This window comes from Protomyctophum parallelum, assembly GCF_964188405.1.
Source record: "Protomyctophum parallelum genome assembly, chromosome: 10".
Classification (NCBI taxonomy): Eukaryota; Metazoa; Chordata; class Actinopteri; order Myctophiformes; family Myctophidae; genus Protomyctophum; species Protomyctophum parallelum.
The window spans coordinates 7,635,114-7,779,292 of NC_139704.1; the positions used below are offsets into that span (position 1 = coordinate 7,635,114).

General features: G+C 44.0%; 4 protein-coding genes across 4 annotated transcripts; 3 read left to right on the plus strand and 1 right to left on the minus strand.

The window, feature by feature from the left end:
• The first annotated feature begins 22,192 nt into the window (after positions 1–22,192).
• On the plus strand, positions 22,193–77,999 carry kndc1 (kinase non-catalytic C-lobe domain containing 1). Its single transcript, XM_083774305.1, has 30 exons — positions 22,193–22,890; positions 26,462–26,660; positions 30,602–30,660; positions 33,029–33,175; positions 39,359–39,476; positions 39,900–40,855; positions 41,151–41,265; positions 42,055–42,126; positions 42,321–42,382; positions 42,499–42,657; positions 43,421–43,498; positions 43,954–44,035; positions 44,469–44,661; positions 45,719–47,004; positions 47,398–47,536; positions 50,490–50,785; positions 52,259–52,623; positions 54,220–54,313; positions 54,444–54,541; positions 55,377–55,564; positions 56,362–56,472; positions 57,090–57,237; positions 57,908–58,084; positions 62,965–63,186; positions 64,488–64,570; positions 66,378–66,537; positions 67,629–67,751; positions 71,065–71,124; positions 73,444–73,601; positions 76,400–77,999. The coding sequence occupies exons 1-30, from the start codon at positions 22,759–22,761 to the stop codon at positions 76,629–76,631; spliced, it is 6,312 nt and encodes a 2,103-aa protein (XP_083630431.1). The 5' UTR covers positions 22,193–22,758; the 3' UTR covers positions 76,632–77,999.
• A 2,041-nt stretch (positions 78,000–80,040) lies between these two features.
• Positions 80,041–81,964, plus strand: vox (ventral homeobox; the record flags this gene model as incomplete). The annotated part of the gene is made up of 3 exons (XM_083774306.1): positions 80,041–80,556; positions 80,678–80,848; positions 81,845–81,964. The coding sequence occupies 3 exons, from the start codon at positions 80,041–80,043 to the stop codon at positions 81,962–81,964; spliced, it is 807 nt and encodes a 268-aa protein (XP_083630432.1).
• A 1,933-nt stretch (positions 81,965–83,897) lies between these two features.
• Positions 83,898–84,721, plus strand: vent (ventral expressed homeobox; the record flags this gene model as incomplete). Its single annotated transcript, XM_083774307.1, has 3 exons — positions 83,898–83,970; positions 84,088–84,296; positions 84,437–84,721. The coding sequence occupies 3 exons, from the start codon at positions 83,898–83,900 to the stop codon at positions 84,719–84,721; spliced, it is 567 nt and encodes a 188-aa protein (XP_083630433.1).
• Positions 84,722–115,079: 30,358 nt separating this feature from the next.
• hs3st1l1 (heparan sulfate (glucosamine) 3-O-sulfotransferase 1-like1) lies at positions 115,080–116,860 on the minus strand. Its single transcript, XM_083774457.1, has one exon. It carries the CDS (start codon positions 116,698–116,700, stop codon positions 115,729–115,731), a length of 972 nt encoding a protein of 323 aa, XP_083630583.1. The 5' UTR covers positions 116,701–116,860; the 3' UTR covers positions 115,080–115,728.
• Positions 116,861–144,179: the final 27,319 nt, after the last annotated feature.

Below are 144,179 nucleotides of genomic sequence, written 5' to 3' on the forward strand. Positions count from 1 at the left end.
TTTGGAAATGTTTGAAAATGTGCCCGAACATAATGATGGTTGAGGAACTGTCCATTCCAATAAAGTGATCACAGTGTATGAGGGCTCCTTTGAGCCATCTTGGACGCTTGCTGACAGACTTGTGGCCACCATGACTTTAACAGGTGTTCTCATTTCTCAACCAGTTCCAACGCTGGCCGTGCTGTTTTCTGTGTCAACCTGAAGTCAAGCCACGAGCCGACATATATTAAATCACACAATATTCTTCTAATAAGAGTTGTTTGTGCAGCTGGTCCCTCTTGGTTGAAAATCACTGGGAATGGTCTTTGTGACAGTATCACAATTCTTCAGCTAAAACAAACAAAAACTAAACAAAGAAAACACAATTCACACTCGATGAATGGGACAGATCGGCGCTTCAAGGATATTTGCCGTACTCATAATGTGCACTACTGTATATTTGCTGGTGCTGTGTCTGTCTTCGGAGCAGCCTGAGCTTTTATTTGTCCTATTATTTGTTATTAGACCTATACAATAAAGACCTTAGGTGTTGACCACTTAAACCCTCTGGTCTTAGTGAAACTGACCCGAGTTGCAACTATACACCGTTTAACTGTACACAAATCTCAGAAAAGAGCCAGCCACCCCCCTCCCCTGAATTATAGATGCCGTGGTCCAAGTGGGTTAATTTATCCATTTGTAACTTAAGGGAGTGTGCCATTGTAACCAAATAGACCCAACTTATCGATTTGATTATCTACACTCCAGGAGTTAAAATGAACACTGGTGGTGGTTTCACTGTGTATTTGGTACTGCAGGTCTCTAATCTCATCTCTGTTGCCATCTGACTGTAGCAGACATTGTGTCACACAGTGTCTTAAGTAACAGGTCTTATTACTTAACTTAAGACCTGGAGGTGTGATCAATGTCATTTGGCTATTCTGAGTGGCCAAAGAGCATTGACCACGCCTCCAGGTCTTAAGTTAAGTAATAAGACCAGGTACTTAAGAAACGCAAAATACATTATGTCCAAAAAGGAGCTTGCCGAGTCAGCAATGTCTCACCCATGGCCACTGCTGCCACCATACAGTTCTCAGCTGTGGTACTGTGACAAGACCCAAACAAAGTCACTTTTCACTTTTTTCTACATCAACACGAATTCCAATAAATGTATTTTTTCACCATGCAATGAAAAAGATAACATATTTTGCTCTTGTTTCCGTGTGTATGCCTATACAGTTTTGTGCGTGCGACGTGCGTGCGTGCGTCCCAAGAGAGCGTTAGTGGGAGAATGAAAAAGAGATGGAGGAATGTATGTATGTATGTATCATGAAGGATGTATGAATGCCTGACTCGCGTTTCTCTCTTGCAATTGTATACATTCCTTCTGACAGTGGTGATGGAGATTGAGATGTTCTCCTTGGGAGAAAAAAATATTCTCCCAAGGGAAGGTTCTCAAATGATAGCAGGCTCGACTTGACTGGCGGTCGTGTGTGCGCGTGCGTGTGTGTCTGTGTGTGTGTGTGTGTTCATTGGTACACGTTGCGTTCGTGCTGAGCATGCATGTCCCTGGAAATGAGACACACTGTCATTGTGTGCATCACAAATCAGACCCAGGGCCTGACAGGCTGTGAAATGCATGAGCACATTTAATACTCAGCTGGAGATTATATGTACATATTTATTTATTTGTTTATTTCTTTTTACAAGGTTACATGGCACCAACCCCCCACCCCCCCCCCAAAAAAAATTAAATGGTGCCAATGAGTTGTAATCGTGATTAGTGAATAGTGATAATGAGTATGAGGGCTAATGTGTTTTAATTATACAGGGTGTTTCTGAGGCAAGGAAGCGTGTTCCCTGTTGAGTCATTTAAACTCAGAGCGCGCACATTTAACCGAAAGGACCATTTGGTTTAATCTTTGTACTCTCCGAGTTAGAAATGGATAAATTAGCACTGAGACTTTTAACGTGTGTGTTTGGAGGATGGAAGAAGGCCAACAAAAGGTGGGCGTGGCGACTTGTTCGCTGAAGTACATACAATTGCCCAGGATATGGCATCTGTTTCATTAAAAATTTATCTGGTTTTAGCGACACAGCTGTGTGTTTACGATACAATTATCTGCGTTTTTAATTTCATGCTACTACAAATGCCTTGGTAAACACGCATGAGTATGCATGGGCAAGTTTGTGAGGGTGCACCGTGGATAGTGTTTTATATCCATGTACCGTATGCACCAATTGTTTGCGTTAGAAGTTGCAGTATTATAATTAGCCCTCGGTGAGGCCTTTAGGAGGGCCACTCAAGCCGCAAGCGGAGCCTGCAGCACCACCTGCAGCACCACCTTGCTGCTCAGGTGGAGTCTGCGGAACCATTGCGGCTTAGGAATCCGGCTCAGGTCCTGGGCCTGGTGAGAGCAGGAGTGGACCTGGTGAGACGTAGGAGGGGCCCGGGCAGGAGTCAGCGCACAGAGCCTAGTCCTTCCATGTGCCAGAAGCGTACCTCCCAGCCCTGGCAGAGTAGTTCCAACGGATTGTGTGGCCTTGCTCATTCCCTCGAGGGTAGCTGCTGGGACTCAAGTCGGGACTTGATCACCCCGGCTGGGTCGCCTGAGTGAGGGGTATGATGTTCGACAGACCCGAAACCCTGATGACCTTGGGATACATCACTGAGGAAACGTCCCAGGTGCATCCATGCAATGTTTTTTTAGTTTGTCGTTTGTCTTTTTTGTTATAGCTGTAATGCATTTAAAAAACGGCACAATTTGAACTGGTTCTTGAACATCGGTTTATTGGGGCAAGATTTTGAGTTTCTTCCGTCTAGTAGGATATCCTGATTCGTGACACTTATGACAATGAATTTGTCCAGGAAAGGAAGGAGACATCTTCCCCACAACACAACGCAACCAACATTATGGCATGCAAGGGGAGTACAGCCATGAAGTCAGTGGTGGAAAGTAGAGGTGCACGATTATGAAATTATGACCGATATCCGATTTCTGATTATTTGCTTAGGTCACATAGCTTTGAACTAAGCAAATACAGTATATCATACCTATGACACGCTGGGTGCTTTGTCAGCAGATTCAAACAATCAGCAGATTCAACAAATAATCATTTAGCAGAACTGCAAGCATATGAAAATAATACATAAAATAAATATACAATAATATTATCGGAGCTATTAATGTTATCAGGCCTATAATTATGATGTCATAGTTCCTGATATCGGGCCAATAATAATTATCGGGCCGATTATTGTGCATCCCTAATCCTATAATAAGTAAAACAATTGAGTACGTTATTTTTCCCAGCACTGCATAGGAGTACATAGTATGTTTTGTCTTATGTAATCACCAACTGTCCTGGGATCTACAGATGTTACAGAACATCATTTCACCAGCCCTTTATCTTCCCTCCTCTCTGTCTCTTCGTACAGTGTGTGTGTGTGTGTGTGTGTGTGTGTGTGTGTGTGTGTGTGTGTGTGTGTGTGTGTGTGTGTGTGTGTGTGTGCGCGCTCCCTGGCCATGTTCTCTCTCTTTTTCTCGTCTCTGATAACAAGGCCCGCCCCGCCTGCATGCAGCCTTGCCGGTGAACACAGTACTGCTGATAGAAAGGCTGTGATCGCCATGCTAATGTTGTCCTTGACTTAAATAAAACAACCCAAGACTCAAGGGGAGATGGTAGAGAGAGAGAGAAAGAAAGAAAGAACGAGACAGGGTGGCAAAATAAGTAGAGAGAGAGAGAGAGATGGAATACAGATGAAGAATAGTACTAGTATAGTAAGGGGTTTTGAGAGAAGAGAAAGAGAGAAAGCCATATATCAAGATGAAAGAAGAATAAGTGGGATATGACAGGAGCAGGAACGTAGACCTCCGTATCTAGTGAATAGAAGCTGAATGAAGGACAATGCTGTCCCTATGCAGCGCTATAGTATACCATAGACCCAGTGTTCTTTTCGTCGACTATAACTAAGACGAAAAATGTTCGTCGACTACCTTTTTTCACTGACGAAAACTAAATGAAAACTAAGCTATGATGACCAAATAAATATAAGACTAAATATATTGACAATTTCGTCAACGAATAAAAACTAGACTAAAATGTTAGGAAGGGACTAGTGGACAAAACTAAAACTAAAATAGAAATTTGCAAAAACAACACTGTATAGACCAGTGGTTTTCAACCAGTGGTCCGGGGAGGGAGGGTTCCAGGTGGTCCCCAGCTAAATGATGGAGAGTTGGTAACCAAATGGACCCCTGTAGATCTAAGATCAAATGGACCCGTAACAGGTGATTTCAATTGAAGCTCTCAAGAGTTAAATTATTGTTAAACATCTACAAGAAGTCTACACAATTAGAGAATGTAGAAGCATTATTTTGATCCACGTTTGCCTGTTGCCTCTCCTAATGGTACCACATGAATACAGCATGGAGTTGTGTGCAAAACAACAATAAAATATTCTAAGTTTGGGGTGTGAGTGGCTAAATGTCATCAAAATGGTGGTCCGTGGCTGAAATGCCAAATAAATAATGGTCCTTGATGTGAAAAGGGTAGAAAACCACTGGTAGGCTATAGACTATAGACAATCTTCACTTGCCATGCCATCAAGTACTGCATGTCTGTCTGAGACATGTGCATGGATTGCATGGTCACATGTAGTGCATGTGTGTGTGTACCTACGTGCGTGTCTGAGTTTCACTTGATTGGGTGCCTGCAACGCCAACTGCACGTGCACCATTAGTGCACATCTATCTAGTGTATGTTAACTGGCTTTGGAGTCGCTGATAACGACAATGGCGAGAATGATTCGGTTACAGTGTAAGTGACTGTAATGGCTATGTGCATGAAGCATGATGTTGAACCCGATATTACACAGTGGTGGCTTCATTTGACTTCATGGGTGAATTGGGCCCTTTTTCTTGCACTGAGTTGTTCTTGTATAGTAGTTTGCCTGCAGGGCATGGAGGGGGGTGTATGCTAATGTACTGTAGCACTCTGCTGGGGCTCCAGACATCATGGGAAAATATGAACAGCTGTCTTGGTTTATTTGGTTGTCATTGTCCGTGTCTTCACTCCACTGTAGTGTGTGATGATAGTCATGTACACTGTAGTCTCACTCTGCAGTCGCCTTCAAGCCAAAGCCAATATCTTTCTGTAAAAGGATCAATTCAATACTGCAACATAGATTTTATTTTTTTACCCAGTAGCTGAGCACAAGTGCTAATTTTGCACATAGAGACACACAGACAGACTGTGACACACACATTCAAACCTGGGAGCTGCTACAACCAGCTGCTACAACCACAGTCTTGGCCACTAAGCAGCTCCACTGGAGCAGTTGGGGGTTCAGTGCCTTGCTCAAGGGCACTTCAGCGGTGCTGGGTGAGTGATGACAATCACTTCGCGACCCAGATTCTTCCTGCCGTCCGGGGAATCGAACCGGCAACCTTTCGGCAACAAGGGTGCTCCTCTAACCCGTAGGCCACGGCTGCCCACGAAATACTATAGTATTGGCATCCAAATGCACTTAAAGTACCGTTATTTATAGTTGGAAGGGTTTAACCCTTCCAACTCCAGCCTGCTTCAGCTCTATTCCACCGGTTCTCAGATGCCTATCATCATCAGCCTTTATAACCACAACTGAAGATGTCTCCCACGTGACGGGGTGCTCATTTCAGAGCACAAGTTTGATACCTCAGTGAGTGACAAGGTAGAACGGACCATGCTGTGCTGTTGAATTCCTTTAGCTACGCCTATCAAATCCACTGTTCACACTGCCATGTGTGCCAAAGACTGCATCGCGGGTACGTATGAGAGCGAGAAGAACATTGCTCTGCTCTGCATCGCCAAGTCGTGACTGCGAGCACCTGCATGTGAGCAGGCTTTGGCGGAGCCAGTCAAATGGCTGCCAATCTGTTTGACAACCACCCCCCTATATTCCTCTCCTCCCCCACCCTTTTTGTTATTTATAGCTTTTGTCCGTGGTGATGCAATGCACAGTGCAACTGCAAGGGAGCAGACAACTGGTGTGCTGCGTTTAATACAACAATCCAGTGGATTATGCCGGCCGTGAGAGAGAGAGAGAGAGAGGCTGCTGCTGTTGTCTGTCTAACAGCAGGGCCCCGAGGGAGATGGAGGAGCCAGACAGCTCTGAGGATGGGAGAACCCCTCCCCCCCGCATCCCCCTCAGCAGCGCTGCTGGACTTCTAACCTCGCGTCACCAGGCTTTCCACCTCGGAAGGAAAGCCTGGTCTGCATTTCTAAAATCACTGTGTGATCCGGTATAGACTGGATGATAAAATCTAAAAATAGAAGACAAAAAAAAAAAAAAAATCATATTCCCGTTTGTAGTTTTGTTTTGTGTCCCCCCATCCCCCCACCCCCACCCCCGTTTGTTTTTAGTCTACGAGTTGGAATAAATTATGGATATACCAAACAAATTATTCCAAGACGTTCTTGAAGAAACGTGTGGGATTCATATGAGGCAATCAAGACTTTCATTGGGTATAGGCCCTAAAACCACGATGGCCTTGATCACGGGGAATTTTGGTTGGTTCTGATTCCGGTTTGTGGTTTCCTGCCTGATGACTACAAATCTGTGACTACAACATGTCAAGTTACCATCCGCTCCCGACCGGATCAGAAACCCAAAAAGGAATGCTTCCCAGGCTACTGATCTTCCACATCACACCGATCTCTCCCACCTTCCCCGGCTCCTTTCCTCCCCTTCCTGGCTATGCGTCCCACAATGCTTGCCTCACTGCAGAGAGCTGCAGGACAGCTGGGGACGACATGGTGGGCGAACGGCCACACAGGGGCAAGGAGGAGGGAGGGAGGGAAACAGGGGAGCAAGCAGATGATGGAGGGAGTTGGGGGATGGGGGCTGGGAGGGGCTGGGTCAGCTGGGAGATTATGGCAGTATAGTTTATCACTGTGTTCAAGCTCACAGTTATTCCATGAGGCGTTTGTCTGCAACTAGTAGGTGTCTTCTGTATTTAACATGATCAGATCCTACCCTTTGTCAAGTCCCGCCCATGGTTGTGCCCCTCTTCGCACCCATTGGTTGCCGTTTCGTGGTTGGACAAAAATCCATTCTCTGCACTACCATTGAAATAACGTGTTTCAGTTGCTGCGTATTGATATTATGTGCGTTCAATTCTTATTTTAAACTTTATGTCAGTAAAAAGGAACATCACAGGTGCAGCTTGGTGACTGGGCATATAATGTCAAGTCAGAAAGAGCATGCTGGTCAGTCAGGGACCAATCAGCAGTCTGACAAAGGGTGAATTATATACCGTTTCTTGTGCTGTCTATGAAACTGTCTGTCAGTTTCTGTCTGTCCATCTGTGTCTTATTCACATTGACATTCACCCAGACAAATGTGCGTGCACACACACTCAGTCATACGCACGCACGCACGGACATTTTACAAGTTAACCACTTTCAACATGGCTTCCCAATGTTGGCATGTTATTACAGGCACACATTTTCAAAAATATAAATATATATGTATTACATTTGAACAATTTCAACCCTGCGATCCCAGTTGGCAGTTTGTAGCGAAACATCTTCATGTCCTTTAGTCATTTCGCATTCTCATCCCGCCCTCCATTAGATATGCACTAATAACTCGTACAGAAATAAAATGGAAAGGTTGGCAAAGAACAATGTACGATTTATCACCCTGGCTGTACTTTCTTTGTCACAGACGGGAACAAAACAATCTGGTCCTTATTTAAATAGTCTACCTACCCAAGCATTATTGGCAATCCATTGTTTTTTTAGACTGTGGAAATGACCACTATAGTGATGTCATCTGTAGACAGAGGCCCTGAACGTCTGGATGACATGTCGGAACAACGTGCGCATTCATTTAAGATAAAGTGAAATGATACATGACTCAGTCACAACCTAATGATTAGGCCTATACTCGTTGTCAATACTTTGGCTCAGCGACCTAGTTGGTGACACGACCAGTCGACCACAGATTAAAATCTTGGTGTAGGTTTTATGGGAAAAGACATATTTCACAAATACTACTACTAGCATGTTTAAGGGCTTGCCACATGTGAATGCTGAAATAAAGACAATTTCAGTTAAATGGCCTAGTATAGGCCTAGGCCTATAATAAGATGAATAACTATGCTATATCTATAAGGGTCCATTTGGTTACCAACTCTTCTATCATTTAGCTGGGGAACACCTGGAACCCCCTCAAGGACCACTGGTGGTCCCCGGACCACTGGTTGAGAACCAGTACTAGCCCTACAAATACAACACTTCTCCTCCTTCTCAGACAGTATGGTAAATAAACACACTGATTATTAAACATGATGTAACAAAGCCTGCCGAGAAATCAAACAGATTTAAACATTTTTACACCAGGTCTGCCTGGTGACTAAAACGTTCTGCTTGCTATACAGTGCTGCCATCTGGTGGTTATAAAGAGTCACTCAGTCGGTGTGTTTGAAAGAGTGTTGAAACCACCAGAGCATCTGTACTCTTTCGGGCGTGTCATTAAAGGAGAATTCCATGCTAGAAGGCTTTCTTACCTTTATTTGTAGTCGTTACGTCCCCACCAAAGAGGTCCAGGTGTTATTTTGTGCAAAAGTGCATTATTGGCTATTTCCCCTAATATAAGGCCTCAATGGGGGTTGGGTTTTTGTGCTAATTCGCTTATTCTCATCGAAATAAGTAGTCAAGTGTGCCGCTTGGGATACTATTTACATTATGAAGAGAGGATATATCATTTAAAAAAATATCAATTCAATGCAATTTCAATTCAATTAATTGAGGGCTTATGCTTGGTAGGGGAAATAGCCAATAATGCGCTTTTGCACAAAATAACACCTGGACCTCTTTGGTGGGGACGTAACAACTATTATATACAAATAAAGGTAAGAAAGCCTACTAACATGGAATTCTCCTTTAATGGCAGTGTGTTTGGAAAAATAAAGGCAATAAGTGGCCAGGGTTCCAGTTCATGGACAATATTGTCTATGTCGGTGGGTCCATCATAGACCCACCTGAGACAATAGTGGGGGTGGGGGTTCATGCACCATTCCATGGGTTAAGATTTGTATATTTTTGAGGGGCGCTAGCCTCTCCTATATACAGGTTTAATGTTTGTCTTTAGGCAGCAGCGGTGGCTCAGGGGTAGAGTGACTGGATGGTAAACTAACCACACAAGGTTGCCAGTTCGAACCCAGGCTCCCCCAGTTAGTGTTGAAGTGTCCTTGAGCAAGACACTGAACCCCAAATTTATCCTGATCTGATGTGCTGCTTGGTGCCTTGCATGGTTTCCGCTGCCATCAGTGTATGAATGTGTGTGTGAATGGGTGAAACCGGTGAATGTAATGCACAATCTATGTAAAGCGCCTTGGATAACGGCGCTATATAACTGCACCATTTACCATTTTCAATGTTTGTTTTGTAAACGCCATTGACAATGAAGGGAAAATGTACGCCATAATGTGCCTCATTACGTCATATTGTCTCTTTATTGTTAATGGCGTTTAATGTTTGTGTTGGCACCGTTTGTTTTACATCACCATTACATCATACCTAATCAACATGAGTTAGATTTTAATTAGCGCCCCTCACTTCCCACGGGTGTGATTTTAATTTTATTGTTTCCTTTCTTCCTTGTTACTCACTAATCACACTATCACAGGCTACATTCATGAGCTGGACAAAAACATTGACAAAACGTATTAACTATTTTAAGTATTCTTTTCTGGACCAATAGGGACACCCCAAGTCCTCTCTCAAAATATTATTTCACAAGAATCAAGAGTAGCACATGAAAGTAAAAATAAAAATCACCCTTGTGTGAAGTGAGGGGCACCCACTGTATTTATATCAGCCACGTACATGACGTCTCTTACGTGGTCATTAGTGCCCTAAACAAACATTAATTGTTGGCTGTTACGTCAAAGCCCAAAACAAGGAAATAGCAACTTCACTCTTAGGATTATAGAAGTGATCAACAGCCACACATACAAGCTAGTCTCTAGCTTGACAAAATGGACTACTTGAATGTAGCCTACTCTCGATCAGAGTTATGTATACATTGTGTGATATTTATTTATCTTTGTTTACTATTTTGGTGTCTGAATAATCCCATAAGGGATGGGCTCCGAAAGGCAGCCAGGCACGAAAATAAAAGCAAGCATTCATTCATTCATTCATTCATTCATTCATTCATTCATTCATTCATTCATACATACACCTATACTGTCTTGTTATGTCTTTGTCTCCTGCCCCCCCATCCCCAAAAGGAACAGGGTCAGGGCAAAATACAAATGGTATTTTGTTTTTGTCTGTTTTGTTACTCCCCATGTCCCCTTTCCCCAAAATGACCACAACGGAAACAAGCCTAGCGGCTTTCTTGTGTGTGTATCCCTTTGAATTAATTTTCAATCAAGTTTTCAATCAATCACTGTTCCCTGTTATAACTCACATACCTTCAACGGCAGCAGATACAACACAACGTACTAAACTGGTAGATTCACATCAGCATTCCAGAGACAGAAACAGTTACTTGCCACCCAGTCATTGGGACCCACAACTGTAATGGACGGTACACCAGCTTGAATGAATCACACTAGACACTTTATGTGACAGCATACATACTGTACAACAAAGCGGCTGCAATTTAGCAAAGAAGAAACAAACAATGTTCCTACCTTGACCAGGATCAAACTGTGGAACCCATGGATGAAGAGATCCGCATGATCAGCCCAACAGCGGCATCTCCAGTCATCTCCTAGCCCCTTTCGGCACCCTCGGTTAGGGGCTAGTCATCTCCATGATCCTCATCCAGCCTCATTCTCCTGGCTGCCATCTTCTCACTCAGCCTTGGATGTTTAGTACTGCACATAGCATCCTGGTGTAGTGCAGCGGTCAGGGATTTAGGGCAGGCTCTAGTCTATAGCGTCCAGCATTCACAGCATGTCACAGGAGAATAGACTGCAGGGTTGAGAAGAAGCTGAGCTTGAGGGTCTGAGGTCATCACCCTGGCGCATGTACCTGTGGAGCAGGTTGAGAGAGACACCATAAGCTTTGAGTATAATTAAGTATGGTAGAAAGAAAGCTGCCAAGAGCCACATACTGTACACTGTGACTGTACCCTGTCACAACTCACTAGCAACAGCAGACAAACATACACACCATTATGTATACTGCCTCCTACAGTACTGGTTAAAAGTAACATATACAACCTAGTGGCTAGTAGTATACATATAGCCTATTATATCCTGTCACAACACAGCCTAGTATATACATTTGTTTATATCCTGATATATTTGTTTATACCCGAAAGGGGCTACCTCTCTCCCGTACACACACACACACACACACACACACACACACACACACACACACACACACACACGCGCGCGCACACACACACACACACACACACACACACACACACACACACACGTTAATGTTTACTAGCATTAGGTAGGGTAGCCACTAGCTAACATACCTGCAGAGCCTATGTTATGAAGATGAATTCTTCTGCTCTTTCAAACTGTCACGGTTTGTGACTGAGACTCCGTTGAGACAACCCAGCCTACTCAACTTATACGTTGTAAGTTGTTTATTTCACTCGTTGTATTATTGCTTACCAAACTGTACACAGTACACGTGAGCAAGGTAGTAGTGTCTGTTTGCAGCAGGTGTGTAGAGGGGGGAGGGGCGTGGCTACCGGAGGATTTTAAAGCGCGCGCGCTTGAAGCCTGCTCAGTGCTCAGGGAGGGTCTGCTTTTGTTCAACTTCAGCCCTTTTCATATCAAGGACAAGGTCCATTATTTATTCTGCATTTAAGCCACGGACCACCATTTAATGACATTTAGCCTCTCAGACCCCAAAGTTGTCTTAGAATATTTTGTTGTATTTGAATAAGATCCACAATTCCACACATTTGAATAATTTACATTTTTGAACAATTTACATGCTGTAGCCTAGTACCATAGATAGAGAGATAGTAAACTATTAAAAAAAAAAAAATCTATATTCTCTAATTGTGTTGACTTGTACATTAATGCAGATTAATTAAGACGAGTTAAAACTATAAGGGCTCATTTGGTTCAGCAATCAGCACTGTGCCAAGCATAACGCGGAAACACTGGTCTTGCTCCAGGCTCTCTAAATTACTACCTGCAGCTTATGAGCAGACAGGTCTATTTAATAGATTTTTATTAGGTGAAAGATTAGCCGGCTGGAGTAATTAAGTGTTCGGAAGGAAGAGAAAAATGTTGGACCTGCTGTGTGTATGTGTGTGTGTGTGTGTGTGTAAATGGTAAATGGTAAATGGTGCATTTATATAGCGCCTTTATCCAAGGCGCTTTACAGAGATTGTGCATTACATTCACCCATTCACACACACATTCATACACCGATGGCAGCGGAAACCATGCAAGGCACCAACTAGCACATCGGGAGCAATTAGGGGTTCAGTGTCTTGCTCAAGGACACTTCGACAGTAACTCTGGGGGAGCCCGGGTTCGAACTGGCAACCTTACGGTTACCATCCAGGCACTCTACCCCTGAGCCACCGCCGCCCCAAACCGCCCCAGGACTTCTCACATGGCACAAAGTGGTCCCACTAAGAAGCAACTCAGTTTATAGGCATGTACGGGTACTAGTTTTCAAGTTACAGCCCTCTGAAAAAAACAGTGAAATCAAGCTATTTCACTGAGAAAGTGACATTTTGGACTTTGAAAGTGCCGTGTGTGTGTGTGTGTGTGTGTGTGTGTGTGTGTGTGTGTGTGTGTGTGTGTGTGTGTGTGTGTGTGTGTGTGTGTGTGTGTGTGTGTGTGACTGTGTGTGTGTGTGTGTGTGTGTGTGTGTGTGTGTGTGACTGTGTGTGTGTGTGTGTGTGTCTCTCTCCGTGTGTCTCTCTCTGTGTGTGTGTGTGTGTGTGTGTGTGTGTGTGTGTGTGTGTGTGTGTGTGTGTGTGTGTGTGTGTGTGTGTGTGTGTGTGTGTGTGTGTGTGTGTGTGTGTGTGTGTGTGTGTGTGTGTGTGTGTGTGTGTGTGTGTGTCTCTCTCTCTACGTGTCTCTCTAGCTTTCTGCAGACATGATTTAGCTCTCTAATCCATAATATTTTGTTTGGTTGTACGACCTTTATCAAAAAGACAACTGTGGTCTGGGCCGCTGGGCAAGCCTGACATGCATCGTGACGCAAGTTAAGTTCGAATGCCGATCCCGATGGCCTTTGCTGTGTGTCGCTCCCCATTTCCTGTCAGTCTACTGTCCTATAAATAAAGGCATAAAAGCTATTAAAAAAAAGGGTAACACAACTGTACCACCGCAAAATACATTTGTGTATCGTAGTTCAATCAGTATTGATTCCCGTATTTGTATGGCGAGTAACATTTTTGTCAGGTGAAAATGCTGTCTAAGCCAATGGGAGCCACCTAAACGCCACCAGCCAATCGCGTAGTAGCGACCTAGTCATGATTGGCTGCCTCCTAAACTATGACACGGGCATGGCGGAAGTCTACAATGCCAGAAATTATCGCAATCGATGGAGTCGCTGACGTTGTAGATCAGCTATTTTTGGCTTATGTTCCCCCCAGAATATGGATGCTAGAGTCAGGTGGTTGCAGACAGTTTAGAAATGTGATTACTGAAAATCCTTCAACTCTATGCAGATAATATTGGAAAATTAAAATACAGGACACAATTGCAATAGCTTTCAGTCATTCGTTCAATTTGAATCATTCTGTGTTTTCTCCGGCAATAGTTTTGTTTATTGGTTTTTTCACAGAAGCATTATTTAAATACAGGAGTTGAAAAATAATAAATGGTGGCATTAACAGCTTCTCTTAAATAAACCCCACAAGTATAAACACATTGCATTTTCACCACAAAGAAAAAGACAACAGAAAACAAGACAAACAAACCTTAAATGCAGGATCAGTAAAAGTTGAAAAATAAAAGGCAGACAAAAACAGACAAAACAACAGTACACAACATCCTATAAACAATCATAGGTACATGATACATCCATAATCCGCATTACATCACAGCAATCCAATCACACTATAGGCTACTTCTAAAGTCCAGCAGACCTCACCCATCCCTCCGGCAATAGTTTTCATGTCAGACATTTTTGATTATGCAAGCCCATTTGATCTGAAATATACAATATAGGAATATTGTATATTTGGGCCCATAACAGGCAGCCTGTGTGTGTGTGTGTGTGTGTGTGTGTGTGTGTGTGTGTGTGTGTGTGTGTGTGTGTGTGTGTGTGTGTGTGTGTGTGTGTGTGTGTGTGTGTGCGTGCATGTGTGCGTGCGTTCGTGCGTGCGTGCGTGCGTGTGTGTGTGCGTGCGTGCGCCTGCCTCCCTGTTGCAGCAACATGGTCTGTGTATTTCCACCTCTGGCCAGAGGTGTCTGTTGAACTGTCTAACAAGGTGCTGGGAAAAGAAAACAGATGTTGCGAGTGGTTCTTTTGTCAGACAGGCACTGTTCGTCTCTCTTTGCAGAGCTCTACTCTGCACCTCAGCACATATATTTCCAAGGCGTGCAGATAACAATATGTCTCAGTGCTGTGTGAGGACGCAGCGATAAGCGTGCATGGTGTGTGTGTGTGTGTGTGTGTGTGTGTGTGTGTGGGGGGGGGGTCGTGGTGGTGGGGGGGTGCTAAAGCTCCAAGCTCAAGACATTGCTCACCAACCATCACAAATTCAGCCAATGCAGCTATTCTGCTATAGCATCCAACACTCCAGAGCAGTGATAAATACTTAAATACTGGTTCCCAAACGTTGTGTTGAGAGGCTCACTCAGCCGGGAGACATGTCCCAGGTGTGCCTTGGGATTTTGTGACAACCACACATAATTATTGCAATTTACATAATTATTATATTGTCATAATAATCAGTATTATAATAATCAGTATTAGCCTACTTCAGTACTTTGGGCACACTCATTTCTGTCTAATTCTATGCCCTAACAAATATATATCTCAACCACTTTCAACCCTATTGTGGGAATGTCATTATAGCCGAAAATGTTGAATTATTAATTTTACAGTTTTCCTAAAGTTATTTTTTTTTACTGGAAATAGCAGATCTACAAGATCATAATGCAATGCACTCCGTTGTGAACTCGTTGATCTATTTTCGCTAAGAATACAGCTATGACTTTGAATGAATTTTGAGTTGCCCATCGCCATCGTGTGCCTTATTATGCACAAAGTAATGAAAACCAATGGCTACTTTTAGACTACATCTTGTGTGAAGGAATATATATCAAAACTCTATTGACGGTGAATATGAGAATAAATGTATGTAGTGTCAACAACAGGCCTTCAGTAGTATTTGAATAATGTGATGCATACTGTAGTAGTAGTAGTAGTTGTAGGAGGAGTCCATGTATAAGTGTGCCAGAGTTAAAGCCAGAGTCAGTAATAATCCAAATGAGCAGACAGTGCCAAAATCAAAGCATGAGTCAGTAATCCACAGTGAAGAGAACAGATGGTGTAGGAGGTCTTATAAGCTCTCATATGGGGTTCAGGCTTTGTTGTGGAGCCTGATGGCTGCATGGCTGGCACAAAGGACTGTCCAACTAGCTTTGTGGTGTGTTGTGTGAGACGAGTTGGGATGAGTCTGTGTGTTTGAATGTGCTCCTCATTAGGGCTGTCACGATTACACTTTTAAGTTGACGATGAGCCGCTGTTGAAAGCTTCATTTGGGGAAAGGAGGAAAGAATACTGGAAAGGCTTGACTCAAAACACAGTCACCCCAGGCGTACAGCCGGCGGAACTGCTCAGCATGGACATCGTTGTGATGTCAGAACAATCATTGTGATATCAGAACAGGCCATGCTTCATATATGGAGATATACAGGACCTACGGGTGATCAGGTCCAGAGCCCTGGCAGAGGCTATTGTGCTGGTTCTGGACAACTGTGGGTCTGACGGACTTGACACCGGGCACTGCACTCCCTGTGGGGGTGTGAAACGCGTGTTTCAAATTTGAAGTCGGTCGGGCGAACAGTTCTCGAGTTACATGGATTACAGACGTACGTACACACGTACGTACGGTACGTACACACAGAGACTTGGTGCATTTATAGATAGATAATTGTGACAATAAGCACCTCATATAGGGAGGGTAGGGTCCAGCTTCCTCCTCATCCTTCTCTCTGCAACCACCACCTTCAGATTGCCCAGTTTAACTCTAGCTATAGAGCAGCTTTCCTCACCAGCTTGTTCTCTTTGTTGCCATTTCTTGTGTTGGTGCGTGCGTGCGTGCGTGCGTGCGTGCGTGCGTGTGTGCGTGCGTGTGTGCGTGCGTGCGTGCGTGCATGCATGCGTGCGTCCAATATATCACGGCAAAGTAGAGGACACTGGCTCCTACAGGCTCCATCTGCAGCAGACTGTTGTTCAAACAATGAAGCAATTTTTGGAGCATCAAAACATTGTCTTTTCTTTTTTCTTCAGGAAGAACAGCATGCTCTGGTCTGGTCTCCTCCTGTAGAGTCTACAGGAAGAGACAAGACCAGAGCATGCTGTAGTATAGTCTACAGCAGTGGTAACTTTTCAAGCCCAAGAGCCCATTTTATTCCCAATTGTAAGCCATGATCTACCACTAAAATATGTTTTGAAAAACCACTTGTTTTTTGCGATTTCTTTTTTTTTTTTTTTGCGGCTTACGCCTTTTATTGATTTTTGAAGGGACAGACAGTAGGCTGACAGGAAACGGGAGAGAGATGGGGGGATGACATGCAGTAAAGGCCGTGTCGGGTCCGGGAGTCGAACCCGCGGCACACTGCGACTGGATTACCAGTCCGGTGCCCAGACCGTTACGCTACGGCCTGGGCCGTTTTTTGCGATTTCTGACAGGCTCAATGCATGTGCACACATCCAGACAAAGTAACTTCTGATAGTTATATAATTAATGCCTAAATATGTATTAGAATTATAAATATACATTATTAGGACAAAAATACAAATAAACTTAGTTTTTTTTAATAAAGGAAAATGCAAAGGACATGAAATGAATTGCTTATACAGCACAATATTTTGTTTCTCAGTTCGATGAATATTCACATTTACAGATGTCCAAATCACAAATGCATACATGACCATATATTTGAACAGATATGGTGACTGTGACAGATACAATACTCTCAGGGTCAGCCCACCTTAATGAGACTGCTGAGACTGACATTATCTGCAAGCGTTTTGAAATCTGGTTCATAGTTAGTGATTGCCAGTCTGAGGGTGTCATTAAGATGTGAGTCAGTCATACGAGTTGGATTTTATTATTTTAATTTGTCAAAGGGCCATTTCACGTAAGTAAGTGGAGCCAAGCCAAAGTAGGCATGCAGCTTGAGTGCACACGACACAATCAGGGGATACTTGTCTCTGCTCACAAGCGACCAAAAGTCTTGGTCTCTAGCTCTGCCCTGCAGTTGACAGTCATTTACTAGTTCAGAAATCTCCATTTCATCCGAAGTTAATAAACGTAATCTTTGAATGCATTGTACACATCCTCACCCCGGGTCCTTTTTTTCAATGGAATAAGGGCAAGAAAGTCCTCTTTGGTGGTAAAATCAGGAAAAAAAACATTCGGACAAACACAATTAGCTGGGCAGTGTCCGTGACATCAGTGGACTCGTCAAACTGAAGTGAAAAGTATTCACAAGTCTTTGAATACGTTTGTATCAATGCTTTAATTTCCTCCTTGTTTTTAAGGTTAGAAAACAAGCAGTCTGCCGTGACATTCAGCAATTCTTTAACCATGTCCCCGTCCATAAATGGTTTCTTGCACTGAGCCAAAACATGGCTAAGTCGGAAGGATGCATGCTCCCATTCCTGGTGGAAATGATTATTATACTATACTATGATTTATTTTCCCGCCGTCAGAATAGAGTAGTCACTGCTTGCCTGTGTAGGTAGTGAGTGAGAGGATGTTTAGCTCTGTGGGTTTTTATACTGTTCTGTAGTGTTCTGATATGCATGACTATTATGCACAAGTTGTGCATCACAACACAGGGGTTACGGGAGATAGCGGTCAAACAATAGAACAAACGAACTCCGCAGTTGATGGCCCAATACACACATCTGGGGCCATCACTGCGAGCTATTCTAAATCCACGTTCTGTGCATTGGTAGTGATGGCTGCCTGTCAGTCTGACACCTGCTCACTCCGGGATCTACTTGAATGGCTCGTGCAAGCTACTTGTAGCTCGCGAACCCCTGGTTGGTTACCCCTGGTCTACAGTGTAGACTATAAGGGCCTCAGTGTTAAACCAACACAATCTCGACAGCTTTACCGTGCTTCGATCGCCCACACTGCCAGGAACCTTTGACACCTCTCTCTTCGCTCTGGCACATCACGGACCTCACGGTGGCACCACAGACTTATTGTGTAACTAACAATGCTGTCCAGATGACACAGGTAAACCAGGTTGGCACATACAGTACATGGAACCAATTGGGGTGCACTCTCTCTCTAATAATAATGAATTAATTGCATGTACTGTATGTAGCACTTTTCCAAGTGCTCAAAGCACTTTACAATGTTTTTTGGCTGGCGGGGGGTCATATTTTGACAGCAGGAATTGCCTGTCATAATTTGACCCCCCAGTATTAGGATGTATTAGGATGTTGATATTCATTCATCAGCCAACACTCCCCACTCACAGGTAGTACCCCCCCCCCCCCTAACCACACCTGGGGGTCTATTAGACTTAGAGTAATGTTATTCCATATACAGTAAGTACAAAAATCACGGCATCATCTTTAACTCTTAAAGTGTAAAAGAACCCAGCTTCATTTTTACATATTCACACATTTTTCTGTGTATGAATAGCACTTTTAACAAACTGCTAAACAAAGTCAAACTGTGAGTCAATCTCACAGCTTGTGTATGTGTTGGCTTCTAGATTTAGTAGATTTACCAAGTATTATTTGGTAGACTTGGACAGGGTATGCACCCTTTTCTCGTCACGCCGCAATATGTTGCGAGCTAATTGTATATGTCTGCCATTTCTGGTGCATGACACCGGCGCACAACAATATCAGGCTTAAGAGAGAAGGAGAGAGACAGTATTCTTGACTTGTGACCTCGAAACCGAAATGTCAGAAAATCACTTTCTCTGTACTTCTGTATCTGATGGCTCCATATGGTATTTCTTTGTAAATCATGCTGAATACCACTTGTGACATAACTAGCTAATCCTCAGGAAGATGGAACACTCCCTGAATGCTGAATGTGACTATATTAGTTTGGTGTGGAGCAGTGCCAAGTGTGGGATCAAATGGTCGGCGTTGGTTGGTGCCATGTCAAAGTAATTGTGGAGATATGCAGGATAAGTTTCATCCTATTAAAAGTCTGGCAGCTTAATATAAATGTATTTCCCCATTATCTCAACATGCCAGGGCGCTGAGTGGTCAACAAATCTAATAAGTCTTTCCACCCCCGCCAGGACAGTGAGTCGTCTATATTGCTGCTCAGCAGTCACAGGGCACTGCCAACATAATAGCTATCTCATTCCCTGCCACCCTGAGCTCATCTGGCACCCAGACAAGCTTTACATCATCGCCATGCAGGGCTAAAGCCAGATCAGGGCCATAATTATTCAGATAGAGTGCACAATTAAAGTGGTCTATCCTGGATGTGTATACAAAATGGTATTGATCTGGAGAGAAAGGAGAATGCACAGTGTGTGTGACTGGTTGGGTGAAAAACATCAAGTCCTCTGTTAATTTCAGGACCCCAAAACAGTCCTATATCAAAACATACATTAAAAAGCTACTGCAAGCAAATGTTATCAGTCCTTGTCCTTTGATTGATTGATTGAGTTATTAACAGTTTGCGGAATTTACAGTACATTTCAAGTACAACTAAATACAAAAAAACTGTTAACTGTGAGTGGACGACACCATAAGCATAAAGCATTACACTTGTTTACAATAGGGCTTTTCAATTGAATTGAATTGAATTTTCAATTGAATTGATGAATTTTCAATTCATCAAAACATTTAGAGACGTACGAATATACACAACTATATAGTCAAAACAGGAAATCATCATAGAGGAGGTGAAAAGGGAAAAGAAACATATAGGGCTCCATTTTCGTCACCGCTAAACCCCTTATCCCTAAACTTCTTTGCCTTTTTCTTACTATTTTGAAAAACATTTTTGAATAGTTCAACTAGCCAATCTACATTGACACGTTGTGAGCTTGTTGACTGGCCATTTTAACTATTCAAAAGTGTTTTGCAAAATAGTAAAAAAAAAAAGGCAAATAATTTAGGGATAAGGGGTTTAGCGGTGATGAAAATGGAGCCCATACAGTGAGGGGGAAAAGGGGTGGGTGGGGGATTCAGATTTTACGGGGGCCAGTTTCGAATTGCAGCCGTCCATATAGGTGCCCTTTGAGAGCAGTTTTGAAGGAGTCAAGGCGTCTTTACAAATTTAACTATTCGCAAAAGAAAGTGGCTGAGCATGTTTTTTGGATCTTAACAGCCTTTCTGCCCTTTCCGGTTAGGTTACCGTATGCGCTCTCTCTGATACCTGTTGGTACTATGGTACCAGCCAGGAGCGACAAGAACACTATAATCAACAGAAGTGTTTGTCAGTGAACTAGGTCGCCATGTATACCAACGCCAAAGTGGTTGCCTGGCACGAGGAAATGCCGTCCAAGCCCCGACCGACCCATATCTAGGCCTTCAGTACTCATGCAGTGCTGTAAAAATGTTTTAAAAGGGGCTTGCCTTTGTTTGCTCTGTGTAAAGCAGGACTTTATTGTTTGAGGCAGACTCACTAACATACAGACAGGGTGATATAAGCTAAAAAAGCTACTGGCCATTATTAAATTAAAAGACAACATTTGAAGAATTTTGAACGGAATGATATGTAGGCCCTACTGTATCACAAGGGTCAACACATTTTGACTGAGTCACCATTAATTATTTTCTTGCCATCTACGCTTATATGTATAGCTATGCTATTGGGACCTATCTCTGCCAGCTACGCTTATAAGCGTAGACAACCGTTTAATCCATATATAACGCGCCGACCGTTTGTTTACCTTTTAGCATTGCTCCGGGTAGAATAGCCCTCCTCCGTCACCACCAGCGATGCGATTTCTAAATCCAGCTCCGTTGAGCCTACATTATAACCCAATTTTCAAAGCGCTGTATCTCCAAAGGTGAGAGCTGTGGGCAGTTCGGAAACCCGTCCACCAGTGACATCATCGTTAGGCAGATATTTTTTAAACAAGATGTTTTTTACAAAAATGTTTAGATTTTTATTATCGTGAGAACGATGGCTTCCTTTTTCGCATTGCAACTTTTCAGGACTAGAAAGCCTGCAGTTTCCATTAGCTTGGATTCCCCATTGATGATGTCACATATACACTGACACGACAACGCGTATTCAGGGCGGAGTCACCACCCCCAGGGGAAGTTGTGATTTGCTCTCGTTCACTGCAATGCAATTTGCGGCATTTCCAAAACAATATTGCGCAGAGTAGCGATTATCAAACGTATTTGCAATGCCATACGTTGAAAGATCTGTTGCCCGTGGACAAGGCACGTTACCTCCGCAAGTTAGATATCATCGGCATAGATGTTTGTCCATATGTGATTAAGGATTGGAAAAAGTTGCATTGGCAGCCATAGAAAATTCTGCCCACAGTAAAAAAAACGGATGTGACGTTTTTGGGCGTTCCTGTCTTGCTGTCAGTGTATGGTGGACTGGTTTGTAAACTGCCCACAGCCCTCCTATGAGACACAGACTGAGTAGAACAAAATTGTGCCATTTATTTTTATTTTTTATTTTCATATTTGATATGTCTCTGTTTAATGCTTGCCCCTGAGTTTGTCACAAAACTTTAATAAAAAGATTTTGAAAAGAAAAAGAAAGAACAAAATTGTGCCATTTTATCATGATTAATAGTGAGGACCTATTATATGAAGATAGGTTGAAAAGTGGTGAAGTGGTCCTTTAAGGTTGCCTGCTGTTATAAGGCATACTAGCTAGCAATCTTTGCGGAAGTTGGAACAATCATAACAGCATATGACATAACTAGGCTACATCAAAGCAAACTTCTAGGAATGCTAAAAGAAGAACACTTTAATAAGAAGTGGGCTGGAGGCTGCACTATATTACATGAGTCACTGCATGCCATGGACGCTTGTTCCAAAACTGCACAGAGATCGGAGGCGTACAGCATTGATTCAGACAGCAGCCTCAGCCCATGCAGCCACATTGCATTTCTTGCTTCGCTGGGGTGTAGATTAGATTAGAACGACGGGAACTGCAGTTTAATATCGTCCTGTTTCTTTTAGTCGTTGACTCGTTGCCATGACAGCTACAATAAAGTCCCTATAGTTTGACGACACGAACTAAAGGCACGATCGTCGCAGCTGCTTCACCTGTTCTGGTCTCTGGTCGGGACTGATCGAGGTCTCGTCTCCCTGCCGTGGTGTGGGTCTGGACTTGGTCTGACCTGGGAATGCTGCAGCATCATGTTATTGTTTGGACAGATTCGGACAGAGTGAGAACAATGTCAAAAGTACCAGTCGACGTACCGAACCGACCTCGTTTATTAACTTAATTAAGCCTGCTTGTCCTCAGCCGGCATGTCGACTCCTCGACACACCGTTGCCAGGACACTGTAAAAGGAAGAGGCTGATAGTGTCGTGTGCAGCGCCAGTTCGGATCATCAATATCTGGCACAGACACACTATACTTCGCTACTACAATTAAGACGTTCAAAATCGTGATCGTTTTAACTCGACACAATGGGGACACCCGGCACTGGTGGTGATGCTGCAGTCACATACACATACCTGCAGCATGCATGGAAAGAGGATGAAACCACGGAGGAGCGATGTTATGAACCAGAGCATCTGCCTACACTGCTTGAGGATGAGGTAAACACATTTATGAAAGAAAGGCACCTTAATATCATATGCACACATTTTAACTATAGTATATAACGATGTGACTTCCCCTAAAAGTCGTAGACTACTTTAAAATTCACTGTCATTTCCTCCCAGTCTCCCACCTGTTTCAAGTTATATTGGTCGTTGATTATTCTTTTAAATAAAAGCAATGAATGGATTTAGGGTCAGAAACACTTCCTACTACAGGATATCTTTGCATTTTAATTAATCAACTTTGGGGCTATAGCCTACTTCATTGTAGCCTACTGCTAGGCTATTACTAGGCTATATAGATTACCTCACAAAAGTGACTTGGAATTTTCAATATCATTATAGATTCATCATATGTCCGGATCTTTGCTCTTTTAGCATAATGGGCCATATTATACCCAATTACTGTCTTGCTGGTCTTATTGTGTTTGTATGGATAGTGTAAATTAAGATGAGTCAAGAAGACATTTGCAGATATATGTTTATGAGATAAGTTATGGCCCGGGGACATTTAGTTTTACATTTTCATATGGCATTCACTGTAGTCTATGCATGCACAATAAAATCCAACTCAAAAAGTATGAATGTAGCGTTGTAGCCTATACATTTACTGAGAGGCAGCCCTCAGCAAGCTAAACATATTGAATCAACTGTGTGTGCGTGTGTGTGTGATTCTGTAACTGAACAGTGAAATGAAACAAAGGTAAACACACTACACCAAACACACTGTCAGTATTAACCACCTCAGTCTGTTCTCGAGCCACTTTCATAAAATAGCCCTGCAACTCTGAACTTATCTAGACACACGACCCGGAGTGGCTGTGTATCACACAAAGGTCTGAATCTAGTTGGACTGGGCCAGAGTACCAGGGCAACAAGTACCAGCTCCCTAATCTCTGCTGCTCTCTCCCACTGTCCGTCCATCCATCCATCTTCAACCGCTTATCCGTAGTCGGGTCACGGGGGCAACAGCTCCAGACTTCCATCTCCAGAGCAACATCATCCATAGTAACTTCCTCCTTCCTGGGGGATAGAGATACAATCCCTCCATCTGATCCTGACCGTCCTTTCGGTCATGACCCACCAACTGATTGTGAGCCAGGGACCACCATCCCGACTAAGAACCAACCTGGCCACTAAAGTGCTGTGTCAGGTGGCGCGATATGAGTTAAGATTCTGATTTGTCTTGAGTTGCAGAGTCAGGATATGTCATTGTGGAAAACCCCACGCACACAATTATAGTAGTTGCAAAAGGTCAAAACAAAACACTTTGCTTTTACTGTAAACTCTGGGAATTCTGTCTGGCAGGTCGTCCAGAACTTCACAAGTGGCGCTTGACATGGTCTGTGGCGCTTGAGACCGATTCTAAAAATGTCTTCTAAATCCTAACAGAAAAAACGTATGTTGAAGGATCAACATACGTATTTGGCCACAGACCCCCATCTCAAAAACATTTTGTTCCAGGGACCCCCAGAAGCAAAGATTTTAGTTAAATAAAAATGTTCGCTTTAAAAAATGTATGTGTACTGTGGTAGCCTAGTTAAGTTTTAAGTACTTTTGGAACTCCTCATCAACTGAGACCTGAACACTAATGACAATGATCATAGTATTTAACTCCACATATCACATAAATGCCATGAGTTGCGGTCTAAGTTAACAAAAACAAAATCTAATAATGGGAAAAATCACTTTCCTACTTTACTGAAGAGATAATCTCTCAAGAAATATTCTGATAAAATAGCAGAATCTGTCAGCACTACTGCCATAAAATATGTAATGTTGTTAGTAGGAATAAACAAAAGCAACCAGGAGGAAGTGGACTAAGTAAGGAGGAGGAGCCAAAGCCAACTTTCCGTTGTAAACAAAAAAGGAGGCGCTGTCCCCAGAGGCAAAAACCTTTTCCTTTTATAGTCCAGTAATTAAAGTAAAAATATCCTCTCAGGTTGGACAAAATTGCTTTATTTTGTTTCTCAACTGATTATGACAGGACATTATTAAAGGGACCAAGAAGTCACGTAAATGGAATTTTGACAAAAACAAATCCACCACACAACCCATCATGGCGATGACCCCTGGAGGGAGGGTTGTCCCAGTGGCCTGAGGCCGCGTCGCAGTAAAAACTTATGTAGGACGGCATATTTAACTTGAGTAGAGATGGAGAGACTTCTAGGTTTGCTCTGCATGTACCGTTCTCAAGGGAAACTGTCTATTTATGGGGACGCTGCTGCTGCTTAAAGTGGCAGTTTTCTGCCCTGTAATTGTGCAGCAGCACCCCAAAGGCTCATGTACTGTAGATTGTCTTTGTTCAGCTGTTGCAGCCAAACTAACTGCAACATCAAGGGAATGATCTCTGAGCACACAGTACAGGCAAAACAGATTGGGACACTTGAATAATGCAGCTGTTCTATTTTGTTTGCAGATCTACTTGAATTGGAGATGGAGTTCTTACATTAGCCGAGCTATACCCCGGCTATAGTGAACATACGAGAAAGAGCATTGTGACAGTTGACCAAGAGTTCGTTCCACTCACTGCATGGGAGAGAATAACCTCACGAAAACCTTTTGGGCCTCTCTTGTTATTAAAACGGTATTTTGAAGAAAAAATTATAATACATTTATATTATAAAACTATAGCCAGTCTCACACTGCATCACATCGTGATTCTTGACGCATCGTGAGCTTGTAGATCTGGTATTTCTGGAGTTTTGCCTATACATGCCCCGGGCAGCCCGAAATAGGGCCACCACCAGTGGTAATGTGGTTAAAACACAGACCCTTGGTGTGAGTGTGTGCGCTCGTTGACATCAAACCTATATCTCCTTTCATCCAGGTTTCCTCAGTGGGCACAACGTTGTGCTAGCATCAGCAATTGCACAGAACTAAAAACAGCATCATGTAATGAAAAGTACATGCAAAGCAATGGAATCCCGCTCCGCGTACTGGCTGCGTCTGTTCACAATAGCCACTTTGTGCCCCACCCCACCCCCCGCATGCTCTATTTTGTGCTAAAGCACGCTTTTGTGCTCGCTTTCCGTCCTAACAAGAAGGTCCTATCTTCATCGGACAGCATTACAAAGATTCCATGATGGAATGTTCTGAGATCACTAATGCGGCCATATGGTCATGAATGATGGGTCACTTATCTGGCTCTGGGTGTATGTGGGTGTAATAATTCACAACGTGTTGTGTGTGCGTGCGTGCGTGCGTGCGTGCGTGTGTGCGTGCACGTGTGCATGCGTGCGTGCGTGTGTGCAGACGAAACACGCACCATATGTGCTCACAGCAGTAGAATGATGGCGACTTGTACTATATCTTCCTAAGCGATGGCATTTTGCTGCTTGTACCAACTTATGACTCTGTACTGTACTGTACTGTACTGTACTGTACTGTACTGTACTGTACTGTACTGTACTGTACTGTACATACTCAGGAGCAGGAAGTGAGGGTTCCTCAGAGTCAGTAGTAAAAGTATGAACTTGGAAGTAATAGCAAAATGGCTATCAAGTGAATATGGTCAGTGACAATTCAAACATCCGTGGGTCTGTCTGTCTGTCCATTTGTCCAACAGGAGAACGTGTCCCTGGCGGACATCCTCTCGCTGCGAGACACCTGCCTGACAGAGGAAGAGGTGTGGGCGGTGTTGGCGGAGTGCGTGAGCGCCGTCAGAAGCATCGGAGCGTCCCACCTCTTCCACACCCTGTGCATAACGCCCGACACCCTGGCCTTCAACGCCCACGGAAACGTGTGCTTCATGGAGCAGCTGAGCGGTGAGTCTTCTGTTCCGCAATAGCCACAATGTTGATTTAACCCGTTTAGACCTGAATCCAGATTCTACAAATGTCTTCTAAATCACACTAATTAACACTAATTAGCCCCGCGAACCCCCATTTGGAAAGACATGCCAGGGACCCCCATGAGAGAAGATTTGTACGGCTCTAGCAGTGATTCTTTTGTAAAAATCAATGCTAATTTAAACTCTGAGAGTGTACAAATGGAACCAAATGAACCCTAACGGATTTGGTTCCATTTGTACGCTCTCTGAGTTACAGACCCATAAGGGTCCATTTGGTTCCAAATTATCATTTAGCTGGGTCCCCCCTGGAACCTCCTCCCTCAAGTACCCCTGGGGTTCCCCAGACCCCACTTTGGGAACCACTGTTCCTAATGCCATTCATTGTCAATGGAAGCCGTATCGACGTGAAGATACAAAGATGCATCCGACACTTGTAGCTGCTGCAAAAGCTATACAAATTGAAGCTGAGCCGGGTTCCAACTTCCAGATGCAAAGCTACAACTATAGCTGCAATGACACGCGTCACTACACGGACGTCAACGACCGTGTGACAGATATACAAAGAGACTTTGTATATCTGTCACGAGGCATCTTTGCATCTGCCTCGTGTGAACGCAGCATTAGGCCATGTTTACACGGCGACAGTGTGTATGGAAAACGGCAAACTAAAATATCATTCAGATATAAACCTTCTGTTTAGACGGCAACGCCGTTATCGGGGGTTGGAGACGCGACAAAGTGGAGCCCCCTTCCAGAGTGGGCGCCTGGCGTCTCCATCAGGGGGGCAGTCAGACAGATATTTTGTGAAGCCACTAAGGAAATGAAAGTTCATATAATGGCCTGTTGTGGCGCTGTCACTGGACCCAAAAAACCCCATAGCTCCATAGAGGTCCATGTATTTGGGCCCAACTTCACCTAGACTGTATTACCTTAATAAACATGGTCATGAATACTTTCTGCTTCCAGTCACTAGTTTAAAGTCTCATTTCTAATGTCATAATATTCTTTTTGGAAAATGATGGTCCCATTTATAAAATAAATTACCATAAAGTCGTGCATGTTCTGAGGGGCGTGGCTACCGTTACAGTCTATGATCGGGATCCCCCACCCACTCGAGTCAAAATAAAAACCAACGAAGAAGAAGTCCCGCCTCGTTGTCTGGGCCAGCCAATGGCCAGCTGGGCCAGAACGGATCTAGAAAGATGGCGACTTACAGTGCAAGGAATTATTGGCTTCATTTTACGTCCATGTTAGACCCGGGGAACGCTTTGTCCATATTTTTAACAGTCTATGGTCTCCATGCAAACGTGAAATACGAACGCACACACACACACACACACACACACACACACACACACACACACACACACACACACACACACACACACACACACACACACACACACACACACACCTTTATTTGTAGAGCACCTTTCAGACATAAATGCAGTTCATCAAGTAAAGATGTTTTGATCATTTCAACTGAATTGCACTTAAAATGTCTTTTCACATAACTTGTTATCCAGCTGTACTGGACTGTGTCCTTTACATGGAATATGATTAATTCTGTAGAGTGTAGATAAAACAAATAGCGTGCACACAGTGTGTACCGTGCACGGTGAACTATGTGTATCTATGTCATTAATCATAACGCTGCCCTCTACCTTGCCTGCTTAGCTATTGATCGTGTTTAATTGACCTCTTTGTGAAATTGTGATGAGATTGCACGCGTGCACGCACGCACACACACACACACACACACACACACACACACACACACACACACACACACACACACATGTTCCTCTTGTGAGAGTGTACGATTGAGTGACCTTGCAGGCTGTAATATTGATGCAGTCAGAGATCTAACGTGGATACCAGCTACTGTGGGAATGATGGGTATCCATGACGCAGTGTAATTCTCTCCAGACACTTTCTAAGTGCACACAGACATTTGCATTTCAGAACGACATTAATTATGGCGGTTTGTAGAGAGAGATCACCTGGTAAACCAGTGTATATATACATTCTTCAAGTGATGGAACAAGTACTCGCATGTAATGTAGAAATACTGCGTTACCAGTAAAAGTCTGGCGTGCAAAATTTACTTCTACTAGAGTACAAAAGTAGTATATTTGAGATTCAAAACGTACTCAAATGTGTCAAAATTAAAAGTCCCATTTCACAAGTTTTCAAAATGTCTAAAAATCTTTTGAAAGTAAAGTAAAAGTATCTCAAAAGTACTGGAGTAAATGTTCTTTCCTCCATTGTATGCTTATGTCCTGCTTTCAAATAACATTAATATTAAGGAACGTGTGCAACATCAAGTAATTTTTTTAAGGAGATTGGGAAATGTGAGGAAGCCAGAAGGATCCTTGGTTACCAGACGATTCAGCATAGCAACCAACTCCATCTGTGATGAATTTGTGACTTATTTTGGAACAACATACAAGATTGTTTAAGACCACTTAAGCCCTATTATTCAAATGAGCAAAATTAGCCGATCCAGCTTGAAAAGAGCAGGTCTACTGCTCTTTTCCCTATTTTGGAAATCTGTCTTGAAATGTTTTGTGCCAGGTAGGAAGTGGTTAAAAATCAGACCCGTCTGAACCGAGTGGTAGAGGGTTGTAGTGACCCTTCCTGACCCCAATCAGCATGCTGCATGCAGGGGTCACTCTAAAAGCAGGGTCAAAGGTCCTACTCCAAACTCACAAACGGACACACAAAGCTATTCATTGGAGACGCGGTGTGCTACCGCTCAAAAGTATTTGGTGTGTGTGTGTGTGTCTACAGGCAAACATGAGTCACCAACATTGTACTGTACTGCAGTATCTCAGGGTTGCAGAATGCACGCGTTATCAGGGTCATGGCTCATCATCTCGCTCCCTCCCTTCCGATCTTCACTTTCTTATTTCTGTCTGACTGACCTCACAACCTCATTGCTGTGTTCAACTCTCCCTTTCTTCTGTGTGTGTGTGTGTGTGTGTGAGAGAGAGGGAGAGAGGGGTAGAGAGGAAGTTCTCCCCGACTATACTCCAGGACGAGAGGAGACGAGAGATAGAAAGATATGGGATGGGGAGAGGAAGAGAGTGAAGGAAAAGCTCCAGTAGACAAAACCCAAATCTGTCCTGACCCACTTTATTTCACTCACCTCCTCTATCTCTCTTAAACTGGGCTGAGTACAATGCCCCCAATCCCCCCCGCCTCACTCTATCTCCCCCTTTCGTGTGTGTGTGTGTGTGTGTGTGTGTGTGTGCGTGTGTGTGTGTGTGCACCCAGTAGAAACAGTGGCCTATTTAAGATCAAGGAAGATATACACTACTAGTGATGTGGATCTCCCCCCTCCAGCCTGCAGATATACCTTCCCCGCTTGTTTGTCAGAGATTATCTCCGACACGACGTATGCAGATGAGGCGTGCTACAAACTGCTGCATACACATTGCTACAGTACATGTACACATTTCCCCCCCGAATCTACGATTTGCATCTGATTATGGCGGTACGTGCTTGCTTAGTGAGTTTAGTGCAGATCAGCCACAGCCGTATATCAAAGTGTTTGATAATAAAAAAGGGACAAAACGTGCTGCCTGCTTTACTTTGATGAGTGAATGATAATATGCATGATGAATAATAATCAGGGGTCAATGTTGGAGGTCGCTGTGAATTAACACCCTGATTGGACGAAATGATTCAGTAGAGTTATTAACGTTTTAAGATTTGCGAAACATTGAATGTTGCACAACAGGTGCTCCCAGCCTGTGGAGCGATGCGATTTGTTTTGATATCAATAATCTCCGTCCTATTAATCAATCTCCGTCTAGGGACTGTTCTAATTAACAGGATGGAGACCTCCGTCTGGGAGGTCTCTCATTAAACTGTTAACATGTTTACTTTTTATGCCCGATTGTTCAACAGATGATCCTGAGGGCTCCTTTGTGCCTCCTGAGTTTGACACGACCGGAAGTACATTCGAGGTGAGGGAACATTCTGCGCCTACAGATCAATTGGGTCCATGCACCATTGCACCAGCGTATAGTGTTTTTCCTAATGTGAAGCAGTGTTGATTTCGTCGACTAAAACTAAGACGAAAATGTTCCACACTAAAACATTCCAGGTGACTAAAATGTGACTAAAACTAAATGAAAACTATTCAAGAGACTACGAATAAAACTAAAATCTAAATTTGCTGCCAAAAACAACAGTGATGCGTCTTGCATATTCAAAAATAAAGAGTTAAAAGAAAAACAAGTGATGTGAAGGTCAGTGTTACTGTGCTACTTGCGGAAGTTTGTTTGTATGCAGGGACCACAGGGGAGTAAATATCAGTACTTTATTCATTTTCTTCTTCTTTTTAGGTTAAAATTAATCAACGATGCCTCTCCGGTTTTGTTCATTAGAGACTATATTATTTGAAAACTATTACATCTGTTTCTGTATAAAATGATATGTTGTGGTGATGTTTCTGTATATCATTTTTGAATCGTACTGTCCGGCCAATAGGACTGTGGTTGTTCTGGGCAGTTCGGCCAATAGGACTGTGGTTGTTCTGGGCAGATCGGCCAATAGGACTGTGGTTGTTCTGGGCAGTTCTTCCAATAGGACTGTGGTTGTTCTGGGCAGTTCGGCCAATAGGACTGTGGTTGTTCTGGGCAGATCGGCCAATAGGACTGTGGTTGTTCTGGGCAGATCGGCCAATAGGACTGTGGTTGTTCTGGGCAGATCGGCCAATAGGACTGTGGTTGTTCTGGGCAGATCGGTCAATAGGACTGTGGTTGTTCTGGGCAGATCGGCCAATAGGACTGTGGTTGTTCTGGGCAGTTCTTCCAATAGGACTGTGGTTGTTCTGGGCAGTTCCCAGGTGTGAATGTGTGTAATTGTGTCAAGCAGGATGTTGCTGACAAAATGTCCCCAGGGGCCCCATTTGGAGAAAAAAATCTCAACCCTGGTTACATAAAGGATAGAAGATGAATAAATAAATAAGTAACCATCAACAAAGCTTGGGCAAAAATAAGAGTTTATGAAGGAGGGCAGAGTTTATGAAGGAGGGCAGCCCACCAACTATTTTGGTCTCCCACATTGGGACCCGCCTTGCACATGTGTCCATACCACATAAGTATGGTCCATAGTTCCACTTCACTTGTTTGCAACAATCATCGTGTCTAGGATCTCAACTCAAAAACACCTGTTTCAGCTCCGCAGTTACCAGAAGGTTAGCCATAATATCTACTGTGAGTGCAACTTAAGCAAAGCAAAACAAAAGCCCTGTCATGTACAAGTGTGGCGTCTGTGACAATTATAGCCCACTTGGGTGGCTGACTGGCTGTATCCTGTTTCTTTTCCTATAATCTTTCACTGATTTTTTTTCTTCCATTCTCCTGTCACCGTAGTTCTATTTTGCAACCTTGGGCTCCTGGTAGTCAGATCACGTCGTCAGGTAGAAGGAAGGATAGTTCTTGGTTTGGTAGACATGAGGCTGCAGGATGTGAGAAGAGTAGTTCTGATAGATGTCAACATGGAAGAAAAGGAGCCCTCATGCTGCACCGTATGTTAAGTGACTTTCTGAAGGATGATGAATTATGCCCTTGATTTAATTCATACCAGTTTAGGGTACCGCATGGATATATAGATTAAAACATAAAACACATCCCTAAAGTATCAATGCTTTGTTCCCATTTAAGTACCAAATGAAAAATCAATTCAATGCACTCAATTGAAACCGAAAAGTGACATGAAACAATGAATGTACCATTTAGAGACATTAGAGCTCTTATCCATTGGTAACTTTCAAAGTGCGAGGAGTGAGTCCCATGATAAATGGTTTAGGAATTATGTACATTACAACTATGTACAGTATGTGCAAGTAACAGTAACATTCAGCAAGTAGACATACCATCCATCTAAATATCACACTGTAGCATCTACCTACAAGTAAACAACACACGTGGAATCTACCTAAATAACATAGCTACCTTCTATGTAAATTAGATACCTAGCATCTATGTAAATAACATGCCTACCATCTATCTAAATACCATCTACTATCTGTCTACATAAGTCAACAAGCAATGACCATTTAACTTCCTGCCTTTCTGAAACATAACTGGGTGTATGTACTACTGTATGGCTACAGAATAGTTGCTGGTTAAGCTTAGTTAGTGCTTTGGCTATATTTTACATCAAAGAAGGATCTTATTTCAACACAAACAAACCCTGTTCGACAGCGGTGTCTCTAGATTATCTCCACCTTTGATGCTCCGGGTACGCCTGAGGTCTCTTATGTACGTGTGTGTTTTTCTCTCTCTCTCTGCGTCTCTCTGCCCTGCGCTGTGCTGTACTCTTCAGGGCCACATGTACTCTCTTGGCTGCACCCTCTCAGCCGCGTTAGACTTTGTCATTGAGCCAGAGCTGCAGCCGGAGCTGGGAGAAGAGGCCATGAGGCTGCTGGAGCAGATGCAACGGGAGAAACCCGAGGAGAGGCCTCTGCCACAGGTACCCAAGCATGCACTGCCCCACTGGCACTGCAGTTTGCTAACTAAAAGGTGTATTGTTGCACAGTAGAGTTCTGAATTTATATTTTGTCATACAACAGTGTCGTCAAGTGGCGTAATGGTGATTTGTTTTTTTTAATGACGTCACATGCATGCGCGCCTGCGTGCTCAATCATGCACACAGAACAGCCGATATAGTATGAGAGTTATTCTAAAGAATGCAACAATGACCTTAATGTATGTAATTATTATTACATTTACTTAGGTTTACGGACGTATAAATAGAAATAGTAGTAGGAAACATGTTTGTATAGGAAATGACTAGTTTTTATATTAGTTTTGAATCTTTGTAAATCTTCTCAAGGAATGCCTTGAATTATAGGAGCTGAAAGCAAAAGTTTGCTTTTGAACGAGTCGAGTACTTCTGCTTCGATGGTGGCTGAGGCATAGTTGTGTGCAGATAGGATACTAGCACCAGCCCTACTGAAGCCAAAATGCTGTGTTGCTTACCGTGCATGCGAGGTGTGAGGAAGCATTTGCACATTCACTTGTTATGCAAAGTACCCATTTGGGGTTACAATTTAACTTGGCTCATGAATTGAGGACACGTACGCGCTCCAACGTGCACGTCTTTAAAAATTAAAAAATGTGAGGAAAGCCTTTCTAAAAGCCCGGCTAGCTAAGCTACACCATACCGGGCCATAGATGCTGAAAACCTACTGGCATTGCCATCCTTGGTGCCCATGGGCTCTCATAATAATATATTGAAACCTTGTATCTGCATATTGTGACTTTTTAGCCTTCCTCATACTAGAGTGTCAGACAAAAGTAGTGAAAAATGAGATCTGCAATCTTGTAGATCTGCTATTGACACGCAGGGTTTCCAACCGACATCGATACATAGAAAGGGAAGATGTAAGGTGTATTAGTGGCAGTATTAGGTGGGTATATCTAATATGGGTAAGCTAATAAGAGCTAAGAAATGCATTTCAATGGAATAGTTTGCTGCCATTTGCAGATTTCTGCAAAAAATGCTCCATTCCCATTGAAATGCATTGGCAGAATCCACCCTCACAGGTAGAATAAAAGTGTGGTGTGACCTTAGGGTGGTATTAGAGGAAAGGCCATGGGGTCCCCAAAATCGATAGGGCCATCCTTAGCCGCAATTTGCAACAATAGACTTTTTTATAATGAGATGACGCTAGAGTTGCAATACTATTAATTGGAGAGACAGCGAAATCCCTTCACGACGGACGACGTACGTCGCGACGTATATTTTTCCGTCGCAACGTATATTCGAGTACGTCCTGGCGTAAATATCAATTCGTCCCGGCAGAACGGACTCGTCGCGGCTATATCTACCCGTTTGCGACGTAATAGGTTGACTATTATTTTCCGTCGCGCCAGAACGGGACTCGTCGCAGCTATATCTACCCGTTGTGGCGTGAGCTGGACTCGTCGCGGCAGAACGTGACTCGTCGCGACTATATCTACCCGTTTGCGACGTGCGCCTCGCCGGTCCGGTCTCCAGGCGAGCCTGCGTCCTTCATATATTTTTTTTTCTGCTCTCGTTGGACTTAACTTTAAAAGTCCAATGGAACACCTCTTTGTAACGGGCCGCTGTAGCATAGTGGTCTAATCCCTCGCCTCTCTATTCTTTTTTGCTGAGGACGCTGGTTCAATTCCCGCTCGCGGCAGACCAAAATTATTATATTTTAGACAGACACACAGACAGACAGACAGACAGACTGCCTGTCTGCCTGCCTGTCTGCCTGCCTAATGTATTGTAAATAATGTATTCATTCCATACGGCTATTTTTTTTTAATATAAAAACTTTTGTCTTTCGCGCGATTCGAACCAGCGTCGTCAGCACCAAAACATTGAGAGGCGAGTGATTAAACCGCTAGACTACAGCGGCCATACGTTACAAAGAAGTGTTTCATTGGACTTATAAAGACAATAGCACCCAGCTGCAGTCTCGCAAGGGGAGGGACCGGAAGTGCTTTTATTTCCGGCTTCCACGTGCACAAGCGCACATACACGCACGCGAAATATAATGCAATATGTAATAATCAGCTCATACATTATAAAGACATTATTGCATTATGAAGTTTTATTACAGTATGAGTCGCCTATGTGGAGGTTCTTAATGTAACACATTATTACATTATAGAAAAATCTATTAAGTTATGTGCTCGTCTTTTAATTACATTATGAGCTGATTATTACATTATGAGGTCAGATGTAGAGTTGCTGGCCGCCTCAGCTCCATATATGGAGATCTAGGTGATGATCCAGTCTTTTCAATGTATGGCTATCCAGGGTTTGATGAGGTCAGTGTCGGGATCTTATATCATATGGAAACGGCCATATATGGTGGTGTGACGTGTCATGAGGCGTGACCATATATGGAGGCATGACACGAGGCGTGACATGACACACTTACTGACTGACTGACGGGAAATGCAGGTTTTCATAGTAAATTAAATGCATATGGTCGTGTGTCTGTGGTCTATGGTCTGGACATGGTGTGTGTGGGACAGGGGTACGGGGTTATAGCAACTTATTACATTACTTAAATGCCTTGATATCATTATGTTATAATCGACCATATAGGCCTAGCCTATTATTGCATATCATTTTATTATTGTTAGATTTGCATTTCTTCAAATATGCACACTTATACCACCAACTAATAAGCTTTCAATTAAAATATTACCTACAACAAACTACTTCAAACTTTTCCAAACCGACCACGTAATTATGTTTAAGCACAGATGGTACTATATACACCCGGCATTTAAGCGCGCACCAGCAAGTGCGTGTCGTGCACGCGCATTATATTTCGCGTGCGTGTATGTGCGCTTGTGCACGTGGAAGCCGGAAATAAAAGCACTTCCGGTCCCTCCCCTTGCGAGACTGCAGCTGGGTGCTATTGTCTTTATAAGTCCAATGAAACACTTCTTTGTAACGTATGGCCGCTGTAGTCTAGCGGTTTAATCACTCGCCTCTCAATGTTTGGTGCTGACGACGCTGGTTCGAATCGCGCGAAAGACAAAAGTTTTTATATTAAAAAAAAATAGCCGTATGGAATGAATACATTATTTACAATACATTAGGCAGGCAGACAGGCAGGCAGACAGGCAGTCTGTCTGTCTGTCTGTCTGTGTGTCTGTCTAAAATATAATAATTTTGGTCTGCCGCGAGCGGGAATTGAACCAGCGTCCTCAGCAAAAAAGAATAGAGAGGCGAGGGATTAGACCACTATGCTACAGCGGCCCGTTACAAAGAGGTGTTCCATTGGACTTTTAAAGTTAAGTCCAACGAGAGCAGAAAAAAAAATATATGAAGGACGCAGGCTCGCCTGGAGACCGGACCGGCGAGGCGCACGTCGCAAACGGGTAGATATAGTCGCGACGAGTCACGTTCTGCCGCGACGAGTCCAGCTCACGCCACAACGGGTAGATATAGCTGCGACGAGTCCCGTTCTGGCGCGACGGAAAATAATAGTCAACCTATTACGTCGCAAACGGGTAGATATAGCCGCGACGAGTCCGTTCTGCCGGGACGAATTGATATTTACGCCAGGACGTACTCGAATATACGTTGCGACGGAAAAATATACGTCGCGACGTACGTCGTCCGTCGTGAAGGGATTTCGCTCCACCTGATTAATTGACTCCCCATTCATCCAAATCACTTTTGCGATCTGCTTGTATTAAACGACGTTAAACTCACCAACATTTCAGCTGTATGCCAAGCTTGAATTATCCTCTTTCAAACTGCAAAGCTTTTGTTTCATAAAAATCCACCATAGACATGATATGAGCTACTTTATGTCAAAAATATTCATAGCATAATTCCCAGCGGCCATGTTTACTAAGTTTGCGACCAACCTCAAAACAAGTCGTGTAGGAGAGAGCTTGTTTTATTAAACGCATGATTGAAAGCTGTGCGTGACGGGCCGCCGCCGTCTTCTTTTGGGTGTTTTACCTGCGTGCACACACACACACACACACACACACAGCGTTAAAAAAAACAAGCTCTCTTCAAGGGCCATTAGATGGGGTTCACCAAGCTGTAATGTAGTGTACAGCATAGTCGGGATATTATCAGAACAATGTACAGTCTGGGAATCATTTCCTTACCAATACATTTCTTCACCAATGTGTTTCTAAAGGTGTCTAGTAACACATCTCACACAGACTGTAATTCAGTTTCCCTAGAGAAGAATCTGTGACAGCTAGCTGCTAAAAGTTGAGCTACCATTAACAACCTATATGCATTATGTATAGGCTAACTTCACACCTTCATTCTGTTTTAAGTAGCGTGTGAGGGGGTCAAACTATGGGGGTTTCATGATTCTGAATCCATTGCATGCATTTGTTTTACACAAAAAAAACATTTGTTGGGCTAACAACAAATGTGATGACCAATGTGAGGTCGGTGGGAAAAATCCCCCAATAAAGTAATCCATAAGTAAACAAACCAAAAATTGTAGATCTTCTATTTTCCAAAATCTAGTAATCCATAAAGTCATCAAATAAAAAGGCAATGCATTGCTCAAAAAAGGTAAAAACGTATATTCCTCACCCAACCTTCAAGCCAGGAGCCACAGCAGGTTCCCCTTTGTCCAAAAGCTCTGAATTTATTCAGAGATAAATCCTCTAAATGTTCCTTGACCAAACTTTTCTTCTTCAGATCTCAAAGTTTTCCGACCGCACTATGTGGTTTATCAATTTCTGATTGTACTTGGTACTAGTATTGGCCTTAAAAGAGTCTCTTTGACAAACCACCACCAAACACTCCTTTTGATACCTAAAATGGAACACCTGGCGGCCTCACTTCCTGTACTTTTATAGCTGTTCCTGGTACCTCACTTCCTGGAACTATTGCTAACGTGCTTTTTTCCCCACAGCTCCCCCTATGATCAAACATTGTCAACAGAAAATGAGAATGACCATGGTTTACTTTAACTACACAAAACAAAACATATTTTCCGTACAATACATTTCAGGGTTAAATATTCAACCATATTTGAACCAATATATTCCCTTGTTATCACCCAGTATTTCATTTTCTTTCAATACTCATGCCAGGACAGGAAATACATTTCTTCACACATTCGAAAATGAAATAGTTAGAGAATGAGCAAACCTAGAAAACCTTAAAGAAGAAGTGCATACGATATTGGTTAAAGATACGTCATATACATTTTGTTTTGATTCAGAGAAAGTTTGGCAGCTGACAGCTGGTGTTTGAATGAGACAAGTGACGCACAAGAGTGTGTGCGCAGACTACTCGCACAGTCTCACACTTTGTTGTGTCTGCATGCATTTTGAGCACACATGCAGCTGTAGCAATATTCCATGGCTATGGTATATCCTTGCATGCGTTTGAGTGTGCGTGTCTGTCTGTGTGTGTGTGTGATGTGTACATTCATACATTCTATGTCCACACGATTAGTAAATACACATAAAGGACACAAACATTTCAGGTGCAGTTAGATTACATTCACACACTTATGCCACATGTTTTCATGATACAAGAATGTACACGGTACATGCACGCACATGCACACGCGCACACACACACACACACACACACTCTAATGCTGCAGTAATCCTTTAGGATAAGTAAATGATGGTTCGTTCCAGTAATCATATTTGGTGTAGTAATAAAATGCTATTGTTCCCTCCTGACCATTAGATGAAAGATAATTGGCTTTTTATTAAGTTACTGCTCAGTTGTTTCCATGAGGCGCTCTGGAGCACCACCAAGTGGACATTAAATGTCAGTGCAATGCTATTGGTCCTTAGTTGACTAACCCTTTTTATCATCCGTCTTGCTCAGTTGATGTATATATCCATGACACATGGATACGCACACACGCACACACGCACGCACACACACACACACACACACACACACACACACAGGCAAACGTTGATGAAAAGAAAATCTACTCTCTCTAATTGTGTAGACTTCTTGTAAATTAAGTAATGCCGATAATAATTTAACTCTTGACTTTAAGTCAAGATCTAATAAAGGTCCATTTGGTTACCAACTCTCCATCATTTAGCTTGGGGACCACCTGGAAGCCCCTCAGGGACCACTGGTGGTCCCCCGGAGACCACTGGTTGAAAACCACTGCCTAATTGTAAAATGTTAATATCCCCACAGGACGTCCTCTCTCTGGCAGAAGCAAGGCTGTCTCACACTTCCTCCGTATCCGTGTGCCGCAAACTCTCCTCTCTCGGACGACGGGTGCTCTCACTGGAGTCCGTCGCAGCCTGTCAAGGTCGGCTCATAACTTATCTTCAGGGGAGAAAAAAACACCTAACTCCAAAATGCTAGTTTTTCTGGAAATGAAGAAAACCGTATATTTTTAAAACAAAGCAATACAGCTTAATCAAAGTTGGTGTTGTGACTTTATATCATTGTCAATTACTTGCATGAGAGGTGGTGGCAGTTTGAGGGTCCAATGGCGTTAAGAGGTTTTGTCTGAAGCACTTTTTAATACTCTCGTTATAACCAACACACAGACGTAAAGATGTGTTCAATGGCATTGATTTATGGAGAGAGAAAAATAAAAATAAAAAACCCTCAAAAAATGGAGTTGGGTGGTTTCTTCCCAACAGCGATGATACATCTCTGTGTGGTTAAAACATGTCCTCTGCTGTGATGTCTCGTGGCGCTAATTATCCTCCGTGTTTGAGCACAGATGGAAAGGAAGTCTCGTGGGAGGCGAGATGGCAGCATCCCAAAACCAGATGCCCGCTCAACCGAACGAGCTCGCCGGCGGACGGCACCGCCGGCGACGACCCGGGCACCAACGACACCGCCAACGGCCTCTCCCGCCAGCCCATGTGTGGGGCCTGGGACTCCTCCCTATGGGCCGAGGACAGCGGCGAAGGAGGAGGAGGAGACGTCGCCGTGGCCCTCGGAGACGGCGAGTTGGACTACCGATCCCAGAGCAACTCTCCGGTGAGGAGGCGCGCCGAGCAGAGGTTGGCCAGGGCGAGGGGCGTCCTGAATCGCTCCTGCTCCATGCCCGACTCCAACAATCCCCCGCCGGCGCTCTGCCCCGACATCAGCGTGCACGTGACCGACCTCACGGAGATAGGGGCGGACGAACGCTCCGCCGCCACCGGCACGTCTGCCGTCGCCGTGTGGGGCGAAAGTCTCCGTCGATTCACCCGGGGCGTGTCCTGTGATTCTTACGACGACAGCAGCAGGACCGGCGGTGGCGGCGACTGCCCGAGTGTTCTGCTGTACACTTCATGGCGAGGGAAGGAGGATACCGAGGAGTCTGGATGTAGAGCCAGAGGACCAGAGACTCGGCCGTGTGGCGAGGACTCCGGAGGATGTGGGAGAGAATCAGAGACTCGGACGTGTAGCGAGGACTCTGGAGGATGTCGGAGAGAATCAGAGACTCGGACGTGTAGCGAGGTCTCTGGAGGATGTCGGAGAGAATCAGAGACTCGGACGTGTAGCGAAAGTGAAGAGCGATCTGCCTCGGACTCGGCGTCCCCCTGCACGTCCTGTCGAGAGCGCGGAGTGGACCACGACTGTGTCGACGATGATGACCAGGAGGGTTCGCTGAGCAACAGCCTCTGCAGCCTCAACAACCACATGACCAAAAGCATGCTGTGCCTCAACGAAGAGTCTCAGGACGAGGTTCAGTGCTCCACTGGCTTTATTCATTTGTTTTTTATATTGCTGTAGTTTCCATTGAAGCAGATGTACACATCAGACAGGTTATTTTTACCGGTGTATACTATATATATACGGCGAATAGCAAAAAAGATTGTCCATCTACATTAGCTCACAGTGAGTGCTTGTAGATCTGCTATTTTCCAATTCTTTTTAAAATAATGTTAGGATATTCTTTTCTTACAAAAATAGTCAGTGGAGCAATTGAGTGCACACTACAGATTGACCTCTCTCTGTGCTTCTATTCCTCGTGGTCCAGTGGATCTCTCTCAGAGAGCTGCTGGTGCTGTCTGGACGCAGGCTGACGGTCAACGAGCTCTGGGCGTTGTGTTACACTTGCCTCGCCACGCTGCAGACCTATATCGACTTCCCAAGTGAGTAGAGCACGTCCTGCTGAGCAGTGTTGTTTTCGCCGACTAAAACTAAGATGAAAAATGTTCGACGACTACCTTTTTTTCACTGACGAAAACTAAATGGAAACTACATGAAAACTAACCTACGATGACTAAAACTGAGACTAAATATACTGACAATTTCGTCAACAAATAAAAACTAGACTAAAATGTTAGGAAGTGACTAGTAGACAAAAGATCCAGTATAAGTCATTTTTCACTTGGTTGTGCTGCGACACATTGTGAACTTGTAGATAAGCTATTTTCAGCAAGTGTAAAATCAGTCATTACGACAGCATCAAGCAAAACACATTTTAGTCGACTAAAACAACTGTAGATTTAGTCGACTAAAATCGTATGACATTTAGTCGACTAAAACTAGACTAACTAAAACTAGACTAACACTAACTAAAATGTGACTAAAACATATGAGAACTATTCAAAAGACTAAAATCAAATTTTGCTGTCAAAAACATAACTTCCTATTTCAGATCAAAGACTACACATACCTATACCAGAGTTACCTTTTAGTAACTTTGGAGGGAGAGTTCATGTTTGCTTCTAAAACGGGTAGTCCCAATACTTGATTCTGATTGGCTGGTTACCGTCACGTGGTCACCGTCACTGTCACCGTCACTGGCTGGGGGGTAGAAGACCCTCGGCTGCGCCTCGGGTCTGCCTACACCCCCAGCCAGTGTAAAATACCCGGTAACCTGAGACCTCTCGTGGCTTATTGCTTAATTTAACACCATCTTGTCTCTTTTCTAACAGCCTATATTTGCCTCGACACAGTGTATGTTGGTTGCGAAGGAGAAGTGCTTTTCCTGAAACCCAAAAATATAGGTAAAGACTTTCTTATTATGTACTTTTATAATTGACCACCGCCTGAGGTCTTCCTTTACATTACAAGTACAACACATCTTTCTATTCTTCAGTGCTCAGCAGCAATGAGTTCGGCAAAAGCACTCTAGTTATTGTAACGGAAGATTCAAAGTCGTTGGCTTCAATTCTTAAATACTTTATTGTATTTATTGCAGGCTCCCGTGATGCATTTTATCTTGCTCCTGAATATCAAGAACATGGAATCCTAACAGAAAAGGTTTATAAAAACTCAACTCCTGGCTTTTAAAAATAAATAAAAGGTCATTCCAATAATTAGTTTTTTGTATTTCTATGAGAGCTTGTTTCTCTTTGTGTTTTTCTGCCTTGGCCCAGGCTTGTGTGTACGCAGTGGCTGCTATCCTCTGGGCCACAGCCAAGTTCAGTTTATCACCTCATCAGAAGCTGGCCATGCCTCGTAAACTGAAGAGACTATTGCTTGAGATGGCCAAGAGAACACCCATCGAGAGGCCCTCCATTGTTATGGCGAAGAAGGTATAGCATCTGTTCTGTTAGCCACTTCACTTTACTTCACAGGCGTGTGCATGTTCTCCTGTGCAACAACAGCAACGTGGAAATGTGTTATTCTAAAACGGGTAGTCCCAATACTTGATTCTGATTGGCTGGTTTCTGATTAGACCTAGGGGTTACATGGGTGGCATTGTAACTAGACAGCAAGCGCCTCCTATTCCCGGCTGGCTTGACTGCATGGCCGAGTAAACAAGGAAGTGGGGCACACTCTGGTGGGCGGAAAGTGTAACTACTTTAGTGAATTAGGAACAGTTTTATGATGTTATTAATTGCTGTTTGTAAGCGTTTCAGAAAAGCAATAAGCCACGCGAGGTCCGAGGGTACCGTTTATTTTATAATGGAGAGTCTCCAACCCTCCGCTGCGCGTCGTGTCTCACCACGCCTCTCAGCCATTATAAAATACACGGTAACATCACCCCTCTCGTGGCTTATTGCTTCATTCTACAACGTTGGCGACTTCACATCACAAATAAATAAATCATTGGTAATGCTGGCTATATCTTAAGTATCCTAAATTATTACAAACTGTGTCTCTCATTGTGGAACAAAATCCTTATGTGGGTATGAAATTAAACGTGAAAGGAGAGGTGTCTCTCTCTCTGTGTGTGCGCGTGCATGTGCGTGTGTGTGTGTGTGTGTGTGTGTGTGTGTGTGTGTGTGTGTGTGATCAACTGATCATGTGTGAACTGTGAAGTGTACATGGTGTTTTGCTGTCTTTGTGTCGTAGATCTGTGGTGATTACTTGTCACGTCAAGGGACCAACGCTGAAGCTGTGTGGTCCAAACTCATCAATAGGGTTCACCAGGTAAGCCTCCTCGAAATGTGCTATACCCACTGTAGCTATAAGCAATAAATATGTCAACATTTTAATGACCTTATTTATTTATTGTTTTGGTAGTCAGACAGCCAGCAATGAGTAAAACGCTCCCAGAAAATGTGTCTATATATGACACATCTAGGGGCCACAATCTGCATTCAAAGATTTTCCTAGAAGCTTTGTCATTGGTCAAAATAACCCTGACGAAATGACTAACCAATCAGACAGGCAAATCGACCAATGACAAAGCTTCTAGGAAAATCTTTGAATGCAGATCGCGGCCGCTAGACTAAATTTTTTGTCTGGCTGTCTGAATACCAAAACAAGAAGAGAAAAGGTCATTAAGATGTTGACATATTATTGCTTATAGCTACTTTAAGGTTGCATTCTGGAGGGACTGTTGAAGACAGACCTATAGCTAGCTGATCTGCCTTTGCTTTTAGCCACTGTCCAGATGGACTGATGAGGAGAATGGACTGGACACTGAGCGGAGGCCATTGGGGGAATCGGCACATATCAACGGTGGTAAGAAGCATCAACTTTCATAAAGATGACCCTCATGCAATACTGAAAGTGAAAAAAAAAGTTTAATGACGTTTACAACTAATCAAAATTTTCCCGGGGCAATTAAGCCATATATATTGAAATGTACGACAAATAGCTGATCTGCAAACTCCCAACATGGCGCATCGCAACGTGTTGTGAGCTTGAAGATTTACGCTATTAAAAAAAAGTAACTAAGGGAAAAAACTAAAAGGTGAACATTTGCACAAAATAAGGACACTAGGGTCAATGTGGTGAAAAAGGTTCTTCAACATTTTTTTTCCATTTTAACCTCGTTTTGGATTTACTGAAGTGCAAATTGACTACCTTTATTTCAGTGACATTTTCCAGTGTGCATTGCATGAGACAATATCACCGATATTGTAACTGCCATTGTTGTGACTGTGTGTATTAGGCTTTATGCCGATGGCCACTGAGAGCCGTCTGGCTCCTATGCCTGGCCCTATTCCCCACAGCTATGCAGTCAGAGAAGGACTCATACTCCCAGAGGCCTTCACTTCCATCGCCACACACTTCACCCCCATCATCTTGACCAATGAGGAGGACTCGGGGGAGGAGACCCCACTATCCGAGGCTGCCACTGAGGGGTATGTGCTGTTCACTTTAAGCTTGTGGCCTGACGTCGAAATAAAATGAAATGTCTTCTAAATCCTGACAGTTTTCTGAAATACCTTCATGGTTCTGTATCAGTGGTGCTCAATATTTCATGTCAAGGCCCCCAAAAATCATAAAGTATTTGGCCGCGGACCCCCATCTGAAAATATGTTATTCCAGGAACCCCTCAGAAGCAAAGATTTGAGTTAAAAGTGTTCACTCTGGCCCAGGCCGTAGCGTAACGGTCTGGGCACCGGACTGGTGATCCAGTCGCGGTGTGCCGCGGGTTCGACTCCCGGACCCGACACGGCCTTTACCGCATGTCATCCCCCCATCTCTCTCCCGTTTCCTGTCAGCCTACTGTCTGTCCCTTAAAAAATCAATAAAGGCGTAAGCCGCAAAAAAATATCTGAAAAAAAAAAAAAAAAAGCGTTCACTCTGAAAGAATATATTAAAAGATTTGTGCGCAATTTTCACGATAAAAAAGAAATAGCACACCTACAAGCTCGTAGCGTGGCACTCGGTGCCGCGCTATGAGCTTGTAGATCTGCTATTTTTCAATATCTAAAGTATAACATAATGCTTAAAACACCAAAAGGGGTTCCCGCCCAGAATGGGTTAACAGTTTGTGTGCTTTCATTAACCACTTGAGTTGAACCTTAAAAAAATCGCTATTCTAGGAGCAATTTATTCGCCAAAAAATAGCTAGTTTTCTAAAACCAACCCAACAGGAACAAGGAAGTGTCCTACTCCTAGTATCTAGAGCCCTTGGGAATCTGGTCAACTAACAATAGGGTTTAAGTGGTTAATATAATAATAATTGATCTTAACTAAAAGAGTGCTTTTGTAAAAGATGACACATGAAATCAAAAACCATAGGCTGAGAATGCGGCCCAGTCAAACTAAAGTGAACTTATAGAGTAAATCTAAAGACAGTATGAGGGCTGAAGAAAATGAATATTATTGAGATTGTGTGTTCTGTATCTGCTGTGACACCCTGAATTTCCCCCCGTGGGTTAAGTGTTATCAACAAATCAATTGTGTTTCTAGGGCTGTGCATGAATTTGCAAGAAGCAGCGGCAGCCAACACATGCAGGTAACAGGCCTGGATTTCACAGCAGCACACTTTGAGGACCCAACGACGCTCACACGACCTGACACAGACTCACGCTCAGTTCGGCCGGACCTCCCCTCTCATCATCATCATCATCATCATCATCACGGGGGAGTGAGCACCACCAGCACATCCACAGCCTTGAGCGACAGGACACTGGTCAACTCTCCTCTCACACCCTCTAGCGACAGGACACTGGTCAACTCTCCTCTCACATCCTCTAGTGACAGGACACTGGTCAACTCTCCTCTCACACCCACAGCCTCTAGTGACAGGACACTGGTCAACTCTCCTCTCACATCCTCTAGTGACAGGACACTGGTCAACTCTCCTCTCACATCCACAGCCTCTAGTGACAGGACACTGGTCAACTCTCCTCTCACACCCTCTAGCGACAGGACACTGGTCAACTCTCCTTACACATCCACAGCCTCTAGTGACAGGACACTGGTCAACTCTCCTCTCACACCCTCTAGCGACAGGACACTGGTCAACTCTCCTTACACATCCACAGCCTCTAGAGACAGGACACTGGTCAACTCTCCTCTCACATCCACAGCCTCTAGTGACAGGACACTGGTCAACTCTCCTTACACATCCACAGCCTCTAGAGACAGGACACTGGTCAACTCTCCTCTCACACCCACAGCCTGGCCCTCTAGCGACAGGACACTGGTCAACTCTCCTCTCACGTCCCCCGACGAAGCCAAGCAGGGCTCCAGAGTTTCGCATCCTCCGCTGTCATCCGCTCCTCTCAACGGCTGCAGTCTTGTCAACAATTACCTGCTACGCCAGGACCCCGTGACTGGACACCTTACCCTTGTGCCGGTCCAGATCGCCACGCCAGAATCCATCCCCAGGTTAGAGTTGACTCTGCCCCTGATCACAAGCTCTGTCCAGGGTTGTTGTGCCACGCACACAAGGGGCAACAACGGCCTGTCGGTTGACTGCGTGGCTGTTTCTTTGAGTCCCACCACACAGCAGCTTTTGAGATCGCCTCCCTATTGTGCCAACGGTAGCTCTATCACACACAGCAGAAAGCCAGAGCATGCCGTGCACCTCACCCACAATGGGAGAGGTGATCCCTGCAGAGACGCATGCCCTTCAGAACTCCACAGATCCAATGATGTCCATCCAGCCCTACAAGAGGTGATTGACCTGCTCAGGGGAGAGTTTGCCTTTGATGGTTATTTGGAGGATGGAGCAGAGGACCTGGCTATGGGTATGTATACCTTCACCAACAATGATTCCCCCAGTTTCACATGGATTAGTCCGACGATTGAACGTTTATCTCTGTGACCACAATCTACACAGTCTAAAATTCCTCTGTGTACAAATGGAACCAGATGGACTCATAAGGGTCCATTTGTTTCCATTTGGACAACTATCAATCATTTACCATCATCTACCCCCCCCCCCCCCCCCAGGGGTCCCTGAGACTAAAATTGAGAACCATTGCCTTAGAAAAACTAGATCCTGTATAGTGTACACTATAACCGTCTTATAACATCATTCCTTTTGTTGTTTTGATTTGATTAGATACACGGCAAATTATTGAGTGCAATAATTGACCTGTATTTTTAGCAAATGGGCCTTTGTGTTTCTCTGTTCCGAGGGGAGTACATCTTCTCTTTGAAGGACCTGCAGTACCAGACGTTTGCCAGCGTTGTCAAGGAGAGGTTCAATGGTCTGTACTGGGAAGAGGACCTGCTGGGTGTACTGCACTGCCTGGTCAACTACAGCCCATCCACGCTGTGAGTAGCTCTTCCTACAACCCAGTGTCCAAAACCGATGAGCTTTTGTTGAAGGTACCAAAAACTACTACTAAATTGGGAGATACTGCCTTCAGGATGTATGCTCCACATTTATGGAATGATTGTCAAGACAAATTGAAGTTGAATGTCCTTGTACTATTTTGTACTATTTTTAAAAGACTAACTTTTTAACTGACCTCACACTAGAGGAAGGCATACTGTATGCACCTGCTTTTTGTAATATTTGGTTATAAGGTTTTGTTTCTGTGTGTATGTGTTTGTGTATTATATATTTTGTACTGTGTGTCCATGTCATGTATGTAAATCATTGCTGTAAATTGTCTTGTTTGTATACAGGGCACCATTGAAAAAGAGACCCTGGTCTCAATTGGTTTCCCCTGAAATAAAGGTTTCAATCAATTGCTGCAAATGCAACACCGTCAAGGCGTCAACACACTGCTCTCTGGGGCACCAGTCGGTAGCGCTGTGGCCTCACTGGGTTCCATTATCTTGCATATCTCTCCTCCACCTGTCCTTGGTGTCCTGTCTCTCTAATATACTTTCCTTTCTAAGAAATAAAGCATAGAAAATGCACGTCCACTCTTGCGTAGTGATATAAATGAAGCTGAAATGATTCATGCGTGGTCAATGTTTTGAAGCAAAATGTAACTACCACATTCACAAAAACGGCGGAAAAAGAAAGGTGGAAAGAATGATTATGATATGATTAATGAATCTACCGTGTGACCTGGTGCAGTGTCCGAATAATTACCCTACTTTGAACAGACAATATCCTATTCCTTTATGTATATCCAAGGAGGAGGAAGGCGCTTATTCTTAGTATTTGACACTTATGGTGCTTCAGTCACACTGGTAAATGACCTATCCTCCTACACATACTTACATGCACCTCAAAATAGCGTTCACGCTGCACGCACTTCATGCAAAACTTCACTCGCAAGCTAGAATGGTCCCTATGGCAACCTTGCCTGTGAAGTGTGCTTTCGTTGGTGCTGAGGGGATCGGCCAAAGCACCGCTGAAGAGACATGTATTCAAAGCCCGGTCTTCACTGTCGCGGGGAAACCTTGTACATTAAAAAGCCCTACTTTTCAGGAAATGGAAAGAGGAGCCAGTGTTCCAAATGGATCCAATATAGTTATTATGAATGAATTGCATTTTTATAGCGCTTTCTCTTTCTTTTTTAAGATTCGTTTTTTTGGCTTTTCTGCCTTTATCGATAGTTACAAGTGAAGACAGGAAAGAGGGAGAGAGAGAGAGACGGGGAGAGACATGCAGCAAAGGTCGCCATAACGGGACTCGTCTCGAACACGCGATTCGCTGTCAGTCCAGAGCCTATATGTGGCATGCGCCTGGACCACTAGGCCAACGGACGCCATATAGCGCTTTTTCAAGTGCTCAAATCGCTTACAATGATTCATTCATTCATACATTGGGGAGGTGAAGCGGTGAACAGTCGACACCAGCGTCCTCACTTCCCACATTCACACACCAATGGTGGCAAGCTCACACCGACCAACTCATTGGAGGCAATGTGGGGTTCAGTGTCCTGCTCAAGAACTTGTGGAGAGGAGGAGACGGGATTTGAACTGCCAACCCAGGGATCATTGCTCTACCTGCTCTACCTCCCCAGCCACAGCCACCCTTATTCTCACAAGCTCTTTTTGATTCGCAGTTTCTTTGGTACATTATTTACAAAACCCACAGACACATTATGGGACACGTTGTACTTGTGAGCTTGTAGATTGTTTATTTTGTCTAATTGTGTGTGAAACAGTAGTGTGACGACGAAGCAGGGCTTCATTACGGGGGGGGGGGGGGGGACTACTACGTTGAAATATGGAGATACAAGGTTTCTCTCCGACAGCGAAGACACACTCCCAATTAGCCGTGAGGAGCCTTAAGTGTATGATTGAACAATCTGGCCATTTGCACGTCATGCCTGCACGCTCTGCTTCCCCCCACGGGTCTACTCATGAAGAAGGGAAATCTCAATCTGCTGTGGCTGTAGTATTAGTGGAGACGTCAGAGGTTTGGAGAGACGGATATATACACTTGAGTTGTTGTTGTTTTTCCCTCCTTCACAGCTCCATATGAGAGCTTGGGGGGGGGGGGGGGGGGGTTAATCCCTTTAGTCAGAGTTGGACTAGCTTTGTACCACTGCTGCGCAGCAAAGGACTCTCTCTTGTGGGGGATACTCCAACGCCAGTGATGAATAATTTAAGGATTGTTGTGTGTGTGGTTAGTGAGGGGGAGAGTCGTGACTCAATTTATTCTCCATTGACTTACAAGATGTCAGAATTGTTGTCTTTGGCGCGCAAAGTTTGACTTTCATAATGATTTCCCCCCCAGGCTGTTTGTTTCTGTTGTGGTTTTTCACTTTGGACCAGAGAGAGATGTGTATATTATGCTGTATCTCACTGGGCTGTCTGTCTCTTGTTATCTCTCATGTTTGGTTGTTAACTACATCCAGTAAGACATATTTTATACTTTGCAAAAACCAACCGTGTGTGTGTGTGTGTGTGTGTGTGTGTGTGTGTGTGTGTGTGTGTGTGTGTGTGTGCCACTGTGGGCCACTTCTAAATACCATCTCAGAGCTGGGCTATAGGTGCAGACTATTTGTGTTTATATTCGGCAGCCTAGGGCATTATACCCACAGACTGCTTGTTAGAGAGTTCCAACAACTTGGGATGCTCAAAAAGGAGGCAAAAAGGCTGGTGGTAAAGTACTGTAGTGTCTCTGCTATAATTGGCAGCCGCCACATATGGCGGAGACGCTGCTGCTTATACCCATAGATAGATGCTGAGTGACATGCCTGTTGTACCATGAAAACACATGTAACTCTACTGCACCTTTACTATTTGTGTCCTTGTATGCATCTCCTTTGTGTGGTCATAAATAAATGGTTAAAATATGTGTGTGTGTGATCTGCAGGGGCTCTAATGAGCAGCCTCCATCAAAGGGTCTCCAAAGGGCAGCCGCCACCACCACCACCACCACCGCACCCTCGACAGCCACTATCTGGACGGGGGTCAACAAGGTGCACCTGCACAGGCGTCCGCTGGACCTGAATGGAAACGTCCACGTTGTTGTTCCTGGTCAACCCGCTGCTGCTGAACGAGCACAGGAAAGAAGGAGCGAGGGCCAGAAGCCTGGTGGTCTTAATGGGAAATATGGTGGGAAAAACGGTGAAGAGAGATCAGAAGAGAATCAGAACCATGTCTGCCCAGGTGAGAGACAGACTGTCTTAACACCATCACTGTTGTTCTTAACCCATTTAGACCCGAGGACGATTCTACAAATGCCTTCTAAATCCGGACAGTTTTCTGAAAAATAGCAGACCTACAAGCTTGTAGCGCGGTAGATCTGCTATTTTTCAATAGCTAAAGTATAATATAATGCTTAAAACACCAAAAGGGTTTCCCGCCCAAAGTGGGTTAAGACCTGGAACGCATCTGTGTTGCCGTAGTTTTTTAACCACTTTAACCATTATTTTAAACATTAGCTGATGAAAAATAGCTAAAGTACTAATTACAAGCTCGTAGCACTCAAAACTGTCAGGATTTAGGAGACATTTTGTAGAATCTGGCCTCAGGTCTTAATACCATACTAATAACTGTTGATGTTATGAGTGGCAGTGTGCAGACTGCTTGGACGGTGTACTCGAAACATGCAGCTGTGAAGTTTCAACGCGTTCCACTTTGGCTGTGGGTTGGTATGGCCTTGACTGACTGTTGGCCGTAGGTTGGAGGGTTGGTACGGCGTTGACTGACTGTTGGATGCGCTTCTTAAGATCGCAACACATTCAAGAATGTCCAAGTCCTGCTGTCGAGGCTGCAAAGATCCTCTCGTAAGACGGGCGTTGTCGTGGAAACAGGAATTAACTTCCGTCCAAAGGCTTGCGTGCTTGTGTGACTGACACACACACACACACACACACACACACACACACAGCGTCTCCATCCCAGACAGAGTAGACCATTCGGTGTTGGGTTTTGAGTCTCACTTAACGACTTAAACCCTATACTTCTATAAATAGTGACGCAATGTGAGCTTGTACATCTGCTGGTTTTGCCAAATGTTTACCTATTTGGGCCGACTATTTTTGCAGAACGTTCCTCAATTGTGAACCAAAATAGCAACGCTAGGGTTCATCGATTCTGTTCGCGGGTTAAGGTAACAAGTAGGGGTGGGACGATTCACTTACTTATCTCCCGATTCGATATCCATACCTATAGGGTGCCGATTCCATTTAGATTGCGATTATTAATTATATTGCAATTCAATATCGCGATTTTGCCCCCCAAGTTACTTTTCTTTTCTCATACACTTCAATGCAGCCAGATAAACTCAGTCAGTCTTACTGTCACGAAGGAAAAAAACGTGGCAGTTAAAATCGCAATATTTGAGTGAATCAATTTATTTTGCCCACGACTAGTAACAACAACGTTAGCAACTACTGCTAATAGACATAATGTAAAATCTACAGAATGATCCAGCCTTCACTGAGTCAACTCCCAACGCTCTGCCTCCCTCCCTCCGTCTCTCCCTCCTCAGCAATATTTGGTTTTCCTCATGCACCCACTTCAGTCTCTCTCTCTCTCTCTCTCTCTCTCTCTCTCTCTCTCTCTCTCTCTCTCTCTCTCTCTCTCTCTCTCTCATTAATTCTCTCTCCGTTGCTCTCCCTGTCCTGTGGTCTCTAGGGGTGAGGGCTGCCAGTGGTGAGCTCTCGGGTAGTGGCGGGGTCATCATGGATCGCCCTGCGGGGGGAGACGATGAAAGCCCCTCTGAAGCCGATGACTCGCCGTTGGGAACAGAGAGGAGGGGGGGCCACAACGAGGGCCAGATGAGCTCGGAGGACATGGAGGATAGCGACTCTTTGCTCTCAGAGAGACTCCTAACATCCCCCGGATCCCGATCGCCCGGGGAAACCGCCATGGGCTTCGGCAGCCCGCGCTCATGGGCCCTGGCCTTCTATGGAGAAGACTGCTTCAGTGCGGAGGTGATTCAGTACGCTCTGAATCTGGGCCAGCACTCGGAAACGCCCTGCCTGGACCTGAAGATGCAGGTAGGGTCAGTGGTTTTCCAACCCTTTTCATGTCGAGGTCCATTATTCATTCGGCATTTGAGCTGCCGTTTGATAAGATTGATTTACCCTGGAAGACTTATAGAATATGTTGTTGTCGTTTGGTTAATATTTTGGCCTACAGCAATTCCATGCTGTATATTTGATGTTAATTGTTACCGTAGGAGAGATAACAGGCAAACGTTGATCAAAATAACAATTCTTTTACATTATCTAATTGTGCAGATGTTTAACAATAATTTAACTCACATATTGATTTATTTTAAACACGTAGAATGAAACCAAATGGACAGATAATGGACAGTCAATTTGGTAACATTTGTAACTGATTACAGTAGTACACATAAGTTTTGTTTCTACAGCTATTCAACGTAACTGATAATTGAAGCAACACTGTTATTGTTGTTGACATTTTGAAATTACTTGAATTCCCCATGGCTGGTTGGAAATATGCAGTTGTTGGGAACTTGGCATATTTTCTTTATTATCACAATTTCATTCCCAATGTTATTTACTACAGTAGGAACAATTAGATATTCAAATTAAGTCCACTTCTTAGTTCATTTTTACCATTTACAAGAATGATATTCAAATCTGGTACAAAGTAGGCCACGGTCAGGCTTTGGGGTAAATAGGAACGAGAGATGTGGGGTTGAGGGGATTTAAGGTAATTTGCACATTATTTTCTCTCAACTTGATTTGAATGGTAATGTGTTGAACTTAGCCTGTGGCAGCAGAGGTTGTTATGATTTATAATAGAATATTAATGAAGTCTTTGTGTGTGTGTTAGTGCAACTTGGATAGGGCTGTTATGAGCTCCATCACAGCCCGTCACACTGGAGGGCCAGGAATGACGTCAACCCTGACCCTTTACTGACCAGGGGTGTCCAAAGTTCAGCCCGCGGGCCAAATGCGGCGCAAGGACACATTTTATACGGCTTCATCATTCCTAAATTGTATATTAAACACAGCCCGCCAGCAATGTCAAACAAGAATATTTTCCCAGAGTATAATTTGTCAGGATACCTTGTTCCCTGTTGTCTCATTCTGAAAGGGTCAAAGAAAGGCTATTACCTTGTTGCACGTCTGGTTACATTTGGCAATGTGAAATGATAAGGCTGAAAAATAGAGTTATTTTGTGTTTTGTTCAGAGCACACACCTAATCCATATGCATATCGCTTCCCCACAACTGCCATATTTACTGTACAAATATTACTTCTGTCAGACACACTGTTATTGCGCAAACCTTCGCTGTGGTGCAAATTACATCACACATTCCTCATTACCCGCCCCCCTCCCCTTTTCACTGCACCCACACACATACACACACGCACGCGCACACACACACACGCGCACGCGCACACATGGCGCAGCAGTACGGTACAGCACAGTACAGTACAGTATGGTACCCTATATTTAGTTTTGATTGAGTGAAGAAAAGGTAGTCGACAAACATTTTTTCGTCATAGTTTTAGTCGAAGAAATCAACACACTGTACAGCATGTGGCTTCTTTCAATGACAACAAATTCACAAGATTTTGGTTAATTGCTTGAGTTTGAATTCACCTCTTCTACAGGAGCTACAACAACAACTGACCATCGAGACCAGGAATCTGAGGAAGACTAGAAACTTCTACCAGAAGCTGATCCAACAAGACAGAAAAAACAAAGGTGACTATATTGCATGGTGCCACTGCTACATGATGGCTTAAATTAAAATGAAATGTTAACATTCAGTTGCAGCATGGCAAAATATTTACGAAAACAAATAACGTCAACATAATGTTATTAATCCCAAAAGGTTGTGAGAGCAAACTGATGTCGTCCAAGCTCAAGGCCCAACTGGAAGAGCTGATATCCAGAGTGGACTTCCTGGAGTCTGTGAAGAAATACCTTGAGGTGCAACACAAACCCACCCGCTTCCACCGTTACCAACCCATATTCACCATCAAACCCTATAGCCCCATATGGTCCCTAAATCCCTACGCTCATTCTGGAGATCCGAGATTAGCCGCGTTTCAGAACCTGGTTTGAACGTGGTTTCAACTAGGAACTTTTCTGCACAATGCACATCGTATCCAAAAAGTAAAGGTCCGATAATGAGCTAAATAAAACAAATTTTACTTTATTCCCAGACAAGAAAATCCAAGTTACTGGTTGAAACGAGCAGTCTGAACTGACTTCAGTTGGCGTTATAATACTGTCTCTCCTTGCAAAACATGGCTAAATAAGCATTTAAACACTCGTTTAAACTTGGATTTTCTTGTCCGGGAATAAAGTCAAATTAGTTTCGCTCATTATCGGACCTTTATTATTTGGATACGATGTGCAGAAAAGGGTGAGAAATGTTCTTAGTTGAAACCACGTGCCGGTTCTGAAACGCGGTACAAGGCTAAGACAGTGGGACCTCATTTCGGAGCTACAGAATGCGCATAGGGACTGAGTGAAATTACTGCTGCCGAAGCGAAAACATCGTGAACCTGACGCTATACAACAACTTTGCTTTGTGTTTACTTACTAGAGTTAGGGTTAGTAATTGCGACAATGCGACCGACAACAACAACGTCCCCGCTCCCGTAGTGCCTACTGGCTCCATTGCATGGTCTTGATGAGTAACCTACTGGTTGATGACATTCGAATCCGCAAAAAAACTAGTTCATCCACCTGAATGGGCTGCTTCAGTTCACGCACTTCCTGACAATTGATCTGACGTGACTGGTGTGTTTATGTCCAGATGTTGACGGTGGAACAGTGGGGTTTAGACGTGTCCCAGCTGTCGTCCTTAGCAGCGTGTGGTCCTGGTTCTCTGGAGCTGCGATCCTCTGAAGAAGACCCTGCCGTGCTGAGCTTTGGAACCCACAAAGGGAAGAGGACACTGCAGGCCGGGTCTCCGCTGGGTCTCATGGCGTACCTCTATGCTAGGTATTACTCATATACACTTTGACTGGAAACGCATTGTAGGGAACTAGCCAGACAACTATTCCACAATCTCCGAATGCTATGTAGCAGTCTGGAACTATACACCTCCCGAAGTCTGAGTAATCTTTCAACAGGACTGGTTTGGTCATTGGCTTGGAGCACAAAGTGACATGACAGACAGACAGACAAACCTAGGTAGATAACCAGACCATCACAATCGGCCAGATCCCTCCTACAGTACCAATACACCATCATTGAAATTCCCCTAAATATGTGTAGTTGTGTAACTACAGTACCTACCTACTGTAGCAGAGATGGAGAGAATGAGACATGGTAAATTAGATCAATTATAGATTCAGATGGGTGTCCATCCATCTTCAACCGCTTATCCGTAGTCGAGTCGCAGGGGCAACAGTTCCAGCAGAGAGCTCCATACATCCCACTCCACTACTAAATACAAAGATTATGCGAGTGAACTCCACTCCAGTTAAAAGCAAATAGCTTCAAACATATGAGTGCGACATAAAACCTATCCTTAATCCGGCCATGTCATACTAAGGTGAACATTCCGCAAATTTAGCCGATCTACAAACTCACAACTTGGCGCAATATGATTATGACCCGATTCCCTGTTGGCCATACAGTATATTACGATATAAGCTTCTATATTCCTGAATATTCTGAAGGATCTAATTTTAGCAAGACAATCTTATTGAATACATTTCAGTGACTCCTGACATGAATTTGATATCACAATGTTCTCAAGTGTGTTGATATTATAATGTTCCATCTTGTTGTAGAAATGCAGCTCTGGAAGGTTATGTCCAACACTTCCTGTACACTTATCGTCACTTCTGTACTCCAGAGGAGCTTCTTCAATTCCTAATGGACAGATTCATCAGTTCCTCAAGGTATATATATACTGTATATCTCTCATGAATACACAAAGAAATAGCTGTTCTGAAAACACCCCATTTTTATTGAATGCCATATTAGTGTTGCTCCTACCTCTGGCTGAGCACTCTACTTCTGATGTGTGCTTTGTGTTTGCATGAATTGTGTATCTGTTAAGTTTTGTAAAGCCATCATCCGCGATATATTGTGAGTTTAGGTCGACTATTTTTTACGTCACTGTCGTTCATTGAAGTATGCATCCGTCCATCCATCTTCAACTGCTTATCAGTCGGGTCGCGGAGGCAACAGCTCTACCAGAGAGCTCCAGACATCCCTCTCCACAGCAACATTAGTAACTTCATTCTGGGGGATCCTGAGGTGTTTCCGGCAGATTTTGAGATATAAGCCTTGGCCTGGGGTCTTCTTCCAGCGGGACGTGCATCGAGGACCTCCCTAGTAAAACACTCAATTGAGAAGCATTCTAACCAGATGCCCGAACCAACTTATCTGGCTCCTTTCCAAGCAAAGAAGCAGCGACTCTACTCCGAGTCTCTCGCCGTGACTGAACCCTATCTCTAAGGTAGAATGAAGTATGCATCAGGCTTAACTCAATGCAATGATTCTTCTGTGCCAGAGCTGGTCCAGAGCTGTCAGGAGACGATGCAAAGGTGTTCCGTCGCAGCTTGGCTCTGCTGGAGGCCTGGGTGATGGACTGCAGGCTGGTGGACTTCACACAGCCGTCTGGCCTTCTGACAACACTGGAGAACTTCCTCATCACTCAGGTAACCACACATAGGAGCAGAACTTCCTCATCACTCAGGTATCCACACATAGGAGCAGAACTTCCTCATCACTCAGGTAACCACACATACTGTAGGAGCAGAACTTCATCAATCAGGTAACCACACATAGGAATCCTTTAGTTGACCAAGTGGTCGATGTCCGTGGCTGGCCACATTAACCCTGGCATTCCTATTTTGGGCACATCGATCATTCATTGGATTGAAAATTCTCAGAAACAGCCAAACGCCTATGTTTATTTTATACTCGTTGACTTACAAGTTACAACATATGTAAACTTTGTATGGAAGCTTTTCTGCCTTCATTGATAGTACACAGTGGAGATAGACAGGAAACAGGGAGCAAGCACACAACGCGTCGCGCTGTAAGCTTGTAGAACGCGTTGTGAGCTTGTAGATCTGTTATTTTCAGCAAGTGTGAAATCAGTCATTACGACGGCATCAAGGCCCACCAAAATACATTTTAGTCGTCTAAATCAACTGTAGATTTAGTCGACTAAAATCTTATGACATTTAGTCGACTAGAACTAGACTAACATTAAACATTCCAGTTGACAAAAATGCGACTAAAACTAAATGCAAACTATTCAAGGGACTAATGACTAAAACTAAAATCAAAATTTGCTGCCAAAAACAACACTGCCCTGTACAGGTGGCTCCGCTAGACAGCCGAGGAGGGGACCTTCTCACCAGCCTCCACAGCTCTCCCAGTAAGACGTGGAGGAGCCATCATGGAGGTGAAAGCCTGATCAGCCCAGATGAGGCCGATGACTCCCTGTCTGTCCAGCTGCTATGCGACAAATCGTCCGTCCAGGACCCGGGAAGAAAAGTCAGTGTAATATAATGGTCCGTAATATATGAAAACTACAGCCTGAACCAATAGATCCATCAGTTTGGCCAAAAGCCCAGATATATATTTTTTTCAGTGGTGCAACCACTCCTACAAGCAGCAATGTCCGTGTATGTACCTGTTTACCTGTATGTATAAGTGAGCACGAGTATGTGACTTATTTATACCAGTAGGGGGCACCAGAAACAGAGAGAGGGGTATTGCTGTGCCTGCTAATGAGAGAGAGAGAGAGAGAGAGGGGGGTGTGGGGGGGGGAATTGCACCACTCAGTTCACACAGGTGTGATTTTTTTCTATTGAAAAGTATATATATATATATAGTTTATTGTGAAATGTTCTTTAGTTCATTAGATATTCATTTTATAGTTGTATTCTGTATATAAGATATCAGTGAAAACATTGGTACCTATCCTTTTTTCTCATTGCTGCTGACAACCTTATTGTAAGATCTCTTCACTAGGAAAGACCAAACATCAGACATGGGAACCCTTTAAGATGGTTTATTGAACGAGGGTGGAGAATGGTCATTGCTGTCACGAATGCCATTGCATGGAGTAAGAAGCGGGGTATGGTTGTACAACATAAACATCCATTGCATACAACATGGTGGGCCAACATGGTCGTCTATGAGTGCGCTCTGGCATGCGAAGCATGGGAGCGCAGTATATACGGCCATGCATGGCAGCAAGGTCGTCCATGGGTGCGTATGGTGCGAGGCACAGAAATACGCACGAACATGAACGGCCAGGCTTGGAATACGTAGTGGAGCAGCATACGTAGTGAAGCAGCATGGTCGTCTATGAGTGCTCCTCATGCGAAGCATGGGGAGCGTAGTATAAACGGCCAAGGCTTGGAATACTTAGTGAGGCAGCATGGTCGTCCATGGGTGCATAGAGTGTGAAGCACAGATTACGCACGACATGAACGGCCAAGGCTTGGAATACGTAGTGAAGCAGCATGATCGTCTATGAGTGCGCTCTGACATGCGAGCATGGGACGCGCAGTATAAACGACCAGGCATGGAATACATAGGGAAGCAGCAAGGTCGTCCATGGGTGCGTGTAGTGCGAGGCACAGCATTACGCACGACATGAACGGCCAAGGCTTAGAGAATACATAGTGGGACCCGAGGTTCGAGGGGGCGGACCCGGATACTTTGGCTTAGGGGTCGAGGCGTAGGCCTGAGTGATATAGTAGAAACCCCTTTCTGGAACCTGCGAGTATGGAGAAGGGAGGGAGGGTGGGTTACAAGAAACTGGCACAGGGCACTTTTTGACGGTTGAGTTTAAGTACCCACGGTAATGGGCGACGTAGGAGTGGCCAGGCTAGTTGGAAGTGGGTGAGTGGTGGCATGGTTGGCAAGGGCGGAGTATTGGTTGGCAAGGGAGGAGATGGCAGGCAGGTGGGTTGTCTTCTGCTTGGCCAAACCTCCCGAACCTTAGTTGTTCCAACTCCATTTCACTAGGAAAGACCAAACATCAGACATGGGAACCCTTTAAGATGGTTTATTGAACGAGGGTGGAGAATGGTCATTGCTGTCACGAATGCCATTGCATGGAGTAAGAAGCGGGGTATGGTTGTACAACATAAACATCCATTGCATACAACATGGTGGGCCAACATGGTCGTCTATGAGTGCGCTCTGGCATGCGAAGCATGGGAGCGCAGTATATACGGCCATGCATGGCAGCAAGGTCGTCCATGGGTGCGTATGGTGCGAGGCACAGAAATACGCACGAACATGAACGGCCAGGCTTGGAATACGTAGTGGAGCAGCATACGTAGTGAAGCAGCATGGTCGTCTATGAGTGCTCCTCATGCGAAGCATGGGGAGCGTAGTATAAACGGCCAAGGCTTGGAATACTTAGTGAGGCAGCATGGTCGTCCATGGGTGCATAGAGTGCGAAGCACAGATTACGCACGACATGAACGGCCAAGGCTTGGAATACGTAGTGAAGCAGCATGATCGTCTATGAGTGCGCTCTGACATGCGAGCATGGGACGCGCAGTATAAACGACCAGGCATGGAATACATAGGGAAGCAGCAAGGTCGTCCATGGGTGCGTGTAGTGCGAGGCACAGCATTACGCACGACATGAACGGCCAAGGCTTAGAGAATACATAGTGGGACCCGAGGTTCGAGGGGGCGGACCCGGATACTTTGGCTTAGGGGTCGAGGCGTAGGCCTGAGTGATATAGTAGAAACCCCAAAAGTATCGTTCTAAAGTTACCAGACCCTGGAACGGTGGGCGTCGTGGAGGGCGCGTTGGAGCAGACGTAGCTGTGATGGGCCTGGGAAGACCTTCGGGCCGAGTGTCTGGGTTATGTGGTCGGGAACTCCCTTGTTGGAGCTGTGACGCGGCTCCAGTTCTGGAGGGGTAGCCGAAGGAGTGTTCCGAGGAGAGTCCTGGTCGGCGGGGACCAGGTGGAGGTAGGAATGGAACCAGGAGCGGATGGCGACTGGACCGCTGTTGTTACGAACCCGATGGCGTGCGTGCTGGGCGTGTCGGGTGAGTGAGTGGTTAAAGGGGGCTCATTGGGCTGAGGGAGGTGTTGGAGATGCGGGAACCCAAAGAAAGCGAACAGTGAACTTGGCTTCGAGCGTGGCATTGGTGGGGGGCCTGAATAGCCGGTGCGGAGGATGGAGCTGGTGTGGGTTAAGGTGTGGGGGGTTGGTGTTGGGGAGATAGGTGTTTTGCCTGTTTGTCAGTGCAGATGGGGCGGGAGTGGGAGCCGCCACAGAAGGTGCATATGTGGAGCAATTTGCATGACGACAGGTCGCAGCCTCCCTCGTTGAAATTGTTGCATAGCATTTTGTTGCCGACAAACACCAGCGGGCGGCCGCGCCTGTCTTTGGCCTTGGAGGAGGTGGGGAAGACCTTGCTGGAGGTGGTGACGCTCAGTAGGGGGGGGGGGACGTAGCTGGTTTGGTGTGCGGCGTGGGGGCGGGGCTCTGGAGCTCTGAAGGTGCAGTGGGTGGTGGGATGAGTGGGGCAGTTGCAGAGACTGCATGATTCAGAGGTTTTACCGGCAAAAATCCTGCAGTATAACTCCAGCTCGAGGGAGCCCCAGTAGGTGGTGGTGTTGAAGTGTTGTAGTCTGGAGGCGGCCCTGGCGGAGAATTGACGGTGATACTCGTAAAACAAGCTGCCTCCGAACCGTGTGCAAAGGTCCATGCAGATGTAAAGATGATCGTCCAGTTCTTGGCGGCGGGAGGGGAATGAGGTGCATAGAATGTCTCTGTATATAGAAAATGCTAGTACAAACTCTGTGGGTGTGAGGACGGCGGAAGTGGATGGGGAGAGATCTCGGAGGGTGATGGCGATTCCTCCGAGATCTACTGACCGGTGTTGGGCTGTGCTGGCGGAGGGGCGTATGAGGGATGAGAGGTCGATGTCCGTACCTTGTAGGATCTGTGAACGGAGGTGTGAGGGGACCATGGGGGCGTTGAGAGCGATGGCGGATGGCGGGATGGGTGCTGGCGTTGCTGTGAAGAGGGAGAAGGAGGGGGGGGGGGCGGTGGGGAACGCTGGGTGGGGGGGGAGAGAAGACACGTTGGTGTGTGGGGCGCTAGGTGCTGCTGGGGGAAAACCTGGGATGGCTGGGGGGAACCCTAGGGGGGATGGGGCTTGATAATTGTACTGAAAGGGGGGGTGGAGGTGGGGTGCTGCTGCCTGCTGGAAATGGGGGGGAGGAACGGGTTGGGCATGGGGGAAAGAACCAGGAGGATATAGTAATGGGGAGGTGTGAGGTAGATGGAAAACGCTGGCCGTGTGGGGGGTGGAGAGCGCTGAGGTGGCTGGAGCTCCTTCAGGGGGGGGGGGGGGGGTGGAGAGGGTGGATGTCTGGTGAAACCGGCTGCCTCTGGAAGGTCACGGTGGCTGCGGGATGTTGTGTGGCGGCCTTCCTTGTCCCGCGACGTGGCGGAGCTGCCTGCCGCGCAACAACGCCGCCTCTCGGCCGAGCAGGCGCCTGTTGGTCTTTTCCTGGGCGCGTGACGTCGTGTCGGCGCGACGGACCTGCGACGGCTGGTGGTGTTGTTGTGGTGCTGTTGCTGTTGCTGCGTTGGCCGGTGCGGGTGGTGGTGAGGAGGTTGAAGAGGCTTTGTTTTCTGGCGGTTCTGGTGAATGGTATCCCTTTGGCGGTGAGTGCACGCTGGAGACCGACGACGGTCCAATCCGACATTAGCGTCGGCGCCGAGTCATTCGTGCCGTGCGAGGAGGCGCCGCGGCGGTTTTGCTGGAGAGCTGGGGAGGGAGATGGATCCCCGCGAAACTCCCGGGGTGTCCGGTTGAGATTGGACGCGGCGGGACGAGGAGGTGCCACGGCTGCTGACCTGGAGCCGTGCTGGCTCGGTGGTGTGTCGGGCACGGCATTTGGATCGGCGACATCCTGGTGAGTACCGAGAAAAATGTCGTCGTTCTCCTCGGCGTGAGCAAGAAGCAACATATTGAGATCAGGCACCGCGAGTCCTTGGTCTGACATGTTTGGTTGCTGGTGGTTAGCTGGCTAGGTGGCTAGGTGGCAGAGGAAAATACACGATTTTGTCTCTGGTAACGTGTGGGTGTGCGTGTTTACAAGAAACTGGCACAGGGCACTTTTTGACGGTTGAGTTTAAGTACCCACGGTAATGGGCGACGTAGGAGTGGCCAGGCTAGTTGGAAGTGGGTGAGTGGTGGCATGGTTGGCAAGGGCGGAGTATTGGTTGGCAAGGGAGGAGATGGCAGGCAGGTGGGTTGTCTTCTGCTTGGCCAAACCTCCCGAACCTTAGTTGTTCCAACTCCATTTGTGGCTGACATTTTCACCTTTTTTTCTCCTTTTCTTTTTTTTCTTCACACTAATTGTCATGTATCTTTGTAGTTGTTTCAGTGGAAGATCTCTCGGGTGGTGGAGCCCGCGGTGTCCTTGTCCAAAGAGAAGGCCTTCTCCGTGGCCGCGTTTCTGCCCGTGCCTGCCTACGGCTCCCTGGCGGACGACCACCTGACCAGCGGGTGGCGCCACCGCGCCGATGAGCGCCGCCCCTTCGGCCAGAGTGAATACAGCGCACAGCGGACGGCACAGCAGCTCACACTGTTGCAGCAGGTTAATACAACACTTCATCCAACAAATCCCTTTAAAGGCAGAGTATCACGCTGGCACCTACTTTGTCTGAGTTTAATTATGACAAAGTTGTGATACTATTCGAAAATGCAACTATAAGGCTCTATACAGCCTGTTCAATGCTGTGTGAAGTCGGGGCGGGCTAGTGGCCACTGCTATGAAAACTCCTAAAGTTGTCCTTGAAAATAGCTGATGAAGCTCCACAACTTGTCGGATTTTCGCACTACACCATTGCGCAAGTATAAAATAATATTTAAATGGTTAAATGATTATTTCGGTTCCCGATTTGATTAATTCAAAAACAAATGCCATTAATAGTAGAGTAATTGCTAAGAAAATAATATTTAGCCTACTCCCCTACTTGTATTTTGCACAAACATAGGCCAGTCCAGGATGTTATACGTTTCAATTACAACTAAACTAATCCAGTTTATTGCACAATGGTCACAGTTAATCCTGATCCACATTTTTTTTTTTTTTTTTTTTTTTTCCATATATTTCCAACTATACTGCAAGTATTGTAGATTCAATGAAATGGTTCAGTGCCACTATTGTGTGTTTTATTAATTGTGGAAACTGGAAATGATTCTTTTCAATTCATCGTAGAGACAATAATACACATGCTGGTATGCAGGCCACATAAGGACCCACATGCTCACATGCTTACACATACAATGAGATGAACATGCGTTACGATGGGATATATTCACGCAAATCCCCTTTCTCATACTCACATTTTACCCATTCACGACGGGAACCCCTTTTGGTGTTTTAAGGATTATGTTATACTTTAGCCATTGGAAAATAGCAGATCTACAAGCTCATAGCGCTGCACTGAGTGCCACGCTACAAGCTTGTAGATCTGCTATTTTTGAAAATATCGTGAAAATGTGTCGAAAATCTTTGAATATATATTCTTTCAGAGCGAACGTTTTTAACTCATATCTTTGCTTCTGTGGGGTCCTTGGAACAACATATTTTCAGATTGGGGTCGGCAACCAAATACAGATAATTCTGGGGGTCCATGACATGAAAAGGGTTGAGCACCACTGACATAGAAACATAGATTTTTTCAGAAAACTGTTAGCATTTAGAAGCCTTTTTTTTTTAGAATCGGCCTTAGGTCTAAATAGGTCAAAGTGCTGTTGCTTGTGTTCAGCACTGGAGGGAGACATACCTCTATGAAGAAGTAAATTATCATTGAAGTGAGTGACCATTAATAACAGGCATGTTGCTCTCCTGTGATGGTGTGACGTTACTACTAAAATAATTATGTCCAACAGGACGTTTTCCATGGCTGTCACCCAGTTCACTTCCTCAACTCCAGAACTCAAGGAGTCAAAGAAAAGGTTTTGAGTCTAAACAAGTGAGTACAGACAGACCTGCACACACACACACACACACCCACACCCCTAGTTGTAGCAGTGTGGGAGCTTGTCTGTCAAGGTCCTGCATGTTATTATATTTGGTTATTAAATTGATTCTGATTATGTGTATCAAAATGAACTCACGTTTATGACCTGGGTCTGGGTGTCGCCGCCTTCATGACGACAGATTAAACCAATGGTTCTCAAAGTGTGGCAGTGGCAGAACAAGTCAATACCAGGCCAGGGCGGGGAGCAGATAGAGCGCACAAGTGGGGGCCTCCCAAATCGATCCCCCCCACACCCCTACTATGCTTTATGTTGCGATATAACAACCCATCAACGTACAACACATCCCCCTGCAAGCCTTGCATGGCTACTGCAGTTTTCTCTAACACACATTCAAACCATTTGCGAGTTAGGAGTTCAGCAGCACCACAGTGCACGGCGGACCCACTGCAACTAATGAACTAAAATGTTTAACAGAAATCTGTCATTTTCAAACAGACATTTTTTTAATCTGATCTCAGGTCAAAATGTTTAACAGAATTGGCACGGCGGCCAAACATTTCCAAAGTACAAGAGCTTTAAGGGCATGATATAAGCAGGCGAAGTGAACTTCAATAATAACATCACATTCTTGCAGGCATTGACAGTAACAGTACTGTATGGAAGCCTACCCGTTCATGTTTTTTTTTTGGGAAGCTTTTGTTGATGATTTTACCAGCGTGAGCCAGCATGAGACTTATACAATGAACTACTCACCTAATGCGGCGGATGTTCCATGTTTAACATACTTCCAAAGCGTGTACATTGTTTAAGTCACAGCCACAGGTGTAAGGTTTTCATATCGTAAACATGTGAACTTTGTCTAAAAGCTTGTGTTTAATCCATGGGGGTTCTTGTTTGCTACTTGGTCAGACTAGCGCTTGCCGGGCATCATAACAACTGTCATGGGAGTTTGGCTACAACCGAAACTGACTTCCTCTTCCTCTTCAAAATAAGAGCCCCTTGTAATGATTAGTCAACACTAGTTTTATTTCTACGTCTACTTACAGTGTGTAGATAAGACATGTACGCTGAGATAATGCTTCGAATGGGCCCGCTGCCTTCTGCTCGTACCAAGAGGCAGGGCTTGCAAAGTGTGACTGCGTGATTGTGGTCACCCGACAGCTGGAAGGCCGGGCCCCTGGAGCCCCGGGCCGGGCAACGGCCGTACGCCCAGCTCCCCCTGACGGACCTGCCCCTGAAGTGTGGTCAATGTGTGGTTCCTTCCTTGAGAGGGTTCCAGGAGGTTCCAAATAAAATGTGTTAATACATGATCAGTTTAACCACTTGACCCCTATATCTGTTGACCCCTATAACTACAACTGGATCACCTTGAAATGAGAGGTAATGAGATGAAATATGTGGTCACATCTGTAATTAAACTGTTCTACAGTATATCAGCATTACATAGCGAAGAGGATAAGGAAAGCAACCATCAAATAAACAGAACAGACCCATGGCTTCAGACATGGCATAATAGAAAGGCTGCTGCTTCAGAGATGGGTTCCTACTTCCTAGCATAGCCTTATAATGATAAGGCTGCCGAACGCAGTACACTGTTTCAATTCCACTTCCAATTTTTTGACGTGAACATTTTGGAGACTTGATCACTATGCCTCAAATATTTGACAAAAAAGAGCAGGCCCTGACTAAATAAGTAAATATTGAGAGTTTAAGTGGCTAAACTGTCTATATTGCACGAGAGTTTAAGTGGCTAAACTACAGTATATTGCATCCTGGCTTCATTCCCACCACCATCAGGAATGTGTCTCAGCAGCACGTCTCACCACCAGAGGGAAACAATCTGCTGGCGTGCGAGGGGACACAGAGAGGGGGCAGCCACCTCCAGCGGCTGCTCACATATGCAGACGGTGTCACCAACTGGATCTCTGCAGAGATAGTCATCTGTGACACGCTCAAGGTGAGATCAAATCTCTCTGCCAGATGAGAGCTCAGAGCTGCATGTGGTGGTAATGGTCACACACAATACAATCTTCAGTGCACTGTTCATTTGTATTCGGAGATTGTACAAATCTAACCAAAACAGGACCCTTGTTTGCGGGTCTCGTTTGGTTACATTTGCACAATCGCAGAGATACAAATGGGATAAATGAACGCAGATACATTCATTTTATTTAACAGATTTGTGTGCTTTCCGAATAAAAAATAAATTTCTGGTCTCATAGTTAAAGTTAAACTAAACGACATGCTATTGTTCTGATGTGAAGTGATCAATAATATAATGTGTGTGTGTGTGTGTGTGTGTGTGTGTGTGTGTGTGTGTGTGTGTGTGTGTGTGTGTGTGTGTGTGTGTGTGTGTGTGTGTGTGTGTGTGTGTGTGTGTGTGTGTGTGAGATGTGCTTGATATCATCACTACACACAAGTCATAGCCAGGGTAAGGTTGCCACACAATATGCCTGGTCTCTTCACATCAGAATGGGATTCTGGGCATTATACTGTGTATAGTACGCACAAGGTTCCAGTGTTGTTTTCGTCGACTAAAACTAATACGAAAAATGTTCGTCGACTACCTTTTTTCACTGATAGAAAACTAAATGGAAACTAAATGAAAACTAAGCTATGATAACTAAAACTAAGACTAATATACTGACAATTTCGTCAACAAATAAAAACTAGACTAAAATGTTAGGAAGTGACTAGTGGACAAGAGATCCATTATAAGTCATTTTACACTTGGTTGCATGCTGAAAATAGCATACTTGTAGATCGGCTATTTTCAGCAAGTGTAAAATCAGTCATTACGACAGCATCAAGGCCCGCCAAAATACATTTTAATCTACAGTTGATTTAGTTGACTAAAATCTTATGATATTTAGTAGACTAAAACTAGACTAACACTAAAACATTCCAGGTGACTAAAATGTGACTGAAACTAAATGAAAACTAAGAGACTATGACTAAAATGTAAATCTAAATTTGCTGCCAAAAACAACACTGCAAGGTTCTATTATGCTGTCTTTGGTCATGTGTCCTCGGTTTTGTTTTTTTCAGACACAAGTGGCGTTGCTGAGCAAGTTTCTGTTGATTGGCAAACACTGCTATGAGTGGAGGAACTTCGCCACGGCCATGCAGATCCTCGGAGGCCTGGAGAATGTGATCGTCAGGCAGTTACCAGTAAGGCTGCAGATAATAGAATGCTTTCTCACGAAACATTCTGGAATAACTTAACTGCACATCACGTCATGAATTCGGTGCCCTCAAGCTACCTGTTTGTGTGTGATAATGAGACCTTATTTAATCACCTTGAATGCCCGGATGTAGTTGGAACCAGTAAATCAGCATGCCCAGGGATTTGCAGCTTCGGAGCCCATTTCAAGGTGCACAAGGCACCATCTTGGATATAGCTGATGTAGCTAGATGTAGCCAAGACACCCTGAGGGGATCGACAACAACGGGAGGTATGATTACTTCTAACGCGACTAGCGACGGGACCGTGATGGGCCGTCAAAAACATCATCTTTGGTTAGAATTGGACGGATTGATTTAGATCAAGAGTTATTCACATTTTAAGATTTTTCCTCCCATCCATTAAAATGGAGGGGGACCACTTTGGATGACGTCCCAACCGGAAATGACATTGAATGTTGCTCAATAGGCGCTCCCAGCCTGTGGAGCGGTGCGCTCGGTTATGGAATGATTAATGTTCTTTTTGACTAATCTCTGTCCTGGCATCCGACGTAATTAATTAATAAGGTCGGAGACCTTCGTCCCGGGCCCTCAAGGTGTTTATGTCCTCCTCAAATGAGATCCATATTAACATTAATAACAAGTGTTACCCGTGGACACGGGTGTCCATGGGCCGGACGGCAGACACCCTTGCCGGCAGGCCAGGTGCAGCCCGGTGAATTAGCTTCTTCTGAGTTTGACATTTTTAAATGTATTCACGGGCATTCATTACGTTATCTGTATGGCAGTTGCTCTCTTGACACTGCGCTTGTTGTCGTGTGTTATTCATCAAGCTTCAGTCTGTGCAGGGCCTTGATGAAGTATACGTCATATACAGCATGCAAGGCCGTAAGAAACTTGTTACGGAATACTATGACAAAATGCATTCCTTTCGGCCCAGGCCATAGCGTAACGGTCTGGGCACCGGACTGGTAATCCAGTCGCAGTGTGCCGCGGGTTCGACTCCCGGACCCGACACGGCCTTTACTGCATGTCATCCCCCCATCTCTCTCCCGTTTCCTGTCAGCCTACTGTCTGTCCCTTCAAAAATCAATAAAAGGCGTAAGCCGCAAAAAAATATCTTAAAAAAAAAAAGAAAAAAATGCATTCCTTTCAATCTATCATGATATATATTAAACACAAATGGAAGGTGATGGATCTGTGGGTGCTTTAGTGGTCCGTTTTGTTACTCGTCACAACCGTGCATCTGGTGAGAGCGCTGTGCTCATCTGCTCTTTAGCTTTGTAAAGAAAATAAGTGCTAAGAAAAAGTGCTATATTGTGTCGCCTTGCATTTAAAAAAATGTTTTGTTATTTGTCTCTGATATATAAATTGCTATACCGATCATTAATACCGATCATAAGAGTCATGTAGAAATGTTTCTTCATAAGAAACTATATTGCGTAAAGTGAAATATGTTGGAGGGGAAACATGCAAACAGGTAAAATATACATGATGGCCTGGGCTGTGGCTCAGCGGTCCAGACACCATGGCTGGTAAACCAGTCTTGCAGTGTGCCGAGGTTTGACTCCCGATCCCGACGGTCTTTACTGCATGTCATCCCCCCATCTCTCTCCCCTATTTCCTGTCAGCCTACTGTCTATCCCTCTATAAAAAAATATAAAATAAAAAGCGAAAGCCACAATTTTTTTTTTAATAAGGCAACATGCATATGAGTTCTCACGTGTGTTTCACGCGTGTGCAATGAAGTCACATTTTACACGGTCCGGCCAACCTAAAATGATTTGGACACTCCTGATGTAGAACATAGCCTGGTGAAACCACTCCCTCTGCTGGACAAAAGAAAATCTGCCAGAAGGGCAGAGATGTACTCCGATCCAAATCAGCCTGCAGCCTTATGTGGCCGCCAGAGGCGGGATCAACACGAGACTGGTGACATATTCAGTATTTTAGCTGTGACGTGAGCGCCCCCTCCTGAGATACTTCCGGGTCCTACTTTTGTGTCGCTTTTGTGTCCCCATGGAGTTATACTGTGACGCTCCGTAGGACTAAATCTGAGACGAAAACAACCACGAAAGTCTAATTTTACCGCTTTCCTCGCAACAACAAACCTGCGCTGCTCTCCCAAATCTGACAGTGACAGGCCGTCTGCCCCACATGGAATACTATCGCCATTTTATTTTATTGTGTCAAATAAATCCTCATAATGCAAACTAGATTCAACATACTCAAGCCTGCACACATTCTAAATATACCCCAGAAATATTTTACCGATCAAATGGACTGTTGCCACCTTCAATAATTATGATAATAATAGTCTTTATTGTCTCCACATCATATATTTTTGTTGTCATGGACACTTGTACAAAACATTAATAATTCCACTCGAGTTGGAAGCATTAAGACCCATTTTAACCCTCAATGGCTTCCTTTCTGAAAAATAACGTCACTGTAAAAAGATTCACGCGTTTAGATATTCAATTTACAATGAGATGCGGACGGGAGCTGGTGCCACTTGGACCCGGACGTAACGTAGCACTACAAAATGACGTCGGACTTAAATACTGAATTGAAGCTGTGCCACAGTGCAAATGTAAACACAACCTAACATGACTACAACTCTACATTATTATGGAGATATCAGCTTTTTGTCCTGCTGCTTCCTGTTGAGAGAGCCCAGATGCAGGCAGGAGGGGAACTTGTGAACTCAATACTGCCGCAATCTGACGGAGTCAGGTTCTGTAGAACATGCATGGGCAGTTTGGGCACAGACTCAGAGTGGTCTCAGGTGCGGTCGCCTCGAAACAATCTCGCCCCTCGATTATTTTCCGCCGACCGCTCCGTGCCGTGTGCCCGTTCTTGTATTCTTTATTTAGTTTTAATGGGAATAAGGTTAGGAATAAGTTTAGGGTCAAGCATAGTTTTACTGGGGTTAAGTTTAGGTATAGGGTTAGGTTTAGGCATAGTTTTACTGAGGTTAAGGTTAGGAATAAGGTTAGGTTTAACCGTTTAAGCATAATCTACTTAGGTTACTTTAGGAATACCAGGCCGCGCAGTTCCGCCGGCTGTACGCCCGGGGCGAGTTGGTAAAGGGGCGAGTCGTCTGGTATTCCTCAGAGCTTGTAGGTTTGTGTCGTGTAAAGAAGGGTCCTCAAATAACCTACAATGAAAAGACAACCATCTAAATCGAATAAGGGACATTTCCATATTTCTATCTGAAGGCTGCTTATATTCATAATTAGTTTCCATTTTGTGGCTAAATGAAATTACTAAATTAAACTTCCTGCTGTCTCCCTTGCAGGCTTGGAAACATCTGCCTAGCAAAGTGTGTGAGATCCTGGAGGAGCTGCGAGCTGTGCAGGTCAGTGTGTGTGTGTGTGTGTGCGTGCGTGCGTATGTGCACACTTGCTTGTGTTTTTCTCTAGATAGGCTGGACTTGGCACATACTGTTCCGCTGAGCTCGAGGGCAGACAATCAAATCAAAAACAGCTATGAGTGTTCTCACTGTGTGTGTGTGTGTGTGTGTGTGTGTGTGTGTGTGTGTGTGTGTGTGTGTGTGTGTGTGTGTGTGTGTGTGTGTGTGTGTGTGTGTGTTCTCACTGTGTGCTACAGAGTACAGAGTACAGACCCAAAGCTAAACCAGGCCCTGAAGGCAAAGTCTCACCAAGAATATCGCACCATCATGAAATGATTCCTTATGTTTGGCGTCAATGTGACAAACACGATAGGAGGTTGCAGTAGGGTTGGCTTTGTGAAAACAGTCTGCTCTCTGGACTCCATCTCTCCCTACCAATGCCTTCAGGTTTCTCTTTCTCAGCTCACTGTCGGCTGGAAAAGGATTTGTAATTTGTCATATATATATATATATATATATATATATATATATATATATATATATATATATATATATATATATATATTGTGTCCCTTGACATCTCTTCAGGAACTCAAAAGTACTAAACATAGCACACCCGAACCATTGATATGCTGAAAGGGACATTCCTATGCTAATGTGCATTGTGCGCTGCTCCCCTCTAGGGTTCACATTCAAATCAGCAAGTGTGTGTGAATGGACGGCGGACAGTGTGAACGGTTGTTTCTGTATGAGTTCTCTCTGAGACCAACTCAATAGCCCATCGAGATCGACTTGCCATTCCAAAATGGCATGATTACCCACATCACATTTGAGCTGCCTGGAACGTCAATATTCAGGCCATTCCAGGCCATTCCTTCTGTCTTGCCCTACAAAATACAAATGCAGACTCTCTGAATCCAGAGCAGTACGCAAAAAACAAAACGTGGTAATACATAAAAAATAGTCCACTTCAAGGGAAAAGGCCCGCTCTACTTATAAAACTCCAGGCGTGTGCTGGGTGCCGATTCAAAGAGAACATAATGGAAAATTAATAAAATCGACTGAGAGTACGGATTTTATTCATTTTACATAAAAAATAGTCATCAGGAATCATACGCAAGCTAAGAACTTAACAGTGGCATATCTACTGTATATAATGAAACTATATGCATATATACTATATAGTGCAATGTCTACATAAAATGCTATCTACGCCCTAATATGCTATAACCCTGAATGGCCCAAAACAGTGTTTTAAATTACATTTTCTATAATTACTGTGTTACACAATAAAATTGCATTTAAAAATGCATAGTTACATTAAAGGTCCCTGCACACTGAGCGCATTTTTAGCCGATTCTCATCAGTTTTCCGAAAAACGCGTCCAGTACAGTGCAACCACCTTAACACTCTATTTTACATTGGAGGAACAATAATAGTGTACAAATAGTGGCATTAACCCACACCACCCATCCTTACACAACAAACCCCCCTCTTCTATCTCTACCCTCACATAGCTAAGGTTGTAATCACCTTATATCAATTTGTCTGCACTCTGCAATGCTAAGCATGTCCATAATACAAACACTGTTCAAAATGTAATGAAACTGTGTCTATGCTGCAGCTCCCAGTCCCAAAGCTTGCACAAAACATGTAAATACAAACTTCAAGATGGGATCTCAGGCAGAGCATATAATAGCGTATAAGGCAAGCGATACATTTACCCCAAAGCACTTTACAACATGGATTACAGTACATACTTTCAAAATGTGCTTTTCAATTAGGAATAATATGAATTGAAAGACACAACCTGAGTATCTTCAGCCAACTGGCTGCACTCACACACTGGCAGGTTAAAAGAACGATCCTCTCGACTTCAAGTTGATGCTTTTATTTGATGCTTGCGAAACTACATGTTTAAACATGGTGTTTGCTTTGTTGAGATTGCTTTGTTGAGAGGAACTTGATGCAAATATTGCATTTCACTGCCAGTGTGTTGATTTTACCACACTTGCGCCCCACGTTTTTTGTGCAACTATTTGCCATGAGCCAACAAACAGTTGAATAAACAAACACATTACAGCATCACATGCTGACGGGAGTTGTAGAAGTGAGAGGGGAGAGAAAAGAAACTTAACCAATCCAGGTATTTTTGTGTTCATGTATCCCTTTGTAACTCAAGTGTGTACAACTTACTATTTTAAGATCCAAATTTGTGCTCTGTACACATTAAAATCCTCAGCGTTAATTAATCCAATTCTGCACTAATTGTAGACTGAAAATGTTATCCAAAACGTAACCGGCTAATACATAAGCTCTCTTTAGGTGTTTCTGAAGAGCGATGACCTGTGTCTGATGGGAGGAGAGCAGGCGAGGAGAAGACCCACCCTGCCCTCGGCACATATCTTGGCCATGCACATCCAGCAGTTGGAGATAGGAGCGTACACCCTCACCACTGGAGCATACAAGTGGACCAAGCTCAGGTGAGGGGAAGGTCAATGTTAATGAAGGTTAATGTTATTTAATGCAATCCGATAGGACTTTTCTGTTTGGATGCATGGGCTGTCAAGGCCATGCATGCCACTCAGTAGGCATTCCTGCATAACTTCCGGGTTTGATGTCACACGCATACCCTCTCTATAGCATGAATTACCATTTGTGTCTCCTCTCCTATATAATTAAGTATCATTACAGTGTCTTCTTACATTCCTCTGCTTAAATATTAATAAACAAAACATACCAATGGTAACACAATAGAGTGGCGCCATACACATGTCATATGTGGGTGCATTCGTACTTTACTTTGGAATTACATTACATTATGCTGGAATATCCAGATTTCATCATAGAGTGCTTTGAAATCAGTTCAGTTAAAAACGTCCATTTTCCATTTTCACAATTATTACAGTTAAAATATCAAGTAAAATATTATTTTCATTTTCATGCGCACTAATGACAATGCAGTTTGTCTGCCCCACACAGCTGTTTGAGCAGAATGACGCGCATGACAGCGTTCAAACGACAGTAGCATCTACTGTCTGTGGCTGCTTTGCATAAACATGGACGACCTGTGTTCACCTTCAGTCAGTGTATTGTTGAAGAGGGGATCATCATGAGGGATCATCGTTCATGCCTCCCTTGTGGAATTACATTAACAATAGGAAGGTAAACGACTGGCCCCTTTGTGCTCTGATTGAGGGCAGATAATCCTTTCCAGGTCAGTTCTTTTTGCACAGAACGTGTCCCTTGTCTGCTGTTTGTGTTTGGAATCAATTTGAGTTTCTCTCTTTTGTTAGATTTAGCCCTCATGTATGGATGTGCTAAATTAAGCTATGATACGCTCTATATGAAGCCATCCTCCTGTATGATACACCAAATTAGTCTTTATAAAAACCCACAACACCAGTAGCTTTTTTTAAATACAATTGTTCAAGTAAACACAAAGTTGTATTTAAAATAAATTGAATTGAAATTTGGTGTCCCTGCTCTTCTATTGAGACATTTTGCATTATGTGTCTAGCAAACCTAGATTTATTTCTGTAGTGTTTTAACCTTCGGAAATAGGATCATGTCAAAGGTCGTGTCCAACACATCCTATTTCCGAAGGTTAAATAATATATATAATATAAATAACCAATAATAAGTGACTCAAAATAAACACAAACAGCAGACTGAAGACAGAGGAATGGAGGATTATCTCCTGCCAATCACAGGAACAAAGGGCAGTTCCATTGTTCGTGTAATTTATTCCACCGAGGAGGGATGAAGGAACCCTCATCAGGAAGGGGAATCCTTCTACTCTGAACTTTGACATGATCCTATTTCTGAAGGTCAAAAAACTCAAGTTCCCATCCCACACGGTAATAAAAATGTCAGTACTTCTATAGGATATCTGGGGTCGAACAGGAAGGTTACACAGTGCAGCTTTAACTAAGACAAAAACTAAAAGGGAAGACATCATTTCATTAACTGTTTGAATGAAAACTCAAATGAACAATGCAAAACTAACTGAAAATAAATATGATTACATCATTTATAAAACCTCACATCTGTTGGAATACATACAGTATTTCAAAAACAGTGATACTAACCTGAGCGGCTACGTGCAAACGCATGCACATACACATTAAAATCCCTAAAACTAAAGTACCCAGTGGTACTTTAATTACATTTTTGGCAGTAATATTCCCTGCACCAATAGAGGGTGCTGCTGCCTCTGAGTTTTGTGTGTGTCAACATGACATGGCATTGTAATCTTATTGTGCCATTCAGGCTAGCCTCTGCCATGTAATGTTATGTCTATCTGACTGTCTGTCTGTCTACTTAGCACAGAAAGTAATATTGTAACAACGTCCTTGCAATAAATCACGATACTGGTGGAATCATCCATGAACCATCATTGAAACCATTGAAAGCTGCCTAGTGTTCTATGCACACAGTTTAAACTGTATATAAGGATAGTCACATTAGTTCCTGTGTGCTGATAAACATGCCCTGCGTCCTAGTACCGACACAAAATGTCACTCCAGTGATAACTCAAGATGACAAACTTTCTAGATCAACTTTCTCCTTACACACACATGCACACTTTTTGCACAGACACACACACGCACGTCCAACTGAAACAAAGTCAGGCCAAGTGGCCGCGAGGACATGCTCCACTGTGTCCTTCTCGCTGACTCCAATATGTCTGACCAGATGCTGAGGGTCGTGGCACGTGGCGGCGGTGTGGTAATGGGATAGTTGCGTCCAGCGCAGCTCCAGATGGCGCTCACTCGTGATGATGGGGGTGGGATTGGTGAAAAGAGATTGCAAGGCCAGATGCTGCGAGGCGTATCGTTTTCTCCAGATGCCAGGGTCAGGGGACATAGCTGGTAGCGGGGGCACAGAGACACAGCTGGTTATTGCTAAAGCCCCGGGTCCACGTTGGATGGCACACTCCTACGTGTGTGTGTGGGGGCGGAGGAGGAAGAGGTGGGGGCGGACACACTTGGGTGGGTGACACTGAAGTGATATCAGACTTTAGTTTTCATCCCTTGTTCTGCGTTTGGCTTCTCTTTCTGACGCAGGTATACCTAGTGATGCTCTTGGCATGGATCCGTGTATGTACAGTATGTGGGTCCGCTTTGGGTCGGCTTCTCGACTTCATAGCAACGAGACTTAAAACAGCAAATTCTCCTTTTGTTTCTCTCCCATTTCTCTTCTCCGTTTGCGTCTGCGTGCCCTGCGTGCCTCTTTGTTAATCGCTGTCTCTTGTGTCATTCGTCCCCGTGTGTTGAAGGAGCATAGCGAAGGTGGTGAGTCAAGTGCACGCGTTCCAGGTCGCCGCGTACCCCTACAGCCCCGACGGCGAGCTGCAGGCCTACCTACGGCACCGCGTCGCCAGCCTCAGCACCTGCAACGTTCACCTCCTGGCAGCGGACAACGATGCCAACTTCCAGCAGTCCACCACGGAAAGGCACGCGCGGAGGATCCAGGACACATTGAGGAGGGTCAAGGCTACCTTCCAGTGAGCCATGAACCCTCCCCTCCCCTCCGATCCAGGCAGTCGTTTGGAGCTCCAAAGCCATGCAGGCAAAGACTACAGCTAAAGTCTACAGCAGGGGTGCCCAAAAGGTAGATTGTGATATACCAGTAGATCACATGACATGGCCCTAATATATTTTTAAAGGAAAAAAGGCTGCTTGAATTAAGGCGACTTTATTGACCAAATAGGGCCAGTCAGCTCAAACCCACAATAAGTGTGGCTGTACACAAACGTCAGTTGCATTTCAAAGTTATACAAAACAAAACAGTATACCAATTCCTTTCCCCCCCCTCTATTCCCCACCACCAGTGCCCGGTGTCGAGTCGGTCGGACCCACGGTTGTCCAAAACTGCCCCCAAAAAGGCCTCTGCCCGGGCTCTGGACAGGGCCCCTGCCCACGGTCCATATATGGAGCTGGCCTGTTCTGACCTCACAACACTCCATATTTGGGCATGCCTGACACAGAACTCCATATAAGCTGGCCTGTTCTGACATCCCAACACTATATTTGGGCATGGCTGACACAGAACTCCATATATAGGAATAAAGGGACTCAGAGAGACATACAGAAATCTGACATCATTCTGACGACACAGACATAATATCTGGGTGGGGCATCCATTTCCAACTTGCATCATTCCAAGTAGGCCAGTGCCCAACGGGCACCGCCTTAGAGGCCCCATTGGCACCTCTCTAGTTCATTTAATTTAGTGGAAAAGGCACTGCTTGCGGGGTCATTTGAGATCATCATACCTATAGATAATTGTCATTCTGACAATGTGATAATTATGTGTGGCCTGGCCCAGTGATTTTCTTTATATACGTGGATCAAATAAATCCTAAATAAGATCTTTATATAGCGATACCTGGGCTTAACCTGTCTGCATTCTTAAATATATATATATATAGACAAGCTTTCACTTTTAAACCTTTGCACAAGTCTTATTGGATGTTGCTTAATGTCCGACAGAAACATGGAAATTCAAATTCAGGACTTTATTCACTATAGATAGCTTGTGCGTCTTATCCTTACTCTGCGCACAACTCTTAGTTATGTTAACAATACATCCATATGAAGAGATTCTTAAAGCAGACGCTATAGCATTATTTTTAAACACGACTAACAGAAGATGTTAGATATATTTATTGTGTGGATAAGAGAGACACAAAGGGCAAACGCTTGACAAGCTTTATATCTATTGTGTAAATACTAGCATTTCAGAGGTTTTGCTTTAACATGAGGTATCAGTGTGCATAATGTTATTTGATCAAGTACAGTATACTGTGTTAAGTCTATTTTTCTATTTCTGGTCTATTTTTCTTCTATAGCCTATATACAGCTCTCCTCCTCCCATGCAACATGGCATGTGATACCTTATGCTATCAATGGAAGTGTTCTGGATTTAGTCAAATAAATTACATTTCGTACAAGCGGCGTTTATCTGTTCATTTTTGTTTCAATGGTGTCCTGACCTTCAAAGATATGTGCACGTTTGTGTGGGAGTGTGTGTGTGTGTGTGTGTGTGTGTGTGTGTGTGTGTGTGTGTGTGTGTGTGTGTGTGTGTGTGTGTGTGTGTGCGTGAGTGTGCGTGCGTGCGTGAGTGTGCGCCCCCCTCTCTCCAGTCTGCTTCCATGCAGACAGAAACCAATCCATGCAGGCACGGAGAGGTGAGGAAATTGGCGCTGCGTGGAGGAGGCGACTTCCCTGGAGTCCTCTCCTCGTCTCGATTATATTATTATTATCTCGCGGGATCAGAGCCCATCTTCAAAGCATCCCCGAGATAAAGGCCGCAAAAGGACCAAGGGCCCTCTCTTACAACAACAACAGATCACCGCGATAAAGGGGAGAGATTCAACGCAGCCTTATCGCCACATTGTCATAGCTAAGCATCAGTTTAGTCCTCCCATTGTCCCTGGGCTGCGGGGTGCACAGCTAACCAAAGGCTCTCAAGCCCTTGTAGTTTGCTATGGTGTCATCTAATCTTCAGTGGCTTTCGTTTCTTTAAGAGGGGCGGCCACGGAACATTTTTATTATGCGAATAGGCCTACTTATAGACTTTATGAAGCCGTGCGTAAAACTGCGACCCTGTATATGCGCCATTGTGCGCATATGGTTTTGGAATGATCATTGTTTTTGCATACTTAGGCCTACCAGTCTTTGCGTATTTACATTTGAACTGGCCGACAATCAACCCTATAATGTTGTTGCTGCTGCTGCTACTGTAATTTACCTTTGATCTTTCACTGTTCCAAATGCTGGCTGCATGTTTGTTGCTTAACTGGCGCCAGTGCCCACCGGGGCATTGAAGACGTGTCAATACTAAATAACAGGAACTGCATTGTGCCCTTACTACTTTATTCTCCATTTGATTGCACAAGTGTCGCATGGGAAACAGAATGTGTTGGTTTAGGAAGAGACGGTTAAGCCTGATTCAGACTTTATGACCGAGCATAAATTAGTCATTATATCTTCGCATTCTGAAGAAGGAGGACAGCGTTTCGGGTTAAACTTGGTTTGATTAGAATCAGAATAATTCATTATTTTTTATTGCCAGGTTTGTCTCTGCGATCGGTGCACTCACCCACACTATAAAGACATTGCAATCTCATTAACGATTTCCTCAAAATGTAAAGATAACCGTGCAGACAAGTAGGCCTATAGGGAATGGGGATAAACTAAAGCCTGCATGCACAAAGTAGGCATGATGTTGACTATAGTCTATATATCATTGATTTGTTGTGCAAACTTTCTCCAACGTGTATAGCTATGCCTTTATACCGTCCATTTTATATTAATTGGTGTGTCCATGTCTGCGTTGAGGGGCATTTTTAGCATCTGAGCTACACCCAACCCAACATAACAACAACCCTGCATGCATGCAGTGCACAGACTTCATGCACAGACTTCAGAACTCAGCTCTTGTATACTTGTGAAAAAGTTTAGCTCGGGTGGCATTTAACCGTGCGTTAGAATTTGACACACATTGGAGCTCTAGTCAGACCATTTGAGTTTAATACACATTTCCTTCGGCGAAAGTGTAGGACCTACATGAAAGTCGGAGCCGTGCACGATACAGTTTCAGGCGGCTGACAAAATGTATGAGCTCAAGACAGACAATCTCACAGACCGAGTGGCGCCATGGTCCCTCTCTCAGTCTCTCTCACACACACACATCAGAGGATATGCAAAGCCTGCAATAACGAGCCATTAGCCCCCTAATCAGTGGAATCGATCAGACGTTTTAACACCTCTTTACAATTGCAAATTTCAGAGAGGGCCAGGCCTATATAAAAGCGGCCCTGGGATAGGGGTAGCATCACACTCACTCTCTGACACTCACTGGATACAGAGGTCACCGACCAAACAGCAGCACTCACTCATCACAGCCGCAATAATGGTGAAAATGTTCTCCGTTGACTGGATGGCGCAGAGCCACTCCAACAACAACAACACGCCGAAAGAGGACCAACTAGCAGGAGCAATTGATAACATCCAACCCCAAAGCAGCAGACACCATGTCCCTTGCATGGTGCAGCCTCGTCCCCCTACTTCTTACGAAAAGGGCTACTTGCAGCTGAAGCCGAAAACATCTCGAGGACACTACAGCAGCAGTCATCACCGGGAATCTGACATGAACTCGCCATCAGTTTCAGAAATCAGCAGCGGCTACTCGTCCGGCAGCGACTACGAGAGCGAAGCGGCGTCCTCGGGCTCGGAGTGTCCCTCCGTGGAAGAGGGACAGGGCACCGAGGAGCTGGACAGAGACGACGATGCGGCCCAGCGGCGTGTGCGCACAAAGTTCTCCGCGGAGCAGATCAACCGGCTAGAGAGGATCTTCAACAAGCACAAATACCTGGACGCCGGGGAAAGAATAAAGACCGCAGAGAAGCTGAAGCTATCTGAGACACAGGTAAGATTGGCTACAAATGAAGACAAATATATGAATGTTCGCCATGGTTCATTATTTCCAGTTAGATTGTATATGCTCTCTGGGCAATGATTTTAATAGTGCTTTCTTCTTGTCTTCTCAGGTCAGAACGTGGTTTCAGAACAGAAGGATGAAGCTGAAACGGGAGGTGCAGGATTTACGAGCTGACTTCCTTGCTCCCGCCATGTTCCAGAATTTCCAGGCCGTGCCCCAGATTCAGTACCCCGGCCTCGGCGGACAGCTACTCCAATACCAGGCGTTCTACCCTGCCATGGTCCCCCAATTCCCAATGCACCAACAACATATGGTTTCACATCATCACCATCCCACGCATGCTATGATGCATAGCCCCCTTTTCTACTAAAGACATGGCCCATGCACAATCCTGCATATTAGACTCAAACACTTAAGAATTCCAAGAGTTATAAAGTGCAATTCCTGTTTTGTTTTTTTTACGAAGTGTTATGTTACATATATTATGTTTTATATGTAAAGCTGTACAGAAATACAAATGTCTATTTATAATTGAATAAAATATATATATTTTTTATTGAAATACTTGTTTCTGCTCGTTTCTTGGCTATTATTATTAGTAGTAGAATTATTATTGGGCCACTATATTCAGTGGGTGAAGCTCTATAAGTAGGCTGCTTCACATATGGAACTATATATTCTGAGATGGTTGACAGAAGGATTAGCTGAACTATATTGAAATACTTGTTTCTGTACTCGTTTCTTTGGGCTATTATTATTATTATTAGTAGAATCATTATTGGGCCTATTATATTCAGTGGGTGAAGCTCTATAAGTAGGCTGCTTCACATATGGAACTATACATATTCTGAGATGGTTGACAGAAGGATTAGCTGCAGAACATGAATAGACCATTAAGTCTTGTTTCAAGCATACAGGCAACAGATGGGTATGTTATCTCTGCAGTGGTCAATCAAAGACATGGGGTTGGGTTGGGGATCAGTCCATTAGCCTATAGCAGAAGTTTCTTATCACAGTCCATTGTATGACTTCCTTGATTTGATCCCCATGTGACAGTCGATATATGGCTCTGACGCTTGGCCTATAATAAAACAAATCATACAATTAAATCACAGAGTGGCCTGAATGCAATGAGCATTTCGTACTCGAAAGAGATATAGGGGGGGGGGGGGACAAAAATGAACCATAATTATTTGTTTATGGGCGACTCCGAGAGAGGGTGGAGCCGGTTTCTCTTCCCTTCCCATGTAACAGTCCCACCTGTCATCCGAGACAGTCGAGGGACAGTGATGAGACCCCACGCTGCGCTTTCAAATGCGAGTCAACTACCTCTGTTTGTCCTCCGCCGCTGCACTTCAAACGCCATGCTAACGGGGAGATCATGGTCAACAATTAGTTCAGATTAAGCCGGTCATTGATGAGTTTACACTTCTCACCGGAGCCCTGGCTCCAGAGAGTCTGGGGTTTTGTGTGCCTTTGAGTCTGATCCCTGGGTTTGAAGTCGGGCCCGAGGTATTATAGACTGACTGTATAGCCTAGTGATGAGATTGTAATGCCCTATAATGATAGCACACCTTTGTCTATGCACACAACTGTAAATAAATTAAGGGAACATCAATAACTGCGCAAGAAGAAAAGTCTATGTCGCTAGCCCGAGTTATTGACGAATTACTTTATATTTACTCACACTTTGTCAAATGTGAGAATACACGTATGCATGCTTAAAATAATAATAATAAAAAAAAAACCTTCTGATTATAATTGCCATTATAAAACAAGTATGCTAATATATAATCCTGTCATTTAATGTGTAGAGACAAGGGCACCACCAGCATAGCAGTTGCAAAGGGAGTTCGCAGCTAGCAGCGAGGATCGAGGTCCAACCAACAGCAGCAGCAAATGTCATTTGTCATTAGCATGTTGGCGAAGATCAAAGGGACCTTTCTCACTTTCTGTTGATACATTGTGATGATGGCGTCACAGCCACCCACTCAGACGCTCACACAGAGCTCATCAACAGGCTGTTGACAGCGCAACGGAGCAGACAGCCAGGCGCTTCTGTTTCTGTCTGCGCGTCAAATAATTCACCATGCATGCAGGGACCGAATAATCTGCACGAATAAGACTAGCTGTCACAATATGCATTTAAATACAGTGTTAATTTGCACGTTTTATTTCATTTACCTCCGACTCTCTAATTGTTGTAGTGTATATACAACATGCTGTGTACTCATACAACAGAAGATTATGATAACTTGATTAACTTTGTGCATCCCTGCGACATTGATACGTGATATTCAATTAAACACATTTAAAAACAAAGGCGAGATTGTGCTTTATAGGCTAAAGGGTATGGTATTCTACTCGTACACTATGTGCAAATAAACTCCCCTGTCTGTTCTGCGTATTACATTTATCAAATACATACAATGAGGTTATACAATCACATAATATATAGGCTATACACATGAGGATGTACAGCGGATGTATACTGTAGCCTACATATGGCACTTTATATAGCAGAAACAAGGTGAAGATTATGTGGCAAGAGGTCAAAGCCGCATGAATTGTGTCTGCAGGTCTGTGTTGAAGGTCAGGCCTGTCCCTTGATAATTAGATATAGTTGGATAAGTACTTGCTGTTAAAATAAGTTAGTTAGTTAATATATGAAGGGGAATAATGCCAACCCAAGATCTTCAGAAGTGTACCTTTCATATAGTCATGGGCTGGCTATATATTGTAAAGTCAGTGAGGAGGACTTCAGGCCGTAAAAAGTGCCACAACCAACCCATTAATCAGGTCAAATGTTGGTGAAATGTGACTATATGACTAAAAGCTATATAGAAACATTCATGCTTTGTTTTATATGATGTATAGCTAGCTAAAAGTTATTGGCATTTCGTCCACTCCCCTACCATCTACATGATACTCAGACTCGGAGGCGCCTGGACACGCCATGCAATCTTGAACGTGAGAAAAGGAACACAATTGCGGTATCTATTAGCCTCAATTACAACGACCATCAGGTTTTTATCGTTCCGTTGAGATCCCTTTGCATATGCAAATAAAGACGTGTGCCCCTCCTATATATAGTGGGCCAAGAGCAGGTCAGTGGACAACGACAGTGCGACACACACCTTGAGAGCCTTCAGTCACAGCTATAGCAGCCGTCGACTCGGAATATCAACACAAATACTATGGCTTACTCAAACTTCTCCGTGGAATGGCTTTCCAAAAGTTGTTATACCACGCAAGACTGTGAGGAGGATGTTGACATCCAAACCTCGCAATGCAAGACTGCTTCGCTCCAAACTAAAGTACACAGCGGAATGTTTCTACAAGCTGAGATCGAGGAGCTTGCAGAGGAACCAAGAAACCGATTTTCTCCGACCTCACCAAACAGTAAGTTCACTTTGATATAACATGAGTGTTGTGTTGTCTTGTGTGCACTGCGTGGAAAAAGCCCTGTTTTATACAAATTGTTTGGATTTAAACTAACGTTTCCTCTTCCTCCATCAGATAGCTGTGGATACACGACGGGCTCAGAGAGTGAGATCGGTGAAGACAGCGAGCTGAGCGAGGGGGAATCGGCCCAGAACCGCAGGCTGAGGACCAAGTTCACCACGGAGCAGATCAGCAAACTAGAGAACACATTCGGCAAGCACAAGTACCTCGGCGCTACGCAGAGGAGGAAGATCTCCGAGAAACTCAACCTTTCTGAAACTCAGGTAAATATAGTGACACTATATAGGCTATAGTCCTGACTCCTGTATCCTTATTAGTAGGCCTAAAGTAAAGAGAAACACAAAAGCTATATGGTACATATTTTTATACGGATGACTAATTTCCCACTTCTTCTATTTTTTAGATCAAAACCTGGTTCCAGAACCGAAGGATGAAACTGAAGCGAGAGGTCCAAGACTTGCGGCCCGAGTTCTTCCACGCACAGTCAAGTCTGCTGCCGCCTTTCCTGTTCGCGGCGCCGCCGTCGTTTCAGCACCACCCGTTGACCGGACAGCTCCCCGCGGCCGCTTACAGCCCCTACTGCCCGCCACCGCCGGTCCAGAGGCCCCCGTTCCCAACGCAGCACCTCACAGTCCAGCAACAACATCTCGCTCCAATGATGCTGCATCCTCACTACTACAACTACTAAAGCTTATCGTTTTCTATATTCAAAAAGGCTATATTATGTTTCTCATGTGGAACTGACGTTTAATTAATCGTCGTGGATGAATTTCATATCTAGAATCTAGATGTTTGTTCCCCCCCCCCCCCCCCCAACTCTTTCCTCTCTTTGTAAGAGGGGGTTTTAAGATGTTCTGTGAAGCACTCAAAAATGTATACAATATGTATTGTATGTTAAAAGATGTAAATAGATATTTATACAGACACATATTTTTTTATTATGGCTTATGCCATGTGCAACAAATAAAATTGTTTCTATTCAACAAATGCATCTTGAATTTCTGCAGAGGACACAACTAGAGCCATGCAGTATATGGTTGCTGAAAACTATTCGGGGGTATTAGATTCGTGTTCAATGATAGACAACAATTAATGTCATTAGCGCACTATATAGTATACACCTGTACAATGTAAGTATGTAGCCAGTGGTGGGAAAAGTATCAATACTGCCTGAAAAATCCAGAATTCAAAATGTACCCGTAAAGTAAAAGTATCAAATATAAGGTCCCAAGTTAAAGTACCCAAAGTAAAAGTATCCATTAGCCTATAAGGTCCCAAGTTTTCATTTCATCTATTGAAAATCTACAATGCAAAAACAGAGCAAAACAGACGCATTGTGAGCTTGTATATCTGCTATTTTCAAATGGCCGAAATGTAGTATAGGTTAATGTATACAGTGTTTTGTAGTAACTAAAAAACGAAAGTTTTAAAATAATTGTAGCCTAGTGGAGTGAAAGTACAATATTTGTCTTGGGGATGTAGTGGGGTAGAAAGTAAAAGTATAGCCTATTGGAAATTGGAATTATCTCAAGTAAAATACAAATACCTCAGAATTGTATACCCAAGTAGGCTACAAAACTTAAGTAAATGTATTTTCCACCACTGGATATAGTTAAATAATGATAGACAGTGTTTTGACACCAGTTTTTCGGCTGTGACTGTGGGAGCTGCAAAGAAACAAATGGTGTAGGCTTTATAGGTTCCAGCATATAGGCCAGTAATTTGACACAATACTGTGACCCTCTCCGTATTGTTTCACATTTTGTCAACAACGGTGAGCACAGACAAGCTGTCATGCATGGTCATATATAGGGTTAAACCAAAGCATTCAGCATAACATGCATAAACTGACAATACTTTCTATTTCAATTGATTTAAAGGAGCTTTATTGGCAAATACGACAAAAACAGTTGAAATGGGGAAAAGTGTATACAGTTGGAGGGGGTACAGTATTTTGTAAACAGAGCTATGTCACATAATCACATCACATCGTTATATACAGAGTATACATCTTTTTTAAACAAATAGAAGCTTTTTTTTGCAGTTACTTTGGGACAAATAGCAGCATTTTTTCTCAAGACTATTTAAATAGTATACCAAAGAAAACTCAGATTTAAGATGTGTTTAAACTAAAGGGAGCAGCTCTGTTGCAGTAGCCTTAGGTCTAGCGGTCTACTTGGTACAGGTACTTTCAAAGAGTAGGCCTGCTGTGCTTATAAAAGGCCTATATAAATAGGCCTACTGGTTTGGCTGGAATATCCATTCGTGCAGCATTATATGGGTTTATAACTGAATGAATGAGTCGACTCCTTCATTTTTTTAACGGTCTATGAACAGGCCAGTGTTGCCAGATTGTGTGACAGACACAAGCAACCAGGTATATGAAAACAAGCCCAAAAGAAGCCTGCTATTTGAACATTTTCAAAACAAAATGTTGAATATTCTTTGAAACATTTTTAGCAACAACACAAATCTTGTATGGGGGCACAATGGCACAGAATATTGATTTAGATGTATAGGGTCCTTAGTTGGACAAAATAGTCTACATTAATCTGGAGGTCCTTGACATGAAAATGTGAGAATCACTGCATGGTTTAACCGACATTAGGAAACAAATAAATAACTATATGCACACTTTAGGAACAAGCCAAAAAAATAACCGCAACCACCAATATTCACAAGCTACTGTAGCCTACTGTACAGGAAAAAAATTGCCCAAAGACATGGCAACACGGCTCTCAGCAGCCTCTGGTCTGGCTAGGCTACAGGTTGATGACCGGTGGGCGTGCATGCATGTCTCCGAGCAGTCATTACGTGGTGCGCTTTTGGTAGATTTGCATCTTCAAAGGGACATCAAAGCACGAGGTAACTGCCAGATCATTTAGATCCATTGAACCCCATTGTCTCTAAATTGAACTTTTCGCACTTACTTGAAAGACTCCGAGACACGGCGCCCGCAAGTCTGCCAAAATGTGTATATTGTCTCACGTTAAAGTCATTAGTTGGCAGCAGTTAAAGGGGTATAGTGGCTGATTGAGTCACTCCTGGCTGTCATATAGCCTCTATATAGTCTCCTCCACGGATGGATTTGTAAATCCATTTTTAAAGGCAATACCTATCTAGTGACTGCACTGTACTCTTTCAAACTCCAACATAATATTTAGCCCAGATGATAATCAAACACCCAATGCAAAAACAAATCTCATTTGTATGCTTGACATGTTCCTATAAACTGCAGCTAGCAGGCTACTCAATCATGCAGACATATATGTGTCTATTATGTTTCCCACCAAGTGTCCTAATCATCGAAAGGTAAGGATTTAATTCACACATACTACACACATTCAACACATTTTTTTAATGTAGGCTTATTGTTATCATCACAGTCTTTATAAAACAGTAAAACTGCATGTCGCACTTCCCTGATCCCGATTGTAATTCATGACCTGGGACTGACTGTAGCCTAATGGTCACATCAACATTGATAAGCCTTTACAAAGTAAGGGCGGGGACCAGTTGCATTTCATTGATACTTGAACCATTTCATTCAGATCAGATGAGTGGGCTATCACTCAGGTAAGAACGCTAAGTAGCCTACCTTGCTATATGCTAAGAAGCTACTGTATGTGATGGTTGCTAGACTCACTGGACAGACTGACTGGAGCCAGTAGAAAAAGCGTTGGCATTTATTTTACCCCCTTTGATTGCATTATTATGTCTTAAAGTAGCAACTATAAAGTCAAACATTAAACAATAAAAAGCACTCTGGCTCTCCTACACACTGTGGTATAAAGGAACATTTCCAGGTTGGCTGAAAATGTAATAATTAACCTCTGTCATAATTAACCTCGGTCAGAAATGCTACACATAGTTTTACTGTGCTTTTCGTTGCAATACCATTTTGCACAAAAGTGCATTTAAAACCATCTACTCCAACCACACTATTATCTAACTGCAAAGATGCCCATGTTATGTAATACTGTGCCTTTTTAGGCAATTAGACAACACTGCCACGCCATTAGCACAAGATAAAGTATACACAGTAAATGTAATTTAACTCTGAGAGTGTATGTTTTGTCCAAACATTTAAAAGTTAAACATAAATTAAGCACACTTAAGTACATGGATGACAAAAATATTGCTATGAGATTATAAAGCAGCAATACTGAGGCAATTTCTTGGGCACTGTTGCCCATCTGAGATGCCCAAAAATATTGCCTAGTGTATCACCACCCTAAATATATATTTTTAGCATTAATAAATAATATCATTCAATTCAGTAATTCACATTTAGTAGTGAAAAAAATAACTAAGTATGATGTTGAAAATGTCTTTATTTCATAAAATAACCTCTTTAAAAGCCGGCATGGTCATCCCAACAGAAGGATTTGTCAAATATGATCATTTTGGTAAATTACATGTCACAGGCCTATATATTCACGAAAGAACAAACAGCAGGTGATTTACTCAAAAAGGAATTATGGTAACTGACAGCATAAATGATATTATACAAACATCGTTTTGCAGATTGCAGGCTTCCTCCAGTTTCCGTACTGTACTGTAGCCTGCATGCATGCAGGGTGGGGATGGAGTTTGGGGGTCAACCTGTCGCCGGCCGAGGGGTCAGCTGCCGGGAGGGTCGGCACTCAGCAGCAGCAGACGAGGACGAAACGTCCAACTTTTCACGGTGAAATACCTCTGCAGCCCCATTTTCCCATGCCGTATGCCTCTTTAACGTTACATCTCAAAGAGGTATATGCATAGGAAAAAGAAACAGCGAGTGAATAGAACAGAGTCCTGGAGGTCCTGGAAGCCATGCTGCTCTCTCTCCCTCTGCGGCGTTGGCACCTGTAGAAGAGACCCCCCCCCAAAAAAGAGAGATAGAATCAGTGGCTATGCAACAGACACAGTGACATATATAGACGAAGGCATTATACACAGATTTACATATTAAATTAAACAAACATGTACAAACACCACTCATCTGCTGAAAGACTCAGGTGTGAGCTGGTGCTGGAGTCACACAAATATAGCTATTAAAAAAATAAAGGGAAGCTCCACACTCAAATCGGTGCACAATCAATGAATTGCAGTCTACTGCCCGAGGAAGGGCAGTAGAGTAGACAGAAAGATTGCAGCAATAAATTGACTGTGCACAGATTTGAGTGTGCTAATTTCATAGCTAATTAAAAAAATATATATATAACAAATTAAAAGAAAAAAACATTCCCATAATCACAAAATAAAATAAATGAATTAAACGGTTGAATAGTAATGTCTAGAAGAGTCATATGGTATACTGCAATAGAGACGATTAGGCATATAGACCCCCAAACGCCACATAAAACCCAATGAGGCAGGAAGCGAGCGGACTGACTTACCTCGGTAAAGCTCCAGAGCTCTCTCCCTCGGCACACCAACTCCAGTCGGCCATTTATCCCTCCACGGGGACCTTGAAGATGTTTGAGAAAGACATAGTAGCTGTTTTCTGTGTGCTCCGTCAGCATGTGCCCCCCCCCCCCTCGTTTTTTTTTTGGGCCGTGGAGCACATGGCACCTGCGGGGGCCCCATCCTGTCATCAGACAGACAGACAGACACTTTTTAATTATCCAGAGATATCTAAAGAGTCTTTGTCTGTGTGTGTGTGTGTGTGTAAAGGTTCATTGGCTGCTGTGTCTAAATCATTGTGGCCAGTCAGTGGTGAACTCGCTACAACAAGTTATTATCTCCTATCTATCTATCTATCCCACAGACGTCAACAGCGGAGAGAGAGCGAGGAAGGAGGGAGAGATGTGGGACGCTTCGTTCTCTGTTGGGCTGAAAACGTTTTCTTATCTGCTCAGGGCCTTCGCCTCCTCCTCCTCTCCCACAAGAGAGGCCCTGTACTTTGTTGCACTCAAGGTCTCCAGACAAGGACTCTCGGGTCGGGGTGAGAGACGCACATGCACGCACGCACGCACGCAAACGCACACACTGCACCGTGTAACCAAGGGAGTCAGCATGAGTATGTCAAGGCCAGCGCAAACCAGCCAAAGATGAAACTGTGCTCGATTCTCGGAACCTCTGAGTTTGCAGCGCTAAGGGCAGCAGTCGTATATCATCATAAGGCCCGGTAAAGGAAGACCTGTCAGGGATGAGCATGTTGTCCTAGATGAGGTCATCGCACCACCATTGCATTGAAATCCTATATGGTATCGTTGCCTAGTATGGTTTGGGAGTTCTGCTATACAAAGACAAACGATTAAAGCAAAACTCTATTAATAGTGGTGATTAATACCCAGGTCGTTCGTTCGTGTGTTCGTGTGTGTGTGTGTGTGTGTGTGTGTGTCACGCCGGCCTTGCCTCAAATGTGCAACATGCGTATATGTGGTACTTAATTACACAGTAGGTACTTACAGTATCATGTGTTTTTTTCACTACATTATTCCTGAATCCTGACAAAACAAAAGTTATTTTATTTTTATTTGTCGTGAAAAGGAACTACCGGTATAACAGATTTGTTTTTAAAAAAAGAAGGGGAAATTATAGAATTCTGATTAATGCACTGACTGTACTGTATTGTGATTTGTGTTCATGGGATGTTTTCATTACAGGTCTGAATGACCACTTGGTGGCAGCAGTTTCAAGCACAGGCTAGGAATAACCCTGAGTGAGTGAGGTTTTGTATTTTACTTGTACTATAGTGTTTGCTTTAACCTATTTGCTTACTAATTAGATTTGGGGGGGTAATCATATAAGATAAAGTAATATATTGACTGTCGTTTTTTCTTTATTCAACATTTCTGAGACTGTTAAACCTTGTCTTGAATTACCCGGAGATAGTAAACCACACCCCTCTGGGATTGCAGGCAAGCAAAGCAGAGTCAGTATACATACCTAAAAATAATTCGACCAATCTCTGTGGAGCAATGCCATGCCTCGGCAAGGCTTACTTACTGGGAGCACAACAGCATTAAAATACCATTTCATATTGAATTGGTGTGCACGTGACATCATAATCACACCCGGGAATGTTATGCAGGAACGCCTACAGAGTAGCAAAAAACTACTTTCTGGCCTTGACAGCCCATAGATCCAAACAGAAAGGTCTGATTGCATTAAACAACGTTAAATTCACTTTTCCACTCATTATCGGTAGTGTTGTCATGTCACTGGTACAGTATATGATTATGAATATACTCTGTCCTACAGACCCCACTTTGAGGAGAGTTGCAGCTGCACCTGCAGACTGATTGAGTATGTTGCAGCAATAAAACCCCTGACTAATTTTTTACCTCCATCCCACAAGAGACACGCTTTTAATTGGGCTACACTTTTTAAAAGGCATCTTCTTACATTGTTCGTTTCATTATTTATTTATTTTTTTGCAGAGTTTTACATTTGAACTGAGCTGAATTTGCAGAGTTAAGCAGAAATGTCTCCCCTCCTCAGAACTAGCTAACAAAAGCTGCTTGTTCATCTAAACAGAAGTGCCACGGAGCACTGGAGCAGGAGGCACTGATTCACTGGCAACATGCTTTCTTGTGAGGCCACCAGTGTGACAGAACAAGGGTGTGACATTTCCTGAAACAGAGATTTATTGTTCTTATATACTATATAATATACTTATTATAGATACTTCAACTCCAATAAGCAACAATTAAGCCTGGCAACTTAAGTTACTTAAGTAACTTAGTTGACTGGAGACCATCCTTTTAGAGTAGACCATGTCTACACCAAATCTCTCCATAAAATAGCCAATCGAAAGCTTGTAGATCTGCCACATAATAGGGACGCTATGTGGTTACAACCTATGTTCTGCAAGCAGAGTTTGGCCATTGGCATTCAATGTAGCATGCGAGAGAAAATGTCTACTCTTCCTCCACCAGTATTTAGTGCATTTTAACCCATTCAGGGCGGGAACCCCTTTTGGTGTTTTAAGCATTATGTTATACTATTGAGAAATATAGTAGATCTACAAGCTCAGAGTGACCCGCTACGAGCTTGTAGGTCGGCTATTTTTGAAAAACCATAAATGGTACAAACATTTTTAACTAAAATCTTTGCTTCTGGGGGGGGGGGGGGGGGGGGGGTCCCTGGAACAACATATTTTCAGATGGGGGTCGGTGGCCAAATACAGATAATTCTTGGGGTCATTGACATGAAAAAGGTTGAGCACCGCTGACATAGAAACATGGGTTTTTCTGAAAACTGTTACAAGACATTTGTAGAATCAGTTCTCAGGTCTATTCCCCTTCCTTCTGTCGGTGTTGTGCTGCCTGCATGTCATCCCTTTCTTTTTTTTTTGTTGATTTTATCCCACAATTTTGTAACCCATTTTTTCACCCAGTGTCAATTATCTAATGTAATCCTGGGTGCTACACTTCCTCTGCCAACCTGCGGACTGAACTCATGCTTCCTTCTATGCATGAGGAGTCCAAGCTGCTTCTTTTCACCTGACAGGGGAGAGTTTCCCCGGCCGGACGTAGCACGTGGAAGGAACACGCTATTCCGACCAGTTCCTTTCCCCTCCATCAGGCGCCCCGGCTAGCCATGGGGAGGCAGTTTTGCCTGCATGTCATCCTGCGATGCAGTGAGACGTGGTGGGACAGATGGGGACGGGGCCTCCCTGGGCCCCTCACGGAGGCCTCATCTGTTTCAGGACAGAATAAGGCCACGCTGGGGCGGGTGCTGATGCACACACTTCAAGCATCAGCTGCATGGACCCTCCCCTCCGAGGAGCTGAGCCACCAGGCTGTCAGTCACCCATGGCTCCCTCCAGGAGGTCTCCGAGTCCACCTGCAGCATGCAGGGGTTAAAGGTGCTCCTCGCCCTACAAGGCGAGCCTGCTTCCATTCATCTGTTCATCTACAGAGGCACGTGTGTGTGCATGCGTGCGTGCGTTCTTGCGTGGGTGGGTGTGTGCATGCATGCGTGTGTTGAGTGCAATTGTCTTGTGTAACTGAGGCTGTACAAGCGGTTGCAGTATGTTCTAACCTAGAGTTCAAGGTTTCTTTATTGTTACATCTTGTGACTTGTGTACAGGTATATTATTTTGTCCTGCCATACAATGTAGCAGACATAAAAAAGAAGGAAAAGAATGTGTCTGGGTGTGACTGTACGTGCCTGCATGTGTGAGTGCATGTGTGTGTGTCACATTGTGTGTGCACTTTCGTGCGTGTGTGCAAACGCGTGTGCATGAGAATCTGAGCATGTGAGACAGAGCGTTAAGATCACAGGAACAAGTGGAGAATGAAAAGCAGGAGAATGGTTGAACAAAGCACTGATTATGGCAGGCCAGATGACTCTGACTCCTCGTCTTTCTGTGGTATAAAATGGAGCCAACGTGAAGTGAAGGCTGCATGGCAATGTGTTGCATTACCACCACTTCCATGTAGCCAGGGCTCGTGGAGTGAACCATGAGTAACCTCATTTTGCATTCAAATGAATGCCGCAGATTTAATTTCGCTGCTCGGATGTGCATAAATGCTCCTCATCTGCACTTTGCCCTGTGGTGTGTTCTATTTGCAGCTCAAAGCAGGTTGAAGTGGAAATGAAAGCGCCGTATATAAACCATATAGCCATCTCACAAGCCAGGTGCTCGTATATCACCGTTCGATGTTCAGATTGTCTCTTTAATGCACATTATTGGAGTTTAAGCATATATACCGCATGCAACTATTTATTTTATTACTAAAGTGTACACCGTGTAACAAGGGCAGAACTGAATGCTTTGCTATTGGATAACCGATAAATTACAAGCAGCATCTCGCCAACATTTTCCCTTCTTCAATCCAATTTATGGATACGCATTTTGGTCCTAGCTGTGCTCAAGGTTGTCGAATACAGTACAGGGCATGAAATATTCATACTGTTCAAAGATATAGCCTGGGGCTCCCATCCGTGAGGAGACCTTCGCTGATTGTGCCTCGGGTCATCACAATATATGACCCTGGGATTTAAAGGCCATAACAGGATTAGGCCAGTAAACCTGTTGTTTGCAGCAGCAATGATCCCATTTCCTCTACTGTAGTCAGTTTGGTGGCAGATAAAACACGGTTTTCCCGTTCCCCCCCCCCCCCCCCCCCCCCCCCCCCGCTTTTCTCACTCTTTCAGCCACTCTGTCTGTCTGTCTGTCTCCCTCCGTCTGTTGAGCAGACAGCCCTCTCTCTGAAAACGGGAGCCTTACCTCTGTCTCTCTTTCCTTCTTTACCCCCCCATCCTCTATCTAACCACCAAACACACACAAATCATCCGTATGTGGCCCACGGGCCGACAGTTTGACACACCTGGTTACTTCCCCATTTTAGCGGTCTCTAGCTCTCCCCAATGGCCCCCTTGGTCCCTTCTCTCTTCCCCTCTATCTCTCTCTCTCTCTCTCTCTCTCTTAATTTATTGGCATGGGAAAACACACATTTGCAAGCAAGTAAGTGCGAAACAAAACCAATAAAGACACAAAGTGCATTTATTTCAGTCCGATCATAAACAGATTGAAACCAACATTGTATTCATAAAGTGAATATATATTTTTATCTTGGCGTTCAGGCTCCGCTAAATGTTTTGTCCCCGCTCAGCATATTCTAAGACAGCCATCATTAACCATTATAAGTATACAGCTTATACAGCAGTATACAGTAGAATAACTAACAACCCGCATGGGGGAGCAGACCTATTACAGCAGATCCCCCTGGAGGTGCTGGGGAGGCGGTGGTACAGTTGCAAGCAGACGGCTCGGGCTGTTACCCGCTTTGTAGCTTTGTTGTTTGTAGCCTGATTCTGATTATTATGCATGTAGTCCAGACGAGAGTGGTAGCGCTCCGGATACCAGAGAAAGCTGTTGTAGTAGGCCTATAATGCTATATTAGAATAGACATGTATGTTGATGTAGCCTATATTGTAAAATATGCATTTCACACATCACAACATGACATGAAAGACCAAATATGCATTTCACACATCACAACATGACATGAAAGACAATTAATGGAGATGGCGTCTTGACATGCGGAGATCGACGGTATAGTCGAAGGTGAATCAATGGCTTTGTTGAGTCAGAGAAGATATTATACATGTAATGCCTCCATAGTGAAAATCTGCAGACTTATCTCATGGCCCATGTTCATTATTATTACGTTTATTTTGTGTGTGGGTGCAAACAGACCATTATTAAACTGACGTTAATTTATATCTGTTCTCCGAAAATAGCTCATGGGCTGCCTATTTTCGGAGACATTATGTGCAAATATAAAATAGCTGTGATACTTATGTAAGTGGTTATGGCGAAATAAACCATTAGCACATCATAAACAAATGCACAAACAATATTAAAGCCAAGGCTTCACTTTACAGCTAACCGCATTCATTCACATACAATATACACATTAATAAATAACCATTAAGCAATTAATACCAGTGAGCTGGCGGTTATGAAAGGCTCGTCATAAACCTGCATCATTTTAAGTAAAAAAAGAACGTAGGCTATCATATAAAAAGCCAGCCATCAGTTGTTTTGGGGGTGGAAAGCCTGGTGACGTGAGGTTTTAGTTTGAAGGGGGCGAGGGGAATATGGTGTCACCGTTTCAGCAAACAGGCGGCATTCGCTGTACACACGGAGACGACAAAATAGCGTCTCCGAAGTTTGTCACTCTGGGAGGCGGTTTCAAAAAGTCCCCCAAAACGCCATCTCTGTGTGGCAGAAAGGGCAGATCGGCTAAGTACTTGTGCGGGTAATGCAGTATACGTCCTCGTGTAGACAGCACCTGACACTATGACGTATTATGGGCCCCATTTTCGTCAGTGCTAAACCCCTTATCCCTAAACTTCTTTCCCTTTTTTTTTACTATTTTGAAAGGCAATTTTAACTATTCCAAAAAGTTTGAGGTATAAGGGGTTTAGCATGGACGAAAATAGAGCCCATAGTTAGTATAATGAAACCATGCATGAAACCTCTCGAGTGCGTGAACTAGCTCGCAGGCTACAAATCTGTTCAAATATTATAAAGAAATTAGTAAACAAGAGGTTGCAGCTTTGCAATCAAATGTAAAAAGTAGAAATAAATTAAATACATACACCGCAAAAGAAATTAAATAAATACATACACTACAGTTAGGTTATCCTTATAAATATGTGACACACACACACACCTTTCTGTTCCACCTTTCTATCTCTCGGTCTCTCTCTCTCTTCCTCTCTCCCACCCCTGTGCGTGGCTCAATCAGTTGACAACAGCGGCTGTCTGTCGTTATCAAAGACATTTCAATTTAGCTGCCCTCCCTGGTGCTCGGGCAAATTACCACTTCAAAGGCTGTGTGGGTCCCCAGGTTTATCCCAGAGGGACTGTAGGGACACCAGACCTCCCCATCTACTGTTCAGCAATGCTGATGAGGTACCCTTGAGCATGCTTGTCCCTCCATAATAAACAACAGCTCACTTCATTATGCTGCATGAATAGCGTAACATCTTAATTTGTGCCGGGCGGAATTATGCTCGTAGCTTTTTTTTTCTTTTTACCACAGGAAATGGGAAAGAACTGCTAGAATAGCTTATTGGATGTTGACAGAACACTGATGATTATGAGCTGGTCTATTTGGTTTGCAACACAAATGTTTTGTGCATGCAGTGTGACTTTCCTTGTACAAAATCACCAGCTCATAGTGGCCTTGAGGTTAGAGTGTCCGCCCTGAAACCGGGAGGTCGGGGGTTCGATCCCTGGTCGGGTCATACGGAAGACTGTAAAAATGGGACCCAAAGCCTCCCTGCTTGGCACTCAGCATCAAACCCTTGATGCTGATGTTATCAACTACAAAAGATTCCCGAGCGCGGCACGGCTGCGGCTCACCTCTCCCAGTGCCGTCGCTACGACATCCCTGACCGCTCCGAAAGATGGTTCAAATGCGGAGAACAAATCTTGCATACAGCAACGTATGTGACAAATCGTGGGACTTTAAATCACCACAACAATGACACATACGTTCTAAATGGACCCTGTAACTCGAGTTTACAAATGGAACCAAATCCAAACAAACCCTACAATCTCAGTGTGGTTTCAGATGTAATGTTTCAGAAGCCCTGTTGTAGTGCAAGAGCAACTATTGAATTGGTCACATTCAGAGAGGCCTATGGTGTTTTACAGTAGATTAGCTAGAGCAGTGGTTCTTTTCATGTAAAGGACCCCCAAATTGACTTTTGAGAAATATGCTCTAGCAGTGATTCTCAAACATTTAAATTTCAAGGACCCCCAGTGTGACATGCATTAGACCTCGGACTCTCATTGAATGGCATTTCTATCTCTGGGACCCCCACTTTATATTGTAAATCAATGTTAATTTAACTCTGAGAGTCCATTTGGTTCCATGTGTACACTCTCAGAGTGACAGACCCATAGGGGTCCATTGGTTCCTATCTAAACTATCTATCATTTAGCTGCCCACCCCCCCGGAACTCCCTGAAGGACCCCTGGGGGCCCCCGGACCCCACTTTGAGAACCACCCAGCCAGAGGTCACCTGCAGTGTCACAGATACGTATACACATCATCATACGTTCTATCCCGCTGAGCCGCTCTTGGCCATCATAAGGCACTGAGGCCTCACATGCTCCTCTATTCAGCTGACACAATATAAAATGGATCTCATTTGAAGTTGTGACAGACAAGACAGTGCTGTAGGCTGTCCTGATGTAGCGAGAAGTGTGGTGTCAAAGAAATGAATGACTGCGCTGTTGCTCCAGTCGCTGCATTTTGTTTCGTGTGGTGAAAAAGAATGATGACTATCTCTCTCTCTCTCTCTCTCTCTCTCTCTCTCTCACCATCGAGCTCCTCTCAAAGTATGGTTTGAGGGAGTGTTGGATTAGGCCGTGCAGCTAGCAGAGCGGACCGCAAAGCGTGAAGAAGAGATAGAGTGAAGACGATGAGAGTGACAGTGTCTCTGAGATGCCTGCACAAAGTGCACAATGCATTGATGTTTGAACGGGACAGGGCTGGTTTGATCCCGGCTAATGGCGCTGTAATACACCAATTAAAGATCAAACCGTGTTTAATGAAATATTCAACGTTTCTACATCAATTACAATTATATCTCTGAGAGTCTGCTGTGCTTCGGAATGTCATGACTGAGCATTTGTAGTGTGGCAAGTAGGGATGCACGACATAGTAGCATAATCGGAATCGGCCATATGGGTCATAAAAATGGCATATCGGTATCGGTATAGGCTATTTATTAGGGACTTTAAGAAACGACGGCTCCGGCAGTCGGCTCCGGCAACCGGAAATGGATCAGTGCTCGGTACATAAGCCTGCTTGCCGTCACAGCCATTCCTACTACGGCAGAACCTACACTTACACGTAGTGTCTACAACGCCATGTCATAACCATGTTTATTGAAATTATAGCTGTCATACATTTACACCGATTGCTCCATCACCTCTCTTATGCTGTGTAATGTGTTGGCATGCTCTGAATGAAGAAATAACACTAATACCATGTCATATTAACCATGTTTATATATATTAAAAAAAGGTGTTTATGTTTGACGCGTCACCATGGGAACCAATGTCGCCGTCGGCTGTTTGCTTAACGATTTTGACAGCTACACTGTACTTCCGCCTAGCGGAGCCGTCCTGAAAACAGTCGTTGCTTGAAGTCCCTATTGATTTATTGAATACTTGGGCCAAGCCCCTATAGGGCCTATACTAGGCTTGTTTCCATGTTGTTGTTGGATATCGATCATCATTTCATAATCGTGCACCCCTAGTGTGTTTGTTTACTCTCTCTTAATTTCTCTACCTTATACAAACACTCGCACACACGCACGTTGCACGCACACGCACATTCAGACAAGCACCCACTCGAAAACTTGTAATGTTCCATTCCAAATAGAAATGTAACATAGAAAACCTGAATAACTGAGTGGAGAAACAACTAATGCATCTGCTGCCAATCCCGCCATACAGGTGGACAACTACATGAGACAAGCAATTAACTAGCCTGTCATGCTCTGTGCCATGCATGTATATAACATGTGGAACAGGTCCAGTTGACTATGAATCAGGATGTTATTCTTATTGCATATGCCGTTGAATGTGACAGCATTGCCGTTGGTGAATAGACCAGGAATGTCAATAAGACCGTTTCTGTGACAAAACTTAATTTGTGATGATGGTAGAAAGAGATGATTATATTATATATGTTAATGGAAGAAAAATATTGGCTTGTTTTCAGACCAAAATGGGATCTAAATTGGTTCCAAATTCGGTTTGACTTATTTTTTTACGATTGCGTTTGTGATATATTTACTATTATTAAGAGGGAGTGAAATAGGGGAGATGGGAAGGTCGTTCTGGAGCTCCAAATGTGACCAAACTGGGCCGTCTTTATTAGAAAAAGTAGTAATCCAGTAACAAATTTTAACTAGGTTTGCTGCCCAGAAAAAGCACAAAGTAAAAAGCACTCCCTCCCCATCTTCGACATAGGCTTTTTCATGCGTGGGTTAGTTTTATTCCATATAAAAGTAGAAAAATATTGATCTTATCGTATCGTTTAAAGAAAGATTTTGGTAGGAATACAGGTGGAATATATTTTGTTCCATCCCTCCAGTATAGTTCCAGAGACGTAGAGCATTGAAGCGGTTCTGGCAGCTTTTGGTGGCCTAAAACCCAAACCGCCATTTGTCCCAATTAAGGAGCTGTGGTTTGAAAGACATTTTGTTTTGGTCTCATCTTTCATTTGTCACTGCAGGTTTGCATACATCTATGCATATTATACATACATGAGATTCTATCCCTACTCGCTGTGCCAGGGCTGAGGGTATAATAGAGCCGTTTCTCATCTCCGTCAATCTCTCTTTGGTTTTTCTGACATTTATCTAGTCATTACTTTTCCCTTCTCTCTCATACCTCTCTTTGATTCCCCTCACCCGGAGCGAGGTGAGATCCCCGCGCGCTCTGGCAGACAAGATCATCAGACCTAGACATGGGAAACGGCTAGGATGAAGGGGAAGGTGTGGCGGCGGGGGGGTTCTTCTCACCCCCCCCCCCCCCCCCCCCCCCAACCCCACCCCTTCCATCCCAGCGATGATAAGAAGCCAAATGAAAGACCTTCCTTTTCTCCTGGTGCATGGTGGGAACCTCGAAGGGAGGACAGAGATAAGGTGGGCGGCTGCCGGACCTTCTCCTGGGAACAGGGAGTTCTCATAGTCCACTGATACTGTGTTGCACAGAGGATGAAGGTCAGAGGATGGCGTAGGTCTGTGTGTGTGTGTGTGTGTGTGTGTGTGTGTGTGTGAGTGTGTGAGTGTGTGAGTGTGTGAGTGTGTGAGCGTGCGTGGGCCCATATGAAGACATGCAAAGGTATGAATCACTCGACCCGTCTAAAAACAAAAAAAAGTCCCTTTATTAAATATGTGCTCCCAAAAAGACATTAACATGCCCATCCAACCAGAAACGGCATGCCCTTAAGGAGATTTGTGCTAATGGAACATCGCAGCGTGCAACAACCGACGAAGGTCAAATCCTAAAACGTACTAGGTCAGGACGACCTATACCGCCGTGTAAGGCCACGATGACTCAGCACCGTGCCGCCTCGCTCGGCTCGGAGAGGGAGCGCTGCAACGCTTCCTTCAGAAATGCAGTTCCTTAAAATGGAAATATTCACTAAATCAAAGTTTGTTTATAAGAACTGAATCCAATTAGCATTTCATGAATGTTATGAAAGATTCCGAATTACATATTTGGGTCGTCTCGTCAGTCATGCATCCATCCGCCCAGAGGCTTGATGATGCTTCCTATATTAAGCCAAACTGACGAGAGTATATAGACAGTTATGGTAGGGAGGATATGGGGGGTATATTATACAGTACTGTTATTATGGTAGGGCGGATATACATACTGTACATACAGTACTGCCAACTGCTGTGCGAAAGCAGGGGCTTTGACAAGTGCTCAGGACAAAAGCCTTCTTTGGGAGCAGTAACTAGAGTTTCTGCAACTAGTTGTTGGCCACCTCTCGCCCCCACACAGCCCACCGCGTGGGGCGTCTATTCCACCTTGAAGCCATACATCCTGTGTTGCTTAGAGATGATGTACGTAGGTCAGAGGATGATGTCTCTGTGTGTGTGTGTGTGTGTGTGTGTGTGTGTGTGTGTGTGTGTGTGTGTGTGTCCATGCGTATGTGTCTTGTGTGCGTGCCTGCGTGCCCGAGTCCTCGCGCGGTCTCTCTCCTCCACTTTCCAAGGTTGCCGTCTGTGTTAAGGCGAGGGTAATGAGCTGTCAATCAAATGACCAGCATTTGATTTTCCGTCTATTATAGCTTCCAGAGAAAAAGGACAGAATTATTTCTGTCCTTTCTCTGAAAGCTGAGCTGGAATGACAGCCGAGGGTGGCGGGGAAAAAGAAACAAATAAAAAAACAAAGAGGTATAATTTGCATGAGTTTTTATTTTTTTCCCCCAGTACCTTCCATCTACCGTACACTTTGACAGGAGATATGATTATATCTCCCTCTCTCCCTCTCTCTCTCTCTCTCTCTTTCCACAGTTTATGGCAGGCGACGGAGGGAGATATGGGACGCGAGCCACCATGGATTTATGTGTAGTTTGTTAGCAGCCCCTGCAGGTATAAAGCTTGATTTGTGCTCTCGCTGTGGCGTGCCAAAAATAGCAGTACAGTCAGACAGACGCACGGACAAGCTCGCAACCTGTCGCATCGTTTGTTTGCTCGTGACGTGTCGTGTTGTGAGAGCTTGCAGATCGGCTAGTGTTGGTGCAGACAGTGTACTTATACGTACGGTGGAGTATGAATTAAGTCCACCGCGGTGAGGCTTAGGTCCATGGCAGTGATGCCTAATGCCCCCCACTGTGGGACGGGACGCCCCCTGTGTGTCCCTGACACCCGCTCTCATTATTAGGTACAGCAGTTCCTGCTGGGTGGCCAGGTGTTACTGGGACTGTCACCAGGAACATTCACAACAAACAAAGATGCCTTGTGCGCACGCACGTACTCGCACGCACACGCACGCACACACACACACCCCATAATGCGATTGGAAGCATGCCAACATACACGAGAAACACACACAGGCATGCATGCGTTCGAACACATGGGCGATGGTGGTGTGAGTTTTTCGGAGGAGGGACATGTTTATCAACCCGTCTTCACTGAGGTGTATAAGATAGGAGTTGGCACAAACTACTGTAACGATGCGCAATCTCACACCTGAGCAAAACTCAATTTTCCAGGCAATAGAGCTGCTGAAGTCTTTGTGACACCGTGTGCACGGAACCATAAAGCATCGCTCTCTAGAGATCACTGGTTCTCAAAGTGAGCTCTGGGGCCCCCCAGGGGTCCTTCGGGGGGCCCCAGCTAATTTAAGCCCTAAAAAGCCCCCCAGAAAATGTAAATATCTTGACAAATCTTATCTTATGGGGGTCCTTGGCACAAAGTATTTTCAAATGGGTGTTTGAGATGCACTGATCTATTCTAGACTCAGTCCAGAATCTTCCAAACCTGATGAGATTCTAATTCCATTGTTTTACTCACGGTTTGCAAACCACTGGACTATGATCAGGGGTCAATTTCTTGTGACTGTTGCCAGTAGGCATAAGGAAGTAACCGCCAGAATTTTCTTAATACGAATATGTGTGTCCGTCCGTCTGTACTCTGCATATCTTGAGACTATGCCCGGAATTGTGACGTCAGGGTTAATGTGGTTAAGAATGCTTACAGATACCACGTTTCACTGTTTGTTCACCTTGTTTTTCTCTCCCCCCCACCCCCTTTTTAAATAATTTAATATTTTGATATAATCTTTCTTTCATATAACCCACTTCCTAGCCAATCGCAGTGAGTGAACTGACCGCAGGCCTGACATCCACAGTAAGGGGTGTTTTGGCATGCAAATAAACAGCACTCAGCGGTCTTGTGAAGCTGGCTCAGCATTAGATGGGCAGACTCTTAACTGTCCAGTCTCATCAAAGCTCAGAGGCTAAACCTGACGATAGGGCACGGCAGTGACGGCACGTACGGATCAGTGGTGTACGTGATAAACAAAATGGTTTCCCCAGTCCCCTCTGCACCCATATAGAGGCACGTAATCCACCCCTCGCTGTCCTAGCAACATCCACAGCCCAGCAAATTACAGCCAAGCCAGGCAGCCGTTGATGCGTTGATGGCAGTCGTCCCTCGGCTCTATCAGAATGTCAGCGCCAGGGGGTCACAAACAGCGGGCCAAAGACATTTGGAAGGTTTAAATGCAGCAGAGTCCAAGTATGAAAAGTATAATACATACTACTTTCGGCATCTTTCATCTTTTCATTCACTGTGTATTGACTGTGGTGATTCGAATTTATAAACTGACAACTGGATATGATGTTCAGTTTAACATGAAAGATCTGAGGTTTCTTTTTAATTTAACAGCCTGCGTTGGCCTGTTAATAATGCTGATTTCATGTATATTTTACTGAGGCCTATTGTCTGTCTAAAATAAAACAGCTGTGGGAAGAAACTATCGTTTTCCTCGAGTTCTTTTGTTTCTTTTTTAATTGAGATTTTACAGGGTCATGCGCAGGTTGACCACACAACTCCCCCACACTCCCTCAGCAATACGGATATCCATGCATCACTGAGCCCTCTCTGTCTCACTCTCCAAGTAGCAAATAGATACATCAGCACTGACGATTTGCACACGCACGCTCGCACGCACACAGTTAATAAGAATACAAAAGGAAAGAAATCTAGCATTTCTGAATAATATAATACACTGTATGTGGTGATACTGAGTGTAGATCCATTGTCATTGCCGTTATATAATTGTATAACAGCGAGGGAGATATTGGGGCTACATTTAAATAAATGTACAAAGATGTTAGTGACAGCTTGCTTCAAGAGCACAATTATAGACAATTGTTTTTATTTGTAATCAAATTCAGCACATCAATAAAGTATATCCAGGTAGGCAAATGTTGATTCATGCCGAGTTAAACGGCCCGCAGAGATTAATTAAATAACAGAAATTGTAAATAATATTTTATGTACATTCCAGGAGGGTAAGGATTCTTTAGATAGCATGCCAAACGGGATGCTTTATGGTCATGATTCCTTCTTCTTCCTATGAAAGTTACAATGAAATTTATGATCTTTCCTTACAGAACGTCTCTCTCTGCGTTGATCTACTGTACGTGGTTAATGTCATCATTGACCTTGGGTACGCATGTCTGCACATTTATGGCTCTCTTGCATTTCATTTGTGTACCTCAAGTGGCTACAGTTGAGATGTTTTATATACTACTTAACTACTAGAGATGGTGCATAACATAATTCAAACCCTATAGCGGTGTGTGTGTGTGGTGCGCGCACAGCAATCACTCCACCACTCAGTTTATCATTACTTCCTGCTGTATTTTCTGTCACTACATGCTGTTTGAAAAATCAGTGCACACTATACCGAAAGCTAAACCAGCTGGTAGCGCTACATGAGCAGATCTACTCGTAAAGTGACATAATATCCTCCACAGTGGATCAGTGTTGATTTTGTCGACCAATACTATGACTATACCATCTATGGTTGTCGACTACCTTTTTTCACTGGTGAAAACTAAGTGGAAACTAGATGAAAACTAAGCTATGACGTTAAGGAAGTGAACAGTGGACAAGAGATGGAGTATAAGTCATTTTACACTTGGTTGCATGCTGAAAATAGCAGATCTACAAGCTTCAAGAGACTAGCCAAAATCTAAATTTGCTGTCAAAACCAACACTGCAGTGGATAACATGCATAATTGACTCATTAACTTGTATGTAAGCAGGCCCAGCAGATCTACATCCTGACCTAGGCCGGTTCAGTCCGCATGCAGCGGGCCTGGGGGCTGAATGATGGTATCACCACCTCTGAAGTCTCTGCTATTCCTTTGAACTATCTTTATCATCATAAGAATATCTCTCCACTGGATCTGTCCAGCTGGAACTGGAACAACGTTAGCAAGAGCTCCTTTTGTAGCAAATCATAGCGAGAGCAAGGTGTCTGACTCACCGGTGGAGTGCGCTTAATTATTGCAACAAAAATTACATTACGGAAAGAAATTATGAATAAAAACAAAAGGACATAGGCCTATGTGTATTCATTCATTCCGCGGCGCCACAAAGCGCTTGAATAAGCAAGACGATGATCAGCCATGACATCGACAAATGATTAGAGAACAAGAGCGATCCTAATAAGCTCGGTGAGAGGCAAACAAAACAGACAGACTTCAGGAGAGCCGAGTGAGAGAGAGGGACCCTAGCTCATTCTTTATAGTCTGCTCCCCCAAGCCCAATTCAGCTGCCACGGTTGGAAATATCAATGTGTGATACTTTGCTCCTGTGGGTCCTGCAGGCTGCATGGCTGCTATAGCTACGTTAGCAGTGACATGCAAGGATGTCTGCCATGCATTCCGACTCGAGTGTTGTTGTTGTTTTGCAGGGGAGGAATCAGAGCAGGGACTCAGGGTGCGCTATTGTATACGCCCAGAGGAGAATAGATTTCATATTCTGGAGTGAAATGCCTCCCGGCACTGTTCCGCCAACTTGTGATTTAAATAGACAAGCGCTGCTGGCTAGGATTGTGGGATGAAAGTGGGAGGGGGGAGAGAAGTGACTGGAACTTGAATAATAATAAGCATAAAGTCTGTCTACCCGCACAAGTGTGAAGTGGCATGGCCTGCGTCTCCCGAGGTCAAACCCGAACATTCAGATGGGCTTGTTTATATGCTTTTATGCCTGGGGTGTGACCGTGTGACGGCAAGTAGTCTGAAAACCTGAGCATGTATATGGTTCTGCATTTAAGGTTGTGCTTGTGTCTACTGTTAAGGCATTGACCTTGGGTATGTCTGCACATTTATGGAATGCACTTGCATTCATTTGTATACCTCATCAAGTGGCTACAGTTGAGATGTTACTACAGTGTGTGCGTGTGCGTGTGTGTGTGCGTGTGTGTGTGTGTGTGTGTGTGTGTGTGTGTGCACGTGCGTCTTTTAATGTGTAGATTCAGAATCTATTAAAGTAAACAAGCTTGTTAGTTGTTAGGAAGAGAAAATTGGTGGAAAATGGTTGTGCTGAGAGACGCTGCTGTGGAATATAGTGCATGCCCAATGTTGCTGCTTTTTCTTCTATTGACATTCTGTCTCCTCCAGCACAGGCTGTTAAGAGGTCAACAATCAGTGGCTCATGCAGGGAGAGCCAAACACCATGTGAAAGTCCTACACTTTCATGGGTCTGCCACAACACAATGGTGAAACACACACTCCCACACATTGGGCCACCTGTCAAGTTCCCTCACTCCCAGTTACATCATCTCGCCCGCGCAGCGTGCATGGCAGGCCAAAATCTTTTTGGTTTTGTTTGTTTGTTTTCTACCTTCATGTGAGAGAGAGACACACACACACACACACACACACACACACACACACACACACAAGACAGAATCCCAATCCACCATACTTTGTTGTTGTCCTAATCACGGCTTGTGGTGGACATTTTTGTCGACATAATGTTTTTGCCATGGACATACAAAATGTCTGGACAATAATAATAATAATACCTGAAACACATAAATAGATAGCCCTGAATAACAGGTCTGTAACTCTGAGTATTGAAAGGGAAAAAACAAACAGATCCTCTAAGAGTTACAGGGGTCTTTGCAAATAAAACATTTGAGAACCACCACTAGTACTAGTTGGACTCATATTGTGCCATATTGTCGTGGTAAATAATTGCCATACTTTGTGGAGAAAACCTGACACCTGACATTCAGTAAGTGGGTGTTATGATACATTATGGAACATTATAATGGCGTGTAAAACAGAATGTAAAATGTGTCACGGACCAGGCCTCGTCTTTGCCACGGACACATTTTGTCCGTGTACGGACATGTTGGTGACCCAGCTGCTCCTAATCCTTTTTTATCATCGACTATTGGCTTAATCAGGCCTAGCTTTTCTGTTACAAGGTTAAATGAAGCAGAGCCAAGTCTCTTCCCCGTCCCTTTGACCTGCAAACAGCAGCAGCTTCCCTCCCCCCCTTTGTAAAGAGCACCACGGGAACACATCAAACACATGCCCTCTGCACCCAAAGGCAATTAAATATAAATCAACAAACGAATGAATAAATAATCATGCACCAAGAGCTCCTTAAAATATGTAACCACCATCTATCCACCACACCACCGACATGCTAATCATTATCGTTCCAATATTCTGGAGCCTTTTGTGTCTGCCGTTATGGTTATACAAGGTGTATTTTGGGGAGCTGTGTAGGTTGTCGGTCCCTGATCTCATTACAATGGTATCCATTGTTCATTTGTGGACCAGGCGGCGTGTTAAGAAAGGCCTGCGTGGGGCTGCTTTTTATGTTAGGCATTGTTGCCTGCAACACTGCACATCGCTCCCCGTAGGCTACTTGCATTTTCAACCTAAACCCTCAACAAATAACTCCACGTTGCCTCCAGCTATGTCATTGTTGTAAAGCATGAAGTGAACTGATTCATCTTGCAAAAGGGAGAATAAAGGCATCTTCTTGAATCAGCTGCATATTGATATAGTCTCCAAAGACTAAAAGCCTACTTTTATGCTTCATTGTATGCACCATACGAGTGTAAATTAAGCATTGGTGCAGATGGTGCACACCTGTACGCATATGTAATATTCATCGTGAAATCATGTGTCACATTTTACTTGAGCATGCACATTTTTACACATAGCATAGCAGCATCCAACACCACAAGCAGCATCCAACACAAACAGCATACAGTACACCACAAGCAGCATCCAACACAAACAGCATACAGTACACCACAAGCAGCATCCAACACCACAAGCAGCATCCAACACAAACAGCATACAGTACACCACAAGCAGCATCCAACACCCCAAGCAGCATCCAACACAAACAGCATACAGTACACCACAAGCAGCATCCAACACCACAAGCAGCATCCAACACAAACAGCATACACCAGTGGTTCCCAAAGTGGGGTCCGGGGACCCCCAGGGGTCCTTGAGGGAGTTCCAGGGGGTCCCCAGCTAAATGATAATTTGGAACCAAATGGACCCAAATGGGTCTGTAACTCAAAGAGTGTACAAATGGTTCCATTTGTACACTCTCAGAGTTAAATTAGCATTGATTTTAACAATATAAATTGGGGGTCCCAGAGATAGAAATGCCATTAAATGGAGGTCTGCAGACTAATATGCATGTCAAACTGGGGGTCCTTGAGATTAAATGGGTTGAGAATCACTTAAAGAGCCGTAAAAATCTTCTCTCATGGGGGTCCCTGGAATATCTTTTCAAATGGGGGTCCGCTGGCTAATTAGTGTCAATTTGGGGGTCCTTGACATGAAAACGTTTGGGAACCACTGCAGTACACCACAAGCAGCATCCGACAGCATACACCACAAGCAGCATCCGACAGCATACACCACAAGCAGCATCCGACAGCATACACCACAAGCAGCATCCGACAGCATACACCACAAGCAGCATCCGACAGCATACACCACAAGCAGCATCCGACAGCATACACCACAAGCAGCATCCGACAGCATACACCACAAGCAGCATCCGACAGCATACACCACAAGCAGCATCCGACAGCATACACCACAAGCAGCATCCGACAGCATACACCACAAGCAGCATCCGACAGCATACACCACAAGCAGCATCCGACAGCATGCACCACAAGCAGCATCCGACAGCATACACCACAAGCAGCATCCGACAGCATACACCACAAGCAGCATCCGACAGCATGCACCACAAGCAGCATCGCCACAAGCGGCATCCAACACAACCCTAGGCGCCGTTCACACCTGCCGTCTCCTCTGTGTTTCCCGTCTCTTCTGTGTGTCGCACAGCTCGCAATGCATTTTCACGTGGTTTGACGAGACAACCTTACGTGGTTTGACGAGACGTTTGACGAGTTCCATGGGGGAGGAGGGAGGAGGGCAGAAGACAGCCAGGGAGCAAGCTTGTCTCGTCAAACCACGTGACTCCCACCATTGAAAATGCATTGCGAGCAGAAGAGACAGGAGACATCCGAGACACAGAGGGAGACAGAACGGCGCCTTAATTAGGTCAACTGGTCAGGGGCTATCCTCAAGGTTCCACACACCAAGCTTAAGTCAAAAGGTGACGAGCCTTTTCGGTCGCCGCTCCAAACCCGTGGAACAATCTACCCCCTAAATATTAGGTCTGCTCCCTCATTGGACATTTTAAAAGCAGACTGAAAACACACCTAATTCTCCCAGCTAGGCCTTTTAAATCCTCACCTGGAAATTGGTGAAAAGCCTTTTTTAACCGATGCCTTAAAATGTATTGTATTTGATGCCTTTATTTTAGTGTACTTGCTGCCCCTGTGTTTTCTGATGTTTTTTATAATCGTGATGTGTTGTGTAATACAGTATGTGATGTTTTTGCACAACGAGTTTATATATTGTGCAATGTGTTTTCTCTTGGTGTACAGCACTTTGGTCAGCCGTCGGCTGTTTTTAAATGTGCTTTATACATAAAATTGACTTTACTTGACCATTAAGCAGCATTCAACACAAATAGCATACACCACAGGCAGCATCCAGGACCATCCAACACAAACAGCAGCATTAAGCAGCATCAAGCAAGGAAAAATTAGGCCCGTCACAATTATTACATACAGTAAGTACAATTAAGTAAGTATTTGAGATAATCACAATACTTATTTGAGGAGATATAATCATAATTATCGTTTCATATTTTCAAACATTAAAAAAGTAGTAGGCCTATATAGCTGATTCAAGAGCTCAAAATGCATCACGATTTGATGCGTTTTGAGCTCGTTTTTTGGAGCGCCACCTAAAAGCTAAAACCATAATCCCAAAGCTAACAGTTACAGTAATCAAACCAAAAAATTTATATCTTCTATTTTTCTAAAAATCTAGTATTGGTATTCCTCACCCAACCTTCAAGCCAGGAGCCACAGTAGCCGCAATTTGCAACTCTAGATTTCTTTTTACAATGGGATGAATATAGAGTTGCAATACCCTCCATTGACTCCCCACTCATTCAATTTGGTTTGTGATCTGCTTGTCTTAAACTACGTTAAACTCACCAACATTGCAGCTGTAGTCCAAGCTTGAATTATCCTCTTTCAATCTGCCAAGCTTGTTTTTCATAAAAATCCCCCGTAGACAGCTACTTTCTGTCCAAAATATTCCAAGAGTGATATTCCGAGCCGCCATTTTGTAATTCTGCGACAGGCCGTAAAACGAGTTGCGGCTAGAGCCACAGCAGGTTCACCTTTGTCCAAAAGCTCTGACTTGATTCAGAGATAAACCCTCTAAATTTTTCCGACCCCACTACTCTGTGGTTTATCAATTTCTGATTGTAGTTTAGTATTGGCCTTAAAAGAGTCTCTTTGACAAACCACCACCAAACACTCCTTTTGATACCTAAAATGGAACACCTGGCGGCCTCACTTCCTGTACTTTTATAGCTGTTCCTGGTACCTCACTTCCTGGAACTATTGCTAACGTGCTTTTTTCCCCACAGCTCCCCCTATGATCAAACCTTGTCAACAGAAAATGAATGACCATGGTTTACTTTAACTACACAAAACAAAACATATTTTAAATAGATGATAATGTACAGCAACACTCTCCCAGACAGAATGAATGAATCTGTACATTCCTGGTCATGGTTCACTATTAGGAATGTTTTCACTCTTCATCTTAATTCTACAAGGTTTATGGCAATACAATTAGCAAGAGGACGCTAATTGAACCCCATCTATTGAGCTATTTTAGGCTGAAGAAATTGCACATTAACATACATTAATTTTCATTTCAGCAGTAAAGTCACATCAGACAATGAGCAGTGAGCTGTCAGTTACACACTGTACATTATCCTTGAGTGGGTGTCTTCTTGACTCCTGGACTGGGCGTAACTCTGTGCTGGAGGCTGGCCAACATGTTCTCCTGACCTGAGAGCAATAAGCTGCGATGGAGAGATGAGAGAATGGCATGGTGGAAGGAGTCTCAGAAACCATGCAGCTACAGATAACAACCACCACGTGATCACACACACACACACACACACACACGCACACGCACACGCACACGCACACGCACACACACACACACACACACACACACACACACACACACACACACACACACACACACACACACACACACACACACACACACACACACACACACACACAACCTAATTCCCAATTTATATTATCCATTGATGGTGAAACAAGCGGTGTGTAGGTGTGTGTGTGTGTGTGTGAGCTAGGCTCCACAGCAGTGGCGTCGAGGTTGGACAGCTCTGCGTGGGCATGCTCTGTTTTCACATGAATGATGAATCACATTACTATCAAACATGAATATCTCAACAAATAATTAAATGAAATGTAATAATATTCCACAAACATGCATTCCTATAACATTTGTCACACTGGACCAAAATCACATAAAATAAACCATGGGTTTTAATTAAACTAATTGGTACTAATGTACACATTCTGTTGCCATGTTTGTTGGAGCTCATTTGAAATCCTCAAGGAAAGTATTTTGTCTGTACCCACACAGTTACCTGCAACCAGTTTCCCAAGATGAGTGAAGCAGAAAGTTAGAACCCTGCACCCCACCAGCACCGGTCTGTGTGATGGTGAAAGAACCCATGGCGGTACCTCACCTGTCTGTGTCTGTGTGTGTGCTGGGGAACCCAGTGACTCAACTATTAATGTGACCGTGACATTACAGTCATATGCTCACTCAGAAACGTGTTGAAATGTTTAATTCACATATTATTCTCTTCTCCTCGTTGACCAGCCACAGCACACCTTGTTAGTTGTGTTAATGTCATATGGTTATGGTAGAAATACTGGAACCCCACTACCCCAGCTCCTAACACACTATTTCAGCCAAGTTGCATTTTGGGGGACCATGCAAGGACCATCAAATCAATATATCTGAAAACATTTTATGCCAGGGAGTAGGGATCACCTATTGCCCTTAGGCCTACTCTAATCTCCGGATAAGTGGTTGATGGATGGATGAGCTTTGAGCTTGTAGATCTAGCTATTTATTTTCAAATATACCCAAAGTAGGGTCCAAGTGCTCATGTGGACTATAGTCCCTTGTTTTCATAGACCTGGTTGTTGCTTGTTTCTCTCGAGAGGCATCGCTTTCATCAATTTAATCAAACGCAGATAATGTGAACAAAGACAAAGTGACTCTCGGGTTCCCATCGGGTCATACTGCCCCTCCCCCCGACCTCCGTGTGCCTATCGAGGCATGTCAGCTGATTGTTTATTTGCATTAGTATATCACTCCTAATATTGACATGGAGGTCATTAATCCACATCAAGGACAATCACCGTAATAGACTTGTATCGCACAATTACAGCAGCTGTTGGCCTGCAAACAGCCTTAGCAAGCGAGCGGCTAACATTTGCTGCTTGGGTTTTGATTCTGTGCTAAGTGCTTCATCCATCACAATCCAAGACAGATCATTAGAAGCTTCTAGAATGACAAGACAAGGCAAAAAGGTCCCTGAGAAGATTGCTTCACACCGCCCCTCAGACCTATAATTACAGCTGAGGTTGGCAATTATCGCAGACATATTATCCAATGATATGTAACTCATTCAGTAGTGGCCATTAGTTAAAGTAACTTGCTGCTGTTAAGGTTGTACTTAAATGACATTCTGTTTTATTTGCAATTGAAAAAGTGACAGCTTATGAACTTTTATGCTATCACAGATAATGAGCATACTGTAGTAATGTTTGGACATTTTAACCACTTTCAACATCCCTATTTTGGGAATGTCATCATTAGAGTCAAAAACGTTCCAAATAATTCAAAAGATGTCACAATATTATTTCCATAAAAGTCTACGTACGGTATATTAATCTATGTAAACCTCTTTGCGATAATGTTGGTTGATTAAATTTATATACTAGTATTTTCCTGCTATGTTTGGGCTTGTTTTTGTTGCATGCACTGAAGACTCTCGGTTGACAAAACGTCATATGATTCGCACTAGGCCAAGTCATGGCCTTGTGCACAAATAAGTCTCATTGTCTCATTTAAAGAAGAAATGCATTTCAGATTCCCCATCCATCACATCACTAAAATCAATCAATGTTTAGCAATATAGCCTTCACACTGCTTGCTAGCAGCAAAGCATGTCCTCTTTGTCCTTGATCCTGCCACTCTACTTTATGGAATTACTATAGCCTACTCCTGGAGTGTAAGTGATTGTGTGTGTGTGCGCGCGTGTGTGTCTGTGTGCGTGCGTGCGTGCACAACATGGTACTAAACAGTCCCTGTGAGGCAGACTGGACAGTGTGTTCCTTTCCAGGTGAGTGGCTGGGTGACAGGCATGAGAGCAGACAGGCTCTGGTCAGGGTCACGAGGTAACTGTCCCAGCCTCTTCACCTGCGTGCACAGCTGACTCTGGGATTGTGGGAATGGGCATGTCTGGACACATTAACTTAACTCACACCGTCTGTCCTCTCCTGTTATCCCCCAGGGTCTGTGTGCCCCCTGGTGAGGAAAACGTGTAAGGGTGAGGAGTTTTTTTATTCAGAATGGGATAAAAATAACAGAACACATTTGGTCATGACTGGACACACAGCATTTGACATGTTCTGCTTGCTTTCTGTGTGTTTTGATTGAAGGTATGTATGTATGTATATATATATGTATATATATATATATACAATTAACAGAGCATATATCTAACCAATATATCTAACCAACATTTAGAACCAGCAACCAACTTAATATTGGTCATGTGGGTTAATCGAGTAATCAACATTTAAAAATATATATATTTACACATTTTCTATCAACAAACCGACACAAAACCTTTTTATAATCAACTAAATCGATTAGTCCGAATTTGCCACTTGTATTATACCGTACAATGTTGGTGTACAAAAATAGCTAAAGTAACCAATCTACAAGCTTGTGTGTCCACAGTGTGAGCTTGTATTTTCACTTATGTTCATAATTGTTCATTAATCGTAATCGTGGCATAAGTTTGAAATAATCATGACATCGGTTTGAAGTCACATCCCGCAATATATACTTCCTAATATTTGTAACAGCAATACAAGGCTGGCTGCCGCGCTAAACTGAATTTCCAGCATGGCTTACAATTAGCTCAGGCCATTTTCACCCCAAATTAAGATATAAACGGCACTATTGATGATCACTTCATGTTGCACAGTCAGCCAGACACCCTGCTATTTGCCTGCAAATAGATCCAACTGGGCATTGATGACTGTTCCTCTCTCTGGAGAGTACTAGTGCTTATTCAGGCCGTGCTGAACACTCGCAGACAGAGAGGGGAGATCACATGAGCATCAGTGATCCCTCTGGGGTGGTAGCTTTGGCTGCTGCTTAAAGGAGGAATCGATGAAGGAAACATGAACCATGTCTATCCGTTATGAGCAGCACACAACACAATGCTTCTGGGAAAAGCATGCGATGAACACACCTCCGAGAAGCGCTATAGCTATAATAATGGGCTAATTTATACTTCAAAATGCCCTTACACTATACGACGAAAACGGCATACCGGAAAAAGGCGTTGACACGATGTCAATTCTTAAGAAAAGCATGAAATGGGCCCAATATTACATTGTGATGTAATTGCCTTTTCGTAGAAGTCTGGAGAGACCTGTTAAGCATATAATTTAATGGCTATGTCAAACACCTGAGGAAATTGTTTGAGCGAGGCAGCAGTGAAATGCAAGACGAGTTCCCCCAGAACCCGAGCGTGCTGACTATGGAGATTGGTCTGATTTAGCTGCGGGCAGAGGCTACCTTCAATGTCCAAAGCTATTAGTGATTCCTGTACTACTAAAGCACAGCTCCAGGGCAACCATTTCCTTGCATTAATGTCCTCCCTCTACCACAGCGATTCAAAGGCTTATTCTATGCCTACCATATAGCATGCTCCCTAAAATAACTCAAGTTGGAGGGCTAAGGGGAAGGGAGAGAAAGAGAGAAACATGCCACCTTGCTAGTATGTTTCAAAGCAGAACGGTTTATTAAGAACAAGAATATCAAACAAGGAGGAGAAAAAAATGCTCGGCTTCACAAAATTGTATTCATCTCTATATGCAATCACTTGAAAATGGTTTTCGGCACAGAGAGAATGATTTTTGAGTTTAGGAACCCCCCCCCCACACACACACACACACACACACACACTTTATCGTATGCCTGGAGTTACAATTTCATGTTTTGTTTAGTTTTATTGTCCCTCTTATAATATGTAAATACAGATCTGCCCAGCTGCAACCACCGTTGACAGCAGAGTTATATTAAGAGGCTATTCAAAGGGGGCGTTTAAATGTCAAGGTTCGTAAAGTGCTTCTTGGTCCCCTTCATTTGTCCTCATCACAGGTAAAATAGCATCTTCTTTAAGTCCTTTTGGCGCGGCCGATCGGGTGCGTGCGTTTGGTCCGACGTAGTAACAGTCCGACAGGCATTAGTCCGACACACTATACCCAAAAAATCCTAACCTCACAGGAAACCACGGGTTCATTTCAACCTGCCACGGGTTAGTTTGAACCCGCCACGCATGTCGGGAGCCACGGGTCCGTTTTAACCTGCCACAGGTTAGTTTGAACCCGCCACGCATGTGTTGTCGGGACTAACGTCTGTTTGTGCACCCCCCCCCGGCCGACCGGTGGGCTTATTGCCAGTCAAAGGAGCGCTTCACCAGCCTGTAGAAGGTGCGGTTGTGCTCTCGGAGGTAGGAGCGGAGCTGCTGCAGCACGGTGCCGTTGACGGGCGGGTGGGGGCGGCCCTTGGACTCGTGCAGGCAGCGCTCGCGGCCGTCGCTCCGGATGCAGTAGAAGCCCTTGGTCTGGTTGAAGTAGAAGTTGGACGCCACTATCCGCGGCGGCAGGTTGAGGAAGCCCTCCACCTTCTGGAGCTCGGGCAGCGGGTCTCGGATCAGCGTGTCTCCGTCCACGATGTGGATCTGCTCCAGGGGGAAGTGGCGCAGCCAGTTGCGCATGTGCACGTCGTACAGGCTCCGCTGGATGGCCTTGTAGCGCGTGTTGAGCGCGCCGTTGCGCACCAGCAGGTTCTCGATGGCCTGCACCGGCTTGTGGTTCTCCAGCCGGTTGAAGTACACCTGCGTGTAGTCGGAGATGACGCGCTCCGCCGGGTCGCGCAGGATCAGCAGGAGCTTGATGGAGGCGTTCATGGCGCGGATGCGCTCCGGCGCCAGCGCCGACGTGAAGTAGCCCGGGGTCTTCTCCACCGTGATCTGCTCAGGGTACGAGTAGGGCATCATGTCGCGGTACCACTCGAAGCCCTTGGCGTAGTTCTCGTCCCAGTCGAAGAAGTGCACCTCGGTGGCGGCGGCGGCCACCTCCGGGTGGATGTCCAGCATCTCCAGCAGGGCCCTCGTGCCCCCTTTGCGCACCCCGATGATGATGCTGTGAGGGGCTCGCTTGCTCGTCCCCGGCGGCGGTGGTGGAAGTACGTCGTCTCCAGAGGCGTTGGCCGATAACCTGGTGCCGGCGGCAGCGAGGTCCATCATCATCATCGCGGGGTTCGGTTTCGCGCCTACGACGCTGGACGCCTGGACGAACTGGGGCGGGGCAGCGTACGTCTGGAGAACCAGGAGCAGGGCAGACGCCAGGAAACACGCCATGATGACACAGAGACAAGAGTGAGAGAAGTGGGAGATCAGAAGATGCCCGCCAGGGGGGGAGGGGGGGGGTTGCAACGGAGAGAGAGAAGCAGAGAACTGAGGCTGTTCTTCTCTGCGTGGTTCAGCCGTGGAGCAGGTCTGTCTCTTTGTCAGGCACAGAGGAGCAGGGAAGCACAGTGTTTGGTGTTTGCCATTGAACTGGAGAACACGGAGGCCGGCGGGGAGACGGATTCGGCACAGGTCCACCGACAGCACATCTGTGGGAAACACAGACAAAAACAAAAGAAAAGAAAGGAATTTCAGTCAGATGTGGAGAAGAAATGGCAGAGCACAGCGAGGGTCTATGCAACACTGGTTCCCAAACAGTGTGTCGGGACCCATTTGTGCCCATATTTTGTGTTTCCTACATTTTTAGTTTTGATTTAAAAAAACATTCCCAAAACAGCAAAAATGTTCATGGATTAAAAAAAAAAAGACATTTCACGTAATTTTATGATGAATAAAAGAGAAATCTGAAAGTGACGCATTATGCCCGCTTGCTATTTTCACTAGTTTGGGTCCTGGCCCCGGGACAAAAGTTTAATCTCTTTTTTTGGGTCTCGACCTGAAAAGTTCGGAAAAATCACTGGTCTACAACACATTATCCTGCGACAGCAGCTGACACAGCAAATCCCTAATTGCATACTGTACATACATGTATACAATACACAGCATGTGTCATGTGTTTGAAATGGATCATTTCAATTTAACTCTCTTTTTCTATCCCCTGCAGTCAATTACATTTTTTCAATTCAAAGGAGCTTTATTGGCATGAGAAAACATACGTTTACATTGCCAAAGCAAGTGTCACAATATAATAAAAACAGTTGAAAATGTGTAAAGTATATAGTTGGAGGGGGGTACAGCATTTACATGTTATACAGGGTATTAGTCTAGTAGCCAGCCCATAGAGCCAATGCCGTCATCACAAATTGTCAAGTGGGCATGGCCGTTTTAAGCCATGCTAATGCTTGAAAATGGATTCAGCATCATGAACACCCCCTATTTTGACACATCACATGCTAGATAAAGCATAATGACATTTTTAATATTTTGCCTTCTATAGGTTGTTAATGGTATGTTCACATATTATGCCAATTATGAAAATTGCTCAACATGCAAGTTAGCATCGGCAGTTTCTACATGCTGGGGACCCATACTAAACATTTATAACATAAAACATTGGTGTACTCAACATGTCCGGGTTCACTTTTTGGCTACTCCGCTATATAAAGCTTTTTATGAAACAAATAATTATTTTGCAGTCACTTTGGGACAAATAGCATTTTTTCCCCCAGGACTATTTTTTTCTCAGGACTATTTAAGGACCATTCTTTTTCTCAGGACTATTCGCAGGCTGTCTTTTAGACCCATCTCTGCTTTCTCCTTTTCGATAAACGTCACTTCACTTCCAATTGATAATGAAATTCCTGCGGTTGAAAAGCATTCCAGCCGGGCAGCTCATTAGAAACGTGTGGCTGGAATATTTAAGTGTGGCTGAGAAGGAAAGCCATGCAGCCAGGGGGCCAGGCCTGAGCACTTCATCTTCCCTTACCGGGTCATAATCCTCGCTCGGATCAATACACTTAACATCCGCCCTGGAACACTGAAATGAAGGCGTAAGGGGAGGCGTAAGGACGAATTTGTTTTCAGGAAATCAGATGAGTTCCCACTTCTGGGTGACTTTGATTTCCTATACATGCCAAGAAAGATCGATATAAGGGGTCATGCAATTCAGCAGATACAAGGAGCGGGATTAAGGGTATTAGATGAGACTCCTAGCATCGCCCCAACTTCCCCTCAAAATCGTGGGAAACATTATAATTCGACGGCACATTGTCCTGACCTTAAAAAGGGAGTCATGATATTTAAAAAGTTTAGATTAAGCTTTTCTTCTTCCCTTCACAGGGCCCAGAGAGGCTTCAGTTCTTCGGTATCACAATATACATACTCCCCGGTCTCCCCCTCCCCAAAGTGGAGACGTGAAAAAGTATACATTTGAATAAATTAAAGTCTTTGGAAACTTTTGCTTTACAGGACCAAACCAGGCTGAGAGGAGTGCTCTTACACGGGGGTAGTCAAAACAACTGGGCTGGCTGGGATATGCAAACATGCAGCGAAACAGCAGAAAAGGTCATGGTTAGGTAATGTAAACAAACCAAGATGCTCCCTGTCAGAGAACTCTCACACAGAGAGAGAGATAGAGAGAGAGAGAGAGAGAGAGAGAGAGAGAGAGAGAGTTTGTGGAGTTTGGTTCAGGAGTTGAGCTTTAATCTAAATGAAAGAAAAAGATAAACATCTTCTAATGCCTTTCTCCTGCCCTTTCCCTTTTAGCTATTTATTTTCTATTTTACAATGATTTAATTAAATAGCTGATGGGCACGTTGATCTTTTACGGAGTGAAATAGCGAGTACATACTATAGTGTTATTAACATTTTCCACTGCTATTTACCGTGGCTTGTACCATACGTATTTAGCATGCGCACCTTCGGTGTATATTTCTCACTCACCAAGTTTCTTTCTTTCTTTCTTTCTACTGGGTTTGGGTTTGCAAGATGAAATATGTAAAGAATTGTATGTATAATTTTAAATCAGATTTGTTAAAATGTAAATTTTCACATTGGAAAAGACATTTGCACCAGAGTACTTAAAATGAGTGACCCTCACTTGGTGATCATAATGACACCCATGGGCACTCCCTTACTTGTTGGGTGAGAAGGCTGAATGTTCAAGGTCAATAACAATGACCAACTCTCATCAAAAAGATCTCAAATACTAACCAGTAAGTAAGGTACGTGGGTGAATTTGGGGAGGCCTCTGAGACGCGGTTAAAGAATAAATCATCTGACAGTGACAGTATGCCCCAGCAAGCTTGTCCGAGCTGGAGATTCCAAAAGCCATAAACCTCCAGTCCATTGCCATTAGCCTGATTTATACGTCTTTGTATGAAGGCGTCGTTGAATTAATTAACACAATCCGATACACACAGGTCAAGCCACACATCTACTACTCATGTCATGTATATATACTATAATTTAGGTTGAGTCAGGTGTGCGTATTACAGTTAAAGGTTTTATGACATTCATTTTCATTTATTTTTCTTATTCTTTTTTCTTTTAGGTTTTATGACCTCAATTACACCCCAAAAACCTGAACTTTGAACATTCAGTGGATTTTCTGTGGTCTGAAGTTTTCTTTGGGGTTTTTTGGGCCTTTTGAGCTACAATGAAAACAGGCAAAACAGTGAAACAGTGACATCTGCTGGCAAATCCCATTGACATATATGGGATTTGCAGTAAGTGATGTCACTTACTGCCGGCAAATCAGGGCACCTGTTTGAGCCAGAAAACCCCAGATCACAGAAAATCTACTGAATGTTAAAAGTTCATGTTTTTTGGGTGCAATTGAGATTAGAAAACCTAAAAAAAAACAATTCCAAAACCTTTTTTTTAATGTCACAATCCCTTTAACAATTCAAATGTGTGGAGTGTGTGTGGACCTGAGCGGATCTATTTTCAATGGTGAATAAGCCAATAGTGAAAATGCCATGCCCCGGTTGTAGCACACTAGCGCAGCGGTCAAAGTGGCACTTTGAACTCTCAATGACCCCAATCAACAACCTGTCTGCTCCTAAACAAGCCACTGTCATGGTGATGACAGCTGTGGTGCGCCGAATGTGGTGACCTGTCGATCTGTGTTATGCCCAGCCTGGCCAATTAAGCCAGAGCACGGGTAAGGATAGCGCAATGATACTGCCATGATACTCAGTTGAAGATGGATGGATGGATGGATTTGACATAACATTTATGGATGTAATTTGAGTAAAAAAAGGAATACAGTAGTAGTTCCTCAACATCCATCCAATTCATCTCTTCATCAGTCTCTGCTCACTTGCACACTCCCACAACGCCCTCCCTCACCGACGACTCTCTCACCCTAAACAGCTCCGTCTTTCACACACATAAAGGGAGTGACACATGCCCTAGCCCAGCACGACACAACGATCTGTATAGCCAAAGCGCCAGGCCTGCATGGAGCCCTGGAGCCGTAGGAATGGCCCTGGCCTACGCTGCTACAGTGCCCGGGGCGGGTTGTGCACGGAGGCACTTATGCGCTGTGACAGGCACGCCTGCCTGTCAGCGTTTCCCTGGCAGAGAACTGCCAAGTCCAATGCTCGCGGGCCAGCCAGCCAGACGAGCCTCCTGTCTCATCCAATTCCCGTCTCTCTGCTCTCACAGCTACACTGCCACCTGGAAGGAGCCATTGTTTCCACATCCCCACTGGGCCTTATTGCTTTATTCAGTACTTGATGCATATCTATTTCTCAAGCTTTTCATTCCGAACACACAGCAGCGGCGGCCAAACTATCTGGGCCGCTATAACCACTTAAACCAAGCCTGGTTGGACTGAATACTGACTGAAGCGGCGTAGGTTGTATAGTAGTGCAGATCGTACGGTGGTCCCAGGACAAGGGCAGATGGAGGCCACTCTGTGATTGGAGGCCGTGATCTTAATAACTCTGAGTGGACCATGTGGCTTGAAGGATGACACCACAAATCAACTTCACCCCAGCACTTTGAACCCAGCCATCCTTTATCCATCCTAGAAATGAGCCAACATGCACCCAAACACCTAATACTAGTGTACCGTTATTGTAATCTATGTATGCAGTGTGATATACTGTACAGTATATGTACTGTACATTAATATATATATACACACACTCACGGCTCGCGAAACGGCACTCTTGTGCCAGTCTTGCACGAACTGCGGCTTCTTTTCTAAATCATCTACGGCTTAGGTGGGAGCTGCAATCTGCTGCACAGTCAGTGCACTGCATAGGGATTGAGAAGCCACGGCTATACAGCAGAGCCCTGGCCCACAGAGGCCAGGTTATTCATCATTTCCCACAAGCCAAAGCAGAGGGCTCTCCATGGGGTCTCACAGCTCTGCAGGGAACCAGGTTCCCTCCAATTAACCTAAACAGCCACCCCTATACATCTAAAGCACGGGGAGAGAGAGAGAGAGAGATTTACAGCAGGCTACCTACCATATTTAACTGTGACAGGCAGCAGGTACTATACTGCGCAGAGCAGCTTTCTTTTCTTAATGGAATCTCATTAGAGAAACATTAGTACAAAATTATTATTAGTACAGTTGAGCTTAATTACAAGGCTTTTGTGTGTTATCAAAAAATAATTTAGGTTGAGTCAGGTGTGCGTATTTACAGTTAACAATTCTAATGTGTGGACCTGAGCTGAACTTCCCCCTCAGACTTTGCACGAATAAACTATAAGCTACTGGAACAAATTAATGCAAAACATCTATTTTCAACGGTGAATAAGCCAATACTGAAAATGCCATGAACCATTTGAACGCACGCACGTGCGCACGCACACAGTTAAGATTAGTTTAGTCTTCAAGGCTTGCTGACAGACAGAGGTTGTTATCTTGGAGCAGGGACAGTGGGAGGGGGTCTGCATGTACACAACAACGTACATAATGTAGTGTTTTGTCCTGCGCTGTTCCGTGTAAAACGATGTAAATGGTGCTCACTGGGGCCTAGGCTCCCAGGGCTCGTCATTGGGGCGGTGTAGTGGCCGATAGAGCAGCTGGATGGGAACCATGTGGTTCCCAGTTCGATCCCGGCCAGGCTCCCCCAGAGTTAGAGTCGAAGTGTCCTTGAGCAAGACTCTGAACCCCTAATTACTCGCGATGTGCTGTTCGGTGTATGAATGGGTGAATGCAATGCACAATCTATGTAAAGTGTGTGTAAATGGTAAATGGTAAATGGTGCATTTATATAGCGCCTTTATCCAAGGCGCTTTACAGAGATTGTGCATTACATTCACCCATTCACACACACATTCATACACCGATGGCAGCGGAAACCATGCAAGGCACCAACTAGCACATCGGGAGCAATTAGGGGTTCAGTGTCTTGCTCAAGGACACTTCGACAGTAACTCTGGGGGAGCCCGGGTTCGAACTGGCAACCTTACGGTTACCATCCAGGCACTCTACCCCTGAGCCACTGCCGCCCCTGTGTGTGTGTGTGTGTGTGTGTGTGTGTGTGTGTGTGTGTGTGTGTGTGTGTGTGTGTGTGTGTGTGTGTGTGTGTGTGTGTGTGTGTGTGTGTGTGTGTGTGTGTGTGTGTGTGTGTGTGTGTGTGTGTGTGTGTGTGTGTGTGTGTGTGTGTGTGTGTGTGTGTGTGTGTGTGTTTGTGTGTGTGTGTAAGACAGCAATGTTCCGGTTGTATAATCCAGTGATCCTCCCTTCCACCAAATAATTAGGATGCACAGACATGCACAGTAATCCACAACGCCTTAATTATATTTTCTACAGAACTTGCCCTTATTTGTTCCTGCACTCCACCCCACAGGTTTTCAAAGAGGGGGTTGCAGAGGGCCAATTGGAAATGAGAGGAACATCTTAATAAAATGAAGTTAATTAAAAGAAAATAGTAAAAAAGAAATATATATATATATAACTATAAATGCACCAGGTCTCTGTGTGTGTACGTACGTCTGTAATCCACGTAACTCGAGAACCTCAAATTTGACACACACGTTCCACACCACCACAGGGGGTGCAGTGCCAGGTGTCGAGTCGGTCGGACCCACGGTTGTCCAGAACCGCCCCTAAAAAGGCCTCTGCCCGGGCTCTGGACAGGGCCCCTGCCCAGTGTCCATATATGGAGCTGGCATGTTCTGACATCTGCATAGACTCCATATTTGGGCATAATATTGGGGTGGGGCATTAATTTCCAACTTGCATCGTTCCAAGTAGGCCAGTGCCCAATGCGCACCGCTGTAGAGGCTCCAACAGGCAGACAGATAGATAGATAGATAGATAGATAGATAGATAGATAGATAGATAGATAGATAGATAGATAGATAGATAGATAGATAGATAGATAGATAGATAGCGATAGATAGATAGATAGCAATAGATAGATAGATAGCGATAGATAGATAGATAGATAGATAGATAGATAGATAGATAGATAGATAGATAGATAGATAGATAGATAGATAGATAGATAGATAGATAGATAGATAGATAGATAGATAGATAGATAGATAGATAGATAGATAGATAGATTTCCAGCCAGAAGCTATAGCAAAAATGTTCTCCTCAAGAAACCATTGGGATACACCTCCCTCCCACTCACACTCTTGTAGTAAATCCCACAAGCACTATGGGTTTTGAATAATGGATAGATATTACTGCACAGTGGGATCCCTGGCCCAATATATTCATTTGAGCCACTGAATACAATTAAACGTCTGCGTGAGTCTTCTTCTCACAACTTTATATCTCTGAATTCTGAGTTTTTTTTGTCTCGTAGGACTATGAGATGGGCAGATGCGAGAATTCTGACATGAAAATATACGTTTTTATTTTTTACTTGCTCTCGGAAATGGGCCACGGACCACATGAGATTTAGCCTGAGATTTAGCCTGAGATTACAATTCCCCATGCTTTTGGCAAACGATCAAAATAACAATACTCCTACAGTAAATTCTCTAATTGTGTATACTTCTGGTAAATGAAATAATGCAGATGTCATTTGGTTTCATTTTACGCTCTCAAGAGCTAAAGATCTGAGGGTCCATTTGGTTACCAACTCTCCATCATTTAGCTGGGGATGACCTGGAACCGCCTCAAGGACCACAGAGTTAGTGTCAAAGTGTCCTTGAGCAAGACGCTGAACCCCTAATTGCTCCCGATGTGCAGGTTGGTGCCTTGCATGGTTTCCTCCTGCATCAGCGTGTGAATGGGTGAATGTGAAGCACAATCTCTGTAAAGCGCCTTGGACAAAGGCGCTAAATAAATGCACCATTTACCAAACAATGAATTGGCACTACTTTGAAGGGTACACATGAGAGCATGTGCTCGGCAAAGCTCTGCTTTGAATACTGGGACCAGATATGAAAATCAGGATGGAGGAAGTGAATGAATAATGCTCTCCCCTTGCCTCCATCTAGGTGCGACCTACTGAGCAAAGCTCTTAACCCTAAACTGCCAGCAAGCGGTGTTGTGCTCATTAATTAGCAGATCTACAAGCTCACAACGCGTCACGATTGTGACTTGTACATCTGCTATTGGCAGGCAATAACCAGTGTGCAACTATTAAAGTATAAATATAACTGAGGCTTGACAAAGCAAAGCGATGCCAGAATGGGGCAATTTAATGACAACTTACGGGCACTGCACACTGTGCGAGGAATCAAAGACTTGTGCAAAGATTTGGATTTTAGATATTTTGCTAACGACCCTGACCAGCTGTCATCAATGTGTCCGTACATGGACAAATGTGCCCGTGGCAAAGACTTGATCTTGTCCGTGGCACAGTTTTCTTTCATCTTTTTCACACACCATTATATATAGTAATGTTCTTGTTTTGATCATAAGATCGACCCCCCCTCCCCCCCAGACAGCCAGCAATGGGTAAAACGCCCCCACATTCCTTTGTCTCTGTGACACTATAGGGACCGCAGTCTGCATTCAAACATTTGTCTTTGGTCTACGTCCTGATTGGTTAGTCATTTCAACCAGGTTTTTTTTTGGACAAATCTTTGAATGCAGACTGTGGCCCCTGCATGTGTCACAGAGACTAAATTGGTTTTGGGAGCATCTTACTCATTGCTGGCTGTCTGAATACAAAAAAAGGGGGGGGAAAAGTAATTAATTTTTTTGACATAATGCTTATAGATACTTTAACTCTGAGAGTGTACAAATGGAACCAAATGGACCCGTAAGGGCCAGCATGGTGATGAGTGACCCCATAACCCTGGCACACCTGGGGGTCCCTGCGGCAACAAAATGGGTTCACATGGTGGTCCACGGCCAAATACACATGACTTTGTGGAGGTCCTTCAATGGAAATGCTTGAGAACCACTGACTGTGTCACAGAATACCACTCGCTCAGCTGATGCAAGGTGAGCTCATATCAGAGCCACAGTTTCATCATGACCATAAACAATGACAGGACGTCATAGTAAGAGACTCTCCTATGGCGCCCCCTGCTGGAGGAGTATCATAGAGGCCTTCAACTGACCCCGAGACACGTTTTGCAATCATCTGAAAACCTTGAAATTCTATGATGTATGACTGAAGTAACATCTGTTAACTTATTAGCGTGTGCGTTTTTCTTTTTACAAGTAGTAATTCTTACTTTTTGTTAATCTAGGCATGTCGTTCTCTCCATGCGCCATTAAGATTAGGGGACGGTTCACTTCAGAAACGCTGATTATGCCATTATCCTTCCTCGTGCTATGAGAAAGGGTAAGACGTTGTTAGCTGCAGGTGCTTACACTAAATATTCATTGAAGTGTCAAAACAATCTCATCCATTTCAGAAATCAGATTACACGGTGGAAGTGATGATGCGCTGATGTGCACTTTAAGACTTAACACAATCACCATTTTACACAAAATAACTGCCAGCATCCCATTACTGATTACTGTTACAACTTTACTTAAGTGTAATTCAGCAGGTGGGGAGAAATGGAACTGACATTAATGACAAACTACAAATCATCAAATTGGAATTGTCCAAACGGTGCATTTTACAAAACGCATTAACAACACGTGTCTAAAATAAAACAACGGCAATCAGCTGATCTCACAAATTATCTTTATCCGACAGCCCAATATAGAGCAGCTCCCTATATCGAACATATTCACATGTCTTCGCATTTTGCATTGAAAAAGCAGGGTGGCGCACTGGCGCCCGTAGACATGGGAAAGGTAGACGACGCCTCCTTGGGCTCTGGGGAGTCTGTCTGTACTCAAGTGAGGTCAAAAGCTTCCACGTTGAATACGTGACTACTTGAATGGTAGCGTGGCGTAGCGTGCCTGCCGCCCTCACGTCGATACAGGTCACTCCAATGAACTGCAGCGGCCAATGAGGCATCTATTTTTTCCTATATGTCCAGCTTTTGGTGTACTGTAACTGTATGTAACCCAATTTTTGTTCCAACACAAACACTAAATGCCATCGACAATGAACGGACAATTTTGAGTGTTTGTGTAAACACAAACATTGCGTAAAGAGCGCCCCTCACTTAACCCATTCTGACCTGAGATCAGATTCATACGAGGTTTCCACTGGACACACGCTGGTCTGACGAACCCATTCTGACCTGAGATCAGATTCTAAAAATGTCAGTCGTTCTTCGATTTTTCAAAAATAGCAGACCTACAAGCTCGTATCGCGCCACTCGGTGGCGCGATATGAGCTTGTAGATCTGCTATTTTTCAATAGCTAAAGCATAACATGATGCCAACACCAAAATGGGTGCAGAATGGGTTAACACAGGTGTGATTTTTGAGGGACTCCTATAAACAGCTATAGTGTAGATTCTGTCTGAGCATGAACATTAAATGCCATTGAAGAAGAATGGAGAATTTACGTCATGTGTCTGTACAAATCGCCTGGGTATGTCGGTGGCCACCCTTGGCCAATAAGGGACCACCATTCTTGATGATGATGTACGATGATTAGAGCGCCCCTCACTTCACACAGGTGTGATTGTTTTATTGCGACTGCAGGTTGCACTTACTTTGTTTTGTCCGTCAGTCAGTGACGGTATCACTCAAAATCCCCATACATTGGATTGGGAAAGCCCCCATATAATTATGGTGCCCAGGTCTTGTGACATCATCAGCGATGGCGATCCCTGATGTCATAGTAAATGCGACCTACTGTCGCAATTAAGCCCATATGAGATCCCCGATGTCATCAATATTGGCCAGCAACTCTGCATCTGACCTCAAACCCTTAGATCTCCATATATGGATATATGTCAGAACCTGCAGTATTCATACATTCCATATGTTGATCCTTCCCCATCTATCCTTCCTCTTCAATGTCTCCCTTTTGACTGATACCTGTCCATTTAAACTCTAGACAGGCCTGCCCCAAAGTTAATTAATGCAGTCGGCAAAAACTACAGTTCTCAACAGACCCAAAAACTAAGGCCCGGCCCAACCTGGGCCCTCATCAAACCCTGTACACTCAAGACACTAACCCCCGCTGCCACCCTTAGATCTCCATATATGGAGCTGTCATGTTCTGACATTCCATGTTGATGTGAACCCCTTCCAAACCCTGTACACTCAAGACACGCTCCATATATGGCCAGTACATAATTAATTTAATAATTTAATTTATGAATTAATGAATGTTGATCTGGTTAATATGGTGAATGGGTGAATGTCAACAGAGATGCTAGTACGAAGCTCAGAAACTCAAGAAAGAAACTACAGGACCGTCTATAGAAAAAGTAATACAATTAAACCCAAACATTAATTGTCTGTATTTCTGGAGTGTGATTTTAAAGGATGACATCATTCACGCCCACATGTCGGCAAAAGGCATTCATTATGGGATGGAAGAGAGAGAGTAATGTGCCATTTAATGGCACACTTGCAGACACATGTGCCCTCAGTGGAGACACTAATTGTGGTGTTTTAACTCTAATCTCCTGTGCTTTCTCGTTAAGCCTACAGAGTACAGAGTTCTTTTCAGCAGTTTTTCCTGCATCGGACTTCAATGCGGAAAGCAAGCCTATTCCAATTACAAATCCTTCTGCCAACTACCATCTGTAGTGACAAGGCACACGCCTGTGTGTGTGTGTGTGTGTGTGTGTGTGTGTGTGTGTGTGTGTGTGTGTGTGTGTGTGTGTGTGTGTGTGTGTGTGTGTGTGTGTGTGTGTGTGCGTATGTGTGTACTCACTTCCTTGCGGGAGAACACAAGGCGTCCAAACGCAACAAATTGATTGCTGCAGAGAACCCACACTTCCACAGCCTGCCGTCACTTTTTGGCCCGGCTATATTCCCTGGCCAAACATGTCATTGTTCATCCAGAAGTAATGACTGCACATTGAGCTGACATGGGACAGCTCTCAGCCTTCTCTCCGTTACCTCGCCGCACACAATGCCCCGGACAACATTCCACCCGCCACTTCCGCTTTGACATTTTGTCAATGCACTGAGATTCATGCCTGAGCATCAACCAGACTGACATCATTTGGATTCCCAGGAGGCATTTTGGCAGACAAAATAGGTTTAGTCGCTCATCGCCACCCCCCCTGGATGAGTGGAGGCGACCAATCACGAAGGCTCACTGCCGACTGACTCACTCAGGAAGTGATCCGTGGCCGGGCAGAGACAACACGGATGATGAGATGGGATTCAATCAGAGCGGAGCCTGATGATCTTCATTCAACCCGCCACTTCTAATAAGTTCACACTAAGCTCTCCAGAGCTGGCTTGGTGAACTGCAAGAGCCCTCCTAAACACCAACTACTAAAATGCAGCTAATTTGCTTCCGAATGGATTTAATGATAGCTTTCTTCCTCTCAATCATAATACCTTCCTAGAGTAGTTGCATCACATCAAATCCTTACTAATTAAAAGTAATTAGACTGCGGTTTGTTTGAAGAGTTAACACATATTCCAGCTCTTAATTGCCAACTCCATTTAAACAAATGCATGCAGCGGGTTCATCTACTCTCTGCAGAACTCTGTTTTTTGAACATTGAGGCTGCATGGTCTCCAGCTCCTCTGTCTCTAACAGGCATCCTGCAATATACACATATATTATGGATGAATTACTTCATGAAATAAAAAGCAGGGCATCTTATAATGAACTGTGAGGATATGGTTAATTTTTGATGGAGCCACATATGATGAATAGTTTAATGAAGAAGAAAAGGGGGGGGGGGGGAACTATGGCAGGGCCCTTTGGTTGCTCACAAAGATGTTATGGCCTTGAGGGAAGTGCAAAAAAAGGCAGCATGTTTTGAACATGTAGCACTGTAGCAGGGGCCTAGGGTTTTTAATCAATGGAATATGCATTACTCATTATGACCTGGAACGCATCTGTGTCACTTTGGCGTTTAACCACATTACCCATTATTTCATTCTTAAGATATTGAAAAATAGCAGATCTACAAGCTCATAGCACGGCACTCGGTGCCATGCTATGAGCTTGTAGATCTTCTATTTAAAAAAAAAATCTTTCAATATTTATTCTTTCCCAGCTAACTTTTTTAAACTCGAATATTTGCTTCTGGGGGGGGGGTCCCTGGAACAACATATTTCCAGATAGGGGTCCGGAGGCCTGATACGTTTTTCCAGAAAACTGTCAGGATATTAGAAGACATTTTGTAGAATATGGTCTCAGGTCGTCATTTTGTAGAATCTGGTCTCACTTCCAAACAGCATTGAGACTCATGAGTAAAGGGTTTAATAGACAGACTATATACCGTAGTAGCACCTTACACTAAAGTACATGCACCTTACATCACCCAGACCATCTGTGTGTCTTTGAACCGCAAAAATGCACACAAACACCTCGTGCCTATTTCATCAAACTTCAGCTGGTGTATGTGTTGTGTGCATAAGATGGAAAAACCTCTACCTTGGCACAATGACGGGGATGACTGGAATACTGGAAGACACACATCAGAGCTCTGTCAGTGTTTTTTCTGCCATGCCAAATATGTATTCAACACTACGCGAATTGAGGGGCTTAGAGTTTGGACCTTCTGTGATGTTCTTCCGGATGCCAAGCACACTCGAGTGATACGGCTCCTGGCTGCGGTTGTGGAAATGATAGCAATGCGTTCAAGCGGGGAGGAAAAATAGGAAAAATAAATCCCAACGGCGAAGGGGGTGGGAGGAGTGGATAAAGAGCATCAGTGTAATCATGAACTGCTGCTCATATCAAAAAGTTTAGCCATTATTCTGTAAGATGGTAAATTGACTTATTCTAAACTTATACCGCCGCATTAGGTTTATCCTAACACTCGCTCTTTCACTCCTCTCTCCCCACTACGGTAGAGAAGTAATACCACCAGCATGAGCATTCATGTGTAAACAAGCCGGGCTGTTATAATGTGGAAACTTTGTAAGAGACTGAATAAGCAGAAGCTGCCACAAGAAAAGGGGTGCCACAGAAAAATCACACCAGCTGGCCCGGCAACGGTATATCTGGAAAGGTCTCTCAACCAGTATAGTGACCGTGATCTAGTTGTTCCATGTTAGGGAACAGAGCTATCAACTGACCCACAGCGAACAAGGCTCAAGTGTCACATGGGCGTACACGCAGGGCAGCAATACTCATTTTGCTAATGGTATCCAAGCAGCAAACCAGTGGAGCATTAGCAGTGGCATATGTGTAGATGAGATGTGGTATGCAATCGATCATATCTACACACCGACGGCCTACACTTCTGAAATATATATTTTTTGCCCACAGTGGCTGACCTTGAACTTGCGCAAAACATTGCGCTAACACGAGCCTATCACAGTATTACGTTACCTTATCAACATAAGTAATTCAAGTGGTTGGTTTCACATGCTGGCCATTGATTGTAACCCAATCATATGGATGCGGATTTAAGTGGCGTAGCCAAATGCCAAATCAGTACATTGGTTTCAACACTGCCAAGTCATGCCTTTAATTAATTTGCAGTCTCTGTCTGTGCACTCAAATAGTTTGGTTCAAAAAGGATGAATCCACCATTTTTAATGATGGCTCATGGGAAAGAAATTAGCACATCTCATGGTATCGAAGTCCTAAGAAATCGTAATATTCGTACAGATAAAAAAGTTATGCAAGCATTCATTCATGTCTGCATAAATGCTTTTCTTGGCTGTCTGGGTTATTGAGCATATTTGAACCATTTATAGCTGTACATATTGGTACTGTTGAGGATTTAACATAGGCAGACAGACGTCTTCGGTGCTAAACTTCCCACCAACCAACATTCTCGCAATGTTCCACTCGCAGGGCAGACTAGATCAAAAGGGGGAGTCTTAATCTATAATGACAATCTCCAGCTCCATTTCCTTCCGCGCACCTTGACTGTGCCTCGCCCTGGCTGGCAGGATGTGCTTCAGAGATCTGATTGGACGGAGATGGAGCTAGGGAGTGAGCAGGGGGCATATAAACAAGTAATGGGGCTACCTGGATGTTGTGACACTAAACCGGGGCTCTGGCGTTAGTTACATCGATCACGGCACTCCTCAGCCTAATTAGTAGTTGCTTTTAGTGTTGCGTGCCAGAAATAGGCAATCTGCAAGCTCGCTGTAAAACAGTTGCTTCCAGCCCAGGCCGTGGCGTAACGGTCTGGGCACCGGACTGGTAATCCAGTCGCAGTGTGCCGCGGGTTCGACTCCCGAACCCGACACGGCCTTTACTGCATGTCTTCCCCCATCTCTCTCCCGTTTCCTGTCAGCCTACTGTCTGTCCCTTCAAAAAATCAATAAAAGGCATAAGCCGCAAAAAAAAAAAAAAAAAAAAAAAAAAAAAAAAAACAGTTGCTTCCAGCGTTGCGTGCCAAAAATAGGCTGCAAGATCATCTGCAAGCTCACAACAACCGCACCGCATTGAGATGCATTGTGAGCTTGTAGATCGGCTATTTTGGCACGCGACACCAGAGTACAACTTAAGAACAGTTGAAATTAAGCATCCATTTCATGGGCCGGTCCATGCATTTTCCTCCTAACTATATATGCACCGTCCGGCTTCAGTGAAGATTTAAAGTTTGTCCTTAGAGAAGAACCTCTGGTGCCAACTCTGCTCTCGTTGTCAAAGCACAAAAGTAAAGGCTAATTAAATTGGCCTTCAGAAGTTAAGTATACATTTTATACTCGGCTAACGAAAAGTGCATGTTGTTTTTGTTGTACGACATGGTTTACCTGACAAAGTACAAACTGTAGCCCGAGGAAACAGGTTTGTTCTCTCTTCCCAGTCGTTGCATTATGGGAGGTTTCAGCACAATCCTGCATTATATTTTTCTCTTTTGTAAAGTCTGTATGTGCTAAGTAGTAGGAGCAAGTTAAATCACTCAAGCGTGAATACCGAGAAAGGAGGTAAGCGCGCGCGCGCGTGTGTGTGTGGTGGCGGTGGTGGTGGTGGGGGAGGAATTGCCCTGGAATATAAGTGAATTTAATCCCTGTCAAAAGGGGAAATAGTCCCATTATGCGAGATGGGTCTGATTAAATGGACTCATTTAAATAGGCCTGTCTAGAAGGCAACGACAGTGTTCCTGCGGTGTGTGCAGCTCTGGGTGTCTGACAGAATCAGGTTGAGACAGCGGGAAAGAATAAAGCGCAGTTTGCTTTCAGCGTCGTGGTTTTGATATGCAGGCCAGCAAAACCTATAAGCTTGTCTGAGTACTGCATGACTGAGCTAATGAGGATAGCTATGGGATGTTATTTACACTCCTTGAACTAAAGCAACACGCAATATGCATTTAATTTTTTTTCCTAAACATTACCATGCTGATTATAAAAAGGGGACATAGCGATATACCACAGCGTTACCCAAAGTTTTTGAAAAGAATCATTTTAGATTGTCATGTGGAACTCTACAGTGTTTGAGCATGACCTAGGTGTTGTTCTCATACTCATTGTAGCTGGTTCCATTGATTATAGTGGCATCGGTTGGTTGTGGCTGCCAGGTTCCTGGAATGGAAGCGTTTGTTACGTGCCCAGTGTTATCACATAAAAGCCTCTGTCAATTTCATCTGTGCCCCCTCTTGTTACTACTGTCCTATTTCATCTGTGCCCCCTCTTGTTACTACTGTCCTATTTCATCTGTGCCCCCTCTTGTTACTACTGTCCTATTTCATCTGTGCCCCCTCTTTTTTTTTTTGTTTTTTTTTTAAGATATTTTTTTGCGGCTTACACCTTTTATTGATTTTTTAAGGGACAGATAGTAGGCTGACAGGAAACGGGAGAGAGATGGGGGGATGACATGCGGTAAGGGCCGTGTCGGGTCCGGGAGTCGAACCCGCGGCACACTGCGACTGGATCACCAGTCCGGTGCCCAGACCGTTACGCTACGGCCTGGGCCATCTGTGCCCCCTCTTGTTACTACTGTCCTATTTCATCTGTGCCCCCTCTTGTTACTACTGTCCTATTTCATCTGTGCCCCCTCCTGTTACTACTGTCCTATTTCATCTGTGCCCCCTCTTGTTACTACTGTCCTATTTCCTCTGTGCCCCCTCTTGTTACTACTGTCCTTCATGAATAAGTCATCAGTTCCAGGCTATTCCCCTTTGGCTTATTGCTCGTTCCACTGCCTCCATGGCCATGTAAAACCAACTGAAGTGTTTATGGGAGATAAGAGGCGATGGAGGTCGCAGGTCCAATAACTCCTTTTATCACCCCTGCAACGTTATGCACCGTTTTTTTTACGAGAGAACCCGCAATAGAAGAATTCTTAATTAGAGAAGTTTGTGGACCCGACATCAGAGCAGGCCTATAGTGGGGAAATATAAAAAAGTACCACCGAAAAGATCGCCGGACCCACTTGTGTTATACTGTGTCTGGTAAACAATGACGGAAGATGTGCCTCGTGTATCAGTATCATTGAAGACGAAACATATTGAGAAGGCCTGTGAAACTTGAAGCTGTGTTATGTGCAATTGGCTTGTTTGTCTAGATAAGTCCAAGAGCTTTCGTAAAATCATTAATTGATTATTTTCGGGTGGACTTATTAAAGGAAGAGACTCTGCCTTGTCAATGGGATTACTGCCGGGTCCATTATGGACGAGCTGAATCCAATTTACAGTGCAGGAAATGTGATGTCCTCCATGCTGAAGCCCGTTCTATTGATCTGCATGTCGGACAATGAAAGACAACACCTTTGAGTTTAATGGCACGCAAATCTTTAAAACGGATTGCGTTCGTTCGCATTGATATGGCTAGACATATTTTAGGAAGGACAAATGGTTTATTAAACTACTTTGCAACGTATCTCTGTAAAGGACGTTTGTGTTCATTCTCTTCTCCTGCAGCAATGAGAGAGGACATGTATTTTTTTACTACGCTGCCATTTTGGGTCCCGTTTAATGAACCTCTGAGAAAATGAACAGGCCAGAGTAGAACATAACTAGCTTCAGTTTCAATTAGCTTAGCAGGAGAACATATTCCACCAGACTCTGATAATGACTGGGTCTTCTGTTCCCAGTCGCCTGCATAAGTACTGAAGGGTGGGTGGGGGGGTGCGGATTAATCACTTATTTTTTCCCAGACTGAGGAGTGATCTCGTCCTTGATTGCATAATTTAAACACTCCATAATTATCTCAACTCCATAGCAACGTTTGAAGGCAGAGAAAGAATGTACATACCGTCGCTGTTGCGAGCAGGAACCTTCACCTAAATACTAAATTTATAATCCCCATTTCGTTTCATTTGTCGCAAGACATAGTCGTATCTACTACTTTTGCTAAATGTTTGCCTATAACAGTGGTTTTCAACCCTTTTCACATCAAGGTCCATTATTTATTTGGCATTTAATTGAGCAACGGACCACCATTTGATGACATTAAGCCTCTCAGACCCTGTGGTACCATAGGAGAGATAACAAGGCAAATGTTGATCAAAATAATTCTTCTACATTCTCTAATTGTGCAGAATTCAAGTTCTTGTAAATAAAGTAATGCAGATGTTTACCAATCATTTGGGTCCCACTAATTGGTTGAGAACCACTGGCCTATAATGATGCCTAAAATAGGGATGCCAGCGTGAAAGTGGTTACATTTGCATGTGGTTTTTATACATATTTAACAGAAAAGTATTAACAAGAGCTTCAGAGCTTTTGACTAAATAGATTGGATCAATTGGAACAAAGATCATCTTTTCAGAGTTCACGAAAAAAATTATGTTTTTGGACTTACAAGGTTTCCAACAGTGACAAAATGAGTCATGTTTTCTCCTGTAGGCTACTCAGACGTTAACGTTAAAACATGCGTGTATTGGAAATTAACACGTCACAAAAACCAATGTAACCTAACCTGTAAATATGCATAGTTTACTATACACTCAACACGACTCCACTGCAAAGGACTTTAAGAAGCAGTAGAGCTTGTGAGACTATGCCAATGTATATCCCAGTAGGATAGATAGATAACATTATCGCCTAACCAATACAATTGCAGGCCATCAAGCGGTAAGTGTGATGCAATCCCCTCATCTACCCCTAGATAAACCATCTTTCACTTAATTTAGATAAAGGATTGTACTGGGGCTCCACCTGATTATATCTATATCGGGCAGACGCCGTGGCTCTATTGGTATTTAACAAAGATTAGCTTTAAATTGATGATTAACCTTTGTAATCCTGTTGAAAATGGCTTGCTTGTCTTTAGCCACACAAAAGAGAGAAGCCGCATTATCGCTCAGGGAAAACTGAGGCTCCGAAAGCAAATGAGGCCGTGTTATCGGCCTGGTACTTGGGTGGATAATGAAGACAAATCTTCACACTAGAGAGTCATTGAATAATGAATCCAAACAGACAACTTCTTTTTCATTGTGCATGTTTTAATACAACTTCTATATCCACCGTGACCCCGATAAGCAATTGCAAAGTCTTATCTTGAGAGGAAGCAGAATTTGCAATGTGGGAATGACTGGCTTCCGTTGTTTAGAAGGCTGTATTAGGGAGTAATCAGACAGTAAATGAGTAATTTCTCCATACTTAACGGCGACTGGGGAGGTAATGGTTTAATTTGTGGGCAATGATTTCCCCACTTGGAGTGGACATTAAAGCTGCAATCCAGAACTTATTTGAATGAAAACATTTTGAACCAGTCTCTGTAGAGTATTAATACAATATAGCTAGCACAGTGGGTTTTCATACAGTGGTCCTTGAAGGGGCTCCAGGTGGTCCCCAGCTAAATGATGAAGAGTTGGTAACCAAATGGACCCTTATTAGATCTTGACTTAAAGTCAAGAGTTAAATTATTGTTAGACATCTGCATTACTTCATTTACAGGAAGTCTACACAATTAGAGAATGCAAAATATTTTGTATTTCAATCGACGTTTGCCTGTTATCTTTCCTAAATGGTACCAACATCAATACAGCATGGAATTGTGGACACAATCTTATCCACAGACAATTCGTTTTGGGGTCTGCGAGGCTAAATGTCATCGAATGGTGGTCCGTGGCTCAAATGCCACATTTATAGTGGGCCTTGATATGAAAAAGAGAACCACTGTCCTTTGGGTTCAGAATCTCGAGTAGGACATATAACTTACACACAGGCCAGTGCAACCTTATGTATCTGTTGCTCTGGTAGCAGATATAGAAAAGTAGCCTACAATAAATCACACACATCCACCGGGGCGAGGTTAGAACAATAGAACAAAGGCAACAAAGGTCCGCACATTGGATAATGCTCCAAAGCTTATAAAAAAGTATTATTATTTCGGTTCCAACCCCTGCCTTACACCATAGTGGACCTGACGTTTCGAGCCTCATGGCTCTTCATCAACCTTGTTATACTTTAGCTATCAAAATGTTATACTTTAGCTATTGAAAAATAGCAGATCTACAAGCTCATAGCGCGGCACCGAGTGCCGTGCTACGAGCTTGTAGGTCTGCTATTTTTGGTGAAAATCATGAAAATGAATCATGAAAATGCGGCACAGATCTTTGAATATATATTCAAATCTTTGCTCCTGGGGGGGTCCCTGGGACAACATATTTTTAGATGGGGGTCGGCGGGACAATTACATATATTTTTGGGGGTCCTTGACATGAACATGTTTGAGAACGACTGTTTCAGAAAACTATCATGATTTAGAAGACATTTGTAGAATCGTAAATGGGTTAATAAAACCTTTTTAAGCGTTTGGAGCATTATGCAGTGTGCGGACCTTACCCTTTTTTTCTCTGGTATAGCAGATATGACACACTGCTATCATCACCTACACAAACTTTACTAAGGCATGTTTTAACGTGCCCTGTCCACTGACCTCATTGACAGTTAAAAAGATTCCACATGCATGCATGGCAGCATATTATTGATTTGCAGGGTAAAGTATGAGTAACAACTGATTTATATGCAGCGAAACAGCCACAGCTGCGCATCCACACCCAGCTCCATCTGCTGCCCACTTGAAAATCATTATGGCTGAAATTATGACCAGTGGGGATAATTGTGCATCTATTTCAGGAATAGACTGGTTTCACAATCCTGAATGATGCATAGAGAATCATAATCACCACAGCACAATTTTCTCCTGATTCCCCCTCCGTATACAAATTGTTCTCAGTTCTCAGTCAGTACTGGTCTGGACTGGTCCCTGGCAGAATATTTTATGACACACTTTTGTAATCAGTGCAGCTAAACGTTCAAAACTTTCAAACTTATAGAAAACAGAGACTTCAAGTTACTAACTTACTCGGATCCATGATGTCACCTGACGGTGACGCCGCTCCCGCAACAATGAACGAGTTTGTGTTTGATAGATTTCTAAAGGGTCTGAAATGACATGATACCGACCATGATACCGACCATGATACCGACCATGATACTGACATGATACTGACCATGATACCGACATGATACCGTCATGATACTGACCATGATACTGACCATGATACCGACCATGATACTGACCATGATACCGACATGATACTGACCATGATACCGACATGATACCGTCATGATACTGACCATGATACTGACCATGATACCGACCATGATACTGACATGATACTGACCATGATACCGACCATGATACTGACCATGATACCGACATGATACTGACCATGATACTGACCATGATACTGACCATGATACTGACCATGATACCGACCATGATACTGACCATGATACTGACCATGATACTGACATGATACTGACCATGATACTGACCATGATACCGACCATGATACTGACCATGATACTGACCATGATACTGACATGATACTGACCATGATACTGACCATGATACTGACCATGATACTGACCATGATACTGACATGATACTGACCATGATACTGACCATGATACTGACATGATACCGACATGATACTGACCATGATACTGACCATGATACTGACATGATACCGACCATGATACTGACCATGATACTGACATGATACTGACCATGATACTGACCATGATACTGACCATGATACTGAAATGATACCGACCATGATACTGACCATGATACCGACATGATACTGACCATGATATTGACATGATACTGACCATGATACTGACCATGATACTGACATGATACCGACCATGATACTGACCATGATACTGACCATGATACCGACATGATACTGACCATGATACTGACATGATACCGACCATGATACCGACATGATACTGACATGATACCGACCATGATACTGACCATGGTACTGACATGATACCGACCATGATACTGACATGATACCGACCATGATACTGACCATGATACTGGCATGATACTGACCATGATATTGACCATGATACCGACTTGAAAGAATGCTTATATCAGGAACACCTTTACAAATAGTAAGTAAAGTGAATGGCCACAAATGTAACAAATTCAAGAGGTCCATGAAGTTAAAAGATAAACACCCTGCTATTCAATGGTGCCTAACAGTAGAAATCACAATGCAGCTCTCATGCTTTAAATGTTATAAGGAGACTTTGGGCTCCATTTTCATCACCGCTAAACCCCTTATCCCTAAACTTCTTTACCTTTTTTTTTTTTTACTATTTTGCAAAACATTTTTGAGTAGTTAAAATGGCCAGTCTACAAGCTCACAACGTGTCAATGTAGAATTGTAGATTGACTAGTTGAACTACTCAAAAATAGTAAAAAAAAGGCAAAGAAGTTTAGGGATTTAGCGGTGACGAAAATGGAGCCCTATGTGTGTGCGCGCGCGTGTGTGTGCGTGTGTGTGTGTGTGTGTCAGTACTCTGTATAAATAGCTTTTTGAAGTATCTTAGGGTCCATTACTCTCATTTGGTTCAATTAATTGTACACTATCTGATAATGGGACAGATTTGTTTAGTTGACAATAGGAGGATAATGATATGAACTATCACCCTTCTCCCAAAACAAGTATATTTGATGATCATTATATCCTTTTAGGCACCATAAGCCACCCACTGTGCTGCAAACCGTTATAAATAAATACCTGGAAAAAAACAATAAGCAGTGATGAACTGCATAAATATGGTTCAAGCTACTTAAAGTAAGTAACAGAATGTATCCGTTTCCCCAGGAAATCATGTGGGATGCTGTCATCATTGTCACTATCATTATCCTCCCCTGTGTGCAGCTGTGTCCGTGTGACGTGTGACGGGGCTTGGACCACTTACTCTGGTCTCCGACACTAATTACTGTGTCATTTGGTGTTTTAAGCATTATGTTATACTGTAGCTATTGAAAAATAGCAGATCTACAAGCTACGGCACCGAGTGCCGCGCTACGAGAAGGTAGAGGTCTGCTATTTTTGAGAAATCGTGAAAATGTGGGCGCAAATCTTTGAATATATATTCTTTCAACGCGGACGTTTTTAACTCAAATCTTTGCTTCTGGGGGGGGGGGGGGTTACTAGAACAACATATTTTCAGAAGGGGGTCGGCGGCCAATTACATATCATTTTGGGGTCCTTGACATGAAATAGTTTGAGCACCACTGATATAGAAACATGAGGTATTTCAGAAAACTGTCTAGAGACATAGAATGGTTCTCAGGTCTAAATGGGTTAAACAGACAGAAAAGGAGATACATATCTGTATACAGTAGTTAAATTATACGTATATCTGTGATATAATAATTATGTGCAGGTGGTCTAATGTTTTATATGGTATTTCTTGGGTGAGCATGATAAAGAAACTAACCCTCTTTTCCATTATTTATATTTTTCAGTTTTTATGCAATAAGAAAGTTCAACCATGGCCATGGAGAATACTCAAGGTTGTGCATTTTTCAGATAACCACACACGCCTGTTCTTCTAAATTAATTCTTCAGTACCAGTCATAATTGATACTTCAATTTTAATGAATACTTCATTATTGCAGGTATGACTCAACGTGTCACTCACAAACACAATTTCTGCTTTTTTTTATAACACTTTACCACGGACAAGATTATGCAAATTGTGATTAGACAATTGTGTAATAATTGCGACAGGCCTACACAGCATTACGAACATTTCTAGGGCACACAGACCGTTTCAGAATTTATTATTAATTCAGACTGGGAGCCTATTCTTATTCCAGATGGAAAAAGGAGTTAACAGCAAAGCTGAACAGCTTGCTGAATGTGAATGTGAATGTTCAGCCTCCACCAAAGACAATAGTAGTATTCAGAACCATGGACAGCTTCACTCTTGGTTGTAAGTCTAGGTGCAAATGATACACGTAGGCGGAGGAGGAGCATTCTTTTTTTTGGAAGCAGTGAAGATTGATGCCAGAGAGAGCAGGCGAGATAATCCTAACGCTTGCATCTTCTGCTTTGTGTGGACTTCGGTGAACATCGACCAGGACTCAACCAGTAGCAATGTATGTGGTTCTGGTTGACACCGCTTGGTTCGTTGTGGTCTTAAAAGTGTGCACTCTTGGGCGCCCGCTGGCCAAGTGGTCCAGTTGCATGCCACATATACTGTAGGCCTGACAGCGTGTCGCGTGTTCGAGTCCCGTTCATGACGACCTTTGCTGCGCGTCTCTCCCCTTCTCTCTCTCCCACTTTCCTGTCTGTCTTCACTAATGATAAATAAATGGTAAATGGTGCATTTATATAGCGCCTTTATCCAAGGCGCTTTACATAGATTGTGCATCAATTCAACAATTCACCCATTCACACACACACATTCACCTACCTATGGCGGCGGAAACCATGCAAGGCACCAACCAGCACATCAGGATCAATTTAGGGTTCAGTGTCTTGCTCAAGGACACTTCGACACTAACTCTGGGGGAGCCGGGTTCGAACAGGCAACCTTGCGGTTACCATCCAGCAACTCTACCCCTAAGCTTAATCAATAAAGGCAAAAAGCCAAAAACAAATCTTAAAAAAAAAACAACTGTGCACTCTTGTGTGACAAATAACCAAATCGACTCAAACTGTTCTACACATCAGCACTGATTTCCATGTGCATCACTGCCCAGATTCCAGACGACAAGATATGAATTTAGCATCAGAAGGTGATAGTCATTCCTTCGGCATTTGTGTAACCATGTCTTTATGCAAATGAGAAGCAAAATTTCACTGGGCAACGGCCAATCAGATTGTTGAATGTGACGAGGTAACTAAGATTCATGCAGCAACCAGCGGCAGTAACACCACTTGAGAGAGGCAGAAAGGAGACATGCTTATCGTGGATAATAAATGGAGGCTGAAGGTACGGAAATGATGTGGTTTATGTTCCCTTTACGTGTTCCTTTGTGCCAGCATTAACAGTCAAATGTACAGGCTGTACATGCTGGTATGAAACCACACTCACAATTTACATTACCTTCAACTGCCACCATAGTATCCCATCTGTCAAACGGTTAAATTATTCTGCTCAGAATTGGTACGCGAAGGAACAACAAAATAAACATAGTGAAGAGTGTTGGAGATAATTGTTTGTGCTTCTAGGGGGATTAAACATTTAAACACAGCTTACGTTTTAGCGACATGCCCACTAACGGAAAAAGTCATTTGATCCGCTTACATGTACCATTATCAGCATGGGGAAGGAGGTGACTGTAATTTACTAATTTAGTTAAACTGTAGGCATATATGGTCCGATGCCTTTCTATGGCGACAACCCTGTCAAACATGCCTCTGGCCATTCTTAGTCATTTTAGTAAGCAGCTTACTATTCTATCCGTAGACTCAGTTTCCCAGACATAAAGTAAGCCTAGTCCTAGACTCAAAACTTATTTTTCAAATGGAGATCTTCATTGATATTTTCTTCTTTTGTATGGTATTAGGCTTAATCTATGTCTGGGGGAAACTGGCGAAAGTATATCTAAAACACTTATTTTAAAGACATATAAAGACAGATTTTCTTCTTAAACTAGAAGGCTGCCAGCTCAATCCTCTGCCAGGAGGACAGTGCATTCCTGCTGTGCACTTCTTGAGCAGCAGGTGTTAACATCTATGGTGCCAACTGATGCTGCCAAAGTTCCCAAGTCACGCAAGGCACTGTAGCCTAAGGGCCCCAGGCAACACTGGGGATGGAATTGGCACGGAATTTACCAACAGAGCGGAGTCCGCAAAGTTATGCTACCACTATAATCAATGGAAACCTACTGCACCAGCAGTCGGATGCGGTGTGCAGGTTGTGCGTATAAGCTCAGCGTGGCGTGAATCTTCTTTTTACGCAAGTGCTGTGTTTTATGCAGCCCCTCGTCTTCAGAGGGAATAATAATAATACGGAACTTCCCGCGGGACGGACGGATTGTTGTCAGTGCAGCCACCTAGCTGCTTCCGTTCCGCTCCGGCCGCGGTACGGTTCTGTTCCTTCCCCAGTGTAGCCTGGCCGGCTGTAAGACTGTTCCACCTGTGCTCTCATCTCTGACAAGAAATGCATAAGTAGCTATCTGTGACTGTGCATGAAGAACATGGTTGACATACAAAAGAGCAAAGTAAAAATGTTCAAGTGAAAATCCAAGTAGGTCTGCATTTCTCTGCTTGGGTTTTTGACCTTTCCACGGAAAGCCCCAATCATTGTCATAAAGATGGACTTTCATATTTAGACGAACCAAGAACTTCGAACAGAATGTCAAACAGTGCTCCGGGTGGTGGCAGAGACTGTGAGCCAGGAGAAGTGACAGCTTGACAGTCACTTCACTTGACAGCATTCACTCGCCCTGCTAAAATTACTCACGGTTAACCACTTTCACCCTGGCGTCCCAATTTTCATTTTCATTTCATTTTCATTAAAGGCCACGATTTTCAAAATGCGACCCATTGTCAGCTTGTAGATTGGCTATTTTTTTTTTTTTATGTTTGAATAGGGCTTACATTCCGTGTTGAGGAATTTACAGCCTACTGGTGATTCATTTATGGGTGATTGGCAAAACACTTTAATGAGGTCTCAGTCATTGATGCATTTTTGCATAACCCATTCTGACCGGGCACCCATTTTGGTGTCAGCATCATGTTATGCTTTAGCTATTTAAAAATAGCAGATCTACAAGCTCATATCGCGCCACCGAGTGGCGCGATACGAGCTTGTAGGTCTGCTATTTTTTTTTAATCGAAGAGCGACTGACATTTTTTGAATCTGATCTCAGGTCAGAATGGGTTCATCAGACCAGTGTGTGTCCGGCGGAAACCTCGTATGAATCTGATCTCAGGTCAGAATGGGATAATTATGTTCATAGAGCAGTGATGTAGGCTACCTCCTAATATCACCTGCTTCAAAGGCCTCCATTGAATAGCTCTCCTCATTAGCTTTAATTTTCCAACTGTATTGGGGGGGGGGGGGGGGGGGGGGGGGGGTCCTTGCATGCAGCCAGCACCTGATTTGAATGAAAATTCATTAAAGCAAAATCATATTCCCTGAAATGTTGCACTGTACTGTACACCGTGTACAAGCCCTGAGACACAGCAGCACAACACGCAGGTTATTTCAACCTCAGAGATCACTGGGAGTGCATGTGCACGCAGCGCGCA

Excerpts from the sequence above, each read along its gene's own strand:
- kndc1 (XM_083774305.1), top strand. The coding sequence starts at position 22,759 with ATGGGGACACCCGGCACTGGTGGTGATGCTGCAGTCACATACACATAC. Across the intron at positions 64,571-66,377 it reads AAGGTTTTGAGTCTAAACAA|GAATGTGTCTCAGCAGCACG; the intron begins GTGAGTACAGAC and ends CACCACCATCAG. Across the intron at positions 73,602-76,399 it reads TACAAGTGGACCAAGCTCAG|GAGCATAGCGAAGGTGGTGA; the intron begins GTGAGGGGAAGG and ends CGTGTGTTGAAG.
- hs3st1l1 (XM_083774457.1), bottom strand. The coding sequence starts at position 116,700 with ATGGCGTGTTTCCTGGCGTCTGCCCTGCTCCTGGTTCTCCAGACGTAC.